The 142987-nt window shown below is 53.3% G+C and overlaps 6 protein-coding genes across 6 annotated transcripts; 3 read left to right on the top strand and 3 right to left on the bottom strand.

Annotated features, from left to right (window-relative positions):
• Positions 1–16492: 16492 nt before the first annotated feature.
• LOC308511197 (S-geranylgeranyl-glutathione receptor P2RY8-like) lies at positions 16493–17593 on the top strand (the record flags this gene model as incomplete). The annotated part of the gene is made up of 1 exon (XM_081081212.1): positions 16493–17593. The coding sequence occupies one exon, from the start codon at positions 16493–16495 to the stop codon at positions 17591–17593; it is 1101 nt and encodes a 366-aa protein (XP_080937338.1).
• An 8110-nt stretch (positions 17594–25703) lies between these two features.
• Positions 25704–49314, top strand: LOC308511445 (putative bifunctional dTTP/UTP pyrophosphatase/methyltransferase protein; the record flags this gene model as incomplete). Its single annotated transcript, XM_081081485.1, has 13 exons — positions 25704–25796; positions 29601–29732; positions 32864–32911; positions 34374–34438; positions 35616–35677; positions 36956–37064; positions 37858–38212; positions 40164–40326; positions 43497–43681; positions 44847–44979; positions 45763–45906; positions 47541–47663; positions 49017–49314. The coding sequence occupies 13 exons, from the start codon at positions 25704–25706 to the stop codon at positions 49235–49237; spliced, it is 1833 nt and encodes a 610-aa protein (XP_080937611.1). The 3' UTR covers positions 49238–49314.
• A 4296-nt stretch (positions 49315–53610) lies between these two features.
• On the top strand, positions 53611–60582 carry LOC308511171 (ADP/ATP translocase 3). Its single transcript, XM_081081170.1, has 4 exons — positions 53611–53895; positions 57069–57555; positions 59099–59239; positions 60062–60582. The coding sequence occupies exons 1-4, from the start codon at positions 53785–53787 to the stop codon at positions 60217–60219; spliced, it is 897 nt and encodes a 298-aa protein (XP_080937296.1). The 5' UTR covers positions 53611–53784; the 3' UTR covers positions 60220–60582.
• A 1752-nt stretch (positions 60583–62334) lies between these two features.
• On the bottom strand, positions 62335–79667 carry LOC308511013 (interleukin-3 receptor subunit alpha-like; the record flags this gene model as incomplete). The annotated part of the gene is made up of 11 exons (XM_081081023.1): positions 62335–62950; positions 63133–63214; positions 65654–65759; positions 67274–67388; positions 68931–68957; positions 69821–69936; positions 71325–71512; positions 72985–73117; positions 75044–75167; positions 76183–76301; positions 79598–79667. 11 exons carry the CDS (start codon positions 79665–79667, stop codon positions 62876–62878), a joined length of 1155 nt encoding a protein of 384 aa, XP_080937149.1. The 3' UTR covers positions 62335–62875.
• Positions 79668–89836: 10169 nt separating this feature from the next.
• Positions 89837–105884, bottom strand: LOC308511012 (granulocyte-macrophage colony-stimulating factor receptor subunit alpha-like; the record flags this gene model as incomplete). The annotated part of the gene is made up of 12 exons (XM_081081022.1): positions 89837–89989; positions 90702–90783; positions 91805–91907; positions 94408–94543; positions 96054–96187; positions 98161–98342; positions 100432–100561; positions 100877–100930; positions 100997–101123; positions 102227–102375; positions 102728–102819; positions 105730–105884. 12 exons carry the CDS (start codon positions 105882–105884, stop codon positions 89837–89839), a joined length of 1497 nt encoding a protein of 498 aa, XP_080937148.1.
• Positions 105885–108692: 2808 nt separating this feature from the next.
• LOC308536075 (granulocyte-macrophage colony-stimulating factor receptor subunit alpha-like) lies at positions 108693–128725 on the bottom strand. Its single transcript, XM_081115120.1, has 12 exons — positions 128709–128725; positions 126140–126250; positions 124335–124477; positions 122728–122851; positions 121297–121426; positions 120027–120202; positions 118659–118792; positions 116678–116707; positions 115392–115527; positions 112792–112885; positions 109848–109914; positions 108693–109177 (listed from the first exon to the last, which is right to left on the bottom strand). The coding sequence occupies exons 2-12, from the start codon at positions 126213–126215 to the stop codon at positions 109082–109084; spliced, it is 1206 nt and encodes a 401-aa protein (XP_080971246.1). The 5' UTR covers positions 126216–126250; positions 128709–128725; the 3' UTR covers positions 108693–109081.
• Positions 128726–142987: the final 14262 nt, after the last annotated feature.

Here is a 142987-nt window from a genome sequence, read left to right as displayed (position 1 = left end):
TGCCTGTCTGATCACCCCTAACCACCTCTGCCTGCCTGATCGCCCCTAACCACCTCTGCCTGCCTGATCACCCCTAACCACTCGCCTGCCTGCCTGATCGCCCCTAGCCACCTCTGCCTGCATGATCGCCCCTAACCCCTCTGCCTGTCTGATCACCCCTAACCACCTCTGCCTGTCTGATCACCCCTAACCACCTCTGCCTGCCTGATCGCCCCTAACCACCTCTGCCTGCCTGATCGCCCCTAACCACCTCTGCCTGCCTGATCGCCCCTAACCACTCTGCCTGTCTGATCACCCCTAACCACCTCTGCCTGCGTGATCGCCCCTAACCACCTCTGCCTGTCTGATCGCCCCTAACCACCTCTGCCTGCCTGATCGCCCCTAACCACTCTGCCTCCCTGATCGCCCCTAACCCCTCTGCCTGCCTGATCGCCCCTAACCACTCTGCCTCCCTGATCGCCCCTAACCACTCTGCCTCCCTGATCTCCCCTAACCACTCTGCCTCCCTGATCTCCCCTAACCACCTCTGCCTGCCTGATCGCCCCTAACCACCTCTGCCTGCCTGATCGCCCCTAACCACCTCTGCCTGCATGATCGCCCCTAACCACCTCTGCCTGTCTGATCGCCCCTAACCCCTCTGCCTGCCTGATCGCCCCTAACCACCTCTGCCTGCCTGATCACCCCTAACCCCTCTGCCTGCCTGATCACCCCTAACCACCTCTGCCTGCCTGATCGCCCCTAACCACCTCTGCCTGCCTGATCACCCCTAACCACCTCTGCCTGCCTGATCGCCCCTAACCACCTCTGCCTGCCTGATCGCCCCTAACCACTCTGCCTGTCTGATCGCCCCTAACCCCTCTGCCTGCCTGCTTGATCGCCCCTAACCCCTCTGCCTGCCTGCCTGATCGCCCCTAACCCCTCTGCCTGCCTGCTTGATCGCCCCTAACCCCTCTGCCTGTCTGATCGCCCCTAACCCCTCTGCCTGCCTGATCGCCCCTAACCACTCTGCCTGTCTGATCGCCCCTAACCACTCTGCCTCCCTGATCGCCCCTAACCCCTCTGCCTGTCTGATCGCCCCTAACCACCTCTGCCTGCCTGATCACCCCTAACCACTCTGCCTCCCTGATCGCCCCTAACCCCTCTGCCTGCCTGATCGCCCCTAACCACTCTGCCTCCCTGATCGCCCCTAACCACTCTGCCTCCCTGATCGCCCCTAACCACTCTGCCTCCCTGATCTCCCCTAACCACTCTGCCTCGGCCCCCGCTGCTGCAGCTTCATCCGGAAGGACGTCTGGAATGCTGTCCGGAAGTTCATTCAGCTTCCCGGTCTAATTATCACATTACCCTTTCATTATTATAGACTAGTGACCCCGGTGCACGAAATCCGCGCACTGAGGGCGGGAGTCCCCCAGCCTGGCCTGTGCCCTGTCCCAGTGCGGGAGCTCCACAATCCATCACCCCAAAGAGGTGGGCCTCGCGCACCCATCGGGGGGCTCCTCGCTGGATCGCCCCAAAGCCATAGGCCGGAGCCCGGGGTCCCGCCTTCACTCCGCACAAGTCCCCGCCCACCCACGCCTGCTGTGCACGCAGGCTTCTGCTGATTGGTCGTTACGCGTGAGGGTGTCCTGTCCATTTGCATATTACCCTTTTATAAGTAGAGATATAAAGGGCGTCCCAAAATTCACGCAAGAAGTCATTTTGATAGAAAACACAGGTTTATCATGAAAAATTGTAAATTTTTTATTGATTCATAAAGGAGACAGTCTAGGGTTTATGAACGGAATAGCCCATAGGGTCCATGGCCTCCCCGGCTCTGCTGGCACAGACGCAAATCCACGGTCTCCATTGGTCTTCCTTGTCCATGCTCCTGGGCCATCATTGGTACCTGGTGATGCTGATCGAATCGAAGGGATTGAGCCCTGACCGGTGTGGCTCAGTGGATAGAGCATCGGCCTGCAGACTCAAGGGTCCCGGGTTCAATTCCAGGCAAGGGCATGGACCTTGGTTGCGGACACATCCCCAGTGGGGGGCGTGCAGGAGGCAGCTGATCGATGTGTCTCTCTCATCGATGTTTCTAACTCTCAATCCGTCTCCCTTCCTCTCTGTAAAAAATCAATAAAATATATTTTTTTTAAGAAATTGAAGGGATTGACATCCAAGGGCAACAGATATTAGAATCTGATTCAATAAATGGAGTCAAATCAGGCTTTTATCTTTTGTTCTTGCTGTTCATGCTCATGCAGAATTCAAACCTTGCGTGAATTTAGGGACGCCCTTTATATATATTTATATATTTAAAGTCATTAATTAAAAAGCAAACAGGAAAAGGTCAGGGTTGAAAATCCCCACTGTCCTCTGGACACAGTTCCTGGGGCGACGCCTGGGACACTTCCCTCCTTGTCACCCAGGCGGGCGGGTGACTGGCTCGCCCCGGCAGCGAGGGAATCTCCGGTTTTAGCCCCGAAAGTCCCTTCTCCTCGGAAGTCCCCACGAATCCCGGGCAGCTGGTGGCCACCCCTGAGAGTCAGCTGCCCCTGCCTGGGCGGGCGAGTCCTCAAATGTCACGGGGGCCCCGGCTGGTGTGGCTCAGTGGATAGAGCGTCTGCCTGCGGACTGAAGGGTCCCGGGTTCGATTCCTGGTCAAGGGCATGGACCTGGGTTGTGGGCACATCCCCAGTGGGGGGCTTGCAGGAGGCAGCTGATCGATGTGTCTCTCTCATCGATGTTTCTAACTCTCCCTTCCTCTCTGTAAAAAGTCAATAAAATATATTTAAAAAAATTCATTTCACCATTTCATCCTAAACTAACACTCAGGAATTATAGATAAATAGATAGATAGATAGATAGATAGATAGATAGATAGATAGAGATAGATAGAGATAGATAGAGATAGATAGAGATAGATAGAGATATAGATAGGCATAGATAGATAGATAGATAGATAGAGATATAGATAGATAGATAGATAGATAGATAGATAGATAGAGATAGATAGAGATATAGATAGATAGATTGGTAGATAGATAGATAGATAGATAGAGATATAGATAGATAGATAGATAGATAGATAGATAGATAGAGATAGATAGAGATATAGATAGATAGGTAGATAGATAGATAGATAGATAGAGATATAGATAGATAGATAGATAGATAGATAGAGATAGAGATATAGATAGATAGAGATAGATAGATAGAGATATAGATAGATAGATAGATATAGATATAATATATATATATATATGAAATTCATGTTTTAATAACGTCTGTTATTTTTATTACTAGAGGCCCGGTGCACGAATTCGTGCACCAGTGGGGTCCCTCGGCCTGGCCTGTGGGATCGGGCCAAAACCAGCTCTCCGACGTCCCCCAAGGGGTCCCGGTCGACCGTATGCCCCCTGGTGTTCAGTGCACGTCATAGCAATTGGTCTACCAGTCGACTGTCTGCCCCCTGGTGGTCAGTGCACGTCATAGCGACTGTTTGAATGATGGAATGGTGGGAGGGACAATTAGCATATTAGGCTTTTATATATATAGACAAGACCAGCAATGGCGAACATTTTGAGCTCGGGCGTGCCAGCACTTTGAAAAACCCTCACTTAACTCTGGTGCTGTGTCACCTATAGAAATGTTGGGATCTTTGCAACCACAGTCAGACAAAGACGTATATGTTTGATATTTATTTTATATATTGAAATGCCATTGAACAGAGAAAAATCAACCCAAAACAATGAGTTCGCGTGTCGCCTCTGAAACGCGTGTCATAGGCTCGCCATCACTGGACTAGAGGCACAGTGCACGAAATTTCATGCGCTGGGCAGGGGCGGGGGGTGTCCCTCAGACAAGCCTGCACCCTCTCTTAGGCCGGGACCCCCTCGCTCTTGACCGCCTGCCTGCAGCAGAGGCAGGAGAGCCATGAGCCTGGCTTCTGGCTGAGCAGCATTCCCCCTGCATTGAACGTCTGCACCCTGGTGGTCAGTGCACGTCACAGCGACTGGTCGACCAGTTGACTGTCTGCCCCTGGTGGTCAGTGAATGTCATAGCGACTGGTCGACCCGTCGACTGTCTGCCCCCTGGTGGTCAGTGCACGTCACAGCGACTGGTCGACCCGTCGACTGTCTGCCCCCTGGTGGTCAGTGCACGTCATAGCGACTGGTCGACCAGTTGACTGTCTGCCCCTGGTGGTCAGTGCATGTCATAGCGACTGGTCGACCCGTCGACTGTCTGCCCCCTGGTGGTCAGTGCACATCATAGCGACTGGTCGACCCGTCGACTGTCTGCCCCCTGGTGGTCAGTGCACGTCATAGTGACTGGTCGACCCGTCGACTGTCTGCCCCCTGGTGGTCAGTGCACGTCATAGCGACTGGTCGACCAGTCGACTGTCTGCCCCCTGGTGGTCAGTGCACGTCATAGTGACTGGTCGACCAGTCGACTGTCTGCCCCTGGTGGTCAGTGCACGTCACAGCGTCGGGTTGACCAGTCGACTGTCTGCCCCTGGTGGTCAGTGCACGTCACAGCGACTGGTCGACCAGTCGACTGTCTGCCCCCTAGTGGTCAGTGCACGTCATAGCGACTGGTCGACCAGTTGACTGTCTGCCCCCTGGTGGCCAGTGTATGTCATAGCGACCGGTCATTTCACGGTTCCGTTGATTTGCATATTAGCCTTTTATTGTATAGGATTTTTTGTAAATAACATCTTTTAAAAGAATATATTTTAAGCCCTCGCCCGATTGGCTCAGGGCATAGAGCGTCGGCCTGCAGACTGAAGGGTCCCGGGTTCGATTCCCACTCAAGGCCACATGCCCGGGTTGCGGGCTCGATCCCCAGTCAGGGGCGCGCAGGAGGCGGCCGATGCATGATTCTCTCTCGTCATGGACGTTTCTCTCTCCCTCTCCCTCCTTCTCAAATCAATAAAAATCTATATTTTTTTTAAAAAAAAAAAAAGAAAAGAATTTCTCTTGAAAACATGTGCGCCCTCCGTGACCTTCTGTGGCCCCGGGGGACCCATCTTGAAAATGGGGAACTTGGTGGCAGTGGGGGATCCATTGGGGAAAAAAGGCAGCATATGTAAAACTTTAGACAATTAAAAAAAAATACAAAAAAAGAAAAAGAGGAACTCGTCCCTCATCCACTGCGGTTCTGGGTTTTGTAACCTTTGTGCCTGTAACTCAACCTACGGGTGACAGTTTGCCGTTATCAGCCACCCACCGGGTCCCTGGAGGGTTGGGGACCGTGGGGTTCGCATGTGCGATTGGGGGGCAGACGGAAGGGGGGCGTCCTCACGAGACCTGGGAGCTGGCTTTCGCGGCTCTGTTGTTGTCGGTAGCTTTGTCCAAAGGCTGCCACCCTTCTGGTCCCTGCTGCCCGGCTTCCACTAGCTCCACGGGGACAGCTCACCCAGGACCCCAACTGTAAGTCTGGGCAAATGGGAGGCCCCCTCAGCCCATGGTCTCTTGGGGGATAAGGCCAACCCAGGCGAGACACGTGTGTGCCTGGTAAAGACGCTGTTAAGCCATAGCTGGTGTGGCTCAGTGGTTGAGCATCAACCTAGGAACCAGGAGGTCAGGGTTCGATTCCTGGGGTTGTGGGCTCCATCCCCAGTAGGGGGCGTGCAGGAGGCAGCCGATCCATGATTCTCTCTCATCATGGATGTTTCCTTTTTTAAAAGAAATGTATATTTGTATGGATTTCAGAGAGGAAGAGAGAGAGAGAGAGAGATAAACATCCATGATGAGAGAGAATCATGGACCGGCCGCCTCCTGCACGCCCCCCACTGGGGATGGAGCCCCCAACCCAGGCCTGTGCCCTTGAGCGGGAATCGAACCCGGGACCTCCTGGTTCATAGGTTGAGGCCCAACCACTAGGCCAGACAGGTGAGGGCAGGTTAATTGTTCCATTCATCTGTCTAGGCCGTCTGTCATCTGTCCTTCCATCCTGTCTGTCATCTATCGTCTATCTATGCGTCCATGTATCTTATCTGTCCGTCTGTCTGTGCATCCATCCGTCCATCCATCATGCATCTAACTATACCTGCTATCTATCTATCTATCTATCTATCTATCTATCTATCTATCATCTATCATCTATTTCTATCATCTCTCTACTTATCTACCTATCTACCTATCTATCATCTATCTCTGTCATCTATCTAGCTGTCTTTCGATCTCTATCACTTATCTATCATCTATTTATCTATCATCTATCTATTATCTATCTATCTATCTCTATCATCTATCTATCAATTTATCTATCATCTATCTATCTCTATTTTCTATCTATCTATCTATCTATCTATCTATCTATCTATCTATCTATCACCTACCCCTCAGGCATTTATTTGTCTACTAGAGGCCTGGTGCACGAATTTGTGTACAGGTGGGGTCTGGCCAGCCCGCCCCAATTGGGCCAGGATGGCCAGGGGGCGGGGCTGCAGGTGGTTGGTTGGCCAGCCAGCCCGCCCGCCCCCTGGTCAAACTCCCGGTCAAGAGAACAATTTGCATATTATCCTTTTATTCTATAGGATCATTTCTATCATCTGTCTTCTATCATTTATTTCTGTATCTATCATGTGTTTATCTGTGTATCTATCTTTCCATCTAACCTCTCTCATTTCTATCTGTATCTTACCTATCGATTCATCCATTCTTTCCTTCCTCGTATCTATCTATCTATCTATCTATCTATCTATCTATCTATCTATCTATCATCTATCTATCTATCTTCTATATCTATCTATGTATCTATCTTCTCTATCTATCTATCTATCTATCTATCTATCTATCTATGTATCTATGTACCTATGTATCTATCTTCTATATCTATCTATCTTCTATATCTATCTATCTATCTATCTATCTATCTATCTATCTATCATCTATTTATGTATCTATCTTCTATATCTATCTATCTATCTATCTATCATCTATCTATCTATCTATCTATCTATCTATCTATCTATCTATCTATCATTGTACCTATGTATCTATCTTCTATATCTATCTATCTATCTATCTATCTATCTATCTATCTATCTATCTATCATTGTACCTATGTATCTATCTTCTATATCTATCTATCTATCTATCTATCTATCTATCTATCTATCTATCATCTATCTATGTATCTATCTTCTCTATCTATCTATCTATCTATCTATCTATCTATCAATCTATCTATCTATCTATCATCTATCTATGTATCTATCTTCTCTATCTATCTATCTATCTATCTATCTATCATCTATCTATGTATCTATCTTCTCTATCTATCTATCTATCTATCTATCTATCATCTATCTATGTATCTATCTTCTCTATCTATCTATCTATCTATCTATCTATCATCTATCTATCTATCTATCTATCTATCTATCATCTATCTATGTATCTATCTTCTATATCTATCTATCTATCTATCTATCTATCTATCTATCTATCTATCTATCATCTATCTATGTATCTATCTTCTCTATCTATCTATCTATCTATCTATCTATCATCTATCTATGTATCTATCTTCTCTATCTATCTATCTATCTATCTATCTATCTATCTATCATCTATCTATGTATCTATCTTCTCTATCTATCTATCTATCTATCTATCTATCTATCTATCATCTATCTATGTATCTATCTTCTCTATCTATCTATCTATCTATCTATCTATCTATCATCTATCTATGTATCTATCTTCTCTATCTATCTATCTATCTATCTATCATCTATCTATGTATCTATCTTCTCTATCTATCTATCTATCTATCTATCTATCTATCTATCATCTATCTATGTATCTATCTTCTCTATCTATCTATCTATCTATCTATCATCTATCTATGTATCTATCTTGTCTATCTATCTATCTATCTATCATCTATCTATGTATCTATCTTGTCTATCTATCTATCTATCTATCTATCTATCTATCTATCTATCATCTATCTATGTATCTATCTTCTCTATCTATCTATCTATCTATCTATCATCTATCTATGTATCTATCTTCTCTATCTATCTATCTATCTATCTATCTATCTATCTATCATCTATCTATGTATCTATCTTCTCTATCTATCTATCTATCTATCATCTATCTATGTATCTATCTTCTCTATCTATCTATCTATCTATCTATCTATCTATCTATCATCTATCTATCGTGTATTTATCTGTCTGTCTTTCTATTGACTTATGCGTGTATGTATGTCTTTTCTCTCTCTCTCTCTTTCTCTCTCTCTCTCTCTCTCTCTCTCTCTCTCTCTCTCCCCCCCCCTTCTGTCTCCCCTCCCTCCCCCCTCCACACCCCCATCTGTTAACCAAATCTCTCCAACTATGAGCCCGACAGGCGTCCTGTCTCGCCCCTGGTCCAAGTGCCTGAACCCCACAGAACACGCTCTCCTTGCAAAGTCCCACCTCCCCTGCCGGCCCCCCTCCATCTGGCCCCCACTCCCTGTTTGGTGGGGGTTGGCCCTGTCCCTGCAGCTTGGCTCCCGGTGATAAACGCATCCGCCCCGAGTGGCTTCCTGCCTCGCTCGCCTGGAGGAGGCCCGCTCTGCACCTGCGACTCAGGGGCCGGGGCTGAGAGGGGGGGTGCGAGCTGTGTGTGTGTGTGTCTGGGAGGGTAATTTGGGGGGCAGGGGGAGGCGTGCAGACCCAGAAAACAGCCCGGGCCTGGCAGACAGAAAGCAACACTCGCCCTGGCCGGTGTTGCTCAGTGGGTAGAGCGTCGGCCTGAGGGCTGAAGGGTCCCGGGTTCGATTCCTGGCCAAGGGCACAGGCCTGGGTTGTGGGCTCGATCCCCCCAGTCGGGGGCGTGCAGGAGGCGGCCGGTCCATGATTCTCTCTCATCAATGTTTCTCTCTCCCTCTCCCTTCCTCTCTGACATCAATAAAAATATATATATATATTTTTTAAAAAATAAAAATATGTATTTTTCCCAATCAGAACCCAGGCCGGGGAGGAGCCTGCAACCGAGGTCCGTGCCCTTGACCTGGATTCGAACCCGGGACCCTTCAGTCTGCAGGCCGACGCTCTATCCACTGGGCCACACCGTAGGGCAATAAAATAGTATATACATATATATATATTAATATATTTATATTGATTTTAGAGAGGAAAGGAGAGGAAGAGAGAGATAGAAACATCCGTGAGGAGAGAGAATCATGGACCGGCTGCCTCCTGCACGCCCCCGACTGGTTGGGGATAGAGCCTGCAACCTGGGCCTGTGCCCTTGACCGGGAATCGAACTCAGGACCCTTCAGTCTGCAGGCCGACGCTCTACCCACTGAGCCACACCAGCCAGGGCGGTTGGTTGTCTCTTGCACGCGCCCCTATCAGAACCCAGGCTGGGGAGGAGCCTGCAACCGAGGTACATGCCCTGGACCGAAATCGAACCCGGGACCCTTCAGTCTGCAGGCCGGCGCTCTACCCACTGAGCCACACTGGCCAGGGCCATAAAAATATTTTTTAAATATAATAATTTTCATTAAACGTGCTCCCATGACATAGAAGAGAGAGAGAGAGAGAGAGAGAGAGAGGAAGGGGACTGCTATATTTTGGGGGGAGGGGGCTGTCTTTTTGGGGGGCTGGGGGAGGGCCTGCTATCTTGCAGGAGCCACCGATCAAACAGTCCTGGCCCGGGGGGCCCCAGCCCAACATGCAAATCACGTGTCCGTCACCCTCGGCTTGGGTTGTGCAATCCACAGGCTCATGACCTGGGGAGACACGTCTTAGGTGCCTGTGGTTGGCAAGAGGGGGGCGGGGGGCGTCTCGCTCTGTGGTGTCCTGTGGGCTGAGGGCTCGGCCCAGAAGGCAGATGGGCCCATGCCCTGCACCCCCACCACCCCCACCCAACCCTGCCCCCCTCGTCTTAGCTCGCCATCCGCCCTTGGGCGTCGCTGCCTGTGACTTGACTTTGAAACCAGTGGAACGTCGCGTTCGCCTGGAGACGTAGGGCGCAGGGGCAGGTGCCTGGTGCCCGCCGAGGGAGGAAATGCCGAGGGCGGGCGAGAGCCGAGCAGGTGCGCCGGGCACCCAGGGGCCCTTCAGGGGCATGAGATGGTGCCCGGCAGGTGTTGCTCAGTGGTTAGCGTTGGCCTAGGAGCCAGGAGGTGAAGGTTGGATTGCCGGTCAGGGCACACGCCCGGGTTGTGGGCTCGATGTCTGTCGTGGTACATGAGGAAGGCGGCCGATTGATGTTTCTCTCTCTCTCTCTCTCTCTCTCTCTCTCTCTCTCTCTCTCTCTCTTCTATTCCTCTCCTTTCCTCTCTTTCTAAAGAGCAATAAAAATATACCCTGGAGTGAGGATTAAAATATTTACAGAAGTGTTGGTCAAGACAGTGTGATATTGGAGGACAGAATTATCCCTGGTTGTTAAGCATTAAGATAGATAGAGAGAGAGAGAGATGGAGGATGGATGGATGAGTGGATGGATGGATGGATGGATGGATGGATCAGTGGATGGTGGATGGACCAGTGCATGGCTGGATGAATGAATGGTAGGTGGATAGATGGATGGATACATAAATGATAGGTAGATAGATAGATAGATAGATAGATAGATAGATAGATAGATGATGGATGGAACAGTGGATGGACAGATAGATAGATAGATCAGTGGATGGATGATGGATGGATAGAAAGTGGATGGACGGATGGATGGATGGATGGATGGATGGATGGATGGATGGTGGATGTATGGGTGGATGGATGGATGGATGGATGGACGATAGATAGATAAATGATGGATGGTGGATGGGTCAATAGATGGGTCAGTGCATGGCTGGATGAATGAATGGTAGGTGGATAGATGGATGGATACATAAATGATACATAAATGATAGATAGAGAGATAGATGCCTGATGGGTGGATGGATGGATGGATGGATGATGGATGGATGGATGAGTGGATGGTGGATGTATGGGTGGATGGATGAATGGATGGATGGACGGATGGATAGATAAATGATGGATGGTGGATGGGTCAATAGATGGGTCAGTGCATGGCTGGATGAATGAATGGTAGGTGGATAGATGGATGGATACATAAATGATAGATAGAGAGATAGATGCCTGATGGGTGGATGGATGGATGGATGATGGATGGATGGATGGATGGATGGATGGATGGATGATGGATGGATGGATGAGTGGATGGATCATTGGATGGATGAATGGATGAATGGATGGATGATGGATGGATGGATGGATGGATGGATGATGGATGGATGGATGGATGGATGATGGATGGATGGATGATGGATGGATGATAGATACAGAGGTGAATGGATACATAGGTAGATAGATGTTAGATAGATAGATGATAGATAGATAGATAATGAATGGATGGATAGATAGAAATTGTGTTAGAGGTTGTCAGGGCCTGGAGGGTGGGGGAGCGAAATGGGGAGGGACTGTTCACGGCTCTGGGTCTCTTTTTAGAATGACGGTTAGGCCCTGGCCTGTTTGGTTCAGTGGCTAGAGCTTCGGACTGAGGACCGAAAGGCCCTGGGTTCGATTCCCGGCCAAGGGCACACGCCCGGGTTGCGGGCTCCATCCCCAGTCGGGGGCGTGCAGGAGGCAGCCGGTCCATGATTCTCTCTCCTCATGGATCTGTCTCTCTCCTTCTCCCTCTCCCTTCTCCTCTGAAATCAATTTTATTTTTTAAAGGCTCCTGTTCTGACTCATAAATCTCCATTTTTATTTATTCTTAATTTTTTTTAAAAAAAACAACCTTGATCATTGAAATTAAATTTCTAAACGTGTATACATATGGTCCGAGGAGGGGGTGGGGGGGGGAGCTTGGGGGCTTTGCAATCAGACCGTGGTCCCCGCCTCGGGGACGATACCCTATTCAAAACCACCCCAGCTGTACACCCTTTGAACCAGGGACCCGTCTGGTATGTAAACGAACCCGCAATAAAGCCGCTGAGAGAGGAGAAAAAATGAAAGTGTGCGGAGATGTGGGCAGATGCACCCGTGGGCCGACGCTCAGATCTGCAAGGAACATTCAGACCCAGCTTCCCACCTGTCACCTTTGAGGGCCTGTCTGTAGCAGATCAGCTGCTGGCCCAGCGGGTGGGGGCCACCGGAGCCACCTTTTGGGGGTTTTTTTGGTGATTTTTTTTTTTAAATTTCTCTTGGCTCATTTCATCATCTTTCCATCCGGCCACCTGAGCCCCCTCCAGGTCTAGGCAGCAAGCGCCGTGTCGGTGAACGTGAAATCAGCATTTCTGTGTATGTGAGTGTGTGTGTGTTTTGTCAGGGGCAATGTTGAGTTTTTTAAAAAAATATATATTTTATTGATTTTTTTACAGAGAAGAAGGGAGAGGGAGAGAGAGTTAGAAGCATCGATGATGAGAGAGAAACATCGATCGGCCGCCTCCTGCACGCCCCCCACTGGGAATGTGCCCGCAACCAAGGTCCATGCCCTTGACCGGGAATCGAACCCGGGACCCTTCGGTCCGCAGGCCGACGCTCTATCCACTGAGCCACACCGGTCAGGGCGAGGGGCAATGTGTTATCGGCTTGATTTTGAAAAAGTGTTCACCGGGAATCGATTTCTTTTTTTATTGTTGGAAGTATTACAGAACGCCCCCAGTTGGAGTGGCTCAGGGGTTGGGCGTCGACCGATGAACCCGGGGGTCAGGGCACGTGCCCGGGTTTTGGGCTCCATCCCCAGTGGGGCGGCGGGGGGTGTCCAGGAGGCGGCCGATCCATGATACTCTCTCCTCATGGATGTTTCTCTCTCTCTCTCTCCATCCCCTCTTCCTCTCTGAAATCAATAGAAAAGTATTTTCAAAAAAAAATCCTATATAATCAAAGCCTAATATGCTAAGTGTTTGGTCGTCCGGTCGGCAGTTCAACCAATCAAAGCGTCATATGCTAATGATATGCTAAGGCCGCTCAACCGCTCGCTGTGACGTGCACTGACCACCAGGGGGCAGACAGTCGACCGGTCGACCAGTCGCTGTGACGTGCACTAACCACCAGGGGGCAGACGCTCAACGCACAGGCATGGAAACATGGAACAGGCTGATGAATCTCAGAGGGAAAGGGGAAGGGGGTTACGTATACAAGGTCTTTGGTTGATCATCTCTCTGCCCCCCCAACCCACACCCCACCCCACCCGACCCCCCGGCTTCCCTCCGAGAACCCACACTCTGTTCCTGCGTCCACGTCTCTGGATCCACTCTGTTCGTCGGTTTATTTTGTCGATCAGATTCCACCTGTGAGTGACGGCGATCTCGGTATTAATCTATCATAATAATAAAAGCATAGGCCAGACAAAGCCGGTGTGGCTCAGTGGATAGAGTGTCGGCCTGCGGACCCAAGGGTCCCGGGTTCGATTCCCGGTCGAGGGCATGTACCTTGGTTGCGGGCACATCCCCAGCGGGGGTACGTGCAGGAGGCAGCTGATCGATGTTTCTCTCTCATCGATGTTTCCAACTCTCTATCCCTCTCCCTTCCTCTCTGTAAAAAATCAATAAAATATATTAAAATAAATAAATAAATAAAAGCATAGTATGCTAATTAGACCAGACAGCCGAACGACCTTCCAGACGTCATTCCAGATGTCCTTCCGGAAAGAGCCGCTGCGGCAGGGGCCGAGGCAGAGGCAGTTAGCGGTGATCAGGCAGGCAGGGGAGTGGTTAGGGGTGATCTGGCAGGCAGGTGAGCAGTTAGGGGCGATCAGGCAGGTGAGTGGTTAGGGGAGATCAGGCAGGCAGGTGAGTGGTTAGGGGTGAGCAGTTAGGGGCGATCAGGCAGGTGAGTGGTTAGGGGTGATCAGGCAGGCAGGTGAGTGGTTAGGGGCGATCAGGCAGGCAGGTGAGTGGTTAGGGGAGATCAGGCAGGCAGGTGAGTGGTTAGGGTTGAGCAGGCAGGCAGGTGAGCGGTTAGGGGTGAGCAGTTAGGGGCGATCAGGCAGGTGAGTGGTTAGGGGAGATCAGGCAGGCAGGTGAGTGGTTAGGGTTGAGCAGGCAGGCAGGTGAGCGGTTAGGGGTGAGCAGTTAGGGGCGATCAGGCAGGTGAGTGGTTAGGGGTGATCAGGCAGGCAGGTGAGTGGTTAGGGGCGATCAGGCAGGCAGGTGAGTGGTTAGGGGAGATCAGGCAGGCAGGTGAGTGGTTAGGGGTGATCAGGCAGGCAGGTGAGTGGTTAGGGGTGATCAGGCAGGCAGGTGAGTGGTTAGGGGAGATCAGGCAGGCAGGTGAGTGGTTAGGGGTGATCAGGCAGGCAGGTGAGTGGTTAGGGGAGACCAGGCAGGCAGGTGAGTGGTTAGGGGTGATTAGGCAGGCAGGTGAGCGGTTAGGGGTGATCAGGCAGGCAGGTGAGTGGTTAGGGGAGATCAGGCAGGCAGGTGAGTGGTTAGGGGAGATCAGGCAGGCAGGTGAGTGGCTAGGGGCGATCATGCAGACAGGTGAGTGGTTAGGGGAGATTAGGCAGGCAGGTGAGTGGTTAGGGGTGAGCAGTTAGGGGTGATCAGGCAGGTGAGTGGTTAGGGGCGATCAGGCAGGTGAGCATTTAGGGGCGATCAGACAGGCAGGCAGGTGAGCGGTTAAGAGCCAGCGGTCCCAGATGGCGAGAGGGTGCAGGCCAGGCTGAGGTACCCCCTCTCCCTGCCGTGCACGAATTTCATGCACCGGGCCACCTCTAGTCATAAATAAAAATATTTTATTTTATTTATTTCAGAGAGGAAGGGAGAGGGAGAGAGAAAGAGAAACATCCATGAGGAGAGAGAATCAGGGGTCGGCTGCCTCCTGCGCCCCCCCTACTGGCTGGGATCGAGCCTGCAACCCGGGCATGTGCCCTTGACCGGGACTCGAACCCAGGACGTCGTGGTTCACAGCTGGACGCTCAGCCGCTGAGCTACACCAGGGGCGCGCTTTCCTCACTCCCTGTTTCTGCAAACGACCACCTTCCGGTCTCTCCCTTCTGGGTGTCCCTCCGCCGCACCCAGGGGACCCTGAGAAGAACCTGGGGTGCGTGCTGCTTTGAGGGGTGCCCCCCTCTCGATGGCAGGGCCCGAGGGCCGCCCCCACAAATCTCTGCAGAATCTTTGCAGCGCGCACCTGGCCGGGCGGATGGGCTGTCGCGTGCGCACACTCAGAGCGAAACTGGGTAGAGTCCGCGCGGTGGCTGGGGGCACCTCGGTTTGAGGAACCGCTTGTGCGCGGGGGCTGGCTGGTGGGGACGCCTGACATGTGAGTGTCAATCCAGCCCCGTGTGTTTCCTGCGGGGGGAGGGTCCGGGAAGGGGTCCCCCCAGCCCCCCAATCCCCACACCCCAGCCCCCAGGCCAGCTGCCCTTGGAGAGGTTTGAGTGGCAGCAGGGGGAACCGCACCCATCCCATCAGAGGGAGGTTTGGGGGTCCCCTGTCTGTGCTGGAGGGTGTTTCGGGGAGGCCAGCTACTCCAGGGAACCCCAAACATTTTTATTTTTATTTTTTATAGATTTTTATGGATTTCAGAGAGGAGGAGGAGGAGGAGGAGAGAGAGAGAGAGAGAGAGAGAGAGAGAGAGAGAGAGAGAGAGGCATCCATGACGAGAGAGAATCATGGACCAGCTGCCTCCTACACGCCCCCCACTCTGGGGGTCGAGCCCGCAACCCGGGCATGTGCCCTTGACCAGGAATCGAACCCCAACCTCCCGGTTCATACGTTGATGCTCAACCCCTGAGTCTCGCCGGCCTGACATGCATTGATTTTTTTTTTTTTTTTAAGAGACAGCGAAAGTGGGAGAGGGAGAGAGAGAGAGGGAGAGAGAGAGAAACATCCCGGTGCCCTAGACCAGCTGGTTTGGCTCAGTGGATAGAGTCTCGGTTTGCAGACTGAAGGGTCCTGGGTTCGAGTCCGGTCAAGGGCACGTACCTGGGTTGCAGGATCCATTCCCGGCCCTTTTTGGGGCATGTACGGGGGGCACCCAATTTACGTGTCTCTCTCCCCTTCCTTCCCCTCTTTCTAAAAATCAATGAGGCCCTAACTGGTGTGGTTCAGTGGATAGAGCATCGGCCTGCGGACTCAAGGGTCCCGGGTTCGATTCCCGGTCAAGGGCATGTACCTTGCTTGCGGGCACATCCCCAGTAGGGAGTGTGCAGGAGGCAGCTGATCCCTGTTTCTCTCTCATCGATGTTTCTAACTCTCTATCCCTCTCTCTTCCTCTCTGTTAAAAATCAATAAAATATATTAAAACATAGATATTTTTTTCATTGATTTCAGAGAAGGGAGAGGGAGGGAGAGAGACAACCACGGACCGGCTGCCTCCTGCACGCCCCCCGCTACTTGGGGTCTAGCCCATAATCGGGGCCTGTGCCCTTGACCGGGAATCGAACCCGGACCTCCTTGGTTCCTAGGCCATCCCTCCACCCACTGAGCCACACCAGCCAGGCTGTGGCCGCCTCTCACTCCTGTGCCCTTTGCCTTTCAGAGCGTCTCCGCGCAGGGCGCCCTCTCCAGGGTGCCCGCCGGGCCCGTGCGCACGCCCGCGCGCGCCAGGATGGACATCAACATTTCGCGCCCGGACAACGCCACCATCCTGATGCTGAAGAACCCAGCCATCGCCGTGGTCCTCCCCGTGGTCTATTCCTTCGTGGCCTTCGTGAGCATCCCGGGAAATTTATTCTCGCTGTGGGTGCTCTGCCGGGACATCGGGCCCAAATCCCCGTCCGTCATCTTCATGATCAACCTGAGCCTCACGGACCTGGCGCTGGCGAGCGCGCTCCCGTTCCAGATCTATTACCACTGCAACGGCCACCACTGGGTGTTCGGGCCGCGCCTGTGCACCGTGGTCACGCTCGTGTTCTACGCCAACATGTACTCGTCCATCCTCACCATGACCTGCATCAGCGTGGACCGCTTCCTGGGCGTGGTGTACCCGCTGGCGTCCGCGCGCTGGCGGCGGCGCCGGTACGCGGTGGCCACGTGCGCGGGGATGTGGTGCCTCCTGCTCGCCGCGCTCTCGCCGCTGGCGCGCACCGACCTCACCTACGCGGTGGAGGAGCTGGGCATCGTCACCTGCTTCGACGTGCTCAAGTCCACGATGCTGCCCAGCGTGGCCATGTGGGCCATCTTCCTCTTCACCCTCTTCGTCGTGCTGTTTTTGGTCCCGTTCGTGGTCACCGTGGCCTGCTACACGGCCACCATCCTGCGCCTGTTGCGCACGCCCGATACGCACGGGCAGGGGGGCCAGCGCCGGCGCGCGGTGAGCCTGGCGGCGGTGGTGCTGCTCGCCTTCGTCACCTGCTTCGCGCCCAACAACTTCGTGCTCCTGGCGCACATGGTGAGCCGCCTCTTTTTGGGGACCAGCTACTACCACGTCTACAAGCTGACGCTCTGCCTCAGCTGCCTCAACAACTGCCTGGACCCCTTCGTGTACTATTTCGCCTCCCGCGAGTTCCAGCAGCGGCTCCGGCGCTACGTGGGGTCGTCCTGCTGCTCCTCGCGGCCGCCGGCGTCCCCCGGCGCCTTGGACACGCGCCGTGAAAGCGTGTTCTCCGGCCGGACGCTGTCGGCGCCGTCCGTGTCCAGCTGCCATGGGGACGGGCTGGAGGCGGCGGCCACGCGGCCCTTTCTGCAGAGGCAGGAGAGCGTGTTCTGAGCCGGGAGGGGGGACTCGGGGGTGTCGGGGGAGACGGGGTGCCTGCGGGGCAACAGGCTTTGGAGATGGCCCCGCGCGCTGGGGAGGCGGGCAGACTAGGCGGGGAGGTGGCCTGTGTGGGAGCCTCGCGCAGCTGGGGCGCGCGTTGGAGCAGCGCCTCTTGCTGCTTAGCGGGGCGCATCCAGGACCCCTGGCGTTGGAGCCACGCCCCCGCTCATGGAAGTCACCCCCCCCCCCCGTGCGTTGGAGCGACGCCCCCTGCGCGTTGGAGCCGTGCCCCCTCGGGTTGGAGCCACGCCCCCCACGCGTCGGAATTCACGCCTCCTGTTGCACATCCGGACCTTCACTGACCCCTGCGCGTGAGAACCTCACCTCCTGCTCCAAATCGGGTCCCTTTGTGGACCCCTGCCCACCGGAACCAGCCTCCTGCCAGTCGGAACCAGGCCTCCTGCTCCAAATCAGGGAGCTTCCTGGGCCCCTGTGCATCAGAACCATGATTCCAGCTCCACATCAGCTCCCTTCCTGGACCCCTGCCCATCGGAACCACGCCTCCTGCCAGTCAGAACGGGGCCTCCTGCTCCCAAATTAGGGCGTTTCCCAAACCCCTGCCCCAGGGTATGGGGGATGCATGGTGCTGGGCTGGGGGTCCTTGGACAGAAGGTCCACCCTGGAGCGTGCAAATGGAGAGCTAAGACGGGCCTTGGTGGCGGGTCCGGGCGCACAGGGAGGGGTGCGATGGCGGGCAGGGTGTCTCCGGGGCAGTCAGCCTCGACCCTGGAAATCCAAGCTGAGGATGGAGATCCGATCCTGCTCGCCTCTCCCATGGCTAAGGAAGGAAACAGACACAACGGCACTGGGGTGAAGAGTGTCCCCCCCAAATCCACGTCCACCCAGGTCCTCAGTGCCGGGGTCCAGCCCCAGCGGTCCAGGGGTTCCCAAAGATGTGGACGAAGTTGTCCAAGAATTGAAGGACCCAGGCACAGCGTTCAGACCATCAGCACATCCAGCTTCTCCATTTATTGTCCTGTTACATCTGTATTTATACCATTTGATCCTAGACTTACATCATCATCTGTTTTGGGTCCTCGCCTGACCGCCCACAGTTCCTTGTTTTATGTTTATCGTTTTTTTATCTGACCTTTTGCTAAAAATCTTATCTCTGTCTTGCTCTGTGGATCTTCATCTTGTCTAGGTTGATCTGTGTGTGTTTCATTATAAGAGCTAGTTTGCTGTCTCTGTTCCAAGGTCATTATCCAATTGTTCGACTGTGAAGCTGTCCTATATAATAAAAGCCCACTGACCCAAGGGCAGAGCAACCGGTCGACCGGTCGACCGGTCGCTATGACATTATTTGGCGTTTTCAGAAGAAAGTGCTTTCAAACATTAAAAATTCCTGTTTATCGAGCTCAGAATTTGTGTAGAAAGCCTGTACATGACGAGAATCCTGTTTATATTTACAACTGAGGCTTAATTGGTTGGCGTTTTTTGAATAAATTAGTTTAAATCCTGACAATTCATGTATATACTGCTAAGAAAACTGTCTAATTGGGGTGGTAAAACTCTTGAAATACACAATGATCGCCCCGGGAAAGGATTAGGAACGTGTAAGAAACTCTTGAAATACAAGTAAATAGTCTTACTACATTTACTGCCGTGTTCAAGCACCGAGATTACAGGCAGAAAGCTGTGAAATGACGGGAATACTGATAATATTTACAATTCCGGCGACATTGGGAATTGTAAATATTGTCAGTATTTGCTACACTCAGTGCAGGAGCTGCCCCCTCCGGGTTCCAGTGCACTCCCACAGCCGGCTGATCCCCGAAGGCCACGCCCCCCACCCCAGTGCACGAATCTGTGCAAGGGGCCTCTACTAAGGAAATAACTGAAGGAGATTTTCCTATTTTATGACCTGAGTAAGGATTATGTAGCTTAAGCATGATTGTTTGTGACTAACTACTCACCTAGGTTAAGTGGTTTCACTGAATTATCCCCTTCCCTAGCCCCATTCATCCCTAACTCCAGGGAGACATCCCCACCTGGGGAAACGACCTTTCTCAGGGAGGTGGCCCTGGTCAGAACCCATAGCGCTAAGAAGGGGAGCAAACATATTAAGAACAAGATGCCATAGACGCCAGGTCCCTTGACACATAGACTGTGCAGATATTTCTTCCCGGCAGCGACTGCGTCAAGCAGCAAGGATGGAGCGGCTTCCTGCATCTCCGCCTTTCTTATTTTTTTAAACGTAGCGCGTGTAAATCGGCGGCCACCTCTCGGATTGGGCTGTTTAGGACTGTGAAGAAGACTGGCAAGCAATGATAGCATTGGCATTTAAATGCACAAAATAAACGTCAAAAATATAAATCTTTGTTTTACTATGGTTGCAAATATCAAGAAATTTCTATATGTCACACGGCACCAGAGTTCAGTTAGGGTTTTTCAAAATGCTGGCACGCCGAGCTCAAAAGGTTGGCCATCACTGTTGTAGAACATGATGCGGAGAGGAATATTTAAACTCATTTTCGTGGCAAGAGATACGACTGCTTTGGAGTTATTAAGTGTTAAATAATTGTTATGATTAGATGAACCATCAATAAAAATTCTTGATATTTCAGGAACAGTTTCGTGTCCAGTGCATTTAAGTTTTCTTGGATATTCATTTATTTCAATTAGCCAATTTAATTTGAAATAAAGCGCATGATTTAACTTTGCGTTGTTAACAGGAACTAACATTAATTGGATTACTGCTATTGGTCCCTTTACGTACTTTGACATAAGCCATTTAACTATGGTTTAGGAGGGAAAATATAAATCATTGACCTTTCATTGTCCTTAGTTTAAGGAAAGCAGGGTTTTCTAGATGTAAGAGATTAGAAAAATTGTGGGTCTGTGCATACACTTAATAATAAATTTTAATGACATGGAAGGCATATTATTTCATTTTTTTAACATATACTTTATTGACTTTTTTACAGAGAGGAAGGGAGAGGGATGGAGAGTTAGAAACATCGATGAGAGAGAAACATCGATCAGCCGCCTCCTGCACGCCCCCCACTGGGGATGTGCCCGCAACCCAGGTACAGGCCCTTGACTGGGAATCGAACCCGGGACCCTTCAGTCCGCAGGCCGACGCTCTATCCACTGAGCCAAACTGGCCACGGCCGAAGGCATATTATTTTAAATAAAACATTGCTATTAATAAATCAATGAATAAATCATTGCGATTCTCTCTCATCACAATGTTTCTATGTCTGTCTTCCTTTCCCTTCCTCTCTGAAATCAATAAAAATCTCTCTATGGCCCTAACCGGTGTGGCTCAGTGGATAGAGCGTCAGCCTGCGGACTGAAAGGTCCCGGGTTCGATTCCCGGTCAAGGGCATGTACCTTGGTTGTGGGCACATCCCCAGTAGGAGGTGTGCAGGAGGCAGCTGATTGATGTTTCTCTCTCATCATCGATGTTTCTAACTCTCTATCTCTCTGCCTTCCTCTCCGAAAAAAATCAGTAAAATATATTTTTAAAAATTCTCTCTTTATATAAAAGATTAAGGCACCGTTCGACCGGTAGCTATGACACACACTGACCACCAGGGGGCAGACGCTCAACGCACAAGCATGGAAACATGGCACAGACTGACGGATCTCAGAGGGGTGCGTGAAAGGCAGCGGGGTCCCGTGCTGCCCCCCCCCCCCATTTTTTCTGGGTCCTCACCCCCAAGCAGGTCTGTGGGGGCCACACCTGTGTCACGTAAGGGTTCCTGGACGGATGAACTGAACGCCCCCCGTGTTACGTCTGCATGGCCCATGGGGGACCCTAAATACGGAGAAATAGCCCGGCCGGTGTGGCTCAGTGGTTAAGCGTCGACCTTGGAACCAGGTGGTCCAGGGTTCGATTACCGGTCGAGGGCACGTGCCTGGGTTGCGGGCTCGATCCCCAGTAGGGGGCGTGCAGGAGGCAGCCAATCCATGATTCTCTCTCCTCATGGATGTTTCTCCCTTCCTCTCTCAGATCAACAAACAAATATACTAAAGCCCTAGCTGGTGTGGCTCAGTGGTTAGAGCATCAGCCTGCAGACTGAAGGGTCCCGGGTTTGATTCCTGGTCAGGGGCACACGCCCGGGTTGCGGGCTCCATCCCCAGTGGGGGGGGCGTGCAGGAGGCAGCCGATCCATGATTCCCTCTCATCACGGATGTTTCTCTCTCTCTCTCTCCCCCTTCCTCTCCCTTCCTCTCCCTGAATTCAACAAAAATATATAAAACAAAAATAAATTTAAGAAATATTTAAAAAAATGTTCTTAGCCCGGCCGGTGTGGCTCAGTGGTTAGTGTCGGCCTTGGAACCAGGAGGTCAGGGTTCGATTCCCGGTCAGGGGCACAGGCCCGGGTTGCGGGCTCGATCCCCAGTAGGGGGCGTGCAGGAGGCGGCCGATCCTTGATTCTCTCTCCTCATGGATGTTTCTCTCTCCCTTCCTTTCTGAGATCAACAAACAAATATACTAAAGCCCTAGCTGGTGTGGCTCAGTGGTTAGAGCATCAGCCTGCAGACTGAAGGGTCCCGGGTTCGATTCCCGGTCACGGGAACCTGCCCGGGTTGTGGGCTCGATCCCCTGTAGGTGGTGTGCAGGAGGCGGCCGATCCTTGATTCTCTCTCATCATGGATGTTTCTCTCTCTCTCTCTCCCTCCCTCTCTGAAATCAATCCTCTCTATATAAAAGCCTCATATGCAAAGTGTCCCCACGGGAGTGCGACCAGCCGGGAGCTCGACCGCTCGCAATGATGTGCGCCGGCCACCAAGGCGGCGACGTGGAGCGAATGAAGGCATTGGCCGGCAGGCGGCAGCTGCGACAGCTCCTATCCGTGCACAAATTTCGTGCACTGGGCCTCCAGTAAAAAAATATATATATTTAAAAATATGCTTTTATTGATTTTTTTTTTTCAGCGAGAGAGAGAAAGGGAGAGGGATAGAGAGTGAAACAGTGAAGAGAGAGAATCGCGGATCGGCTGCCTCCTGCGCGCCCCCTACTGGGGGACGGAGCCCGCAGCCCCGGTCCAACCACTGAGCCACCCCAGCCTGGCATCCCCATGGCAACTTCTGAATGACACAGCCTGGGCCTCATCCCAGAACGGGCTTTGGCTTAATGAACGGAGGTTGAGGGGAGAGAGCCTGGGACCCAAACTCTCCACGGAGGTGCGACTTCCTTTGCTCCTCCGATCGCCCCAAAGCCGAACCCTAGAAGGTAACCTCAATTGAGCAAACCGACCCCCCCTTGGCCTCGGAAACCATGAGCCAGCAAGACCCAGACACCCACACCCCCATTCTGGGCATGGGAGTCGCACGTCGGGTGAGAAAAAAGAGACGAAAGAAAGAAAGAAAAAAAAAAAGGTGTGAATAACCTCAAACCAGCCGCCACATAGGAGTTGGGGCCACAGGGGCTGGGCCGGCAGCCAAGATGCAGAGGGGAGGGTTCGGTTCACCATGGTCCCCCCAACATGGGTCACGAGGGTCCCCCGTCCTTGGCTTACACAGACATGCCAGCAGGCACAGGCCGGCATTTCGAAACCGTTATTATGGTTATTATTTTTAATATATTTTTGTTGATTTCAATGATGGGAGAGAATCATGGACCGGCTGCCTCCTGCACGCCCCCTACTGGGGATGGAGCCCGCAACCCCGGGCCTGTGCCCCTGACGGGGAATCGAACCCTGACCTCCTGGCTCCTAGGTCGGCGCTAACCACTGAGCCACACCGGCCGGGCTAAGAACATTTTTAAAAATATTTCTTAAATTTATTTTTGTTTTATATATTTTTGTTGAATTCAGAGAGAGGAAGGGAGAGGAAGAGGGAGAGAAACATCCATGATGAGAGAGAATCATGGACCGGCTGCCTCCTGCACGCCCCCTACTGGGGATGGAGCCCGCAACCCGGGCCTGTGCCCTTGACCGGGAATCGAACCCGGGACCCTGCAGTCCGCAGGCCGATGCTCTATCCACTGGGCCACACCGGCCAGGGCATATTATTATTATTTTAAATTTTTTTTTTATTGATTTCAAAGAAGAAGGATAGAGAGAGAGAGCGAGAGAGAGAAACATCGATGATGAGAGAGAATCATGGACCGGCTGCCTCCTGCACGCCCCCCACTGGCCATCGAGCCCGCAACCCGGGCCTGTGCCCTTGACCGGGAATCGAACCCTGACCTCCTGGTTCCTAGGTCGACACTCTCTATATCTATCTATCGATCATCGATCATCGATCAATATCTCTAAACGAGGCTCTGGTTCTGTCCCAGCTACAGGCGGCAAGGTCTGCAGACAGGTTTCCCGGTCACCGCTGGGCGGGCCGGTGCTGCCATCTGGTGGGCAGACTCCGGGGCGGCAGCGAGACACCCTGCCAGTCACCCGGAGGCCCCGCCCCCCGCCCCCTCGGCTCCTCCCCCCCAGGAATGATCATCCCCGATGTCACCCATCATCTGTCCATCCATCCATCCATCCATCCATCCACCTATAGAAATGCTGCCTTCCGTGGCCCCGCCCACCACCGCGCCCCCATGGGGCCCCAACTCCGCGCTCTTGGGGACCCCATCTCGGCGCCCCCGGGATACCCATCGCCACGCCCCTATCGCACCCACGGGGACCCCATCTCCGCGCCCTAAGACCCCCAACTCCACGCCCCCTACCGCGCCCACGGGGACCCCATCTCCGCGGCCCCACCCGCCCTCAGGGACCCCATCTCCGCGCCCCCAACGCGCCCTCAGGGACCCCCATCTCTGCGCCCGATTGCGCCCTCAGGGACCCCATCTCCGCGCCCCCAACGCGCCCTCAGGGACCCCCATCTCCACGCCCTATTGCCCCCTCAGGGACCCCTATCTCTGCGCCCGATCCCGCCCTCAGGGACCCCCCACTCCGCGCCCCCACCGCGCCCTTAGGAATCTCCCCATTTCCGTACTCCCATCGGGCCCGCAGGGAACCTCTGCGCATCACAAGGACCCCCATCTCTGCGCCTCGATCGCCCGCGGGGACCCCCCTCTCCGCGCTCCCACCGCGCCCTTAGGGATCCTCCCCCCCATTTCTGTGCCCCTATCGGGTCCGCAGGGAACCTCCCCCGAGTCACAAGGACCCCCCTTCCCTGCGCCCCGACTCATGGCCCACAGGGTCCCCGCGATGTGGAAGTTCGGGGTCAAGGGACCTTCCCCCCGCCCGCGCCCAGCTCGTGTCCAAGTGGCCCCGCGGGGGCGGGGTCAGAGATGGGGAGGAGCTTCCTTAGGGGCGGGGCCAGGAAGGTATTTGGTTCAGAACAGGGGGCGTGGTCACGGCGGAGGTGGGCGGGGCTTGCTGGCCTGTCTGCGGTGGGCGGGGTCTGTAAGGGCGGGGCTTCGGGGCCCAGGGTTGCGGAGGGATGGGGTGTGGGCGGGGCCTTGCGTACGTGCCTCTGGTGGGCGGGACCTGCCCAGACGCTGTGCCCCCAAACCTGCAAGCAGAGATTCGTCAGGGGCGGGGCCTCGGTGGTGTGGGCGTTGCCACGTTCAGAGAGGGGTTTGCGTAGGGGCGGGGCTTGGTGTACGTGCCTCCGGTGGGCGGGGCCTGCCCAGACGCTGTGCTTTGCAGACCTGCAAGCGGAGATACGTTAGGGGCAGGGCCTGGCGTACGTGCCTCCGGTGGGTGTGGCCGCGTTCAGAGCGGGGGTTTGCGTAGGGGCGGGGCTTGGTGTACGTGCCTCTGGTGGGCGGGGCCTGCCCAGAAGCTGTGCCCCGCAGACCTGCAAGCGGAGATTCGTCAGGGGCGGGGCCTCGGCCGTGTGGGCGTTGCCACGTTCAGAGAGGGGTTTGCGTAGGGGCGGGGCTTGATGTACGTGCCTCCGGTGGGCGGGGCCTGCCCAGACGCTGTGCTTTGCAGACCTGCAAGGGGAGATCCGTTAGGGGCGGGGCCAGGCGCACGTGCCTCCGGTGGGCGGGGCCGCGTTCAGAGCGGGGTTTACGTAGGGGCGGGGTCTGGCGTACGTGCCTCCGGTGGGCGGGGCCGCCTTAAAAGCCCCGCGGCGCAGACTCAGAGCCGGCGTTCGGGGCGGCGTCCGGCGTGGGAAGGTGGTGTCCGGGCTGCGCGGCTCGGGGCGGGGCGCCATGGTCCTCTACCCGGTGATCCGGAGGCTGCGCAACAAGCGCGTGGTGCTGGCCAGCGCCTCCCCGCGCCGCCAGGAGATCCTCAGCACCGCGGTGAGCCGAGCGCGGAGGGGTGGGGCCCGGGGGCCGGGGGCTGCGGCCGGGGGACCGGGGACGGGGCCGGGGTCTGTAGGTGAGGCTTGGGGACCGGGAGCCGAGTGCGCGGGGAACCCGGTGACCAAGGAGCCAGGCGCCAGGGACCAGGGGACTCGGTGACCATGGAACCCAGTGCCCCTGGGGCCTGGTTATGGGAGGGGAGCCCAGGGAGCAGGGGGCCCAGGGAGCAGGGGGCCCAGGGACCAGGGGGCACAGTGAGCAGGGGGCCCAGTGACCAGGGGACCCAGGGACCAGGGGACCCAGTGACCAGAGGACCCAGGGAGCAGAGGACCCAGGGAGCAGGGGACCCAGGGAGCAGGAGAACCAGGGAGCAGGGGACCCAGTGACCAGGGGACCCAGTGACCACGGGACCCAGGGAGCAGGGGACCCAGTGACCAGGGGACCCAGTGACCACGGGACCCAGGGAGCAGGGGACCCAGTGACCAGAGGACCCAGGGAGCAGGGGACCCAGGGAGCAGAGGACCCAGGGAGCAGGGGACCCAGGGAGCAGGAGAACCAGGGAGCAGGGGACCCAGTGACCAGGGGACCCAGTGACCACGGGACCCAGGGAGCAGGGGACCCAGTGACCAGAGGACCCAGGGAGCAGGGACCCAGGGAGCAGGGGACCCAGGGAGCAGGGGACCCAGGGAGCAGGGGGCCCAGGGAGCAGGGGACCCAGGGAGCAGGCGACCCAGTGACCAGGGGACCCAGGGAGCAGGGGACCCAGGGAGCAGGGGGCCCAGGGAGCAGGGGACCCAGGGAGCAGGGGACCCAGTGACCAGGGGACCCAGGGAGCAGGCGACCCAGTGACCAGGGGACCCAGGGAGCAGGGGACCCAGGGAGCAGGGGGCCCAGGGAGCAGGGGACCCAGTGACCAGGGGACCCAGGGAGCAGGGGGCCCAGGGAGCAGGGGACCCAGTGACCAGGGGACCCAGGGAGCAGGGGGCCCAGGGAGCAGGGGACCCAGTGACCAGGGGGCCCAGGGAGCAGGGGACCCAGTGACCAGGGGACCCAGGGAGCAGGGGGCCCAGGGACCAGGGGACCCAGGGAGCAGGGGACCCAGTGACCAGGGGACCCAGGGAGCAGAGGACCCAGTGACCAGAGGACCCAGGGAGCAGGGGACCCAGTGACCAGGGGACCCAGGGAGCAGGGGACCCAGTGACCAGGGGAACCAGGGACCAGGGAATCCAGGGATCAGGGGACCCAGTGACCAGGGGGCCCAGTGACCAGGGCGCCCAGGGAGCAGGAGATCTAGTGACCAGGGGACCCAGTGAGCATGGGGCCAAGGGAGCAGGAGATCCAGGGACCAGGGGACCCAGTGACTAGGGGACCCAGGGAGCAGGGGACCCAGTGACCAGAGGACCCAGTGACCAGGGGACCCAGTGACCAGGGGGCCCAGGGACCAGGGGACCCAGGGATCAGGGACCCAGTGACCAGGGGACCCAGGGAGCAGGGGGCCCAGTGACCAGGGGGCCCAGGGACCAGGGGACCCAGGGATCAGGGGACCCAGGGATCAGGGGACCCAGGGATCAGGGACCCAGTGACCAGGGGACCCAGGGAGCAGGGGGCCCAGGGAGCAGGGGGCCCAGTGACCAGGGGGTCCAGGGAGCAGGGGACCCAGGGATCAGGGACCCAGGGAGCAGGGGGCCCAGGGAGCAGGGGGCCCAGGGAGCAGGGGGCCCAGTGACCAGGGGGTCCAGGGACCAGGGGACCCAGGGATCAGGGACCCAGTGACCAGGGGGCCCAGGGAGCAGGGGGCCCAGGGAGCAGGGGGCCCAGGGAGCAGGGGGCCCAGTGACCAGGGGGCCCAGGGACCAGGGGACCCAGGGAGCAGGGGGCCCAGGGAGCAGGGGGCCCAGTGACCAGGGGACCCAGGGAGCAGGGGGCCCAGTGACCAGGGGGCCCAGTGACCAGGGGACCCAGTGACCAGAGGCCTGGTGATGGGGGTGGGGGCCCAGTCACCAGCAGATCTGGTGGCCGGGGCGCCTGGTGACTGGCCACCTCCTGACCTGGGCCTGGTGCCAGGAGAGGGCCAGTGACCCTGTGGCCTAGTGACCGGGAGCCTGTGGGCCGAGCGGCCTGGTGACCGGGGCCCCGTGCCCAGGAGGGTCAGTGACCCCGGAGCCGGTGGCCGGGAGGGAGGGCCAAGGTCTCCGGCCGGGCGACGGGGGCGGGGGGCGGCTGGAGGCTCCGGGACAGGTGTGAGGTCAGTGTCCCCAGGTGAGTCCTCGGGCCCAGGGCTGCCGTGACCGGGGTCGTGCAGGCCATCCGGCCTCGGGGGTCCCCGTCTGCGGGCGGGGGACGCAGGGGTGGCCATGGCCAGCCTGGAGGTCCGGTGGCCGAGTGCCCACCGGCCGGGGGTGTGGGGGCCGGGTGCCCACCGGCCGGGGGTGTGGGGGCCGGGTGCCCACCGGCCGGGGGTGTGGGGGCCGGGTGCCCACCGGCCGGGGGTGTGGGGGCCGGGTGCCCACCGGCCGGGGGTGTGGGGGCCGGGTGCCCACCGGCCGGGGGTGTGGCGGGCGGCAGGCCAGGCCGGGTCCCTGTGCCAGGCGGGCGCTCTGCCCGGGGGCCGGCGAGTTTACTTACCCTCGGGGGTCAAGGCCCACGCTCCCTGCCCTTCTGTGTCCATCGCTGGGGCCCGCCTCCTGCTGCAGGGACCGCCCGCCTGGGGGCAACATTGACAAAGACACATGGGGAGCCCTGGCCGGTGTGGCTCAGTGGGTAGAGCAGTAGACAGGTCCTGGGTTCAATTCCTGCTCAAGGGCACAGGCCCGGGTTGCGGGCTGGATCCCCAGTGGGGGGCGTGCAGGGGGCGGCTGATCCCTGATTCCCTCCCATCATGGATGTTTCTCTGTCTCTCCATCTCCCTTCCTCTCTGACATCAATACAAATACATTTTTTTAAAAAAATAAAAGACATAGTTTCCCTTCACACAGCTATTTTTTAAATTTTATTTTATTTATTTAGGTTATTTTTTTTTAATATAATTCTTTATTGTTGAACGTGTTACCTATGTTCCCCCTTCTCCCCCCATTGACTTCTTATTTTATTATTTTACTATTTTTATTTTACGTTATTACTTTTAATTTTTTATTTTATTTTTTTATTCATTTTATAGATTTCATAGAGGAAGGGAGGGGGAGACAGATAGAAACATCCGTGATGAGAGAGAATCACAGACCGGCCGCCTCCTGCACGCCCCCCACTGGGGATCGAGCCCGCCACCCGGGCCTGTGCCCTTGACCCGGATTCGAACCCGGGACCCTTCAGTCCACAGGCCGGCGCTCTATCCACTGAGCCACACCGGCCAGGGCTCATACAACCTTTTCGTTTAATTTAATTTATTTGATTATGTTATTTTATTTAATGTTATTATTTTACTTTCTTATTTTATTTACTTTATTATTTTACTTTATTTTACTTTATCTTATTTTATCTGATTTTATTTTTTTCCTGTTGTATTTTATCTCATTCTGCTGCATTTCTGGCGGGAAGATGTTTCCAGGCGCTCGGCCCCGTGGGGGGGAGGCCGGCCTTGGGGGGCGCCCGGGGCGCCCTTTGACCCCGGTGGCCAGGCTGCCCGGCGGCTGCGTCAGCGCCACCCGTGACGTGACGTCCGTGGGACCGGCCGGACCGGGCCGGACCGGGCAGTGGGTGAAAGTTCAGCCATCGGGCAAAGGCCGCGCGTCTGGGGACCCCCCCCCCAGCTCTGTCCCAGGCCCTGGCTTCCGTGAACCCCGGCCCCCTCTTCTGCGGGTGCAGGGTCTGCGGTTCGAGGTGGTGCCCTCCCGGTTTAAGGAGAAGCTGAACAAAGCCGCCTTCCCCACGCCCTACGCCTACGCCATCGAGACGGCCAAGCAGAAGGCGCTGGACGTGGCCCGGCGGATGCACCAGGCGAGGGGGGAGGGGGGGAGGGGGATGGGGGAGGGGGAGAGGGAGGGGGATGGGGGGGGTGGGGGGGAGGGGGATTCAGGCTTTGTTGTATTGATTATTATTATTGAAATATTTTGGTTAGGAGCATTTTATTTTATTTCTATTAAAAAAATATATATATTTTATTTTATATATATATATATATATTTTTTTAACATTTTTTCTCTCTTCAATTGCTTGTTTCATGAGCACTTCCATACCCTTAGCAACATTAGTACTCTTTTTTTTAAAAATATATTTTATTGATTCTTCACAGAGAAGAGAGACGGACAGAGAGTCAGAAACATCGATGAGAGAGAAACATCGATCAGCCGCCTCCTGCACGCCCCCCACTGGGGATGTGCCCGCAACCAGGGTCCATGCCCTTGACCACAATCGAACCCGGGACCCTTGAGTCCGCAGGCCGGCGCTCTATCCACTGAGCGACACCGGTTCGGCTATTTTTTAATATATTTTATTGATTTTTTACAGAGAGGAAGGGAGAGGGACAGAGAGTTAGAAACATCGATGATGAGAGAGAAACATCGACCAGCTGCCTCCTGCACGCCCCCTACTGGGGATGTGCCCGCAACCAAGGTCCATGCCCTTGACCGGAATCGAACCCAGGACCCTTCAGTCTGCAGGCCGAAGCTCTATCCACCGAGCCACACCGGTCAGGAGTAAAAAATATATATATATATTTTATTTTATTTATTTATTTTTTTAAATATATTTTATTGATTTTTTACAGAGAGGAAGGGAGAGGGATCGAGAGTCAGAAACATCGATGAGAGAGAAACATCGATCAGCTGCCTCCTGCACAGCCTGCACTGGGGATGTGCCCGCAACCCAGGTACATGCCCTTGTCCGGAATCGAACCCGGGACCCTTCAGTCCGCAGGCCGACGCTCTATCCACTGAGCCACACCGGCCAGGGCTAAAAAATATATATATTTTAAATTTATTTTTATTTTTCATAAGATTTTACTTATTTTTTTGTCCATCCTCACCTGAGGATATTTTTCCATTGACTTTTAGGGAGAGTGGAAGAGAGAGGGAGAGACAGAGAAACGTCAATGTGAGAGAGAGAGAGAGACACATCGATCGGTTGCCTCCTGCACGCGCCCCGACCAGGGCCAGGGCCAGGGAGGAGCCTGCAACTGAGGTACGTGCCCGTTGACCGGGAATCGAACCCAGAACCCTTTGGTCTGCAGGCTGGCGCTCTATCCACTGAGCCACACTGGCCGGGGCTAGTATATTTTTATTGATTTCAGAGCGGAAGGTTGAGGGAGAGAGAGAGAGAGAGAAGCATCCATGGTGAGAGAGAATCATGGACCGGCCGCCTCCTGCACGCCCCCGACTGGGGATCGAGCCACAACCCTGGCATGTGCCCTTTGCCAGAATCGAACCCGGGACCCTTTGGTCTGCAGGCTGGCGCTCTATCCACTGAACCACACTGGCTAGGGCTCAATCATTGATCTCTCCCCCTCCCCCCTTTCCGCTCTCTCTACAATCAATAAAATCATACTTTTAAGAGGTAAAATTAAGGCGACGTTTACAGTAAAGGATGGCGACAGCTTGTCCGTCGCTTTGTTACTGTACAACATACTGTCGTGATTTACGGTATCACTTACGATAAAGAATTAACACACGTTGTCTGTTACCTTCTTGCTACATCACAGGCCATCGTAATTAACCACGTCACATGTGATAAGGCACAAAGATAGGTTATCTATGACTTTATTGCTATATAATGTGCTATCGTAACTCACGGATATCATTTACTGTAAAAATTAATGTAGCCCTGGCTGGTGTGGCTCAGCGGATAGAGCGCCGGCCTGCAGACTGAAGGGTCCTGGGTTCGATTCCCGGTCAAGGGCACAGGCCCGGGTTGTGGGCTCGATCCCCAGTAGGGGGCGTGCAGGAGGCAGACGATCCATGATTCTCTCTCACCATGGATATTTCTCTCTCTCTCTCCCTTCCTCTCTGAAATCAATAAAAATACATTTTAAAAAAAAAGAATGTAGCTCATCTATTACCCAATGTCACGTTATTAGCTACTATTGTAATTAATAGTATCGTTTATATAACCTAGATGATGAATCAGCTTGTTACTGTGCAAGAAGCCATGGCAATGAACACGACAGTATCGTTATAGAGAATTGATGGAACACCTGTTTCTCTGCGTCACTACGCACCATCCTGTTACAGTGAATATAATCATGTCTTTCACAATATGGAGTTCATGTAGCTTATCGCTGCGTATATAATACTATCCTATTGCAATTAATAGATAAATGCATTGTAGTTAGTGCTATAGGGACTCGTATAAACGAACGCCTATTTTTATTTATTTATTTTTTAAAAAATATATTTTATTGATTTTTTACAGAGAGGAAGGGAGAGGGACAGAGAGAAACATCGATGAGAGAGACACATCGATCAGCTGCCTCCTGCACGCCCCCCACTGGGGATGTGCCCGCAACCCAGGTACATGCCCTTGACCGGAATCGAACTGGAACCATTGCGTCCGCAGGCCGACGCTCTATCCACTGAGCCACACCGGTTAGGGCCAAATGCCTATTTTTAAAAAAGATATTTTTATTGATTTCAGAGAGGAAAGAAGAGAGAGAGAGAAACATCCATGATGAGAGGGAATCACAGATCAGCTGCCTCCTGCACGCCCCCGACTGGGGATGGAGCCCGCAACCCGGGCATGTGCCCTTGACCGGGAATCGAACCCGGGACCCTTCGGTCCGCAGGCCGATGCACTGTCCACTGAGCCACCCCGGCCGGGTGACATGCGTTGTTTTTAAAGCTGAGTTTGGGCCTAGATAGTGTGGCTCAGTGGATAGAGCCTCGGCCTGCGGACCAAAGGGTCCCGGGTTCGATTCCTGATCAAGGCTACAGACCTCGGTGGCAGGCTCCTCCCCTCCCCAGGCCCTGGTTGGGGTGCGTGCAGGAGGCACCCCATCATGTGTCTCTCTCACACGGATGTTTCTCTCTCTGTCTCTCCCTCTCGCTCCCGCTCTGTCTCCAAAAATCCATGGGCAGATGCCCTCGGGGGAGGGTTAAAAAGCCATGAAAATAAAGCCGGGTTTGTGTTTCTTGCAGAAAGACCTCCGGGCCCCCGACATCGTCATTGGAGCCGACACCATCGTGGTGAGTCCTGCTCCTGGCCGCCCTCCGGGGGGTTGCCCGTCCCGGTCACCCAGTCGGGCGCGGGCTGCCCGCCCTCAGCAGCATGTGTCCCAGCCCGTCCTCCCGGCTCCTGGCTCCCGGCTCCCGGCCCCCGGCTGCGTCACATCATCCGATCTCCGGCGTCGTCTGCACGTGGCTTCTCCCTCAGTGGGAGCCTGTGCCCCAATTTCCCTCGTTTTTTTCTTTTTAAATATATATTTTTATTGACTTCAGAGAGGAAGGGAGAGGGAGAGAGACAGAGAAACATCCCTGATGAGAGAGAATCATGGATCGGCCGCCTCCTGCTCGCCCCCGACTGGGGATTGAGCCCACAACCCGGGCCTGTGCCCCGACCGGGAATCGAACCCTGACCTCCTGGTTCCTAGGTTTGGGCTCAACCACTGAGCCACCTCGGCTGGGCTCACCTTGAATTTTATTTATTTATTTATTTATTTTATTTATTTTTTTTTATATTTTATTGATTTTTTACAGAGAGGAAGGGAGAGAGATAGAGAGCCAGAAACATCGATGAGAGAGAAACATCGATCAGCCGCCTTCTGCACATCTCCTACTGGGGATGTGCCCGCAACCCAGGTACATGCCCTTGACCGGAATCGAACCTGGGACCCCTCAGTCCGCAGGCCGACGCTCTATCCACTGAGCCAAACCGGTTTCGGCTATTTATTTTTTATTAATCCTCACCTGAGCATAGTTTCCCATTGATTTTATTTTATTTTATTTATTTAATTTAATTTATTTTATTTTACTTATTATTTTATTTATTTTTTTAATTTAATTTTATTCTATTTTATTTTATTTATTTTATTTTACTTATTATTTTATTTATTTATTTTTTTAATTTAATTTTATTCTATTTTATTTTATTTATTTTATTTTATCCTATTTTATTTATTTATCTTTTTATTTTATTTTATTTATTTATTTTATTTTATCCTATTTGATTTATTTATCTTATTATTTTATTTTATTTTATTTTATTTTATTTTATTTTTTTCCCCATTGATTTTTAGAGAGAGAGAGAGAGACAGAGAGAAACATCGACGTGAGAGAAACACACCGATGGGTCGCCTCCTGCGCAGGGTCTGACCAGGGCCCGGGCCGGGGAGGAGCCTGCCACCGAGGTCCGTGCCCCTCCACCGGAATCGAACCCGGGAACCTTCGGTCCGCAGGCCGACGCTCTAGCCACTGAGCCACACCGGCCGGGGCTCCGTTGGTTTTCAGAGAGAGCGGGAGAAAAGGCAAAAGAGGGGCACACCCATGGGCTGCCCCGACCGGGAATCGAACCGTGACCTGCTGGGTCCTAGATCGATGCTCAAGCAACTGAGCACCTGGAATTCTAACGGGAACGGGCGGCCGGGGGCCAGGGCCGGGGGACAGGCCCGCTCGGGGCTGGAACGCCCGACGCCCTCGGTTTCTCTTGCAGACGCTGCAGGGGCTGATCTTGGAGAAGCCGGTGGACAAGCAGGATGCCTACAGCATGCTCTCCAGGTGGGCCCACGGCGACCGCCTCCCGGGGACCAGCCCGCAGCCCACGGGGCCAGGGACCGGGGAGGGGCCGGGGCCCTTGCGGGGTCCCTCGGCGGCCGGACCCTGCACCCTGGAGCTTAGCCGTGTTCGTTCCCCCCAAATGGGGCTGGAGCCGGGGTCCACGTGTCCATGACCTTCATCTCCGGTCCCTCCTCCCTCCCTCCCCCCCCAGGGCCGCCTCCCCCTGACCCACTGGTCCACAGCCCAGCTCAGATCCCAGGGGAGCAGACAGACGGACACTCAGAGATAGCCAGCTCAGGCCCTGGCTGGTGTGGCTCAGTGCATAGAGCGTCGGCCTGCGGACTGAAGGGTCCCGGGTTCGATTCCGGTCAAGGGCATGTACCTTGGTTGCGGGCACATCCCCAGTGGGGGGCGTGCAGGAGGCAGCTGGTCGATGTTTCTCTCTCATCGATGTTTCTAACTCTCTATCCCTCTCCCTTCCTCTCTGTAAAAAAATCAATAAAACATATTTTTTTATAAAAAAGAAAGAAAAGAAATAGCCTGCTCAGGGCTGCCCCCCATCTGGGTCCCTCTTGCATGCCCCCCCACCCCCGTTCTGCTGATGTTGGGGTCCACAAGCTCCCTGCTGACGGGGACCAGTGACCCCACACCTGTGTCCCCCCTGAACCCATCTGTCTCTCCCTTTTTTTTTAGTATCTTTTACTATTTTTATTATTTTTTTATTTTATTTTTATTTTTTAAATATATGTTTGTTGATGTCAGAGAGGAAGGGAGAGGAAGGGAGAGAGAGAGAAACATCCATGATGAGAGAGAATCAGGGACCGGCTGCCTCCTGCACGCCCCCTACTGGGGATGTGCCCGCAACCAGGGTACATGCCCTTGACCGGAATCGAACCCGGGACCCTTCAGTCCACAGGCCGATGCTCTATCCACTGAGCCACACCAGCTTGATTTTTTTTTTTCTCGTAGAGAGAATGGAAAGGGAGAGGGAGAGACAGAGAGAGAGACATTGATGCGACAGAGACACATCGATTGGTTGCCTCCTGCACGCGCCCGGCCTGAGACCGGGGATCGAGCCCGCAACCCGGGTCCACGCTCTGGACCGGAATCGAACCCGGGACCCTGCAGTCCGAGGCCCGGCGCTCCACCCACTGAGCCACACGGTCGTGTCTTGCAGGTTGAACGGGAAGGAACACAGTGTGTTCACAGGCGTCACCATCATCCAGTGCTCCTGCCGAGGTAACGCCGGCCCCACCCCTCCCCAGGCTCACGGCAGCCGGGCCTGGGGACCCTCGGGGACCAGGGCCCGGGGGACGGGGGGGGCAGCTCGGGCACGACTCCCACCACGGCCCTGGGATCCCTGGATCTCAGACTTCCTGCCTCTCCCAGCGCCTGGGGCTCCAGGCCTCCCCGGCTGGTGGCCGCCTCCCTCCCTCCCGCCTCCCCTGTGTCTGCATCTCCTCTGTGTCTGACAAGGACCCTGTCCCTGGAGGGGGGCCCCCCCTGACCCAGCACGGCCTCGTCTCCGACCCTTCACCCCGTCCCCTCTGCAAAGACCCCGTTCCCAAAGGAGGTCCACTCACAGCTCCGGGTAGACGGAGAATTCTGGGGGGACATCATACGCGCCTGGATCGTGGCTACGGGGGGCTCTCCTACGGAGGGGGACCCCGACCGGCAGCCACTGCAGACGGGGCTCTTCTCACCCCACAGCCGAGGGCTGTTGGCCCCGGAAATGCCCCTCCACGAATTGTCACAGCAAAACACGGGCCCGTCTCGTCCGCTGTGCCTGCCGGCTGCAGCTCTGTCGCCTCTCGGCTCATTTTGTTTGTGTGTTTCCCCTAATTTCCTTCGTTTTTTTATTTTGTTTTTTTTTTTTATTTTTATTTTTAAATCTATTTCTTTTATTGATGTCAGAGAGGAAGCGAGAGGGAGAGAGAGGTGGAAACATCCACGATGAGAGAGAATCACTGATCGGCCGCCTCCTGCACGGCCCCCTTGGGGATGGAGCCCGCAACCCAGGCAGGTGCCCTCGGCCGGAATTGAACCTGGGACCCTTCAGTCCCCAGGCTGATGCTCTATCCACTGAGCCACACCAACTAGGGCTCTTTGATTTTTGAAAAAAAAAAAAATTTTTTTATTGATTTCAGAGAGGAAGGGAGAGGGGGACAGAAACATCCACAATGAGAGAGAATCGTGGACCGGCCGCCTCCTGCACACCCCCCTACACTGGGGGTGGAGCCCGCAACCCGGGCCTGTGCCCTTGACCGGGAATCGAACCCAGGACCTCCTGGTTCATCGGTCGAGGCTCAGCCCCAGAGCCCTGACGGCGGGGCTGTTTGCTCTAATTTTCTTTTAATCTTTCCCTCTACGTCGAACCTTTTCCTCCGCATTCATGACCTACATCTGAGCCGCACGCATCGCTGGGTCGACGCCCCCCCCGCCCCCCCAGAGGCGGCGACACAAACTGGGGGACGCGGAGGCGACGCGTGTCCGACCGCGGGCCTCTTGTCCCCGCAGACAGCCGGCTGGACATGGAGATCTCGGAATTCCACGAGGAGACGCTGGTGAAGTTCTCGCAGCTGTCGGAGGAGCTGCTGTGGGATTACATCCACAGCGGGGAGCCCATGTGAGTGTCCCCGTCAGGGCCGGGCCGGGGGCTGCAGTCACTCCCCAGGGCCCAGGCTCAGGGAGAGTCCACACCCACCTGCCTTTTATTCTTTCTGGATTTATGTTTTTAAATTTTTTTTTTTTTTAGTATTTTTTTATTGATTTCAGAGAGGAAGGGAGAGAGAGAAACATCCATGAGGAGAGAGCATCATGGATCGGCCGCCTCCTGCACGCCCCCCACTGGGGATCGAGTCTGGAACCCGGGCCTGTGCCCTGGACCTGTATCGAACCCGGGACCCTTCGGTCCGCAGGCCAATGCTCTATCCACTGACCTAAACCCACCTGGGCTTAAAAATATATTTTGATTGACTTCAGAGAGAGGAAGAGGGAGAGAGAGAGAAACATCCATGATGAGAGAGAATCACGGACCGGCCGCCTCCTGCACGCCCCCCACTGGGGATCGAGTCTGGAACCCGGGCCTGTGCCCTGGACCTGAATCGAACCCGGGACCCTTCGGTCCGCAGGCCGATGCTCTATCCACTGACCTAAACCCACCTGGGCTTAAAAATATATTTTGATTGACTTCAGAGAGAGGAAGAGGGAGAGAGAGAGAAACATCCATGATGAGAGAGAATCACGGACCGGCTGCCTCCTGGACGCCCCCTACTGGGCATCGAGCCCGCAACCCGGGCCTGTGCCCTTGACCGGGAATCGAACCCTGACCCCCTGGTTCCTAGGTCGAAGCTCAACCACTGAGCCACACCAGCCAGGCCCCTGCCCTGTGTCTTATCATCCCTCCCGCCCCCCCTCAGGGACAAGGCCGGCGGTTACGGGATCCAGGCGCTGGGCGGGATGCTGGTGGAGTACGTCCACGGAGACTTCCTCAACGTCGTGGGCTTCCCCCTGAACCACTTCTGCAAGAAGCTGGCGGAGCTGTACCTCACGCAGCCCAACGAGGACCTGCCGCCCGCCGAGCACGACTCCATCCCCGCCGTCGACACCTTCGAGAGCCTCAGCGACGCGGAGGGCCGCGGCCAGGGCGGGGCCCAGGGGCAGGCCGACCGGCCGCGGGCTCTGGGCCGGAAGAACTCGGTTCCCAGCAGGATGGTGGACAGCCTGCCCCCGACGCCCCTCCTGGAACTCCTGGACGGCTTCAAAGCATCCAAGGTACCTCCACGGCCACCCGGGGCGGCCGAGACGGAGGACCACACACGACGCTTCACAGCAGAGATTCCTCCTGTCGATCCTGGAGACCGGGTGTCCCCGGGCCCTGCTCCCTCCTGTCGATCCTGGAGACCGGGTGTCCCCGGGCCCTGCTCCCTCCTGTCAATCCTGGAGACCGGGTGTCCCCGGGCCCTGCTCCCTCCTGTCCATCCTGGAGACCGGGTGTCCCCGGGCCCTGCTCCCTCCTGTCCATCCTGGAGACCGGGTGTCCCAGGGCCCTGCTCCCTCCTGTCGATCCTGGAGACCGGGTGTCCCCGGGCCCTGCTCCCTCCTGTCGATCCTGGAGACCGGGTGTCCCCGGGCCCTGCTCCCTCCTGTCCATCCTGGAGACCGGGTGTCCCAGGGCCCTGCTCCCTCCTGTCGATCCTGGAGACGGGGTGTCCCCAGGGCCCTGCTCCCTCCTGTCGATCCTGGAGACCGGGTGACCCAGGGCCCTGCTCCCTCCTGTCCATCCTGGAGACCGGGTGTCCCCGGGCCCTGCTCCCTCCTGTCGATCCTGGAGACCGGGTGTCCCAGGGCCCTGCTCCCTCCTGTTGATCCTGGAGACCGGGTGACCCAGGGCCCTGCTCCCTCCTGTCCATCCTGGAGACCGGGTGTCCCCGGGCCCTGCTCCCTCCTGTCGATCCTGGAGACCGGGTGTCCCCAGGGCCCTGCTCCCTCCTGTCGATCCTGGAGACCGGGTGTCCCAGGGCCCTGCTCCCTCCTGTCGATCCTGGAGACCGGGTGACCCAGGGCCCTGCTCCCTCCTGTCCATCCTGGAGACCGGGTGTCCCCGGGCCCTGCTCCCTCCTGTCGATCCTGGAGACCACACCAGCCGGGCTCACTCATTTGCTCTAATCTTGAGCAAACCTTGTACCAGCTGTAGCCTAAATCCTCTCTTTTATGACTGGATGGATGGATGGATAGTTGAAGGTATAGACAGATAGGGAGATGGATGGGTAGGTAGGTAGAAATAGTGGGTGGATGGATGGATGGATGGATAATTAAAGGTATGGATGGATGGATGGAGGATCGATGCATGGAGGATAATTAAAGGTGTGCATGGATGGAAGGATGGATGGGTAGGTAGATGGATAAATGGATGGATGGATGGGTGGATGGATAGATAATTAAAGGTGTGCATGGATGGATGGATGATGAATGGATAATTAAAGGTGTAGATGGATGGATGGATGGATAAATAGGTGGATGATTGGCTAGATGGGTACATGGATGGACGGATAGATAGGTGGATGATTGGCTAGATGGGTACATGGATGGACGGATAGATAGGTGGATGGTTGGATGGTTGGATGGATAATTAAAGGTGAAGATGGTTGGATGGATGAATGGATGATGGATGGATAATTAAAGGTGTAGATGGATGAATGGATGATGGATGGATAATTAAAGGTGTAGATGGATTGATGGATGGATAAATAGTTGGATGATTAGACAGATGGGTACATGGATGGACGAATAGATAGATAGATGGATGGATGGATGGATGGATAATTAAAGATGAAGATGGATGGATGGGTGATGGATGGGTAGATGGGTGGATGGATGGATAATTAAAGGTGTAGATGGATGGATGGATGGATGGATGGATAAATAGGTAGATGATTGGACAGATGGGTACATGGATGACGAATAGATAGGTAGATGGATGGATGGATGGATAGGTAGATGGATAGATAGGTAGATGGATGGATGGATCGGTAGATGGAGGATGGATGGATAAGTGAAGGTGTAGATGGATGGATGGGTGGGAAGGTAGGTAGGTGGAAATGCTGGGTGGATCGATGACTTCCCTCACTTTGACAGCCTTGCCCTCCGCCTTCGGGCCTGTGGGAGGGAAACATACCCGATAAGTCACACATCGAGCCTGACGGTCCCGGTTTTCCACGAACAGGCCCTGTTCACCGCCTGCAAGATGAAGGTGTTTGATCTATTGCAAGACGAAGCGCCCCTGGGTGCCGCGGAGATCGCCCAGAGAATCGAGGCCTCCGAGGGCGGGACCGGGCGGCTGCTGGACGTGTGCGCGGCCCTGGGGTTGCTGGAGAAGACGGAGGGAGGTGAGGGACTGGGGGGTGTTTTGCCGAGACTCTCGGGAGGCGGGAGCCAGTCACTGAGTGAAGGGGAGACCCGACTGGCTGTCCCTGTGCCCTGGGAGCATGGCCGCTTCCTGGAGGGTGAGAGACAGGGATGGATGGAAGGAAGGACATGTGTGTGTGTGTGTGTCCATGCACACGTGTGTGAGAAGAATGACTCTTATGGGTTCTGGTCTCACAGGGGCTGTATCGGTCGGGGTTCTCCAGAGAAACAACCAATAGGATATATGTGTGTGCACAACATGGATGCTTATTTATTTAGACAGACAGACAGATGACATGGAGGGGTGGAGAGATGACAGATAGTTGATAGATAGATAGATAGATAGATAGATAGGGGAGAAATCGATATTGATAACAGAGAGATGATACATAGATGATAAAAGTGAACAGATAGATGATACATAGATAGATGACAGAAGATAGGGATAATGGATGGAAAAATGGATAAATAGGTGGGTGGGTGGATGCCTGGATGGATAGATGGATGGATGGATGGATGGATGGATGGATGGATAGTGGGAGGGGTAGATGGATGGATAGATGGATGGGTGGATAGATAGATAGTAGATGACAGGTGAGATAAAAGGGTGGATGAGTGGGTGGGCGGATGGTAGATGACAGATGAAAAAATGGATGGATAGAAGGTGGATGGATGGATGGATGGATGGATAATTAAAGGCATAGATGGATGGATGGAGAGATGGTTAGGTAGGTGAGTAGAAATAGTGAGTGGGTAGATGGATAGATACATAGTAGATGACAGATAAGATAAATGGATGGATGGATGGATAGATAGGTAGGTGGATAGGTGGGTTGATAGATAATTAAAGGTGTAGATGGATGGATGGATGAATGAAGAGATGGATACATAGGTACGTAGAAATAGTGGGTGGGTAGATGGATAGATACATAATAAATGACAGATGAGAAAAATGGATGGATGGGTGGATGGATAGTAGATGACAGATGAGAAAAATGGATGGGTGGATAGTTGAAAGCGTAGATAAATGGGTTGATGGATGGGTAGATAGGTAGGTAGAAATAGTCGGTAGATAGATGGATTAATAGTGACAAATGAGATGGATGGATGGATTGATGGATAGTAGATAACAGATGAGATAAATGGCTGGATGATAGATAAATGGATAGTAGATGACAGATGAGATAAATGGCTGGATGATAGATGAATGGATAGTAGATGACAGATGAGATAAATGGATGGATGGATAGATGGATAGTAGATGACAGATGAGATAAATGGATGGATGGATGGATGGATGGGCAGTAGATGACAGATGAGATAAATGGATGGATGGATGGATGGATGGATGGGCAGTAGATGACAGATGAGATAAACGGATGGATGGATAGTAGATGACAGATGAGATAAATGGATGGATGGATGAACGGACAGTAGATGACAGATGAGATAAATGGATGGATGGATAGATGGATAGTAGATGACAGATGAGATAAATGGATGGATGGATGGATGGATGGACAGTAGATGACAGATGAGATAAACGGATGGATGGATAGTAGATGACAGATGAGATAAATGGATGGATGGATGAACGGACAGTAGATGACAGATGAGATAAATGGATGAATGGATGGATAGGTAGGTGGATGGGTGGGTTGATAGATAATTAAAGGTGTAGATGGATGGATGGATGGATGGAGAGATGGATACATTGGTAGGTAGAAATGGTGGGTAGATGGATAGATACATAATAAATGACAGATGAGAAAAATGGATGAATGGATGGATAGAAGACAGATGAGATAAATGGATGGATGGATGGATGGTTGGTAGATGACAGACGAGAAAAATGGATGGGTGAATAGTTGAAAGCGTAGATAAGTGGGTTGATGGATGGGTAGATAGGTAGGTAGAAATAGTAGGTAGATAGATGGATTAATAGTGACAAATGAGATGGATGGATGGGTTGATGGCTAGTAGATAACAGATGAGATAAATGGATGGATGGATGGATACATAGTGGATGACAGATGAGATATAAATAAATGGATGGAGGGATGGATGGATGGATGGACGGATGGACAGATGACAGTTGAGATAAATGGATGGATGGATGGATGGATGGATGGATGGACAGACAGACAGTAGATGACAGATGAGATAAATGGATGGATGGATGGACGGACAGTAGATGACAGATGAGATGGATGGATGGATGGATGGACGGACAGTAGATGACAGATGAGATAAATGGATGGATGGATGGACGGACAGTAGATGACAGATGAGATAAATGGATGGATGGATGGATGGACGGACAGACGGTAGATGACAGATGAGATATAAATGGATGGATGGATGGACGGACAGACGGACAGTAGATGACAGATGAGATATAAATGGATGGATGGATGGACGGACAGTATATGACAGATATAAATAAGTGGATGGAGGGATGGATGGACGGATGGACAGTAGATGACAGATGAGATAAATGGATGGATGGATGGACGGACGGACAGATGACAGATGAGATATAAATGGATGGATGGATGGACGGACGGATGGTAGATGACAGATATAAATAAATGGATGGAGGGATGGATGGACGGACGGACAGTAGATGACAGATGAGATAAATGGACGGATGGACAGTAGATGACAGATGAGATATAAATAAATGGATGGACGGATGGACGGACAGTAGATGACAGATGAGATACAAATAAATGGATGGATGGATGGACGGAGGACGGATAGATGACAGATGAGGTAAATAAATGGATGGAGGGATGGATGGATGGACGGACGGACAGTAGATGACAGATGAGATAAATGGATGGATGGACTGACAGTAGATGACAGATGAGATAAATGGATGGATGGACGGACGGACAGTAGATGACAGATGAAATATAAATGGATGGATGGATGGACGGATGGACGGACAGTAGATGACAGATGAGATATAAATAAATGGGTGGAGGGATGGTGGGGGAGGGTGGGAGGATGGGAACGTGTTTGCTGGGTTGACCTGAACTCTCGGGCACGGTCTCTGAGCAGGGGGCTCAGGATGGTGCCTGGGAAGTAGGGGGGGGGGGCGACGTCCCCAGGCCGGGAGAGGCAGCCAGGACCCCTGTCCCTTCAGGGTACAGCAACTCCCAGCTGGCCAGCCTGTACCTGCCCTCGGGCGGCAAGTACTCCCTGCACCCCCTCATCGTCTACCAGGACGAGCACACCTGGGACTTCTTCACGGACCTGGAGTCCGCCGTCCGCGAGGGGACCAGCCGGCACCGCGGGGCCCAGGGGAGGACGGTGGACAGCCTGTTCCAGGTACCCCGATGGGGCCTTCCTCTCCCCGCACTGGCCGCCACGAGGGCTAGTGTTGGGGGGCCCTGGGGCTCGGGTGCTGGCTGGGCCCGGCTCCAGGCGTTGGTGGGTGTCCGGCCCCGGAAGGAGGATCCCTCGGGAAGGGGCGCGGCAGATCGGGCACCATGGTTCCTGCGAGCAGTTCCCTTGTCGGGACCCCACATTTCCAAGCCCCTCGTGCCCCCCCAGCCCCCCAGCCCCTCGGTCCAGGGAGCCTCGTTGGGGGTGCCGTGCAGGACAGGATGGCTGTGTGTGCCGTGGGGGCCGTCCCGGTGAGGGCCGCGGTGTGCGGCCGCACGGACAGGACGGGGCTCCGGGGGGCGCGGCTGTTCCCAGCCGGGTTTGCGAGGCCGGAGCGCACGGGGGTCCGTCGGGTTCTGAGGGAGGGTGATGGAGCGCGCGGCTAGGCCGCCTGTGGGGCAGAGGGACAGACAGACGGGCAGACAGACAGGGACAGAGACAGAGAGAGGGCCAGACAGACACACAGAGAGGGACAGACAGACACAGAAAGAAATTCACCGAGGGACACAGACAGATACAAGGGGACAGACAGAGGGACAGACAGAGGGACCCTGAGCAGAGGCTGAGGCTGGGGGAGCGCTCAGAACACGCCCTGTGAGGCCCAAGGGGGAGACAGACAGACGGACAGGGAGGGAGGGAGGCTGAGAATGGAAACGCAAAGCTGCCCTGAGCGCCCCCAGAGGTGCTGGTGAGGTGGTGGGGGGCTGTCCCTCCATCCTGGCTGTGAGGAGAGTCTGCCCCCCCCCCCACACACTGCCCCAGGCCTTGGTGACGCTCGGGGGTGTTACCAGGCAGATTTGAATGGACTTGCCCTCTCCCCGGGACCACGACCCCAAAGCCAGGCTGAGCCCCTCCTCCCAGCCCAGCGCCCCACCCCGCGAGCCCCCAGGCCCCCAGCTCCGGGGACATCGGGGCCAGGCCAGGTGGGGGTGCCTGCGTCCCCACAGCGGAAAGGAGGAGGGAGGTGACAGCCCCACAGCTCTGCCTAAGGGTTTTCCCTGCGCCCGCCCCCCCCCCCCCGCCCCACACCCCCTCCCCCGTCACCTGCACGCCCGCACCCACACCTCCCGTCGCCCGCACGCCCCGGCTGAGACCCTGCTCCGCTCAGGACTGCTTCTACCAGAGCCAGGACCGGAGGCTGCAGTTCCTGAGGGCCATGCACAGCCTCAGCAAGCTGACCGCCCGCCAGGTGGCCACGGCCTTCGACCTGTCCCGGTTCACCTCCGCCTGCGACCTGGGAGGTGGGTCCGCCCCCCCGGGAACCGGGCCCGCAGCCGGCCAGGCCCCGGCCTTCGCTTCCTTCCTTCCGTTGGTTCTGAACCTGTTCGTATGGGTCTCAGAGAGGAAGGGAGAGGGAGAGAGAGAGAGAAACACCCATGATGAGAGAGAACCATGGACCGGCCGCCTCCTGCACGCCCCCCACTGGGGATCGAGCCCGCAATCCGGGCCTGTGCCCTTGACCCGGACTCGAACCCGGGACCCCTGGTTCCTAGGAGCCACCCGGCTGGCTGGGCGGGGGGGAGGGGGGTGTGTCATGGGATTGGGGTCCCAAGACGACTCCTGAGCGGCCACCTTACATTCTTTTTTTGAGCATTTTTATGAGTTTATTTGACCCAAACTGACAACACAGGCTGGGGGGCAAGGCCTCCATGGCCCGCCCCCCCCCTTCCATTTTCCCCTCCTCTGCACACACCCCGTTCGGTGGCCCAGAGGGGCTGCTGTGGCACCGGCCATCGCGTCTGCGTCCCCCGGCAGGGAGGGGAAGGGCAGGTGACGGCCCCCATGGCTCTGCCCTGAGGATTCCCCCGGGCGCCGTGCCCGCCCCCACCCCGCACCCGGGTCACTCGCCAGCCTGCATTGCTTTTTCCGCCGCTCACGGCGCCGGCCCCGACTCACGGTTAGAGCCTTGGTTCTGCCGAGGCCGGACTGAGGAGCCTCACCGCGGGTGCTGGTGCCAGGACGGTCGGTCGGTGATGGAGCGTGTGTGTGCGTGTGTGTGCGTGTGTGTGCGTGTCCACCCACAGGCTGCACGGGAACCCTCGCCCAGGAGCTCGCCCGGGCGTACCCCGGCCTGAAGGTGACCGTGTTTGACCTTCCGGAGGTCATCGAGGACGTCTCGGGGTTCCAGCCCGACCGCGCACGGGCTCCGCGGGTCAGCTTCGTGCCAGGTAAGGTCCCGCGGCCTCACGTCGGCTCAGCCCTGGGCCGACCGCGGGCACCGAGTGTGTCTGTGTGTGTCTGTGTGTGTGTGTGTGTCTCTGAGTGTGTGCAGCTGTGTCTGTGTGTCTGCAGGGCGTGTGCGTGCTGCCTGTGTCTCTCTGAGCATGTGGCGTGCGCACCTCCGTCTGTACATGGTCCCTCCGTGTCCTAGAGCGATGGGTCCCATGACCCCCTCAGGTGCCACAATCCTCGGAGCTCGGGTCCCTCATGTAAAGTGCCTTCGCGTTTGCACAGAACGCCCACACCCTCCTCCCGTGGACTGGAAAACAATGCTATGCTGTGCAGGCAGCCTTCCTGGCCCGACCGCGTGGCTACAATGTAACACTTGCTAATTCCGTGGCCGACCACATGGTAACAATGTAACACTTGCTAATTCCGTGGCCGACCGCATGGCAACAATGTAACACTTGCTAATTCCGTGGCCGACCGCATGGCAACAATGTAACACTTGCTAATTCCGTGGACGACCGCATGGCAACAATGTAACACTTGCTAATTTGTGGACGACCGCATGGCAACAATGTAACAATTGCTAATTCCGTGGCCGACCGTGTGATAACAATGCAACACTTGCTAATTCCGTGGCCGACTGCATGGCTACAATGTAACACTTGCTAATTTGTGGCCGACCGCATGGCAACAATGTAACACTTGCTAATTCCGTGTCCGCCCGCATGGCTACAATGTAACACTTGCTAATTCCGTGGCCGACCACATGGCAACAATGTAACACTCGCTAATTCCGTGGCCGACCGCGTGGTAACAATGTAACACTTGCTAATTCCGTGGCCAACCACGTGGCAACAATGTAACACTCGCTAATTCCGTGGCCGACCACGTGGTAACAATGTAACACTTGCTAATTCCGTGGCCGACCACGTGGTAACAATGTAACACTTGCTAATCCCGTGGCCGACTGCATGGTAACAATGTAACACTTGCTGAAACCATGGCCGACCGCATGGCTACAATGTAACACTTGCTCACACTGTGGCCTGACCGCATGGTAACAATGTAACACTTGCTGACGCCGTGGCAGCTGTGTAACTTTTTCAAATAGGTTTTCTGGGTATTGGTTTTGTCCGGCCGGGAAAACCACACAAAACCACGCAACTGGGGCACCTTAAAATCCACATTCGTCCTCTCCGCCCTGGAGACCAGGCGTCTGAGGTCCAGGGGTCCCAGGGCTGATCCCTCTGGAGGCTCCAAGGAGGGTGCCCCCTGCATCCCCCAGCTCCTGGGGCTCCAGGCCTCCCCGGGCTGGTGGCCGCCTCCCTCCCGCCTCCGCCTCCCTCTGTCTCCACGTGGCTGCTCCTCTGTGTCTGCGTCTCCTCTTCTGTGTCTCACGAGGACCCTGTCCCTGGAGGGAGGACCCCCCGACCCAGGACGGCCTCGTCTCTGAGCTTCACCCCATCCCGTCTGCAATGGCGCTGGTTCTGTTCCCAGGTCCAGGGTTAGGACGTGGACACGGCTTTTGGGGGCGGCAAACCCCACTAGAAGCAGCCCCCCTTTTGCATCTAGGTTCCCAGGGTGGTGCCTGGGTCCCTGACGGACTGGTCCCTGCATTTTGTCTTGAAACCAGGCGACTTTTTCCAAGACAGCCTCCCGGAGGCCGACCTGTACATCCTTTCCAGAATCCTCCGCGATTGGCCGGATGACAAGGCCCACGCGTTGCTGAGCCGGATCTCGGGCAGCTGCAAACCAGGTGAGACTGGGTCCCACAGTTTCTTTTCTTAAAACCGTTGTCTTCTCTTTTTTTAAAATATATTTTTATTGATTTCGGAGAGGAAGGGAGAGGGAGAGAGAGAAACATCCGTGATGAGAGAGAATCATGGACCGGCCGCCTCCTGCACGCCCCCCACTGGGGATGGAGCCCGCAACCCGGGCCTGTGCCCTTGACCGGGAGTCGAACCCTGACCTCCCGGTTCCTAGGTCGACGCTCACCACTGAGCCACACACACTGCTCAGAGCTCTCACTGACTCCCCACATCCTCAGAGCACGGGGGGCAGACAGACACGCACACGTGCACACACTCGCACAGAGAAACACACACGTACATTCGCTGCTCAGAGTCGTCATACCGAGTCCCCACCCTCGTCAGTGCACAGGAGGCAGACACACACACACGTGCGCACACACTTATACACACACACACTACTTCTTGGAGCCTTCCACCAGGTCCCTCCATCATCGGTGCTCAGGAGGCACACACAGACACTCTCACACTCACTGGCACACACACTCACTGATACACACTCGCCCACACGCGCGCACACACACTCTCGCACACACACACGCACACATACACACTCGCACACACACAACACGCACACACACTCACACGCACACACTTGCACACATACGCACACACGCTCACACATACACATACGCACACACTTGCACACACACTCACACGCACACACACACATACACACTCGCGCGCACACACTCTCGCACACATACGCACACACACTCGCACATACACTCACACACACGCACACATACGCACATACGCACACTCGCACCCACTGCACTCCTCGGAGCTGGCGCTCGCCTCCCCCCCAGCTCACCCTCCTGTGCCCCGTGCGGGGCGGGTGCTCACCTGCTCCCAGCAGCTGGGGCCCAGGTTTCCCGCCCCCCCCCCCCCCATGAGGCTCACGGAGGCTCCTCCCTACAGTGGGAATCCCTGTTCCCCACACGGTGAGCCCCCTCGGGGAGCCCGTACAGGAACCCGTGGAGGGAGGACCAGGCACCCCCCACGCCCTGCTCCTGGGATTTCTGCCTCTTCACCCCCCATTTCTCTCTGTCTTCCTGCTCACTGTGTCTGTCCGTCCCTCGGTCTCTGCCTCTCTTGTCTGCCTCTCCCTCCCTCCCTCCCTCCCTCCCTCCGTCTCCTGGTCCCCAGCCCGGCCAGCACTGTCCGCAGCCTGTCCCCTATGCTTCTAACCTCGGTCCCCATCAGCATGGACACCCCCCCCCAGGACCTCCACACCCCCAGCCCCCCCACCCCCACCCCCGCGCTGGGCCAGGACCCCAGCGGCTGCTCTTGTGCCGCAGGCGGCTGCCTGCTGGTGGCAGAGACGGTGCTGGACGAGCAGAAGCGGGCGGCGCGGCCGGGGCTGCTGCAGTCGCTGGACCTGCTGGTGCAGTCGTGGGGCCAGGAGCGCAGCCTGGGCGAGTACGGGCGCCTGCTGCAGGCCCACGGCTTCGAGATCGTGGGGGCCGCGCGCACGGGGACCATCGTGGACGTCATCCTGGCCACGCGCACCGCGCCCTGAGCCCCCCCAGCCTGCCCTCAGCCCCACCCAGCCTGCCCTCAGGCCCCCCAGCCTGCCCTGAGCCCCCCAGCCTGCCCTGAGCCCCCCAGCCTGCCCTCAGCCCCACCCAGCCTGCCCTCAGGCCCACCCAGCCTGCCCTCAGCCCCACCCAGCCTGCCCTCAGGCCCCCCAGCCTGCCCTGAGCCCCCCAGCCTGCCCTCAGCCCCCCAGCCTGCCCTCAGCCCCCCCCAGCCTGCCCTCAGCCCCCCAGCCTGCCCTCAGCCCCCCAGCCTGCCCTTAGCTCCCCCAACCTGCCCTGAGTTCCCCCAGCCTGCCCTGAGCCCCCCAGGCTGCCCTTAGCCCCCCCCAGCCTGCCCTGAGCCCCCCAGGCTGCCCTTAGCCCCCCCAGCCTGCCCTGAGCCCCCCAGGCTGCCCTTAGTGCCCCCCCCAGCCTGCCCTGAGTTCCCCCCAGCCTGCCCTGAGCCCCCCAGGCTGCCCTTAGCCCCCCAGGCTGCCCTTAGCCCGCCCCCCTAGCCTGCCCTGAGTTCCCCAGCCTGCCCTGAGTTCCCCCAGCCTGCCCTCAGCCCCCCCAGCCTGCCCTGAGCCCCCCAGCCTGCCCTCAGCCCCCCAGCCTGCCCTGAGTTCCCCAACCTGCCCATCACAGGCACAGGCTCCCGGAGGGACAGGACGTAGACAGAAGGGGTGGTGAGCTCCGCGTGGGGCTGGACACCCAGTGGCTGCACCGGGAGAGGCCAGCCCAGCCCAGGTCCCTCCCTCCACCGTCCCAGCCCTGACCTCTGACCTCTGCCCTGACCTCGCCCGGCAGGTGGCCACCTGCCCCGGGTGCCCCTCAGCGGGTGCCGCCTCCTCGCTGCCCTGGCCACCAGCCCCCTTCTCTCCTCTCCGGCCGGGGTTCCGTGTCCCTGCGAGGCCACAGCCTCTCGTTTGGCAGGCGCCCAAGGGGGACGGGCTCTGATTGGCAGGCCTCCCCCGAGGAGATTTTCCATCGGTTTTTATGAAGAGCGTGGAGGGCGAGGGAGACACACACAGAGAAACGCCCACGGGAGAGAGACCCGTCCATGGGCCGCCTCGGGGATGCAGCCTCGGCCGGCATCGAGCCCGGGACCCTCCGTCCCCAGGCGGCGCTGTGACCACTGAGCCACACGGGCCAGGGCTGACCCGGCACCGTCAAAGCTCGGAGCGCGGGCGGGCGGGTGGAGGTCTCGTTTGGGTCACGTTCCCCCTTTCACCGACAAGGTTCCCCAGACGCCCCAGTGGGAGGCTCGGGCCCGTGCTGTGTTCCAGGCTGAGTGTCTGGTTTCTGAAAAGGGCCGGTGAGTGGAAACAGAGAAATGCCCGTCACAGATGGGACGGGGAGGGGAGGGGAGGGGAGGGGAGGGCGCGAGGCAGCCAGGATGCCGGGACTGGACGAGCCCAGCGGTAGCGTTGCATTCCTCTTTAAAAGTTAAACAGTTCCCTTAAAAAATACATTTATTAATTTATTGATTTCAGAGAGGAAGGGAGAGGGGGAGAGAGAGAGAGAAACAGCCACGAGGAGACATAATATCATGGATCGTCCCCTCCTGGGCATCGAGCCCACATCCTGGCCATAAACCGTTGTTTTGTGTTTTTTTGTGTTTTTTTTTTAAATGTCGTTACCCACAGATTTCTAGACGGAAGCCTCGGGAACTTCTATTAATAGTTACCTCTGGCCCTGGCTGGTGTGGCTCAGTGGATAGAGCGTCGGCCTGCGGACCTAAGGGTCCCGGGTTCGATTCCGGCCAAGGGCACGTGCCCGGGTTGCGGGCGCGATCTCTCCCCCAGTGGGGGCCGTGCAGGAGGCAGCCGGTCCATGATTCTCTCTCATCGTTGATGTTTCTATCTCCCTCTCCCTTCCTCTCTGAAAGCAATAAAAAATATATTAAAAAAGGAATATTGTTTTTAAAAAAGATGTAAGTTACCAAAAAAAAAGACCAACTGAATGCACACACATCCCTGTGTGTCTCAGGCCAATAAGTGTGACCGGTGGTTTTATGCAGATATATCCGTTATTATTGGGAAAATTCCGGACTTTCAGGGAGGGAGCCGTACCTTCGAACAGGCCCCCTGCGGCTTTTGATATCTTCCTCGGGCGTCCCAGCCGAAACCAGCAGATTGTTAAACATATAATTGTCCGTGCAAGAATGTATTTTATATAGAATTTGTAAATTGTTTCACAAATAAAGGTATATGTGTATATATACATACAGAGAGAGACGTATGTGATTTCTATACCATAGACGTAATTTTTTTTTGTTGTAAATCCTAGCCGAGGGTATGTTTCCATTGACTTTCAGAGGGAGTGGAAGGGAGAGACACAGAGAAACATCAGTGATGAGGGAGAATCATGGGCCGGCTGCCTCCTGCACGCCCCCCACTGAGGATGGAGCCTGCAACCCGGGCATGAGCCCTGAGCGGGAATCGAACCCGGGACCTCCTGGTTCCTAGGTCGATGCTCAACCCCTGAGCTGTGCCGGCCTGGCCAGTGTCTGCGGTTTTTACCTGCAAGTTGGGACACACACACACACACACACACACAGGGGAAGGAAATGAGAAAGTGAGAGGGAAGGGAAAAAAAGAGAGAAAATACCTTTGCGTTTGAGTCGCTACCAAGCAGCTGTTCTGGGCCTGGGCGCCGAGGTGGACCCGTCTGCAGATTCGCCGAGTGCCAGCAGGCGGGCCGTGTGCCGTTCAGCTGGAAGTTAACGAAACACCCAGCGTTTCACACAGGAGGGTCTCTGGGGCTCCCCCTGGGGTGGGGGCGGGAGATGAGCAGGTGAGTGTGTGAGTGAACACGTGAGTGTGTGAGTGAGCAGGTGAGTGTGTGAGTGAGCAGGTGAGTGTGTGAGTGAGCAGGTGAGTGTGAGTGAGCAGGTGAATGGATGGGTGAGTGAGCAGGTGTGTGTGAGCAGGTGAGTGTGTGAGTGAGCAGGTGAGTGTGTGAGTGAGCAGGTGAGTGTGTGAGTGAGCAGGTGAGTGTGAGTGAGCAGGTGAATGGATGGGTGAGTGAGCAGGTGAGTGTGTGTGAGCAGGTGAGTGTGTGAGTGTGCAGGTGAGTGTGAGTGAGCAGGTGAATGGATGGGTGAGTGAGCAGGTGAGTGTGTGTGAGCAGGTGAGTGTGTGAGTGCAGGTGAGTGTGAGTGAGCAGGTGAATGGATGGGTGAGTGAGCAGGTGAGTGTGAGTGAGCAGGTGTGTGTGAGCAGGTGAGTGTGTGTGAGCAGGTGAGTGTGTGAGTGTGCAGGTGAGTGTGAGTGAGCAGGTGAATGGATGGGTGAGTGAGCAGGTGAGTGTGTGTGAGCAGGTGAGTGTGTGAGTGTGCAGGTGAGTGTGAGTGAGCAGGTGAATGGATGGGTGAGTGAACAGGTGAGTGGATGTGAGAGGTGAATGGATGGGTGAGTGAGCAGGTGAATGAATGGGTGAGTGAGCAGGTGAATGAATGGGTGAGTGAGCAGGTGAATGAATGGGTGAGTGAACAGGTGAGTGGATGTGAGAGGTGAATGGATGGGTGAGTGGGCAGGTGAATGGATGTGAGAGTGAGGTGAGTGTGTGAGTGAGCAGGTGAGTGTGTGAGTGAGCAGCTGAATGAATGGATGAATGGGCAGGTGAGTGGATGTGAGAGGTGAAATAGGAATGAGCAGCTGAATGTGTGCCGACAGGAGTGAGATGAGCAGCCCCGGGGCCTCCGGACCCCCTGGAGGAGGGGACCCCAAGCCGGCTGGGCCCTGGGAGGAAGGGACCTTAGCAGCCCGCAGGCGCAAGGGGCCACCCCCGCCCCAGAACCTCCCCCCAAGTCCCTGCACCGTCACCAGGGGTCACGAGGTCAGGGACCCCTCCAGCTGCGCAGGGTCCTGCAGGCCACGCAGATGGACACGGGACCCCGCCCCGCCGGCGTCTCAGGGGCAGGAGGCGAGCGGGGCCTGCAGAGCCGGGCCACGGGGGGCGGGGGTGGGGGCCTGGGGGGGTTCGCACTGTACGGGCCGGGGCAGCGCTGGCTCTGAACCCCGCGATCGCACGACCTTCCCGGGCTCCCGGCTGCAAAGGGGTCCTCCTCGGACACGCTCGACCCTCCCCGCCCCGCCGCCTCCGGTCCGGGGTGGCCAGCGCAGCACGTGACCTTGACAAGGTCACGGCGGCCTCCGAACGCCCCCACCCGCGGGACGCACAGCGCATGGGCGTGCCCCCACTTCCCGGCATCCCCCGGGGCGCGGCGCGAGAGACGTCGCCGGCGCAGCCAATGAGCGCGGCGCCAGGGGACGTGGGGCGGGGCCTGGCGCGGCTGCCGGAAACCCTCGGGGGCGCGGGTCCCTGGAGGGGGCGTGGCCGCGGCGGGCGCGGCGGCCAATAGGACGGGCGCGCGGGGGCGCGGGGCGGGGCGTCCGGGCGCCTTAGCGGCTGCGCGCTGCGTGCCCCGTCCTTTCGGTCCCGGCGGCGGCTGCAGCGCTGAGCGAGCGGCGCCCACACTCCCGGCTCCCGTCCGCGCCTCCGCTCCGCTCTCTCCGCGCCCCCGGGTCCCCGCGCCGCCGCCGCCATGACGGAACAGGCCATCTCCTTCGCCAAGGACTTCCTGGCCGGAGGCGTCGCCGCCGCCATCTCCAAGACGGCCGTGGCCCCCATCGAGCGGGTCAAGCTGCTGTTGCAGGTATGGGGGGGGGGCGCGGTGTGCGCATGCGTGAGCTCGGCGGGGGGTTTTGGGGGGCTGCAGGCCAGCTCGGGGCCGCGTGCACCGGGGCCCGGCGGGCGGGAGGGCGCCGGAAGTGCGAGGCCGGCACCCCGCTTTGTCCAGGCCGCTGCAGACTTCCGGGAGGTGGGGGGGGTGGGGGAGCGGGGCGCATGCGCAGAGGCGGGGCTGCAGCGCGCTGGGCCGTTTTGCAGGCGGGTGAGCCCTGCACGGGGCCGCGGCGTGGACCGGGGAGGTCCCCCCGCCCGCGGGTCCCCTTGGCCGGACTTGGATGCCGTCCACGGTCCGTGCGGTTTTCAGCGGCGGCCACAGGGTTGCAGGCGGTGGTGCAATTGTTGCAAATGGGAACGCGCCCCGGGGTGATCGCTGGCAACCTTGTTGCAGCGAGTGCGTCAGGGTGGCGCGCGGGGCGGGACCTGGGAGACCGGGGTGAGGCTGCGGAATTGCACGGGGAAGGCGGGTTTGCCAGCTCATCGCTATGCACCTGTGCATAACCCGGGGCACAGGCTGTACGGCGGGGCCTGGGCCAGGGGGGGGGGGCGCTCCTGGAGGGGAGGGTAAAATGGGGACATCTGTAGAAGTTGCAACAATAAAGATGTCATTTAAAAAAAAAAAAATTATATATATTTTAAATATATTTTGCCCTGGCCGGTTGTTGCTCAGTGGGTAGAGCGTCGGCCGGCAGACTGAAGGGTCCCGGGTTCGATTCCTGGTCCTGGGCATGTGCCCTGGGTTGCGGGCACATCTCCTGTAGGGGGCGTGCAGGAGGCAGCTGATCGATGTTTCTGACTTTCTATCCTTCTCCCTTCCTCTCTAAAAAATCAATAAAGTATATATATATATTTTAAATATATTTTATTGATTTTTTACAGAGAGGAAGGGAGAGAGATAGAGAGTTAGAAACATCGATGAGAGAGAAACGTCGATCAGCCGCCTCCTGCACATCTCCTACTGGGGATGTGCCCGCAACCCAGGGCACATGCCCCTGACCGGAATCGAACCCGGGACCTTTCAGTCTGCAGGCTGACGCTCTATCCACTGAGCCAAACCGGTTTCGGCAATAAAATATATATTAAAAAAAAAATAAAGATGTCATTTTTTAATTTTTATTTTTTTTAAATACACGTTTATTGACTTCAGAGAGGAAGGGAGAGGGAGAATGAGATAGAAACACCAATGACGACAGAGGATCACCCATCGGGTGCCTCCTGCACGCCCCACACTGGGGATGGAGCCTGCAACCCGGCCATGTGCCCTTGACCGGGAATCGAACCCGGGACCCTTCAGTCCGCAGGCCGGCGCTCTACCCACTGAGCCACACCAGCTGGGGCAAGATTTCATTTAAAAAAACAAGACAAGACAAGGGCCTCTGGCCCATTGAGGCACCATGTGGGGACCTGGAGAGCGTGATACCGGGTGATATAAGCCGGTCAGAGAAAGACACGAACCCCATGATCTCACTCCTTCGGGGAAGCTAATGAACAACATAAACTGATGAGCAAAATAGATGGGGAGACGGAGAACCATCGCACACATTGCAGAATCTCAGAGGGAAGGCGGGGACGGGTGGGTGGGTGGGTGGGAAGAGGTTAGCCACAGGCCTTGTAGGTATGCATAGATGCGAGGCCCATGGACACAGACAATGGGGGGTGCAGGCCTGGGGTGCAGAGCAGGGAGAGCTGGAGGGGGCTAATGGGGGGGAAGGGAGACATATGTAATAGTTTCAGCAGCTTTGGGTTTTTAAAATATATTTTTATTGATTTCAGAGAGAGAGGGAGAGAGAAACATAGATCGGCCGCCTCCTGCACGCCCCCCACTGGGGATCAAGCCCACAACCCGGGCACATGCCCTTGACTGGAATCGAACCTGGGACCCTTCAGTCCGCAGGCCGACGCTCGATCCACTGAGCCAAACAGGCTATTTTTTTTTTTAAATATATATTTTATTGACTTCAATATTGGGAGAAACATCAACGATGAGAGAGAATCATGGACCGGCTGCCTCCTGCATGCCCCCCACTGGGGATCGAGCCCACAACCCGGGCCTGTGTCCTGACGGGGAATCGAACCCTGACCTCCTGGTTGAGTGTTGACCTACGAACCAGTTTGATTCCCGGTCAGGGCACAGGCCCGGGTTGTGGACTCGACCCCCAGTAGGGGGCGTGCAGGGGGCGGCTGATCCATGATTCCCTCTCATCATTGATTGTCTATCTCTCTCTCCCTCTCCCTTCCTCTCTGAAATCAATTAAAAAATATATAATAAAAAGAAGAAAACGCACATTGTTGGTGGATTTTATTTTAAATATATGTATATATTTTTATTAAGTATATTTTTATTGATTTCAGAGAGGAAGCGAGAGATAGAAACATCCATGATGAGCCCTGACTGGTTTTGCCCAGTGGCTAGAGCGTCGGCCTGCGGACTGAAGGGTCCCGGGTTCGATTCCAGTCAAGGGCATGCACCTTGGTTCCGGTCACATCCCCAGTGGGGGGTGTGCAGGAGGCAGCTGATCGATGTTTCTCTCTCATTGATGATTCCAACTCTCTATCCCTCTCCCTTCCTCTCCGTAAAAAATCAATAAAATATATTTAAATAAAAGAAACATCCGTGATGAGAGTGAATCATGCATCGGCTGCCTCCTGTACGCCCGTTACTGGGGATGGAGCCCGCAATCCTGGGCATGTGCCCTTGCCTAGAATCGAACCCGGGACCCTCCATTCTGCAGGCTTACAGTCTACCCACTGAGCCACACCAGCTCGGGCTAAACATATCTATATATATTTTTTTAATGTATTTTTTAATATATTTTATTGATTTTTTACAGAGAGGAAGGGAGAGGGATAGAGAGTTAGAAACATCGATCAGCTGCCTCCTGCACCCCCCCCCACTGGGGATGTGCCCGCAACCCAGGTACATGCCCTTGACCGGAATCGAACCTGAGACCCTTGAGTCTGCAGGCCGACGCGCTATCCACTGAGCCACACCTGTCAGGGCTAAATAATATATTTTTTTAAAAAGTCAGAAGGTGGTAGGCTGTGGGCACCGTTTGGCTTTCTGGGGACCCCTTTCGTTGGCTTGTATCGGGTCCTGCTGTGAGGACCCCTGCATGACCCCCCTCTCCGCCCGCCCCCCAGGTGCAGCATGCCAGCCAGCAGATCACGGCCGACAAGCAGTACAAGGGCATCATGGACTGCATCGTGCGCATCCCCAAGGAGCAGGGCGTGCTGTCCTTCTGGCGGGGCAACATGGCCAACGTGATCCGCTACTTCCCCACCCAGGCCCTCAACTTCGCCTTCAAGGATAAGTACAAGCAGGTGTTCCTGGGGGGCGTGGACAAGCACACCCAGTTCTGGAGGTACTTCGCCGGCAACCTGGCCTCGGGCGGGGCCGCCGGGGCCACCTCCCTCTGCTTCGTGTACCCCCTGGATTTCGCCCGGACCCGGCTGGCGGCCGACGTGGGCAAGTCGGGGGCCGAGCGCCAGTTCAAGGGGCTGGGCGACTGCCTGGTGCAGATCACCAAGTCGGACGGCATCCGGGGCATGTACCAGGGGTTCAACGTCTCCGTGCAGGGCATCATCATCTACCGGGCGGCCTACTTCGGGGTGTACGACACGGCCAAAGGTGGGTGTGGCCGGGGCTGGGGGACAGGGGGGCTTGGTTGGCAATGGACAGGCGGGTCCTGAAATCCGGGGGTGGGCAGGGCTGCTTTCCCCTTGGTGTGTCGGCGGCCGTGATGTCAGAGAGGAAGGGAGAGGGGGGAGAGAGAGACACATCCATGAAGAGAGAGAATCATGCATCGGCCGCCTCCTGCACGCCCCCTACTGGGGATGGAGCCCACACCCCGGCATGTGCCCTTGGCCGGATTCGAACCCAGGACCCTTCAGTCCGCAGGCCGGCGCTCTATCCACTGAGCCACACCGGCTAGGACCTCAGCACCTCTTCTGACAAGGACCTCGGTCCTATGAGATCACGGCTCACCCTATGACCCCCTTTTACCGTCACCACCTTTTTTTTTTTTTTAATATATTTTACTGATTTTTTACAGAGAGGAAGGGAGAGGGATAGAGAGTTAGAAACATCGATGAGAAACATCGATCAGCTGCCTCCTGCACGTCTCCCACTGGGGATGTGCCCGCAACCCAGGTCCATGCCCTTGACCAGAATCGAACCCGGGACCCTTCAATCCGCAGGCTGACGCTCTATCCACTGAGCCACACCGGTCAGGGCCGTCACCACCTTTAAGACCCTGTCTGCAGCTCAGCCAGCGAGGCTCAGTGGAACCAGGAGGTCGGGGTTCGATTCCCGGCCAAGGGCACAGGCCCGGGTTGGGGGCTCCACCCCCAGTGGGGTGCGTGCGGGAGGCGGCTGGTCAGTGATTCTCATCATTGATGTGTGTGTCTCTTGCTTCCTCGCTCCGAACAAAGTACATCCATACAGATCGTGGTTTGTTTGTTTGCGTGTTTTGAATTCTCACCTGAGGATATTTTTTCCATTGATTTTGAGAAGGAGAATGACCGAGAGAGACGTCGATGAGAGAGAAACCTATCGATGGGTCGCCTCCCGTACATGCCATTGACCGGAGTCGAACCCAGGACCCTCGGTCCGCAGGCTGACGCTCTTTGCTCTGAGCCAAGCCAGCTGGGACAACAAAAATATCTTCTTTTTTTTTTTTTTAATTGATCTCAGAGAGGAAGGGAGAGGGGGAGAGAGAGAGAAACATCCATGACGAGAGAGCATCATGGACCAGCCGCCTCCTGCACGCCCCCTACTGGGGATCGAGCCCGCAACCCAGGCATGTGCCCTTGACGGGGAATCGAACCCGGGACCCTTCGGTCCGCAGGCCGGCGCTCTATCCACTGAGCCACACCAGCCAGGGCTCACCACCGTATTAAGGTCCTGTTTGCAAACACAGTCTCGTTCTGGGGTCCTGGCCTGTGAGAGCTGCAGGGTGGATTTTGGGGAACACGGTTTAGGCCCTGAAAAGGAAGCCGTCCTGAGGGTCAGGGCCCGGCCTGCTGGCGCCTCTGCAAGGAAACAGCCCGAACATGTGGCCTGTCCGATCCCGGGGCTCGCCCGCCCCCTGGATGGCAGCGCTGGTGCTGGGGGCTGCGTGGGGCGGGGGGGCCGGGAGGGGGGCCGGGCCTGACCGCGCTGTGACCCCCAGGCATGCTCCCCGACCCCAAGAACACCCACATCTTCATCAGCTGGATGATCGCCCAGTCGGTGACGGCCGTGGCCGGCGTGGTCTCCTACCCCTTCGACACCGTGAGGCGACGGATGATGATGCAGTCGGGGCGCAAAGGAGGTGCCGAGCCCGGGTTCTGGGCAGGGGCGGGGGCTGGGGCGGGGGAGGGAGGAAGCCCACAGGTTCACCCCGAGAGTCGGAGCCACCCCTGGGCCCCGCCCGAGCGCCCGGGAGGGGGTTTGTCCTGGCTTCCTGGGGCGGCCTGGTCCCGGGCGCCTGCCCTTCTCCTCTCACCTCTGTGTGTGGGGGGCGGGTGGGGAGGGGGGTTATAGGGGGGAGCACGCACCGTGGTGGGGGAAGCCAGCTGGGCCTATTTCTCTGTTTTGTTTCGTTTTTTAATTTATTTATTATTTTTTAAAAAAATATTTTTATTGATTTCAGAGAGGAAGAGAGAGGGAGAGAAACATCGATGATGAGAGAGAATCATGGACCGGCCGCCTCCTGCACGCCCCCCACTGGGGATGTGCCCGCCACCTGGGCCTGTGCCCTGACCGGGAATCGAACCCGGGACCCTTCAGTCCGCAGGCCGGCGCTCTACCCACTGAGCCACACCGGCCAGGCCTGTGTGGTGCTTAATTATTATTTTATATATTCACTAGGGGCTCGGCCCTCGCAGCTCCGGCTTCATCCGGAAGGTCGTCCGGCTGTCCGGTCTAATTACCATATTAGGCTTTTATTATTACTGATATTTTTTTATTGATCTCAGAGAGGAAGGGGGAGAGAGAGATAATCAATGATGAGAGAGAACCGTTGACCGGCTGCCTCCCACACGCCCCCCCACCCCCCCCACACCGGGCTGGGGCTGCACCTGCGACCCGGGGCCCCCTCGGCGCCCTGTCCCAGGCCCGTCCTCACGCGCCCGTCCCCCCCGTCCCCCCGCAGCCGACATCATGTACACGGGCACCATCGACTGCTGGCGCAAGATCTTCCAGGACGAGGGCGGCAAGGCCTTCTTCAAGGGCGCCTGGTCCAACGTCCTGCGGGGCATGGGCGGGGCCTTCGTGCTGGTCCTGTACGACGAGCTGAAGAAGGTCATCTAGGCGCCCGCCCGCCGGACCCGGACCCGGACCCGGACCCGGACCCGGCCCCTCACGGTCACGGACCACTGACCTTCCGGAAATTCCACGCCCCGCGGCCAGATCACGGTAGCGCCCGCGGGACCTAGGACCAGACCCTTCCTCCGATCATGACCACTGACCCCCACTCCACGCCTCGACGGGGAGGGCGCCCCGGCCCCGGGGTCCCCGGCAGGCCCCCCCCCCCTCGCAGGCCGCGTGTGTAGCGTTTATTTAAAGGAAATCGTGCGCCATCTGTGCTTCCGCCGTCCTCTGCACAGCCGAGCATCCGCGAACCCCTTCTGTCGGGCGTTCCGCCGGCAATTAAACCCAGACACGGAGACCCGCTTCCTGTGCTTCTCATTATTATTATTCCTGTTATTATCATTATTATTATTATTATTCCTAGAGGCTCGGTGCCCGCTCGCAGCCCCTGCTTCGTCCGGAAGGTTGTCCAGACATTCGTTCGGCCGTTCGGTCTAATGAGCACATTAGCTCTTAGTTACATAGGATGATTATCTCATTTTAATTTATTAATCTTCACCGAAGGATATATTTCCATGGGTTTTTACAGAGAGTGGAACGGAGGGAGAGAGAAACATTGATTGGTCGCCTCCCACAGGGACAGGGATCGAGCCTGCAACCGAGGAACGTGCCCTTGGCTGGACTCGAACCCGGGACCCTTCCGTCTGCTCTACCCACTGAGCCGTACAGCCAGGGTTCAGGTGATTTTGTTTGGATCCATTGGCCTCGAGGGGTGGGGGCAGTGGCCGTTCAGGAACCATCACAAGGGGGCCCCTGACTGCACTTGGGGGGTGAGGATGGGGGAGCAGGTAAATGGGGGAGACCCTGTGGCCCCCACAAACGGGCGTTTCGCACCTGAAGTTCCCTCCGGGAGCCCTGGGTCCCCTCCACCTTCCCTGGAGTCACTGGACCCTTCATTGTTCCCACCAAGGAGCCGGGAATGGCCCCCCCGCTGCCCACCTCCCGCCCACACCTGTGGGGGCTGCCCCAGAACCCACTGCAGAGGGCAGGCAGGGCTGGTCTCCCCTCAGCTGGACGTGGGGTTCGGGCCGCCTCTGGGCTTGTTCCTTGGGGACTGGGGTACCGGATCCATCGTGGATCGGCCGCCTCCTGCACGCCCCCTCCTGGGCATCGAGCCCTCAACCCGGGCCTGTGCCCTTGACCGGGAATCGAACCCGGGACCCTTCCGTCCGCAGGCCGACCCTCTACCCACTGAGCCACACCTGCTGGGGCCAGAGCGCATCTTGAGGTCCCCAGCGCCTCCCCCCTCCCCCCACAGGGGTGCAAACTCACATTCTCCCCCACAGGGGGGGTGACATTCGAGGTCACCTTCCCCCCCTCCTCCCCTGGGTGCAAACCCACATTCTCCCAAACAGGGGGGGTGACATTCGAGGTCACCTTCCCAGCAGCTTCTCCCAAGGTCACCTGCCTCCTGCCGGCTGAAGGTTCAGGACGGGGCGTGGCGGCCGCTGCCACACCCCTGTGGGCCCTGCCCACTGGGCACAGCAGCCGGCTCCTGCCCACGGCCACGCCCTCGCGGAGGCGTCACTTGGCTCTGGGTCCCCCCTGCCCTACCTGGACGCCTGCCCGGGGCGGGGCTCTGAGCCGAGGCCGGTTCCAGCCCTGACCGCTCTCACCTGCCGGCCAGGTGGGCCCTCCCGGCCGCGGTCAGTTAGTCCAGCAACTTGAGATCAGCTCTGCCCTTGGCCCCAAGGACACTCTGCCAATGGGAGGCCGGTTGCACCTGCTCCCCCCCGCCCCCCCCCCCCACACACACGTTACCCGGGAAGCCGGGCACTGGACAAGGTTAGGAATTCCAGGCCACTTCCTGGCTAAATGCACCAGGTACCTGTTTTTTCCTTTTTAAAATATATTTTGATTTTTTGCAGAGAGGAAGGGAGAGGCATAGAAACATCGTTGAGAGAAACATCCATCAGCTGCCTCCTGCACACCCCCCACTGGGAATGTGCCCGCAACCCAGGTCCATGCCCTTGACCGGAATCGAACCCGGGACCCTTCAGTCCGCAGGCCGACGCTCTATCCACTGAGCACACTGGCCAGGGCCCCTTTTTTTTTAATACATTTTTATTGATTTCAGAGAGCGAGGAGGAGAGAGAGAAACATCAACGATGGGAGAGAATCAAAGGGCACAGGCCCGGGTTGTAGGCTCCATCCCCAGTCGGGGGCGTGCAGGAGGCAGCCGGTCCATGATTCTCTCTCCTCATGGATGTCTCTCTCTCTCTCTCTCTCTCTCTCTCTCTCTCTCTCTCTTTCTCTCTCTCCCTCTCTCTCTGAAATACATAAAAATATCTTTAACGAGGAGAAGAAAGTACATAATACGCTTGCAAGACAGAAGTCCGACGGGGAGGAGATAGGACTCTGATTTCAGAAGCTGGGGGCGGAGTGGGTGTGGGGGACAGGACGCCCCAGCAGCCTTGAGGTGAGGGGTGGGAGCTGTGCGTGTGCAGGGGCCGGAGAGCGAGTTGAAAAAGCGCTTTATTTAGCTTCCTTTCCAGTGAACATCGCAGGTGGGCGTCCCCGCCCCGGTACACACATCCCCGCCTCCGGGAGCCGCCAGGCTGTGGGGGCACCTGGCCAGCCATGACCTCATCCGGGCTCACGTCTCCCTTAAAACCTGCAGTTCAGCCACCGGACACTCCTCCTGGGTGGGTCGGCCGGCCTCCCAGGTAAACTGTGGGGTGAGGAGGTCCGGGTGGGGCACGGGGCCGGGCCAGGGGGCAGGGGGACGGGTTCTGGGCTCCCTGTCCGGTCTGCTTGCCGGCTACCCTTGTGGTCACCCCCCTTCCTGCTGCCAGGGCGGGACTGTGGCCACCTCCGCCCCAGGGGCACCCGGGGGCGGACACCTGGACGTACCATCTTCTCGTTGTGCAGGCCACCCCCGATGGGGTCCTTCAGGTGCGGGATGGGCGGGAAGAGGGTCTCCAGCACCGAGTACCTGAGAGAGAGTCACCTGAGCAGGGCCTGGTGCGGCCTGTATCCATCCATCATCCACCCGCCCATCATCCATCCGCCCATCATCCATCCGCCCATCTGTCCACTTATCCATCCATCCACGCACCCATCCATCCATCCATCCGCTCATCCATCCATCCATCCACCTATCCATCCATCCATCCATCCATCCATCCACCCATCTGTCCACTTATCCATCCACCCATCCATCCATCCATCCATCCACCCATCATCCATCCACCCATCCATCCATCCATCCACCCATCATCCATCCACCCATCTGTCCACTTATCCATCCATCCATCCACCCACCCATCCATCCATCCATCCATCCATCCATCCACCCATCCATACATCCACCCATCATCCATCCACCCATCCATCCACCCACCCATCCATCCATCCACCCATCGTCCATCCACCCATCCATCCATCCACCCATCATCCATCCACCCATCTGTCCACTTATCCATCCATCCATCCACCCACCCATCTGTCCACTTATCCATCCACCCATCTATCCATCCATCCACCCACCCATCCATCCATCTACCCATCCATCCATCCATCCATCCATCCATCCATCCATCCATCCATTCATCCACCCATCTATCCATCCATCCGTTCATCCATCCACCCATCCACCCATCCATCCATCCATCCATCCACCCACCCATCTGTCCACTTATCCATCCATCCATCCACCCACCCATCCATCCACCCATCCGTCCACCCATCTGTCCACTTATCCATCCATCCATCCATCCATCCATCTGTCCACTTATCCATCCATCCATCCACCCACCCATCCACCCATCCACCCATCCATCCATCCATCCATCTACCCATCCATCCATCCATCCATCCATCCATCCATCCATCCACCCACCCACCCATCCATCCATCCACCCATCCATCCATCCACCCACCCATCCATCCATCCATCCATCCATCCATCCATCCATCCATCCACCCACCCACCCACCCATTCACCCATCCATTCATCCATCCATTCATCCATCCATCCATCCATCCACCCATCCATCCATCCATCTACCCATCTGTCCACTTATCCATCCATCCATCCACCCATCCATCCATCCATCCACCTATCCATCCATCCATCCTCCATGCCAGCGATGCAGGTTACCGGGGAGTTATAGGGACCCCCCCCCCTTCATTCTCCCCACCCCAGTTGAGCCATCCTATTCTTAGGAGTGCTGGTATCCGCACCTCCAAAGGGGAGCCCGTGCCCTAGCCAGTGTTGCTCAGTGGATAGCGCCTCAGCCTGCGGACTGAAGGGTCCTGGGTTCAATTCCCAGTCAAGGGCACGTACCTGGCTTGCAGGCTCCTCCCTACCAAGTCCTGGTCGGGGCGTGTGCAGGAGGCAACCCATGGATGTGTCTCTCTCACATCAAAGTTTCTCTCTTTTGTGTTTTTGTTTTGTTTTATTTTGTTTTTTTTACTCTCGGCCTTTCCCTCTCCCACTCTCTGCAAAAATCAATAGAAAAAATGGCCTCAGCACAGACCAGGCTGCGTCCACCTTGGAGATGCAGCTAGAGATGCCTGTCACCATGGCAGCCTCCCCCTCCCTTGTCACCATGGCAACCTCCCCCCTCCCAACAGCGTCTACCGGAAGTCCGTGGTCCCCTACCCTGGGACTATGTCCCCTCCTCTGGGAGACTTGGGGGGTAGCCAGGAGAGAGACCTGGCGGGCGGGAGGGACCCCGAGGCTGGGGCGGGGTCAGGGCGGGGCTCGCGGAGTCTGGACAAGGTTTCAAGGAGCTAAATTGGGGGGTGGTGGCGAGGGGCATTGGGGACACGCAAAGGAGCCGGGCTGTAGCCTCCACGCACCGATCTGTTTGGGGGTCCGGATAGGGAAGGCAGGGGTCCCCCGGATACAGCCTTGGGGATCAGGCATCCAGGGGGGGTCCCCCAGGCGGCAGGGACCTCATAGATGGGCGCAGCCGGGGTCAAGTTTTCCAAAATCCCCCTCGGGCCTGGCCGGTGTGGCTCAGTGGATAGAGCGCCGGCCTGCGGACCGAAGGGTCCCGGGTTCGATTCCGGTCCCGGGCACGGACCTCGGTGGCAGGCTCCTCCCCGGTCCGGGCCCTGGTCGGGGCGCGCGCAGGAGGCAACCCATCGATGTGTCTCTCTCACATGGACGTTTCTGTCTTTCCCTCTCTCCCTCCCACTCTCTCTAAAAATCAAAGGGAAAAATATCCTCCGGTGAGGATTTTAAAAAAATAATAATAATAAAATAAAAAGAAAGAAAGAAAGAAACCCGGGTGGGGGGCTGCAGGCTGTGTGCGGGGACCCGCGAGCGCGCGCCCGGGCATCCAAGACGCGCGCGCGCGCCGGGCGGGGTGGGTGGGGCGCACCGGGAGTGGTGCGCTCCTGGCAACCAGGACTCCAGACTCACCTTCGGCAGAGGAAGACGGCGGTTCCCACGGTGAGCAGCGTCGCCAGCGCAATAAGGGAGGAGATCAGCCAGACGTGGGAAAGCGCGCCCGCCCCCGGGTCACACACTGCAGGGTGGAGCACAGGGGACGCCTCGCACCGGCCCAGGGGTGGGGGTGGAGGTGGGGAAGCGCCTGGGAAGGCGGTTTCAAGTACCCCCCGGGCATTTCCCTTAGGTCCCAGGTCCAGGTTGGGGCTCAGTCCAAGTGAGGACAGCGGCCACCTGCGCGCCCGGGCGCGCGGGAACCTCTCCAACGGGTGCGCGCGCCCATCGCCGGGACCCCCATGCGCCCCACCACGCAGGGACACTTGGAGCCGCACCCACATTCAACCACACACAGCGCGCTCTGGCCTGGGCAGTCCTCAGGGACCCCGGGCAGAGCCGCCTGGGTTTTCGCTTGGAGACGCGCGCCCGCCTCCTGGTCACACACTAGGGGAGGCACAAGGGACCCCTCGCGCCGGCCCTGGGGGAAGGGTGTCTGGGAAGGCGGTTTCAAGTATCCCCCGGGCATTTCCCTGAACTCCCAGGTCCAGTTTGGGGCTCAATCCAGTGGGGACAGCGGCCATCTGCGCGCCCGGGCGCCCGGGAACCTCTCCAACGGGCGCGCGCCCATCGCCGGGACCCCCATGCGCCCCACCACGCAGGGACACTTGGAGTCACACCCACATACAAGCACACACAGCGCGCTCTGGTCTGGCCGGTCCTCAGGGACCCGGGAAAGAGCCTGGGTTTTCGCTTGGAGACGCGCGCCTGCCTCCTGGTCACACACTCAGGATAGGAGGTGGAGGGGACCCTTGGACCGGCCCTTGGGGGTCTAGGATGGCGGCTTTACGCAGCCCCCGGGCATTTCCCAAAACCCAAAGTCAGAGTTGGGGCGCGTCCCATGGGGACCTTGGCCACCTGCGCGCCCGGACGCGCGGGAATCTCTCCAACGGGCGCGCGCCCATCGCCGGGACCCCGCTGCGCCCCACCACGCAGGGACACTCGGAGCTGCACCCACGTACAACCACACACAGCGCGCTCTGGTCTGGCCAGTCCTCAGGGACCGGGGGCAGCACCAGGATTTTCAAAGACTTGGCACGTGTGTCGCCTGCAGAGGAGTCAGCCACGGCCAGAGGGGAGGGGACGCGCCCTGGGGTGGCCTGGGCCGGGCGAGTATGGATTTTTCTCATTCATTTTTATTTTTATTTTTTTTTTAAAAAAAGACTGCATAAAAGCCCGGCCAGCTTGGCTCAGGGCTTGAGCTTCGACCTATGAACCAGGAGGTCACGGGTTCGATTCCCGTCAAGGCCACAGGCCCGGGTTGGTGCACTCCATCCATCCCCAGTTGGGGGCGAGCGGGAGGCAGCCGGTCCATGATTCTCTCTCATCATGGATGTTTCTCTCTCTGTCTCCCTTTCTGAAAAAAAGAGGGAAGGGGTGGTGGTAGGGTGACGCCCCTCTATCTGGAAGGCAGACACCCCAGGAGCTTTCAGACTGGGGGGTGGGGGTGGGCGAGTCTGTTTCCTGGAGGAAGGCCAGTGCCCAAAGCCTTCATTCAACACTCGCCCAGGAGGGAGACAGAAAGGGTGCCCTGCTCACCGAAACGCTGGGGGGCGCTCCACTGGCCGACCAGGTCGGGGGAGGAGGTCCGAGCTCGGATTTTCACCATGAAGGTTCCGGGGTTGGTCAGCCTGAAGGACTTATCTTCCTCGACCTATGATGCAAGGAAAACCAGCAAGAAAAGGCCTAGCCCGTGTTGAAAAGGCTCAGTGGTTGAGCGTCAACCTAGGAACCAGGCGGTCACGGGTTCGATTCCCGGTCAAGGGCACAGGCCCGGGTTGCGGGCTCCATCCCCAGTAGGGGGCGTGCAGGAGGCGGCCGGTCCAAGATTCTCCCTCATCATGGATGTTTCTCTCTCTCTCTCCCCCTCTCCCTTCCTCGCTGAAATCCACAAAAAAAATATTTAAAAAAATATAAATTTTTTAAGTGGTCTAATTCCTGGGAGGTAAATGATTCCTGAAAGCCACGGTGGCAGGGGCCGAGGCAGAGGTGGTTAGGGGTGATCAGGCTGGCAGGGGAGGTCAGTTAAGGGGCGATCAGGGCGGCAGGCAGGCGAGCAGTTAGGAGCCGGTACATCAATGGATCAATACATCTATGTATCAATTTACATAGGTTATTATGTATCCCCCATTGCTGATCATATATATATATATATATATATATATATATATATATATATATATATATATACATGCTAGAGGCCTGGTGCATGAAATTCGTGCACAGGGGAAGGGTGTCCCCCAGCCCAGCCTGCACCCTATGTATTGATACATAGGTGTTGACTTTGGGGGTGTTGTGCCCTGAGCCCCACAGTGTGGAATGCTGTCCTCCCCAAAAGAGATGTGGCCCCTGGAACCTGGGAACGGGACCTCGTTTGGGAACAGGGCCTGCCTTTGCGGACGGGGCGGGGTGAAGGCTCGGAGACGAGGCCGTCCTGGCTCGGGGGGGGGGGGGGGGCCTCCCTCCAGGGACGGGGTCCTCGTCAGACACCGAAGAGGAGACGCAGACCCAGAGGAGAAGCCACACAGTGATGTCGGAGAGAGAGAGAGAGAGAGAGAGAGAGAGAGAGAGAGAGAGAGAGAGGAGAGAGAGAGAATGAGAACGAGAAGGAGAGAGCAAAAGAGAAAGAATCCTATAGCATAAAAGCCTAATATGCAAATAGACCCAACGGCGGAAGGACCGGTTGCTATGACACGCACTGACCACCAGGGGGCAGACGCTCAATGCGGGAGCTGCCTCCAGCCCCCAGGCCCCAGGCCGGCCAAGGCGGGTACCGGTGGGGACCCCCCCACCCCTGATTGCCTGCCAGTCACCCCGCAGATCGGCCCTGATTGCCGGCCAGGCCTAAGGATCCTACCCGTGCATGGATTTCGTGCACCCGGGCCTCTAGAGAGAAAATAAGAGAATGAGAGAGAGAGAGAGAGAGAGAGAGAGAGAGAGAGAGAGAGAGAGGTCACAGCTAATGGATGTTTGGCAAATGCATGGTCAGCCGTGTGGAATGACATGGGTTAGAGCTCACGGTCTGTGACTTTCCCCCCAAGTTCCCTGCCCGGCCCAGCTTAAGGAATTGGGGGGGGGGCGTTGGGGTGCCCCTCTGTGGGTGGCCCCAGGCGGACAGCAGCCTCTCTGAGCTGCCCCTCAGGCACCCGGCTCCCCCCGTCTTCCCCATGGACATTTCCAAGAGGGGTGCGCTTACCGTCAGCGTCAACGGCGAGTCGGCGCCCTGCAAGACACAAGCCAACAGCCCTGGGTCGGGGGGTGCCCCTGAGAGGGTCCGAGGGGGTGGACGTTCACAGAAACGGAGTGTGAAACGACCAGCGATGACCGGCCGGTGTGGTTCAGTGGTTGAGGCTCGACCTACGAGAGCCAGGAGGTCCCGGGTTCGATTCCCGGTCAAGGGCACCTGCCCCTGTAATGCGATCGGCCCCCAGTAGGGGGCGTGCGGGAGACGGCCGACCCATGATTCTCGCTCATCATGGATGTTTCTCTCTCCCTCTCCCTTCCTCTCTGAAATTAATAAAAATATATTTAAAAAAATAATAAATATAAATATATTTTTAAAAAAATAAATAATATAAAAATAAAATAATAAAAATAAATAAATATAAAAAATAAATATAAAAAAATAAATAATAAATATAAACATTGCATATAAAATAGAACCGGATGGCCAGTTAAAAAAACACGACATGTCAATAGATGAGGAGGATAAATCATAAAGAGAACACATCAATCATGAATGTAAATGGATAAGGGAGTATACGATGATGAATCACGCAGGATAAATAATGTATGTAAAACAACATACAAATATAACAAGTAGGAAGTCGGTTATAAAAATGATCAGCCATGACCCCGGCCGGTGTGGCTCGGTGGATAGAGCGTCCACCTGCAGATGGAAGAAGGGTCCTGGGTTCGAGTCCCTGTCAAGGGCACCTGCCCCTGTAATGCGCTCAATCCCCAGTAGGGGGCGTGCGGGAGGCGGCCGACCCATGATTCTCGCTCATCATGGATGTTTCTCTCTCTCTCTCTCCCTTCCTCTCTGAAATCCATAAAAATACATTTTCAAAGGACGGAAGGATTTACCTGTTGTATTTCGAGCTCGTAGTCAAAATATTTGTGCAAGTGGCTGGACATGTCCCATTCCAGGAGCGCGAGGGATTTGTTGCACCAGGCGCTGATGTGGGGTGCGATCAACTTCTCTGTTGGAGAAAAAAAGGAAAAAAAGAAAAAAAAGAAAAAAAAAGCTCAGATCAGTGAAACAACTAAAAAAAAAAATATCTATATTTTTTCCCAGCCCAGTAGGGGGCGTGCAGGAGGCGGCCGATCCATGATTCTCTCTTGTCCTTAGTATATCTAAAGCGTGTCCCAAAATTCACGCAAGAAGTCATTTTGATAGAAAACACAGGTTTATCATTAAAAATCGTACATTTTTTATTGATTCGCAAAGGACACAGTCTAGGGTTGTGTATGCAATAGCACATCAGGTCCATGGCCTCCACGGCTCTCCTGGCACAGACGCAGGATAAACAATGTATGTGAAACAACAGACAGAGGTAACAAGTAGGTAGTTGGGTATACAAATGATCAGTCATGGCCCTGGCCAGTGTGGCTCAGTGGATAGAGCGTCGGCCTGCGGACGGAAGGGTCCCGGGTTCGATTCCCGGTCAAGGGCACAGGCCCAGGTTGCGGGCTCGATCCCCAGTAGGGGGCGTGCAGGAGGCGGCCGATCCGTGATTCTCTCTCATCCTTAGTATTTCTCATTTCTCCTGGAGGCCACTTACTTGATATCCTATTCCATACATAACCCTAGACTGTATCCTTTATGAACCAATAAAAAATTTACAATTTTTAATGATAAACCTGTGTTTTCTACCAAAATTACTTCTTGCGTGAATTTTGGGACACCCTTTATCTCCCTTTCCTATTCATTCCTCTCTAAAACCAATTAAAAATATATATATATATATATATATATTTTAAATATATTTTATTGATTTTTTACAGAGAGGAAGGGAGAGGGATAGAGAGTTAGAAACATCGATGAGAGAGAAACATCGATCAGCTGCCTCCTGCACGCCCCCCACCGGGGATGTGCCCGCAACCCTGGTCCATGCCCTCGACCGGGAATCAAACCCGGGACCCTTCTGTCCGCAGGCCGACGCTCTACCCACTGAGCCACACCGGCCAGGGCTTGCAGGGTAAATTTTTAGGTAGAAAGTTTTGTATGGTTTTTGAATGACGTCATAAATATCCAAATGGCTTTGGGCCGAAAAAAATAATTCACCTGCATTTCGACCTCAGGACAGAATGCTTACAAGCCTGCTTGGTGCCCGGCCAGTGTGGCTCAGTGGTTAGAGCGTCGCCCTAGGAGCCAGGAGGTCAGGGTTCGATTCCCGGTCAATTGCACAGGCCCGGGTTTTGGGCTCGATCCCCAGTAGGGGGCGTGCAGGAGGCGGCCGGTCCATGATTCTCTCTCATCATGGATGTCTCTCTCTCTCCATCCCTCTCCCTTCCTCTCTGAGATCATTTTTTAAAAAAAAAATGCATCTATGAAAAAAAGAAGTTTCCGGGACCCTCAACCACTCACCGATCTTGGACAAATCGGAGAATAATTCGGAGCAGGGAATCGCGTCCCGGTGGCTGGTGCCCGTCACCCAGAACTGGTAGAACAGGTGTTGTTTTGGGTCGAAAAAGGCAGAGATGTTGTCAAACCGGCACGCGGTGTGTTTGCCCTCCGTCGTCAGGTACCTGGGACACGCCCACCTCTGGGCGGTGCTGCATGAAGGGGGCGTGGTTAAGAATGGCCTAACCCCTCCCAGAAGTCGCTAAGCCCCGCCCAGAAGTCCCTAGACCCACCCAGAAGCCCTTAGTCCCCCCCAGAAGTCCTTAGTCCCGCCCAGAAGCTTTAGCCCCGCCCAGAAGCCCTTAGACCCGCCCAGAAGCCCTTAGTCCCCCCCAGAAGTCCTTAGTCCCGCCCAGAAGCTTTAGCCCCGCCCAGAAGTCCTTAGACCCGCCCAGAAGCCCTTAGACCCGCCCAGAAGTCCTTAGTCCCACCCAGAAGTCCTTAGTCCCGCCCAGAAGTCCTTAGTCCCACCCAGAAGTCCTTAGTCCCGCCCAGAAGCTTTAGCCCCGCCCAGAAGCCCTTAGACCCGCCCAGAAGCCCTTAGACCCGCCCAGAAGTCCTTAGTCCCACCCAGAAGTCCTTAGTCCCGCCCAGAAGTCCTTAGTCCCGCCAGAAGCCCTTAGTCCCGCCCAGAAGTCCTTAGTCCCGCCCAGAAGTCCTTAGTCCCGCCCAGAAGCCCTTAGCCCCGCCCAGAAGTCCTTAGCCCCGCCCAGAAGTCCTTAGCCCCGCCCAGAAGTCCTTAGTCCCGCCCAGAAGCCCTTAGTCCCGCCCAGAAGTCCTTAGTCCCGCCCAGAAGCCCTTAGTCCCGCCCAGAAGTCATTAGACCCGCCCAGAAGCCCTTAGCCCCACCCAGAAGCCCTTAGCCCCTCCCAGAAGCCCTTAGTCCCACCCAGAAGCCCTTAGCCCCGCCCAGAAGCCCTTAGACCCGCCTAGAAGCCCTTAGTCCCGCCCAGAAGTCCTTAGTCCCGCCCAGAAGTCCTTAGTCCCGCCCAGAAGCCCTTAGTCCCACCCAGAAGTCCTTAGTCCCGCCCAGAAGCCCTTAGTCCCGCACAGAAGTCCTTAGTCCCGCCCAGACGTCCTTAGTCCCGCCCAGAAGTCCTTAGTCCCGCCCAGAAGCCCTTAGTCCCGCCCAGAAGCCCTTAGTCCCACCCAGACGTCCTTAGTCCCGCCCAGACGTCCTTAGTCCCGCCCAGAAGTCCTTAGTCCCGCCCAGAAGCCCTTAGTCCCGCCCAGAAGTCCTTAGTCCCGCCCAGAAGCCCTTAGTCCCGCCCAGAAGTCCTTAGTCCCGCCCAGAAGTCCTTAGTCCCGCCCAGAAGCCCTTAGTCCCACCCAGAAGTCCTTAGCCCCTCCCAGAAGCCCTAAGCCACGCCCAGAAGACACACAGCCACGCCCTTGAGACAAAGCCATGCCCAGTAAACCTTAGCTCCGTCCAGGAGACCCTAGCCACGCCCAGGAGACTGAAGCCACGCCCATGAGACCCTAGCCAATTCCAGGAGGCCGTGGCCCCGCCCAGGAGGCTCTGGCCCCACCCAGGAGACCCAAGCCACGCCCAGGAGACCCCAGCCCCGCCCAGGAGATCCTAGCCCCGCCCAGAAGGCCCCAGCCCCGCCCAAGGCCCCCCTACCTGGTGTGCTCCAGGTGGAAATAATATTGGACGTCGCTGGGGGCCGCCCTGCCCACCGCCCACCTGCAGGTCAGGGCGTCCTTGTCATGGACCTCGCAGGCCAGGCCCTCAGCAGCTGCGGCGGGGTTCCCTTCTACACGTACGAAGACGAGAGCAAAACAAACAAACAAAAAAAAGCAAAGAAAATTACAAAAAAAAGGCAAAGAAAATTCTTTCCACCAACTCCAAAGAAGATCAATGAAAAAATGCAAAAATTCCAAAAAAAAAAAATGCAAGGGAGAAAGCCGAAAAATAGAAAAATCACAAAAATATGCAATGAAAATGGCCAAAAAAATGCAAAAATTACAGAAAAAAAATGCAAGGGAGAAAGCCGAAAAATACAAAAATTACAAAAACATGCAAGGAAAATAGTCAAAAATAAAAAATGCAAAAATTACAAAACAATGCAAGGAAGAAAACCGACAAATGCAAAGATTACCAAAAGTTGCAAAGAAGATGCAAAAAAAAAAAAAATTGCAACAGAGAAAGCTGAAAAATACAAAAATTACAAAAAAATGCCAGAAAAATAGCCCCCAAAAATGCAAAAATTACAAAAAAATACTGCAAGGAAGAGAGCTGAAAAATGCAAAGATTACCAAAAGATGCCAAGAAGATCAGAAGAAGAAGAAGAAAAAAAACGCAAGGGAGTTGGCCAAAAAATGCAAAAATTCCCAAAAATTTCAAAGATTACCAAAATAATAATAAAAAAAAAGGCAGGAAGATCACCATAAATGTAAGGAAGAAAAAAATAAAAACAACAAAAAAAACCCCACGCACACGCTCACACACACACTCACACTCACACCCACCCCCCCACACACACACCAAGTTCCTTTTGCCTTGGCTGGTGTGGCTCAGTGGTCAGAGCATCACCCTGCACCCCAAAGGGTCGCAGGTTCAATTCCCACTCAAGGGCTACTGCGGGTCGAGCCCACAACCCGGGCGTGTGCCCTTGACCGGAAATCGAACCCGTGACCTCCTGGTTCCTAGGTTGATGCTTAACCACTGAGCCACACCGGCCGGGCTCAAAGTAATGATTTTTGAGATTCAGACGACCAATTCATGATTAAAAGCAAAAAATATATATAGTGTCCCAAAATTCACGCAAGAAGTAATTTTGATAGAAAATACAGGTTTATCATTAAAAACTGTAAATTTTTCATTGACTCATAAAGGACACAGTCTAGGGTTTATGGATGGAATAGCCCATCGGGTCCATGGCCTCCCCAGCGCTGCTGGCACAGATGCAAAGCCGCGGTCTCCATTGGTCTTCCTGGTCCCTGCTCCTGGGCCATCATTGGTCCTTGGTGATGCTTATCGAATCGAAGGGATTGACATCCAAGGGCAACAGATATTAGAATCCGATTCAATCAACCGAGTCCAATCAGGCTTTTATTTGTTGTTATTGTTGTTGTTAATGCTCACGCAGAATTCAAATCTTGCGTGAATTTTGGGACACTATCTATCTATCTATCTATCTATCTATCTATCTATCTATCTATCTATCTCTACCTACCTATCTATCATATCTATATCTATCTATCTATCTATCTATCTATCTATCTATCTATCTATCATCTATCTATCTACATATCTATCTATCATATCTATCTATCTATTTATCTATCTATGTATCTATCTATCTATCATCTATATCTATCTATCTATCTATCATCTCTATCTATCTGTCTATCTACCTATCATCTATCTATCATCTATATCTATCTATCATCTATCAATCTATCATCTATCCATCTATCATCTATCCTACCTATGTATCTATGTATCTATGTATCTATTATCTATCTATCTATCTATCTATCTATCTATCTATCTATCTACATATTTATCTATCATCTATCTCTATCTATCTATCTATCATCTATCTATCTATCTGTCTATCTATCTATCATCTATCTATCTATCATCTATCTATCTATCTATCTATCATCTATCATCTATCATCATCATCATCTATCTATCTATCTATTTATCAATATATACAGCATTTAGCCCTCACCTTGCTTGGGATACTCAATCCATGTGGAGTACGGCTCACCGTCGATCACGGCGACCTTGACCGTGTAGTTCGTCCGCGTGCATTTAGGGAGCAGGTAGAACTGGCAGAAAAGGTTGTTTTCGGCCTGAGTGAGACGGAGGAATGCCCCGTTTAGAGATACTCATCATATTTAACCTTGATTTTTTGTGTGTGTTTCATACTTTTACTGAGTTCAGAGGGGAAAGGACAGATAGACAGGAATCATCCCTCCTATCTACATTATAAAAGGCCAGTGACTGTAACGCGTAACGACCAAACGTCGGGTCACCAGGCTGTGCGTGGGGCACCTCTCGGGCCCTTCCCCCTCCCCCACTGGGGCGCCGGCAGCGTCCACAGAGCGTGTGAGGTGTTACAGGGCAACGGACAGGGCCCTGAAGCCAGGCTCGGCCTAGGGGACCCTACACGGGCACAATTCAATCATGCATTGAGCCTCTAGTACTAGTATAATAAAAGCCTAATATCCTAGGTGTCCGACCGTCTGTTCGACCACCCGACCAGTCGCTATGATGCACACTGACCACCAGGGGGCAGAAGCTCCGACCGGTAGATCAGCTTGCTGTTGGGGTCTGGGCGAGACGGGTTGGACACGCCCTGGATTCCTCTTGCGGCCCCTCCCCTGCCGCAATCGTGCAACGGTGGGGTCCCTCGGCCTGGCCTACGCCCTCTCGCCATCCGGGACCCCTCGGGGGGATGTCAGAGAGCCGGTTTCTGCCCAATCCTGCAGGCCAGGGAAAGGGACCCCACTGGTGCACGAATTTGTGCACCGGGCATCTAGTCAAAGATAAGAAGGAATCATGGACCGGCTGCCTCCTGCCCGCCCCCTACTGGGCATCAAGCCCGCAACCCGGGCACATGCCCTGACCTCCTGGTTCATCGGCCGATGCTCAATTGCTGAGCCAAACAGGCTGGGCCGAGCGGTACCATCTTAGACATTTTACAGACGACCCACTCTGAGCCTGGTGCCCGTAAATGCCTCGCCCCGCAGCCCTCAGGCCTGGGTGCGCCCCAAGATGGGCTCAGGCTGCACGTTTGGCTGGTTCTCTGGTCAGGGGAAGACTTGGAAGCGTCTGGTGAGCTACGTCCAGGGGAACGGCTTTTACCTTTGGGTTGAAAGTGGGACCTTCGACGCATTCTATGCTGGAGACGTTGCCACGGAGATCCCAGGTCAGCCTCTTCGTCCTGGGCTCCATCCTGACGTTCGTAATCGGCGGGTTTGGATCTGAAGGGTGGAGGGTTAGGAGAGAGACGGGGATGCTAAAACCCGCCCCCTGACGGGAAACTCCATTCTCTCACGGACTTAGGCGATACTGTGGAAACGTGGAGTTATTTTTTTAAAAAAAATGTCCTATAGAATAAAAGCCTAATATGCTAAGTGTCCGGTCGGCCGGTCGGCCATTCAACCAATCAAAGCGTAATATGCTAATGATATGCTAAGGCGGCTCGACCGCTCGCTATGACGCGCACTGACCACCAGGGGGCAGACAACTGGTCGCCATTATGTGCACTGACCACCAGGGGGAATAGAGTTGACCAGTCGCTATGACGTGCACTGACCACCAGGGGGCAGACAGTTAACTGGACAACCAGTCGCTATGATGTGCACTGACCACCAGGGGGCAGACAGTCAACTGGACAACCAGTCGCTATGACGTGCACTGACCACCAGGGCGCAGACAGTCAACTGGACAACCAGTTGCTATGATGTGCACTGACCACCAGGGGGCAGACAGTCGACCAGTCGCTATGACATGCACTGACCACCAGGGGGCAGACAGTCGACCAGTCGCTATGATGTGCACTGACCACCAGGGGGCAGACAGTCGACCAGTCGCTATGACATGCACTGACCACCAGGGGGCAGACAGTCGACCAGTCGCTATGACGTGCACTGACCACCAGGGGGCAGGCGGTCCCACCAGTAGGTGAGCTTGCTGCTGGGGTCCAGCCGATCGGGACTGAACAAGACGGGCCGGACATGCCCTGGAGCCCTACCACGGTCCCTCCCCGGCCCCGATCGAGCACCCGTGGGGTCCCTCGGCCTGGCCTGCGCCCTCTTGCAATCCGGGCTGAGGGACTCCACCCCAGAGCACACAATTTGTGCACCGGGCCTCTAGTATATATATATATATATATACCTGGCTCATTTGGCTCAGTGGATAGAGCCTTGACCTGTGGACTAAAGGGTCCCAGGTTCGATTCCCGGTCAAGAGCATGGACCTGGGTTGCAGGCACATCCCCAGTGGGGGGCGTGCAGGAGGCAGCCGATCGATGTTTCTCTCTCATCAATGTGTCTGACTCTCTCTCCCTCTCCCTTCCTGTCTGTAAAAAATCAATAAAATATATTTTTAAAAAAATACCCCCAAAAACTTAAGGAAAAGAAAAAAAAAAACCCAAAAAGCAGCAAACACTTAAAGAACCCTTGACTCCATTTGTCTTCATCTTTGCTTGCTGACTGTATTATAAAATTCTAGCAGAAGCAAATTTTGAACAAAACGTATCATGTTAAAATAGAGAGGGGCTCCCTTCCCCCAAAATCTCCCACAAAATCATCATTTTTGCGGCAAGAACGGACGTCTTTCGCGAGACTATCGTCGCCCATAAAAGCAGACTTAGAACTAGGCTCCGCTTTGCAGATTTAGGGCGACAAAATCTGAGCAAACTTCATGAAATTGTCAAACCTGTAAAAAAAATCAGGCAGATCCATGCCAGCAGTGGCCGATTTTAGAACTGCTAGGGGTTCAACAGGGAAGGTAAAGGCGTCCCCCCCTCCCCGCCGTCCCCCCGCTTTGAGGGCAAAGAAACCACCGGCAAAAGGTTATGAAATGTTGTGGTTGACCAGCTCCGCTCACCCCACCCCGGCTGGTGCAGCCAGGCCCCAGCGGACGTGGGTGGCCTGTTCAGGATGAACATATTCTCCTTTCTTCTAAGATATTCAGACGACAAAATCCCCTCCGCCCCAGCCCCCCAAGTGTCCGGAAAAAAAAAATAAAAGCCTATACACAGAGCCCCTTTATTTGTTTTTATTATTATTATTTTTTTAAAAAAGCATATTTTATTGATTATTTACAGAGAGGAAGGGAGAGGGACAGAGAGTTAGAAACATCAGTGATGAGAGAGAAACATCGATCGGCCGCCTCCTGCACTCCCGCCCCCCCCTACTGGGGATGTGCCCGCAACCCAGGTACAGGCCCTTGATCGGGAATCGAACCCGGGACCCTTCGGTCCGCAGGCCGGCGCGCTATCCACTGAGCCACACCGGCTAGGGCTGTTGTTATTAATTTTTAAATCCTCACCCGAGGATATTTTCCCATTGATTTTTAAAAAATATATATATTTTTATGGATTTCAGAGAGGAAGGGAGAGGAAAAGAGAGAGCTAGAAACACGCATGAGGAGAGAGAATCATGGACCGGCCGCCTCCTGCACGCCCCCGACTGGGGATGGAGCCTGCAACCCGGGCCTGTGCCCTTGACCGGGAATCGAACCCGGGACCTCCTGGTTCCTAGGTCGACGCCCAACCACTGAGCAACACCAGCCAGACTCCATCATGTCTTATAGATGCACTAGAGGCTCCGGTGCACGAATTCGTGCACCAGTGGGGTCCCTCGGCCTGGCCTGCGGGATGGGGCTGAAACCAGCTCTCTGATATCCCCCAAGGGGTCCCGGATGGCGAGAGGGTTCCAGGGTGTGTCCGCCCGTCTCACTCAGTCCCGATTGGCCGGACCCCAGCAGCAAGCTCACCTACCGGTCATAGCGTCTGCCCCCTGGTGGTCAGTTCATGTCATAGCGACTGGTCGACCGGCCGACTGTCTGCCCCCTGGTGGTCAGTGCACGTCATAGCGACTGGTCGACCGGCCGACTGTCTGCCCCCTGGTGGTCGGTGCATGTCATAGCGACTGGTCGACCGGTCGACTGTCTGCCCCCTGGTGGTCAGTGCACGTCATAGCGACTGGTCGACCGGTCGACTGTCTGCCCCCTGGTGGTCAGTGCACGTCATAGCGACTGGTCGACCGGTCGACTGTCTGCCCCCTGGTGGTCAGTGCACGTCATAGCGACTGGTCAACCGGTCGACTGCCCCCTGGTGGTCAGTGCACGTCATAGCAAGTGGTTGAGTGGCCTTAGCATATCATTAGCATATTACGCTTTGATTGGTTGGCTGACCGGACACTTAGCATATTAGGCTTTTATTATATAAAACTAGTGGCCCGGTGCATGAAATTCGTGCACTGGGGGTGTGGGTTGTCCCCCAGCCCGGCCTGCACCCTCTCCCAATACGGGCTGCTGGCTCCTAACCCCTCACCTGCCTGCCTGCCAGCCGATCGCCCCTAACCACCCCGCCTGCCGGCCTGCTCGCCCCCAACTGCCACCCCCCTGCCACCCTCATGGACCCCAAGATCTCCCGGTCTAATTAGCATATTACCCTTTTATTCGTCTCGATGTGACTCTATGGCGTTCGCGAGGCCACCGGTTTCCTCCCAACGCAAAGCACCTGCCCAGCCCAGGTTGGGCGGCCTACCTTGGTCCTTGTGCAGCAGAAGGGAGACGGGGGGCGCCAGGAGCAGGGCGGCCAGCCAGAGCGAGGCCATGGTGAGGGCGACGGGCTGGGGTTGATTTTTCTTTGTTCGATGGCATTGAAATATATACAATAAATATCAAAAATATTAGCCTTTGATTTACTCTGGTTGCAAGGATCAAACAAGAGTTAAGTGAGGGTTTTCCAAAATGCTGGCACGCCCGAGCTCAAAAGGTTCGCCGTCGCTGGCCTAGGCGCTGGAGGGACCCGGGTGTGCGTGTTTGCCTGCACGCGTGTACCTGTGGGTTTGCAGGCGTGTGCGTGCATGTGCCTCCATGTGTATGCACGTGCATTCGGCATCTCTGTGCGTCTATGCACGTGTGTGCATGTGTCTGGCAGTGAGCACACGTGTGCATGGGTGCCTGTCTCTATTCTCGCGTGCACCTGCGTGTGTATAAAAAGGCCTGTGCAGCCCTAACCGGTGTGGCTCAGCGGATAGAGCATCGGCCTGCGGACTCAAGGGTCCCGGGTTCGATTCCGGTCAAGGGCATGGCCCTGGGTTGTGGGCACATCCCCAGTGGGGGTGTGTGTGCAGGAGGCAGCTGATCGATGTTTCTCTCTCATCGATGTTTCTAACTCTCTATTCCTCTCTGTAAAAAATCAATAAAATATATTAAAAAAAGGTGTGTGCACAGCTGACTGCATGCATGCAGGCACAGTGTATGTGCACACGTATACGTCTGCATGTATGTAATCCTCATGTGCCTGTGTGTGCCTGCCTGTGCACGCACACACATGTGCCATGCATGCACACACACAGTTGCACGCACACCCGTGTCTGCGTGTGGGCACACATGTGTGCGCATGCATGCATGTGCCGGCTGCTACATCCGTGCATATGTGCCTCACGTGCCACATGTGTACACACATGTATGCGCCTGCCTGTGTGCTCATGTGTCTGCATGGCATGCCCAGGCGGGGGGGCTGGTTTGCAGGCACGTTTGCACATGTCAACGTTTGCTTGTGTGTGCACAGCTTACGCACACGTGTGTGCCTGTGCACGCGTGTCCGTCCGTGTGTGTGTATAAGTCAGCCCTGGGGTTTCCGGCTCCCTCACGGCTCCCAACCCCCCTGCAGACACCCGGACACCACGCGCCGGGAAAATCGCCAGGAGACGCCGAGATGACAACGCCCTGGAAGGAAGTCTAATTAAGGGCGAGCCATCAGGGCGGACGGCACTTCCTGGAGGGACCCAGTTACTGTAACCGGACCCCGCGTTGTGCCAACGTCCCAGCCAAGACCGTAACCCTGGGTCCCCTGAGTCCCCCTCTGTCCTTGGATGGGGGGCCACCCTGCCCCAGGAGGACCTGGTCTCAGACCCCCCCATGGGCTCCCCACCCTGACTCCTCTTTTTGCAAACATCTATTATTTATATATATATTTTTTAAACATATTTTATTGATTTTTTACAGAGAGGAAGGGAGAGGGATAGAGAGTTAGAAACATCGATCAGCTGCCTCCTGCACATCTCCCACTGGGAATGTGCCCGCAACCAAGGTACATGCCCCTGACCAGAATCGAACCTGGGACCTTTCAATCTGCAGGCCGATGCTCTATCCACTGAGCCAAACCGGTTAGGGCTATTATTTATATTTTTTAAAAATTTATTTTTAATTGATTTCAGGGAGGAAGGGAGAGGGAGAGAGAGAGAGAGGAGAGAGAGAGAGAGAGAGAGAGAGAGAGAGAGAGAGAGAGAGAGAAACATCCATGATGAGAGAGAATCCTGGACCCGCCGCCTCCTGCACGCCCCCGACAGGGGATCGAGCCCAGAACTTGGGCATGTGCCCTTGACAGGATTCGAACCCAGGACCCTTCAGTCCGCAGGCTGACGCTCCATCCCCTGAGCCGAACCGGCTGGGGCTACATCTATTTTTTTAAAAAATTATTTTACTTATTTATCTACTGATTTATTTGGTTCACCGTCACCGGAAAATACTTTTCTATTGATTTTTAGAGAGAGCGTGGAAGGGAGGGGAGGGAAGAGAGAGAGAGAGAGAGAGAAACATCGATGTGAGAGAGACGCATCCATGGGCCTCCTCCTGCACGCGCCCCCGACCAGGGCCCTTGACCTGGAATCGAACCCGGGACCCTTCGGTCCGCAGGCCGGCGCTCTACCCACTGACCCACACCAGCCGAGGCTGCAAACCTCTGTATCGCTTTGGGCTCGGACCCTTTTCCAGGAGAGGAGAGTTGGGGGGTCTGTGAGAGGAATACAGACAAGCTGGTCCCCAAACGCATGGAAACCCCACCCTCTCTGAGTGCCATGCGTGCGCCCTGATAATCGCTCCAACAATTATTATTATTAATTAAGATCTTGAGCGGACCGGGCTGGTGTGGCTCAGGGATTGCGCATCGATCAATGAACCGGGAGCTCAGGGTTCGATTCCCGGTCAAGGGCACGTGCCCGGGTTGCGGGCTCCATCCCCAGCGTGGGGCGGGCAGGAGGCGGCTGGTCCATGATTCTCTCTCCTCATGGATGTTTCTCTCTCTCTCTCCCTCTTCCTCTCTCTAAAAGCAATGAAAATATATTTTAAAAAAAGAATAAAATCTTATGCCCAGGTTGTGGGTTCGATCCCCAGCGTGGGGTGTGCCGGAGGCGGCCGGTCCCTGATCCACTCTCCTCATGGATGTCTTTCTCTCTCTCTCTCTCTCTCTCTCTCTCTCTCTCTCTCTCTCTCCCTTCCTCTCTCTAAAAGCAATGAAAATATATTTTAAAAAAAGAATAAAATCTTATGCCCGGGTCGTGGGTTCGATCCCCAGCGTGGGGCGTGCAGGAAGCAGCCGGTCCATGATTCTCTCTCCTCATGTCTCTCTCTCTCTCTCTCTCTCTCTCTCTCTCTCTCTCTCTCTCTCCCTCTCCCTTCCTCTCTCTAAAAGCAATGAAAATATATTTTAAAAAAAGAATAAAATCTTATGCCCGGGTCGTGGGTTCGATCCCCAGCGTGGGGCGTGCAGGAAGCAGCCGGTCCATGATTCTCTCTCCTCATGTCTCTCTCTCTCTCTCTCTCTCTCTCTCTCTCTCTCTCTCTCTCTCTCCCTCTCCCTTCCTCTCTCTAAAAGCAATGAAAATATATTTTAAAAAAAGAATAAAATCTTATGCACGGGTAGTGGGTTCGATGTCCAGCGTGGGGCGTGCCGGAGGCGGCCGGTCCCTGATCCACTCTCCTCATGGATGTCTCTCTCTCCCCCCTCTCCCTTCCTCTCTCTCTGAAATGAATAAAAAGATATATTTAATGAAAAAATAACTAAATCTTGGGCATTTGCCACTGGGGACAAGTCCTTGAATCCCGTGGGCGTGGCCCCCGGACACCCCGTCCCCGCGAACCCCGCACCTGCGTCTTACCTGGTGCGCCCAGGGCGCAGCGCGCGCAGATCCAAGTCCCCGCGCCGGCTGCTCCCCAGGCGGCCTCGGGGTCCCCCTCCAGGCCCTCCCTCCGCCCCCCACTTCTGCCTCCGGCTGCCCAGAGCCGAAGAGAAACCCCAATGTTTGTTTTTGTGCCCAATTCAGCCTTTTTTATAGCCTCGGTCTGGGGCCCCGCCCCTCGCGTCCTAATCGCTCCCCAGGACCTGGTGCGCGCTCCCCTCCCCACCCCGGCACCCCCCGCGCGTCCTCAGAAAATCGGGGTGTTTCCTTGAAATGCACCCCCCTCTCACCTCCACCCTCTTTCCCAACAGATCGGTTGCTTGTTCTCCTTTGTCTTAAAAAAAGGTTCCTGTTTAAAAAGAAAAAAAAAATAAAGATAAATGTAATCTGGGTTCAAAGAGACATCCGCGGTGTGGCCAGGGCGCGCGCACGGGGGCAGCTGGGGTCAAGTTCAACCCGCGGGGCGGCCCGCAGCTTCCCTTCCAGCCGGACTCGGATGCTTTTCCCTCCGCCCCTCCCCGTCCTTCCGACCGACCGACCGACCGTCACAGGTCACCGGTGCCTGGGCTCAGCCTCGCCCCCCCAATTCCCCCCACAACCCCCGCCCCCCACAATCTCCCTTCCCCGCCAGGCTTCTGGCACCTGGGGCCCGGGCTGGCTTCCCTGCCCCACAACCCTGCTGTGTCCGGAAGGACGCCCAGAAGGACGCCCGGTCAAATTAGCATATTCATTTTTTTAAAAAAAATTTCCTTGCCACCGTTGAAGTTTTATTGTTACACATCAATATCCAGTAAAACAAACTTCTCATCGCTACGGAGAGCCCAGCACCGTCTGGCGAGCAGAGAACCTATCGAGAGCTTGCAGACCGGTTGCAATTAATGTTTTATTATTATTATAGATTTTTTGTTGTGTTTTTTCTTTTAAAATTTTTTTTTTTAAAACAAGACTGTTGTTGCCGGTGTAATTACGTGAAGGTGGAACAAGGCGATTTGTCCATGTATTATTTTTTTTTAAAAAAAATATTAAATTTTTTTTAATCCTCACTGCAGGATATATATATATATATATGTATATATAAATATTTAAATATATTTAAATATATATTTAAATAAATATTTAAAAAATATTTAAATATATAAATATTTAAATATATAAATATTTAAAAATATTTAAATGTATAAGTATTTAAAAATATTTAAGTATATAAATATTTAAAAATATTTAAGTATAAAGTATTTAAAAATATTTAAATATATAAATATTTAAAAATATTTAAATACATAAATATTTAAAAATATTTAAATACATAAATATTTAAAAATATTTAAATACATAAATATTTAAAAATATTTAAATAAATCTTATTGATTTTTCACAGAGAGGAAAGGAGAGGGATAGAGAGATAGAAACATCGATGAGAGAGAAACATCGATCAGCCGCCTCCTGCACGCCCCCCTACTGGGGATGTGCCCGCAACCCAGGCACATGCCCTTGCCCGGGAATCGAACCCGGGACCCTTCAGTCCACAGGCCGACGCTCTACCTACTGAGCAACACCGGTCAGGGCTCCTTTGATATTTAGAGACCCAGGAGCCCTGGCCGGTGTGGCTCAGTGGGTAGAGCGCCCGGCTGCGGACTGAAGGGTCCCGGGTTCGATTCCCGGTCAAGGGCAGGTGCAGGAGGCAGCCGGTCCATGATTCTCTCTCCTCGTGGATGCTTCTCTCTCTCTATCTCTCTCCCTTCCTCGCTGACATCAATAAAAACATATATTTAAAAAAGGGAAGATGGGACGACCCCCCCGGGGTTGGGGGGGAGGGTGGGGGAGGGAGGGAGGGGGTCCGAGAGCCCAGGTTGCAGGTGGCAAAGGGGGGCGCCCAGTTCAGGGGCCGCCCATGGGGGGGACAGAGGAACAGAAAATGGGGAACCGGGAGGGGAGCGGGCAAGGCCAGGGCCCCCCCAGCCAGGCGCACCTGCACCCACAGCCCCAGGGGTGGGGACCCACTCAGGGCTCAGCCGGGAGGGGTTCCGGGGGTAGAGCCTTGAATGCCTTCCTGCCCCAATTCTGGGGGCTCTGGCCACCAGGGATCCCAAAGGTCACCCCAAGGTCTCACACCCCAGAATCCTCCCAGCCCCTAACGGCCCCCCCCCCACACACAGAGGTCTTCACCCCCCTATTGCCTGTGCCCGTGACCGGGAATCGAACCCGGGACCCTTCCGTCCGCAGGCCGGCGCTCTACCCACTGAGCCACACCGGCCAGGGCTGTGTATAGATTCTTTCATTTATCTCTTCTCATCCCCCCAGACATCCAGGTATGTCAGTCTGTTCGATGCTTCTGTGTCTCTAGATCTATTTTTTTTAAATATTTAAAAATATATATGTTTTATTTTTAAATATATTTTATTGATTTTTCACAGAGAGGAAGGGAGAGGGATAGAGAGTCGGAAACATCGATGAGAGAGAAACATCGATCAGCTGCCTCCTGCACATCTCCTACTGGGGATGTGCTCGCAACCCAGGTCCGTGCCCTTGACCGGGAATCGAACCCAGGACCCTTCAGTCCACAGGCTGATGCTCTATCCACTGAGCCACCCCGGCCAGGGCTCTGGGTCTATTTTGCTCATCAGTTTATTTGGTTCATTAGCTTCCAGGGAGGAGGGAGATGACGGGACATGAGCCTCTCTCTGACCGGCTTGTGTCTCTCAGCATCATGGTCTCCAGGCCCCTCCGGGCCGTCTCAAAGGGTAAGAGACCCCACCTTTTTCAGGGCTGCGTACTATTCCACGGAGTCGGTGGACCACGGCTGTCTCATCCGCTCGTCTGCTGATGGGCACTTGGGCGGTTTCCAGATCTTACCGATTGTAAACCAGAGGCCGATGCACAAAATTCGTGCACTCGGGGGGGGAGGGTGTCCCTCAGCCCGGCCTGCGCCCTTTCGCAGCCCAGGAGCCCTCCGTGAGCCCGGCTTCTGGCTGAGCAGGGCTGCCCCTGTGGGAGTGCATTGAGCGTCTGCCCCCTGGTGGTCAGTGCACGTCATAGCGACTGGTCAACCCGTCGACTGTCTGCCCCTGGTGGTCAGTGCACGTCATAGCGACTGGTCAACCGGCCGATTGTCTGCCCCTGGTGGTTAGTGCACGTCATAGCGACTGGACGACCGGCCGACTGTCTGCCCCTGGTGGTCAGTGCACGTCATAGCGACTGGTCGACCAGCCGACTGTCTGCCCCCTGGTGGTCAGTGCACGTCATAGCGACTGGACGACCGGCCGACTGTCTGCCCCCTGGTGGTCAGTGCCCGTCATAGCGACTGGTCGACCCGTCGACTGTCTGCCCCCTGGTGGTCAGTGCACGTCACAGCGACTGGTCGACCGGTCGACTGTCTGCCCCCTGGTGGTCAGTGCACGTCACAGCGAGTGGTCGATCCGTCGACTGTCTGCCCCCTGGTGGTCAGTGCACGTCATAGCGACTGGTCGACCGGTCGACTGTCTGCCCCCTGGTGGTCAGTGCACGTCATAGCGACTGGTCGACCACTCGACTGTCTGCCCCCTGGTGGTCAGTGCACGTCACAGCGACTGGTCGACTGTCTGCCCCCTGGTGGTCAGTGCACGTCACAGCGAGTGGTCGATCCGTCGACTGTCTGCCCCCTGGTGGTCAGTGCACGTCATAGCGACTGGTCGACCACTCGACTGTCTGCCCCTTGGTGGTCAGTGCACGTCACAGCCAGTGTTTGAGCATCCCTAGCATCTCATTAGCATATTACGCTCTGATTGGTTGAACGGACGACGGGACACCTATCATTTTAGGCTTTTATTAGAGAGGTTGCCTGCCTACAAGTCCTTTGGTGGCTCTCAAACGCACCCCCTGCCCCCGCCACCTTCCCTGTTATTTGTCTCTGGATCGATTCTGGTTCATCAAATTATATTGATCCCATTGCATGTTTTCAAAATATATTTTTATTGATTACAGAGAGGAAGAGAGAAACATCCATGATGAGAGAGAATCATGGACCGGCCGCCTCCTGCACGCCCCCCGCTGGGGATGGAGCCTGCAACCCGGGCCTGTGCCCTCGACCGGGAATCGAACCCGGGACCCTTCAGTCCGCAGGCCGACGCTCTACCCACTGAGCCACACTGGCCGGCCCGGGTTGTGATACTTTAGGTCACATCCTGCAGGTCCCTCACACACACTCCCCTCCTGGGGGCCGGGTTCGAGCACCCAGCCCCCCTCCGCCTTTGCCTGCATTTTCAGGAGAAATTGATCTTTTTTTTGTTTTTTCCGTTCCGACGCGGCCACCACCCAAGCTGTGGTGTGCGGAGCTCACCCAGGGGCGTGACGGCACCGAACCCGCTGGGGTTGCCACACGGGGTGAGGGCTGCGGGTCTCGGGCCCCAGCTGGCCCCAGCGATACCGGGGAACGGGTCCTATGTTCAGGGCTCGGTTCGAGGAAATGAAAATCTTTCGAAAGAGGTTCCTGCTGCTTTTTTATCTGCCCTGTGCCGGCCCCGCCCGGGGGGAGGTGGGGAAGATAAAACTCTGTCTTATCAGCAGGTCTTCGCGTCTTTTCTCGCTTCCTTTTTTCAATTTTTTCTTTTATTTCTTTTCTTTTTTGTTAATCCTCACCTGAGGATATATTTCTCCACTGATATATAATATATATACATATATACATACATATATATATATATATATATATATATATATATATGGAAGAGAGAGAGAGAGAAATATATAGATATATAGACATACAGATATATAGACATATAGACATATAGACATATAGACATATAGATATATAGATATATAGATATATAGATATATAGATATATAGACATATAGACATATAGACATATAGGTATATAGATATATAGACATATAGACATATAGACATATAGACATATATGTATATAGATATATAGATATATGGATATATAGACATATAGACATATAGACATATAGACATATAGATATATAGGTATATAGATATATAGATATATAGATATATAGACATATAGACATATAGACATATAGGTATATAGATATATAGATATATAGACATATAGACATATAGGTATATAGACATATAGATATATAGACATATAGACATATAGACATATAGATATATAGGTATATAGATATATAGATATTTAGATATATAGACATATAGACATATAGACATATAGGTATATAGATATATAGATATATAGACATATAGACATATAGGTATATAGACCTATAGATATATAGACATATAGATATATAGACATATAGACAAATAGACATATAGACATATAGACATATAGACATATAGATATATAGACATATAGACATAGATATATAGGTATATAGATATATAGATATATAGACATATAGACATATAGACATATAGACATATAGGTATATAGATATATAGATATATAGACATATAGACATATAGGCATATAGACATATAGATATATAGACATATAGATATATAGACATATAGACAAATAGACATATAGACATATAGACATATAGATATATAGGTATATAGGTATATAGATATATAGATATATAGATATATAGACATACAGATATATAGACGTATAGATATATAGATATATAGGCATATAGACATATAGACATATAGACATATAGATATATAGACAGACATATAGGTATATAGATATATAGATATATAGATATATAGATATATAGATATATAGATATATAGGTATATAGACATATAGATATATATATAGATATACAGACATATAGACATATAGACATAGATATATAGATATATAAATATAGATATGTATTTATTGATTTCAGAGAGGAAGGGAGAGGGAGAGAGAAACATCAGGATGAGAGAGAATCATGGACCGGCTGCCTCCTGCACGCCCCCCACTGGGGATGTGCCCGCAACCCAGGTACATGCCCTTGACCGGGAATCGAACCCGGGACTCTTCAGTCTGCAGGCCGACGCTCTATCCACTGAGCCACACCGGTCAGGGCTGGGTGTGTTTATTTCCACGGCAACAAAGGGCTTTTGGAAAAACGTCACGAATACACACGTGAGGAGAACATGAAGTTTCCTGAAGTTTGGCAATGACCACCCCTGGCCTTCCTCCGTCGAATTCTCAGGGGTTCGTGCATATAAACACGTGTGCGCATGTGTTCGAACGCATGCTTGCACACACAATGCACACGCACACATGCACACGCATGCTCATACAGAACAGGTGTGCATAACACACAAAACCCACACCCACACAAATGTTTCTGCACGCACAGCACAAGCGAACCTGTGGACACAACACACACATACAGCACATGACCCTGCCCATGTGCACAGGTGCATACATGCGTGCACACACATGCACATGCTCTCACACAACACGTGATCATAGCACATAACACAATGCACGTACAGCACGCGTGCACCTGCACAATGTTTCTGCACACACCACACATGAACATGTGTACACAACACACATGACCACACATGATCCTGCACGTGTGCACATGGGCATATAGCATGCATACCTGCAATGCTCTGCACCCACATGCATGCATGCTTGCAATGCTTTGCACACACATGCATGCATGCTTGCAATGCTTTGCACACACATGCATGCATGTCTGCCCATGCCTTGCACACACGTGCATGCACATCTGCACATGCTTTGCAAACGTGTGCATGCATGCCTGCACACACACACGCCTGCACGCACACACACACACACACACACACACACAGAAGCTGGTTGAACAGGCCGCGGGCCCAGTGGGATGGGGTGACCTCTCTCTCCCCGCCGGGAACCTCACACGTCGAGGGGACGACGCTAAGGACCGATGCCCGCAGCGCTGAGGTGCTGGGGCCACGCCAGGCCCACGGGGTCCCCCTGTCCGCTCTCCAGGGGCCGCACCTCCTCCACCGACAGGATCTCCTCTGCTTCCTGCAGGCTCGGCCGCCGGCTGACCTGGTCCCAGGCGACCTGAGAGAGAGGACGGAGCCCGCCCAGTCCAGGCCGCCGGCCCGAGCCCACGGTTCTCCCAGCGAGAAATGAGCAGGAGCCCGGCCGGTGTGGCTCAGTGGTTAGAGCGCCGGCCGGCGGACAGAAGGGTCCCGGGTTCGATTCCCGGTCAAGGGCATGTACCTGGGTTGCAGACACATCCCCATTGGGGGGCATGCAGGAGGCAGCTGATCGATGTTTCTCTCTCATCGATGTTTCTAACTCTCTATCCCTCTCCCTTCCTCTCTGTAAAAAATCAATAAAATATATTAAAAAAAAATAAATACATAAAAATTAAAAAAATTAAAAATAATTCTTTAATTTTCCTTGTGATTTCTATTTTAATCCATTTTTTTAAAAAATTGATCTCAGAGAGGAAGGGAGAGGGAGAGAGAGAAACGTCCATGATGAGAGAGAATCACGGACCGGCCGCCTCCCGCACGCCCCCGACTGGGGATGGAGCCCGCAACCCCGGGCCTGTGCCCCTGACCGGGAATCGAACCCGGGACCTCCAGGTTCATAGGTCAACACTCTATCCATTGAGCCACACTGGCTGGGCTGATCCCATTTCTGTGGAACGTTCCAGAACGTGCAAATCTCTGGGTACCATGTCCCCAGCCACCCCCAACCTCCAGGGCCACCCGACCCCATGCCTGTTGTCCCCCCGGATCCGGCTGCCCGTGGACACACTTACCTCCGGGAAGGCCTCACCGGTGTCCGCCACCTCTCTTTTCACCTGGGGCACCCGAGGGAATAGCTTCTGTCTCAGGGAGAACCTGGGGGTGGGAAGGGGAGGGAGGAAGAGAAATCGTGAGGGACCTGCCAGCTCAGGGTCTGACCCCAGAGGCACCCGGCTCTTCCCCGATCAACCCAGCGGCCAGGTTCAGGGCATGTGGCCTGGACGCCATCCACCCGGGGCTCACACTTCCTGCCAAATGGGGAAGGGGATGGGGGACACGGATGGTGGGGAGCTGCCCCCGCGCCCCCCAAAAGCTACTATAGATAGACACTTGCTTTGCTGTTGTCTCTTTGCAAAAAAAAGATCTTTGGGGACAGAATGTGGCTTCAGGTCCCAGACAAGGGTGATTGGGCCTGTTTCAACAGCCGGAGGGTTGAGGTCTCAGCCGTGCCAGGGGGTTTGACTGGGGCGGCAGCTCCGGCTCCATTTTAAAAAAATATATTTAAAAAAATTGATTTCAGAGAAAAAGGTAGAGGGAGAGAGAGAGAGAGAGAGAGAGAGAGAGAGAGAGAGAGAGAGAGAAACATCCGTGAGGAGAGAGAATCACGGATCGGCCACCTCCTTCACGCCCCCTACTGGTTGGGGATGGAGCCCGCAACCCTGGGCATGTGCCCTTGACCGGGAATCGAACCCGTGACCGCCTGGTTCATAGGTCGACGCTCAACCACCGAGCCACGCCGGCTGGGCTGACCTTGAATTTTGTTTATTTATTTTTTTTGTCAATCCTCACCCGGGTACATTTTCCCATTGATTTTTAGAGAGAGTGGAAGAGAGAGGGAAAGAGAGAGAAAAATTTCGATGTGAGAGAAACACATCGATGGGTTCCCTCTTGCACATGCCCCGACCAGGGCCCAGCTTGGGCCAGGGAGGAGCCTGAACCCCTAGGCCTGTGTCCTTGACCGGGAATCGAACCCAGGACCCTTCAGTCTGCAGGCCGACGCTCTATCCACTGTGCCACACCAGCCAGGGCCCAGAGCGTCACATTTTTGAGTTTTTTGGGTGTTTGTTTTGTTGGTCAGTGGGGGTAGGGATGGGGGGCGTGGGGAGGGGGGAGTTACCTCGTGCAGAGAAACATGAGGATGGTGATGACCAAAGCGGCCATCCCCACCACCATCCCCAAAAGGGCACCAGGGAAGCCGCCGACATCCTGGTCTGGGAGGCCTGCGGGGGCGGGGGGGAGGCGGGGAGGAGAAGAGGGGGGTCAGAAGGGACCCCGGTCTGTCTCACACACATCCCTCCTTCCCCATCGAATTAGCTGACAAATATGAGGTGAGAGAGTGTGGTCAGAGGAAGAAGGGCAGAGGGGACCCCAGTGAGCCCAGGAACATGGACAGTGGACAATATCTCCTTCTTGGGGTCCTGTATCCACCCCTTCTCACTGTCACCCCACACCCCGCCCCCCTCGTTGTCTCCACGCCCAGCTCACAAGACTGAACGTGCCCAGCACCAGGTCTTTTTTTTTCTCATAGACAATAAAAAAATGAATGTCTAAGTGTGAAATGTGCAGGGACAAGGCCAAAGGAGTGAGTGTGTGAGTGTGAAATGTGCAGGGACAAGGCCAAAGGAGTGAGTGTGTGAGTGTGAAATGGGCAGGGACAAGGCCAAAGGAGTGAGTGTGTGAGTGTGAAATGGGCAGGGACAAGGCCAAAGGAGTGAGTGTGTGAGTGTGAAATGGGCAGGGACACGGCCAAAGGAGTGAGTGTGTGAGTGTGAAATGGGCAGGGACACGGCCAAAGGGATGAGTGTGTGAGTGTGAAATGGGCAGGGACAAGGCCAAAGGAGTGAGTGTGTGAGTGTGAAATGGGCAGGGACAAGGCCAAAGGAGTGAGTGTGTGAGTATGAAATGTGTAGGGACATGGCCAAAGGAGTGAGTGTGTGAGTGTGAAATGTGTAGGGACAAGGCCAAAGGAGTGAGTGTGTGAAATGGGCAGGGACAAGGCCAAAGGAGTGAGTGTGTGAAATGGGCAGGGACAAGGCCAAAGGGATGAGTGTGTGAGTGTGAAATGGGCAGGGACAAGGCCAAAGGAGTGAGTGTGTGAAATGGGCAGGGACAAGGCCAAAGGGATGAGTGTGTGAGTGTGAATTTAGAGGCCATACCCCATGTGCCCCCCAAATGGATCCCAAAGGATGGCTGGGCCCAGGCAAACAGGGATCCCCAATCTGTGAGGGTTTTTGTTTTTGTTTTTTGTTGTTGTTGTTTTTTGTTGTTGTTTTTGTTGTTGTTGTTTTTAGTTGGTTTTAGTTGTTTTTTTTTTTTTTTTTTTTTTTTGTTTGTTCGTTTTTGCCAGTTCTATGGGGCCAGCCTATTAGGAGGCTGTGCAAGGGATGCTGAAAACTGCATCGCCCTGTGCGTATGGGGCCCTTCCGTAGGACCACAGCGCCCCCTGCTGCCGCAGAGGAGGGGTGCATGATGGGCACCCACAGCTGTGAGGGCAGACAGGCTGACCTCTGGGGGTGACATCCTAAGATTGGGGGTGGCTGGTAGCTGGGGTCCGTACAGACCCAGCCCAATGGGGTTGAGAATAAGGTGACAAAGAAGGCCTCATGGCCCCTGTCATTGAGTCAAGGAGGGACTCTCTTATGGGGTGACCCCAGAAATATGGCTGGGGGTAGAGGGGGTCAGTGTAGGATACAGACAGGGGGTAGGTTAATGCAGAGAGCGGGAAAGACCGACCTGGGTCCCCTATGCTGGGAGGGGTCTGTTATGGGTTCATGGACCCCATCAAAAAACATGATGTGTGAGTATTCTTCTTCTTCTTCTTCTTTTTTTTTTTTGGTTATTCCTGACCCTAACATATTCTCCCATTGATTTTTAAAAATATATATATATATATATATTATTTTTATTGATTTCAGAGAGGAAGGGAGAGGGAGAGAGAGAAACATCCATGGTGAGCGAGAATCGTGGATTGGCTGCCTCCTGCATGCCCCCTACTGGGGATCGAGCCTGCAACCCAGGAGTGTGCCCTTGACTGGGAATCGAATCCCGGACCGTTCACTCCACAGGCCGGTGCTCTATCCACTGAGCCACACCGGCCAGGGCAAGATATTTCTATCTCTCTCTCCCTCTCCCTTCCTCTCTGAAATCAATAAAAAAAAAATATTTTTTTTTAAGAAAGAGAAAGACACGGGGTGTCTGAAGACGGGATGGAGTGAAGGTTTGGAGCCGAGGCCGTCCTGGGTCAGGGGGACCTCCCTCCAGGGACAGGGTCCTTGTTAGACACAGAAGAGGAGACGCAGACACAGGGGAGCAGCCACGTGGAGATGGAGGGAGGCAGAGGCAGGAGGGAGGGAGGCAGCCACCAGCCCTGGAGACACCCTGATCTCAGACGTCTGGTCTCCAGGATGGAGAGAGGGGAGGCAGGCGGCCACCAGCCTGGAGACACCCTGATCTCAGACGTCTGGTCTCCAGGATGGAGAGAGGGGAGGCAGGTGGCCACCAGCCCTGGAGACACCCTGATCTCAGATGTCTGGTCTCCAGGATGGAGAGAGGGGAGGCAGACGGCCACCAGCCCTGGAGACACCCTGATCTCAGACGTCTGGTCTCCAGGATGGAGAGAGGGAAGGCAGGAGGCCACCAGCCCTGGAGACACCCTGATCTCAGACGTCTGGTCTCCAGGATGGAGAGAGGGGAGGCCGCACTCCCGGGGACCACACTCACCGAAACGCAAGATGGGGGTCCAGTCACTCCACAGGTCACTGTGCACGAATCTCACTCTCGCCCGGATGGTGTGCTCGGCTCTCATGGACGCACTGGGCACCAGGTACACGTTCTCCTCGCTGCCTCTTAGGAAAACCTTTCGGAGAATCAAGGACCTGCCATGAGCTCCGTGGGGGACAAGGCCCCGCCGAATGGGGGTGAGGGAGGACGCGGGAATCCATTCCCAGGTCCCAGATGAGCAGGATTTTGGGGGATATTGTGCCTCTCGCTACAGCTTGAACTTAACACGTTTAGGATTCCGGCTGGTGAGGCTCAGTGGTTGAGCATCAACCTATGAACCAGGAAGTCAGGGTTCGATTCCCGGTCAGGGCACAGGCCCGGGTTGCAAGCTCGATCCCCAGTAGGGGGCATGCAGGAGGCAGCTGATGCATGATTCTCTCTCATCATTGATATTTCTCTCTCCCTCTCTCCCTTCCTCTCTGAAATCAATAAAAATCTTACATAATAAAAGCCTAATATGCTAAGTGTCTGGTTGATTGGTTGTCCGATCAACCAATCAAAGAGCAATATGCTAATGATATGCTAAGGCCGCTCAACCGCTCGCTATGACGTGCACTGACCACCAGGGGGCAGACAGTCAAATGGTCAACCAGTCGCTATGACGTGCACTGACCACCAGGGGACAGACGCTCTGACCAGTAGGTGAGCTTGCTGCTGGGGTCCGGCCGATTGGGACTGAGCGAGACGGGCCAGACATGCCCTGGAGCCCTCCCGCGGTCCCTCCCCGGCTGGCCAACCTCCCATGTCCCTCCCCGGCCCCGATAGTGCACCTGTGAAGGTCCCTCAGCCTGGCATGCACCCTCTTGCCATCCGGGACCCCTCGGGGGATGTCGGAGAGCTGGTTTCGGCCTCATCCCACAGTCCAGGCCCAGGGACCCCATTGGTGCAGGAATTCGTGCACCGGGGCCTCTAGCATATTTTTAATAAAAGGGAAAAGATACTTACAGAGTCTTGCTTGGAGGAACTGCCCTGGAAAACCATAGCAAATGGGAAAGATGGTTAGTGGCTGAGTTCTCAATAATGGAATTAAAGGCAGGAGTCCACCCAGAACCTCAGCATTAGTCTGAAGATTATTTTAAGGTGAAAATATTTGGGATTTAATAGATGAGGGAAAAAAGCCTTATGGGCCCTGGCTAGTGTGGCTCAGGGGTTGAGCATTAACCTATGAACCAGGAGGTCAGGGTTCGATTCCCGGTCAAGGGCACATGCCTGGGATGTGTGCTCGATTCCCCAGTAGGGGGCGTATAGGAGGCGGCCGATCCATGATTCTCTCTCTTCATTGATGTTTCTCTCTCTCTCTCTCTCTCTCTCTCTCTCTCTCTCTCTCTCTCTCTGACTTTCCCTTTCTCTCTGAAATCAATCAATATATATATATATATATATATATATATATATATATATATATATATATATATATATATTTTTTTTTTAAGTGCTTGTGTAAAAGAAAAAAGAAATTAATGGCTGGCCCTCTTATGGCCAAACAGCTCCGTGGATCACAGATTCTATTGGTGAGGATTCGACTCCAAATGGGAGAGATGGAGGGGACCCTGTGGGTGACCGTTGCCCTTGGCTTGCGCCCTCACCTCTCGCTGGACGTCCAGTTCGTAAACGAAGATGCGACTCGAGGCCTCAAACCGCAGCCTGGGGTTGTCCCACTCGATCACGTGATGGGATCCGTTGCCGCCGATCGTGAGGTTGGCCGGGGGGTCAACCTTTTCTAAGAAAGAAAAAAAAAAAACCCAAAAAACCCCAAAAAATCAAAACACAGAACACAACCAACTCAACGCGATCCGAGGCCGACGAGGTGACTCGATGGGACGTAGAGAAACGGATTGTAAGAGTCACTTGTCTGGTTTTATTATTATTATTATTTTTACTAGAGGCTCGGTGCACAGAATTCGTGCACCAGGTAGGGCCCCCAGGCCTCCTAGCGATCAGGGTTGATTGCGGGGAGACGATACCCCCCTCTTGGTTTCTCCTCCAAGGAGCTCGTCTGGATTGACCGCATTAGGGGATGTGTCCGGGTACCCCCAGGGCCGGTCTGGGCCCTCCGGCTGCCGGCCAGGACTTTCTCTCTGGCTGTCGACCGGTGCCACCCTTCGTTCCGCGCCGCCCCCTGCTGGTCAGCGCACATCGGAGCGAGTCATTGAACTCCTGGTCTCCTGGTCGAACTCCGAAGGGGACAATTTGCATGATTAGGCTTTTATATACATAGATTTTTTTTCTTTTTTCTCTTTCTTTCTTTATTTATTTTTCTTCATTTTTTCTATTCTTTTTCCTTTTTTCTTTTTTTAAATTTATTTTTCTTCATACTTTCTATTCTTCTTTTTCCTTTTTTTCTTTTTTAATATACATAAATTTAAAAATATATATTTTCATTGATTTCAGAGAGGAAGGGAGAGGGAGAGGGAGAGAAAGAGAAACATTCACGATGAGAGAATCATGGACCGGCCGCCTCCTGCATGCCCCCTACTGGGGATCTAGCCCGCAACCCAGGCACATGCCCCTGACCGGGAATTGAACCCGGGACACTTCAGTCCACAGGCCGACGCTCTATCCACTGAGCCACACCGGCTGGGGCTCATGAGTGACATCTTTTACGTGTGACGCCCACCTTGAGGCAGGGTTGTGACCTCCCTAACTCCCCTTCTGCACCTCTATCTCCCTGACTCTGGGTCTGGGTCCCGGATGGTGGTCAGACTGGCCCTGGGGGCACCACGACACGTCCCCTAACGCAGTCAATCCAGACGAACTCCTTGGGAGAGAAACCAGGAGGGGGGGATATCGTCTCACCCAGCGGTTCTCAACCTGTGGGTCGCGACCCCTTTGGTGGTCGAATGACCCTTTCACAGGGGTCGCCTAAGACCCTCCTGCACATCAGATATTTCCATGACGATTCATGACAGCAGCAACATGACAGCGATGACGTAGCAACGAAAATAATGTTATGGTTGGGGGTCCCCACAATGTGAGGAGCTGTATTCAAGGGTCGCGGCCTTAGGAAGGTTGAGAACCACTGATATAGATATATAGATATAGATATAGATATAGATATAGATATAGATATAGATATAGATATATGATATAGATATAGATATAAATATAGATATAGATATATGATATAGATATAGATAGATATAGATATAGATATAGATATAGATATATGATATAGATATAGATATATGATATAGATATAGATATAGATATAGATATAGATATATAGATATAGATATAGATGATATAGATATATGATATAGATATAGATATAGATATATGATATAGGTATAGATATAGATACAGATATAGATATATAGATAGATATAGATATATATAAGATATAGATAGATATAGATAGAGAGATAGAGATAGAGATAGACATATAGATAGATATAGATATAGCTATAGATGTAGATTAGATATAGATATAGATAGATATAGATTATAGATAGATAGATAGATAGATAGATATAGGTAATAGATGATAGATAGATAGATAGATTGATAGATAGATTGATAGATATAGGTGATAGATGATAGATAGATAGATTTATAGATAGATAGATAGATAGATCGATAGATTGATAGATATAGGTGATAGATGATAGATATAGATAGATAGATAGATAGATAGATAGATAGATAGATAGAACTGTATTGAAAGGGCCAGAGGTTGAGAACCACGGCTCTCACCGATCATGATGCCTTTAACCGGGGCGAAGTCCGTAAACTCGATGGCCGCCTCCTTGCTGGTTCCGTTGACCAAGAAGAAGTAGGTGTCCGTGAGCTGGGACCCCACGAGCTCGTCGAATCGACAGCCCACGCGTGTCCCCGAGTCAGGCACGTAACGGGGACACTCCACCGCGTCCTCATGCCTGGAATTTCCAAAGGAGGAGGTTCCAGGGTCAGGCAGAGAGGGGATCCTGTTAGGGGTCCATCATGGAGACCCCAACATCTCCTCCCCCCTCCCCCTCCCCCCCATTTCCACACTGAAAACTCTCCGAAAACAGGCAAGAAGTCTGGCCGGTGTGGCTCAGTGGTTGAGCGTCAACCTGTGAACCAGGAGGTCTGGGTTCGATTCCCGGTCCATCGCCAGCAGGGGGCGAGCAGGAGGCAGCAGATCCGTGATTCTCTCTCTCTCTCTCTCTCTCTCTCTCTCTCTCTCTCTCTCTGAAATCAATGGGAAAAATATATATATTTATAAAAAGGGACAAGAAAAGGGACCCATTTCTTCCATGGCATAAACCCGACACCCCCATGGAATGCGTGTCTCCGGGGAGTCGCAAAGCGATTGTGAAAGCAGGAAGAAATCTCACCGATTTCATTTTTTAAGACATATTCACTTTCATTTTTATTTATTTTTTTATTGGCATACTCTTCAATCATTTCATCTGTTTCTTTGCCTCCCGAGCACATGAACAAAAAGTTGCGACCGGCAACAATGCAAACATTCCAATCACCTGCAAATTGTCATTTTATTTTTATTGTTTTTAAATACGTTTTTATTGATTTCAGGGAGGGAGGGAGAGGGAGAAACATCCATGATGAGAGAGAATCATGGACCAGCTGCCTCCTGCACGCCCCCTACTGGGGATCAAGCCCACAACCTGGGCATGTGCCCTTGACCGGGAATCGAACCCAGGACCCTTCAGTCCGCAGGCTGATGCTCTATCCACTGACCCACACATGCCAGGGCGCAAATGCTCAGGACATTTTAACTTTTAGAGAGAGAGAGAGGAAGGGAGAGAGAGAAACATCGATGTGTTGTTCCATTATTTAGGCATTCTTTGGATGATTCTTTCTGTTTTAAAATATATATATATATATATATATATATATATATATATATATATACACACTAGAGGCTCAGTGCATGAAATTCATGCACAGGGTTAGGGTCCCTCAGCCCGGCCTGCACCCTCTCCAATCTGGGACCCCTCAGGGGATATCCAACTGCAAGGATAGGGCCTAAACCGGCAGTCGGACATCCCTCTCGCATCCAGGACCGCTGGCTCCTAACCACTCACCTGTCTGCCGCCCAGATCGCCCCTAACTGCCCTCCCCTGCCGGCCTGATCGCACCTAACTGCCCTCCCCTGCCGGCCTGATCGCTCCCAACTGCTCTCCCCTGCCGGCCTGATCGCCCCTAACTGCCCTCCCCTGCCGGCCTGATCGCCCCTAACTGCTCTCCCCTGCTGGCCTGATCGCCCCTAACTGCTCTCCCCTGCCGGCCTGATCGCCCCTAACTGCCCTCCCCTGCCGGCCTGATCGCCCCTAACTGCTCTCCCCTGCCAGCCTGATCGCCCCTAACTGCTCTCCCCTGCCAGCCTGATCGCCTCTAACTGCCCTCCCCTCCCGGCCTGATCGCCCCTAACTGCCCTCCCCTGCCGGCCTGGTCGCCCCTAACTGCCCTCCCCTGCCGGCCTGATCGCCCCTAACTGCCCTCCCCTGCCGGCCTGATCGCCCCTAACTGCCCTCCCCTGCCGGCCTGATCGCCCCTAACTGCTCTCCCCTGCCGGCCTGATCGCCCCTAACTGCTCTCCCCTGCCGGCCTGATCGCCCCTAACTGCTCTCCCCTGCCGGCCTGATCGCCCCTAATTACCTCTTTCTCAGCCCCCACCACCGTGGCTTTGTCCGGAAGGAAGTCCAAAAGACGTCCAGTCTAATTAGCATATTACCCTTTTATTATATAGATATAGGTATTTTTTATTGCAGGGAGAGGAAGGGAGAGGGAGAGAGAGAAACATTCATGATGAGAGAGAATCATGGACCGGCCGCCTCCTGCACGCCCCCAGCTGGGGGATCGAGTGTATAACCCAGACATGTGCCCTTGACCGGGAATCGAACCTGGGACCATCTGGTTCATCGCTCGATGCTCTATCCACTGAGCCACACCGGCCAGGACCACCTGTGACGTCAGGGACCCCCCGGTAGGTCTCCGATGCCTGGCCAGTCCCCGGCTCACCTGGAGGTCCAGCCGTACAGGTGATACTGGACGTCGGCGGGGGCGGCCGGGCCCGGGTTCCAGCTACAATTCATGTGGCTCAGGTTGTAAATGAGGCAGGAGAAGTTCATGGCCCCGGATCCTTCCCGGCCTGGGAGGGCGGAAAACAAGGAAAAAAATCCTTAAAAAGGAGTCATCTGTGAAACTTTCCACCCATAAAGAATTCTTTTTAAAATTATATTTTTATGGATTTCAGAGAGGAAGGGAGAGAGAGAAATATCCATGATGAGATAGAATCATGGACCGGCTGCCTCCTGCACGCCCCTGACTGGGGTTGGAGCCCCCAACCCGGGCCTGTGTCCTTGACCGGGAATCGAACCCGGGACCCTTCCGTCCGCAGGCCGACGCTCTACCCACTGAGCCACACCAGCCAGGACTAAAGAATTTATTTAAAATAAATCCTTACCGATCGACCACACCTCCAGCATCTCCAGCCCCTGGACACGGAGCCTCTCTCGACCTTGGGGTCAATGCCGGTCACTGTAGGGACATTGGGGTCCCCCGCCGGGGGAGAGGGGGGCCTCACCTGGATTACGAAACTCCAGGACGGACTGGAACGGGGTCCCGTCCGCCATCCCGTTGACAGTGAGCGTGGCCCCCCGGTGCAGGACGGCGTTGGGAAACCGGCAAAAGTAGGTGCCGTCTGCTTTGACCTACAAAAGGCACCGTCAAGGTCAAATATAGGACCTTTGCTTCGGACGACCTTGAACCTGTTTCCTGCTTATTCCTCTTAAATATATTATTTTTATGGATTTCAGAGATGAAAGGAGAGGAAGAGAGAGAGACATCCATGATGAGAGAGAATCATGGATCGGCCGCCTCCCGCACGCCCCACACTGGGGACCCAGCCCACAACCAGGGCATGTGCCCTTGACCGGATTCGAACTCAGGGCCCTTCAGTCCGCAGGCCGACGCTCTATCCACTGAGCCACACCAGCCAGGGCCATGTGGTGGTATATTGGTGCTTGTGTTACAACCACCAAATGATCAGTTTCTGAAACCCAAATCCCCATTTCTTCATCCAGTCCAGCAGTTCTCAACCTGTGGGTCGCGACCCCTCTGGGAGGCCGAAAGACCCTTTCACAGGGGTCGCCTAAGACCGTCGGAAAACACATCTATAATCACATATTGTTTTTGGGATGAATCAGGTTGCTTTCATGATGTTCAATGTGTCACCATGACATCGGGGGTCCCCACAACATGAGGAACCGTCTGAAAGGGCCGCGGCCTGAGGAAGGTTGAGAACCGCCCATAGTCCCTTCTCCACCATTTATTGTCTTTTTTTAAAATGTCACTTGTCTACGCTCCCTGGTCCGGCCCCTTCTTTCGTCTGTACACGTCTTCTCTGCGAAGCTTTGTGCAATGTCAAAATTTAACCTAATTTAACCCCGCGGTAGACTTTTCCTCCCCTTCACCTCTCTTTTGTCAGTTTAATTTGCATGCCCCCGTCACGGAACCTAAGAGGATGGAGGACATGTTTTTTTTTCCTTTTCTTTTCTTTTCTTTTCTTTTCTTTTCTTTTCTTTTCTTTTCTTTTCTTTTCTTTTCTTTTCTTCTTTTCTTTTCTTTTCTTTTCTTTTCTTTTCTTTCCTTTTCTTTCCTTTTCTTTTCTTTTCTTTTCTTTTCTTTTCTTTTCTTTTCTTTTCTTTTCTTTCCAGCGAGAGCAGTAAGCGTGGGGATCTAAAGAGGCGTTTCTCAAGGGAAATTCAAGATGTACACAGAGCAGAGCCATGGGGCTCGAACCCAGAACCCTCACCCGTGGGCGTTGCCTGGTGGAGGAGCTGGGCGGGGTGTCGACTTTGCATTCTTGCTCGGTCACGTTTCCCCGGTATTTCCAGGTCAGCGTCTTCCTCCCGGGGTCCAGCTCCATGTGTACCACGGGGGCCCCGTCCTGCTTCGTGGTCCCTGAGACAAAAAAAACACATAAAAACACAATGAGTTTGTGTGTCCCCTCTGACACGCGTGTCTTAGGTTCGCTGTCACTGGCGTAGACCCAGGTCGCCGGCACCTGCCCAGGTGTGGCCCACCCCACCCCACCCCGGGGACCTCGCCGGCACCTGCCCAGGTGTGGCCCACCCCACCCCACCCCGGGGCCCTCGCCGGCACCTGCCCAGGTGTGGCCCACCCCACCCCACCCCGGGGCCCTCGCCGGCACCTGCCCAGGTGTGGCCCACCCCACCCCACCCCGGAGCCCTCGCCGGCACCTGCCCAGGTGTGGCCCACCCCACCCCACCCCGGGGCCCTCGCCGGGACCTACCCAGGTGTGCGTCCTCACGGTGTGCAAAGCTGAGGAGCACCAGGAGGCCGGCCAAGTCCAGCAGAAGCGCCATCCCAGACCCACGGCGGCACCTGCTGGCCAAAGAGGAGGCAGCCCCAGGTCAGAGGTCACATTTCCCCCCCTCTCTCTCTTTTTAAAATTAGATTTTTATTGATTTCAGAGAAGAAGGCAGAGGGAGAGAGAGAGAGAGAAACATCCATGAGGAGAGAGAATCATGGACCGGCCGCCTCCTGCACGCCTCCCACTGGGGATGGAGCCCGCAACCTGGGCATGTGACCTTGGCCGGGAATCGAACCCAGGACCCTTCAGCCCGCAGGCCGATGCTCTATCCACTGAGCCACACCAGCCAGCAGTCTCTCTCTCTTTCTCTTTTTAATACATATTTTTATTGATTTTACAGAGGAAGACTCTATACATATATATCCTATAGAATAAAAGTCTAATATGTTAAGTGTCCTGTCGATCGGTCAGCCGTTCAACCAATCAGAGCGTCATATGCTAATGATATGCTCAAGCCGCTCAACTGCTCGCTATGACGTGCACTGACCACCAGGGGGCAGACAGTCGACCAGTCGCTGTGACGTGCACTGACCACCAGGGGGCAGACAGTCGACTGGTCGACCAGTCGCTGTGACGTGCACTGACCACCAGGGGGCAGACGCTTTGACTGGTCGGTGAGCTTGCTGCTGGGGTCCGGCCGATCGGGACTGAGCGAGACGGGCCGGACACACCCCGGAGCCCCACTATGGTCCCTTCCCGGCCCCGATCGTGCCCCAGGGGGTCCCTCGGCCTGGCCTGCGCCCTCTCGCCATCCGGGACCCCTCGGGGGATGTCCGACAGCCGGTGTCAGCCCGATCCCGCAGGCCAGGCTGAGGGACCCCAATGGTGCACGAATTCGTGCACCGGGCCTTATCTATATATAAATAAATTCTAAACAAAGAGAAGGTTTTGGAGCTTCAAGCTGCAGACGGACCGTTCTGGGACGGGGAAGGGGAGGAAATCTGTGGGTCACAGGCGCGTCTGGCTCCGGCGATAAGGCGTCGGGGGGGATAAGATCTCTCTCTCTGAGAGCAGCTCGATCCCTCGTACAGAGAATTCGTGACCGATGGAAATTTCCTGCCTTGGCCAGTGTGGCTCAGTGGCTAGAGCGACGGCCTGCCAACGGAAGGGTCCCGGGTTCGAGTCCCGTCAAGGGCATGTCCCCGGGATTGCGGGCTCCACCCCCCCACCCCCCTGGTCCCAGTTGTGTCTCGAGTAGGAGGCCACCCATCCATGGGTCTCTCTCTCATCGACGTTTCTCTCTCTCTCTCTCTCTCTCTCTCTCTCTCTCTCTCTCTCTCTTAAAACCAATGGAAAAATATTCTAAGATGAGGTTTAGCAACAACCACACCAAGACACACCCATGCAAATGCCCTTTATGCAAATGTCCTGTATGCAAATGTCATTTATGCAAATGCCCTTTATGCAAATGTACAAGTTTGCTTTGCAAAAGTGGGAATGTCTGCGTTTAAAAATATATTTGTAAATATATTTTATTGATTTTTTTTACAGAGAGGAAGGGAGAGGGACAGAGAGAAACATCGATCGGCTGCCTCCCGCACGCCCCCCACTGGGGATGTGCCAGCCACCCAGGCCCATGCCCTTGACCGGGAATCGAACCCCGGGCCCTTCGGTCTGCAGGCCGACGCTCTACCCACTGAGCCACACCGGCCGGGCTACCTTCACCTTATTGTTTCAAACACCCTGTCCCCCCCAAACCCCCCCAAAACCCCATCACCGCCCCAGAGATGAGAAACGTCAACTTACAGGCCTGTCCCCTCGAGGTGGGTCTCTATGTTTCCAAGACGCTGGCTTCCTGGGCTGAAACTGGGCAATTTTGGGCAATACTCGCCCCTCCAGTCCCCCCTAAACCAAGGCCCCCAGGGGTACCCCCCGGCTGTTGTCCTGGGGGCAGCTGGCAGAATTGGGGCGGCAGCAAGAAGTAGCAAGAACCCCGTCTCTCTCTCTCTCTCCCTCTGTTAAAGAATTCTCTGCGAGGTCCGGTTTTGCACAAAATCTCAAACTCCTATCGCCCGAGCCCCCCCGCCCTCTGGGAGGCCCGACCTGGGTTATCGTCTTATCGGGAGGAAAGGATGTGGCCCCACGGCTGTCCGTCTCCAGCCCACTTCTGCTTTTTATATTCATTTTTAAAAATATATATATTAATTATGATTAATTTATTTATATATGTTATTTTAAATTTTTTTTATATATATAAATATATATATTTATTAATTCTATTCTATTTTTTAAAAATATATATCAATTTTTATTAATTTATATATATTATTTTTTAAAATTTTTATACACATAAATATATTTATTAATTCTATTCTATTTTTTAAAAAATATATATCAATTTTTATATATTATTTTTTAAAATTTTTATATACATAAATATATATATTTATTAATTCTATTCTATTTTTAAAAAAAATATATATCAATTTTTATTAATTTATATATATTATTTTTTAAAATTTTTATATATATAAATACATATATTTATTAATTCTATTCTATTTTTTAAATATATATATCAATTTTTATTAATTTATATATATTATTTTTTAAAATTTTTATATATATACATATATATATTTATTAATTCTATTCTATTTTAAAAAAATATATATATATCAATTTTTATTAATTTATATGTATATTATTTTTTAAAATTTTTATATATATACATATATACTTATTAATTCTATTCTATTTTAAAAATATATATATATGTTTATTGATTTCAGAGAGGAAGGGAGAGAGAGAGAGAGAGAGAGAGAGAGAAATATCAACGAGGACAGAGAATCATCGATCAGCTGCCTCCTGCACGCCCCCCACTGGGGATGGAGCCCGCAACCCGGGCCTGTGCCCTTGACCGGGAATCGAACCCGGGACCCTTCAGTCTGCCGGGCGACGCTCTAACCACTTAGCCACACCGGCCGGGGCTGCAGCCCGACTTTTTCCTCTTCATCTCGGGGTTCCCGTATCGGTCGCCCCGTCCGGCTGGTCTGCTGGGCGAGCGGGGACTGTTGTGCGTGTCAGGTTCTCCGAGAGGTTGTACGCGGTTCTGGTTCTGGTCCCGTGTTCTCATGGCCCCAACCTCCCCCCCCCCCGCAGCAGGCGGGAAGCGCCCCAAAATGTCCCTTCATGGTGAGGGGCTCATGGCTCTCTCGGGTCCTGTGAAGGGTCTGTTCTTGGGTGGGACTATGTGCCTTTATTTTATTATTTTATTCTATTTATTTTATTATTTTATTTTTTATTAATTCTATTCTATTCTATTTTATTATTTTATTAATTCTATTCTATTTATTTTATTTTATTATTTCTATTCTATTCTATTTTATTATTTTGTTTTATTTATTCTATTCTATTCTATTCATTTTATTATTTTATTTATTCTATTCTATTTTTTATTTTATTTATTTCATTTATTCTATTTTATTTATTCTATTCTCTTCTATTTTATTATTTTATTTCATTTATTCTATTCTATTTTCTTTATTTTATTATTTTCTTTTCTTTATTTTCTTCCTTCCTCCTTCCTTCCTTCCTTCTTTCCTTTCTTTCTTTCTTTCTTTCATTTTGTTCTATTCTATTCTATTCTATTCTATTATTTTATTCTATTCTATTCTATTTTATCTATTTATTGTATTTTATTTATTTCATTTACTCTATTCTATGCTATTTTATTTTATTTATTTATTTTATTTATTTATTTCATTTATTCTATTCTATCTTCTATTCTATTCTATTCTATTCTATTATTTTATTTTATTCTATTCTCTTCTATTTTATCTATTTATTGTATTTTATTTATTTCATTTATTCTATTCTATTCTATTCTGTTCTATTCTATTCAATTCTATTCTATTCTATTCTATTCTATTCTATTCTATTCTATACTGGTGGCCCAGTGCACAAAATTCATGCACTCGGGAGGGAGGTCTCTCAGCCCGGATTGCTAGAGGGTGCAGGCCAGGCCGAGGGACCCCACTGGTGCACGACCGGGGCCAGGGAGGGTCCGCGGGAGGGCTCCAGGGCGTGTCCGGCCCGTCTCCCTCAGTCCCGATTGGCCGGACCCCAGCAGCAAGCTCACCTACTGGTTGGAGTGTCTGCCCCTGGTGGTCAGTGCACGTCATAGCGACTGGTCGACCGGTCGACTGTCTGCCCCCTGGTGGTCAGTGCACGTCATAGCGACTGGTCAACCAGTTGACTGTCTGCCCCCTGGTGGTCAGTGCACGTCACAGCGACTGGTCAATCGATCGACTGTCTGCCCCCTGGTGGTCAGTGCACGTCATAGCGACTGGTCAATCGATCAACTGTCTGCCCCCTGGTGGTCAGTGCACGTCACAGCGACTGGCCGACCCGTCGAATGTCTGCCCCCTGGTGGTCAGTGCACGTCATAGCGACTGTTCGACCTATCGACTGTCTGCCCCCTGGTGGTCAGTGCATGTCACAGCGACTGGTTGAGCAGCCTTCGCAGATCATTAGCATATTACGCTTTGATTGGCTGGACGGACGACAGGACCTCAGGACACTTCGCATATGAGGCTTTCTTTTACAGAGGACGAGGGACCCGGTGCATGAATTCGTGCCCAATGAAAGGGAATTAATTAGAAGAAATATTTTCATATCGCCATCCGCCCTCTCTCTACAATAGAAGTGATGGCCGAATTCTCGATCGACAATGACAGATCGGGACACACGCGTGTGGCTGGCGACAGCGAGAGCTTTGTATGTACCGTGCATGCGGGAGTCAACTACGCCTTTTATTTTATTTTATTTTATTTATTAAAAATGTACTTTATTGATTTTTCGCAGAGAGGAAGGGAGAGGGATAGAGAGTTAGAAACATCGATGGGAGAGAAACATCGATCAGCCGCCTCCTGCACACCCCCACTGGGGATGTGCCCGCAACCCAGGTCCATGCCCTTGACCGGAATCGAACCCGGGACCCTTCAGTCCGCAGGCTGATGTTCTATCCACTGAGCCACACCGGTCAGGGCGGGGATATTTCTTTAAAAATTAATTTCCTTTTTCGTTAATGGTCATCCGAGGGAATGCTTGTATTTTTAAAAAAGTTATTTAATTTTTTTTTGTTCAACCTCACGCGAGAATATTTTATTTGTTTAATTATTTAATTTGTCTTTTTAATCCTCCCCTGGGAAGTTTCCATTTTTTGTAATTCACTCAATTTTTTTTTGTTAATCCTCATCTGAGGATACTCTTGTTTTATTATTATTATTATGAAACTTATTTTATTTTTTGATAATCCTCACCCGAGGATATTTTTATTTTATTTTAATTTGCTTAATCCTCACCTGAGGATGTTTTATTTTTTAAAAATTAATTTTAATTTTTGTTAATGCTCATCCAAGGATATTCTTGCATTTTTTAAAAATTTATTTTATTTTTTTGTTAAACCTCTGCTTAAACCTGAGGATATTTTTGGTGTTTTTTTTTTTTTTTTAAATTTATTTTGTGTCATTCCCGACCCCAGGATAAAATTTAAAAAATATACACAATAAAATAAAAAAATAGGAAATACAAATTAAAAAAATAAATGATAAAATAAATAATGAATAAATAAAACAATAAGATTTTAACGAACTCTTAATGATTTTAAAAACATTTTATGATTTTCGGTCGATGCAAAATACGCCCGTTCGGAGAAAGATAAATATCGCAGGGTCTCGGTCATTTGCGGAATGTAGTCAACAACATACACCGATGAACAAAAATTGATCCGGGGACAGAAGAGGCATCGATCAGACCATCAAACTATTGGACACAGACGACGGGGGGCGAGGGCATGATTACGGGGTTTGGGGGGTGATGGGGGGATAAGGACCCAAATGTAATACCTTAATCAATCACGAAAAAAATTTAAAAAAATAATAAAAAATAAAAAAGTTTATCTTAGTTGTCGAAAGGTATTACAGAGCTTCTTACCCCAAAGCCTCTCCTCGCACCCCACCCCACCCCTCCCCGGCCTCCACCACACAATTGTCTATATGCCCAGGGAATACGCATCCACATGCATACAAGTTCCCTCCTTTCATCAACGTTTCTCTCCCACTCCCTTCCTCTCTGTCTAAAAAAATCAATAAAAAAATATTTTTAAATTAAAAATATAAACATCCGTTGAGAAAAACATATCTTCGGGCGACGACGCACAAAAAGAAACAATCCGACAACAATACCAATAAAAAAAACACCCCAAAACAAAACAAAACAAAAATTCCTCAAAGATCCCAAAAGGACACGGGAGCTGGAGGCCTCTGAGATTCACACCTTGGCCGTGGACTCTCCAACCTCTTCCACGGAAAAGATCTCTTCGGTGTCCCCTTTCCCGGCGGCTGGGGTAAATTTCTCCCAGATGATCTGGGAAGAGAAAAAAAAAATAAAAATTAAAAAGAAAATGAATGAGGGTGTGAGGTCTGCAGGATTCCCCGTTTGCTGGTGGGGTGGGGATTGTAGATAGAAACGCCAAACAGATCTACGTGGGACGTGCAAAGGTCCTGGGGCAGGTGGGAGTTTGGACAGGAATATGGGGGAAGTGGTTCAGCCTGGTTCCCCATGAGGCGAACAGGATGCTGGGGGTTCCCGGAAACCAGGGATCAGGAATGGGGGGTGGGCCCAGGGTGTGGGCTCAGGATAGTGACCCGAGAGATGTCCATGTCATTGATGGGGTGAGCGAGCCGGGAGCTGGTTGCTATGAGGACAGCAGAGAGACGTGGTCCCGGCTGCAGGGAGAGTGGCTCCTGAGGGGGTCTCTATATGGGGTGGGGTCTCGCCATTTTTTGTCACCCTTCACCCCCTTCTGGCACCTCCTTCAGGGCGTCAAGTCAGACTCCCTACTGTCTGTATGTCTCTCAGTCTCTCACGACCTGACCCCTGACCCCAAAGCAAGGAGTCGGAGCTGGACACAGCATTCTGGCCACATCCCTTTATCGCCCTTCAAGGGGTCACCCAAGCATGGCGGGTCATTCTCAGGGTCCCTGGAGCCCCCCGCCCACTTTCCACCCTGGATCACCCCTTTTCCCGGACGAACCTCATCATCGGTGAGATAGTCATTGTTCACTTTATCTTTGACGCGAGGAACGGGCACCCCAACAAACCTAGTGAGACCAAAAAAAAAAAAAGTGTGAAGCATGAACCCAGGTGGTGGAGTTCCCCCTAGATGTCCAAGGAGACTTTCCCTGTCAATCAGATGGTGACTGGCGGTTTCCCTGTCCAATGAGATGGCGACGGAGGCCTTCCCTGTCCAATCAGAGCTGAGCAACTATATCCCTTTCCCCTCCCACCAGCAGCATTTTGGCAGCCAGAACAATGTCATTGAAACAATCACACAAGGATCCATTCAACTTACACAAAACAGAATCTAGAAGGCACTGGAGGAATCCAGTGTGGGGACCACGGGGGGGGGGGGGCTTTTCTAGAACCTTCACTCTGACCCTCGGAGGCAGGGATGGGCGTGGGGAGTCCAGGGTCTTCGGTGATAAAGGCTGGGGGCTCATAAGACCCATGTCCCTCCTTCCCCCCAAACTTCTGCACATGTGACCCAGCTCTGTTTTGTGACTTATTTATTATTCTTTGTTCTGTTTCTTTCTTTCTTTTTTTATTTTTGTGTGAGATATTTATTATTATTAAATTAATAACATCTGGGCGCACTGTTAGCCAGACTTGAATTTACTAAATTTTAAATATATATATATATATATATATATATATATATATATATATATATATATATATACTAGAGCAGTGGGCGGCAAACTCATTAGTCAACAGAGCCAAATATCCACAGGACAATGACTGAAATTTCTTTGGAGAGCCGAATTTTTTAAACTTAAACTATATAGGCAGGTACATTGCTATTAACTTAATGAGGGGACTCCTAAGGCTTAGGAAGAGCCACACTCAAGGGGCCAAAGAGCCGCTTGTGGCTCGCGAGCCACACTTTGCCGACCATGGGACTAGAGGCCTGGTGCATGAAATTGGTACATGGGAGGGGGTGTGTGTCCCTCAGCCCAGCCTGCACCCTCTCCAATCTGGGACCCCTTGGGGGATGTCTGACTGCCGGTTTAGGCCTGATCCTGCAGTGGGATTGGGCCTAAACCGGCAGTCGGACATCCCCCTCGCAATCCGGAACTGCTGGCTCCTAACCACTCACCTGCCTGCCTGCCTGATTGCCCCAACTGCTCCCCCACCTGCCAGATCACCCCTAACCACTCACCTGCCTGCCTGCCTGATTGCCCCAACTGCTCCCCCACCTGCCAGATCACCCCTAACCACTCACCTGCCTGCCTGCCTGATTGCCCCAACTGCTCCCCCACCTGCGAGATTGCCCCAATCACCTCTGCCTGATTGCCCCTAACCACTCTGCCTGCCTGATCACCCCTAACCCCTCTGCCTGCCTGATCGCCCCTAACCACCTCTGCCTGCCTGATCGCCCCTAACCACCTCTGCCTGCCTGATCGCCCCTAACCACTCTGCCTGCCTGATCACCCCTAACCACTCTGCCTGCCTGATCGCCTCTAACCACTCTGCCTGCCTGATCACCCCTAACTACTCTGCCTGTCTGATCGCCCCTAACCACTCTGCCTGCCTGATCACCCCTAACCACTCTGCCTGCCTGATCGCCCCTAACCACCTCTGCCTGTCTGATCGCCCCTAACCACTCTGCCTGCCTGATCGCCCCTAACCACTCTGCCTGCCTGATCACCCCTAACCCCTCTGCCTGCCTGATCGCCCCTAACCACTCTGCCTGCTGATCGCCCGTAACCACTGTGCCTGCCTGATCACCCCTAACCACTCTGCCTGCCAATCGCCCCTAACTGCTCCCCTGCCTGCCTGATCGCCTCTAACCATCTCTGCCTGCCTGATCGCCCCTAACCCCTCTGCCTGCCTGATCACCCCTAACCACTCTGCCTGCCTGATCGCCCTTAACCACCTCTGTTGCCTGATCGCCCCTAACCACCTCTGCCTGCCTGATCGCCCCTAACCATCTCTGCCTGCCTGATCGCCCCTAACCACTCTGCCTCCCTGATCTCCCCTAACCACTCTGCCTCCCTGATCTCCCCTAACCACTCTGCCTGCCTGATCGCCCCTAACCATCTCTGCCTGATCACCCCTAACCACCTCTGCCTGCCTGATCGCCCCTAACTGCTCCCCTGCTGGCCTGATCACCTCAACTGCTCTCCCCTGCCAGCCTAATCACCCACAGGATCGGGCCTAAACGGGCAGTCAGACATCCCTCAAGGGGTCCTGGATTAGAGAGGGTGCAGGCTGGGCTGAGGGACACCCCCCCGCCCCCCAATGCACAAATTTGTTGCACCGGGCCTCTAGTAATATATAGATTGATTAATAAATAAACAACAAGATGATGTAAAACCAACAAAGACATGGCATAAAAACAACACGGATAAAACCAATGGTTGGTCAGTTGATTAATAAATAAACAACAACAACACGATACAACCAAGTGCCGATAGTTGGTCCTCAGATACATTCTGGCCTCGCGTGCGATTGGCGCCAGCGAGAGCTTCATGTGTTTCGCGCCTGAACGAGTCAATGTGTATTTTCAAATTGCCAGTGCGCGTCATATGTACCGGCTGGTCGGCCGGTCGGACGGCCGGTCGGCCGGTCGGACGGACGGTTGGTCACTTAGCATTTTCCATATAGATATAGATCCCATTGGATCTGCTCACATTTAGGCAACCAATCAGAGGGTGTGCTCAGTGGTTAGCGCGTCGGCCCGCCCACCAAAGGGTCACAGGTTTCATTCCTGGTCCAGGGCTCGTATCTGGGTTTGAGGTTTGATCCCCGGCCCCGGTGGGAGCCCATGCGGAAAGGCGGCCCATCAACATGTCTCTCACCCCCTCCCCACTCCCCCCGTCTCTCTTTCATCAGGTCCGTGTCCCCGGCTGGGAATCGAACCCGCGGCCACCGGCGCTCTAACCACTGGACAACACCGGCCAGGGCTTGGGGTTTACCTGTAGAAAAGGTAGAGAAAGACCAGGGCGCAGGCGAGGGTGCCCAGCAGGACCATGGAGACAAACGCCGCGGTGGACAGCCATTCTTCGGAGCCTGGGGACAGAGAGAGAGACGGGGGCGGGTCAGGTACCCCCGTGGGGTGAACGCCCAGGACACGGCCCCCTCCTCCCCTGGCGAGTTCACGGCCACGGAGAGATACCCAGACGTGCAGGGAGATTCTCGCTCAATCAGCGGTTCTCAACCTGTGGGTCGCGAGCCCTTTGGGGGTCGAACCCCCCTTTCCCAGGGGTCGCCTCAGACCGTCGGAAAACACACCTATAATCACATATTGTTTTTGTGATCGATCACTGAGCTTTCATGATGTTCCATGTGTCACCATGAAATCCATCCTGCAGATCAGATGTTTCCATGACGATTCGTCACAGCAGCCACATGACAGTGATGACGTAGCCACGAGAATAATGTTATGGTTGGGGGTCCCCATGGCATGGGGAGCTGCATTCAAGGGTCGCGGCCTTAGGAAGGTTGGGAACCACTGACATAGATAGATATATAGATATAGATATAGATATAGATAGATATATAGATATAGATACAGATAGATATATAGATATAGATATAGATATAGATATAGATATAGATAGATATATAGATATAGATATAGAGATATAGATATAGATAGATATATAGATATAGATATAGATGATATAGATATAGATATAGATAGATATATAGATATAGATATAGATATAGATATAGATATAGATATAGATATAGATAGATATATAGATATAGATATAGATATAGATATAGATATAGATATAGATATAGAAACAGAGATAGATATAGATATAGATATAGATATAGATATAGATATAGATGATATAGATATAGTGAGGACGTAGCAACGAGAATAATGTTATGGTTGGGGGTCCCCACAGCATGGGGAGCTGCACTCAAGGGTCGCAGCCTTAGGAAGGTTGAGAACGGCTACTCTAAAGGAAAGATCCCAGTGCGCCCTGGCCAGTGTGGCTCACTGGTTGGGCGTCGACCTATGAACTAGGAGGTCCCGGGTTCGATTCCCAGTCAAGGGCACATGCCCGGGTTATGGGCTCCGTCCCCAGTCGGGGGCGTGCAGGAGGCGGCCGATCCATGATTCTCTCTCATCATGGATGTTTCTATATTTCTCTCCCTCTCCCTTCCTCTCTGAAATCAATAAAATTTTTTAAAAAAATCCTATAGAATAAAAGCCTAAATATGCTAAGTGTCCGGTCGTCCATTCAACCAATCAAGGCATAATATGCTAATGATATGCTAAAGCCGCTCAACTGCTCGCTATGACGTGCACTGACCTCCAGAGGGCAGACAGTCGACTGGTCGACCAGTCGCTGTGACGTGCACTGACCACCAGGGGGCAGACAGTCGACTGGTCGACCAGTCGCTGTGACGTGCACTGACCACCAGGGGGCAGACACTCTGACCAGTAGGTGAGCTTGCTGCTGGGGTCCGGCCGATTGGGGCTGAGCGAGACGGGCCGGACACGCCCTGGAGCCCTCCCGCGGTCCCTCCCCGGCCCCCAATCCTGCACCAGTGGGTTAAGGATGTCCGACTGCCGGCTTAGGCCCACTCCCCGTGGCCCTGTGTGTGTGTGTGTGTGTGTGTGTGTGTGTGTGTGAGTATCCAAAACCTGCAAATCCCACTGAGAAAGCTGTGGCCCAAAAAACCGGTAACACAACTTAAAAACAGACTCAGAGCCTGGCTGGTGTGGCTCAGTGGTGGAGCATCAATTCATGAACCAGAGGGTCACGGGTTCGAGTCCCGGTCAAGGGCACATGCCCGGGTTGTGGGCTCGATTCCCAGGTGGGGGCGTGCGGGAGGCAGCCGACCCGTGATTCTCTCTCATCATGGATGTTTCTCTCTTTCCCTCCCTCTCCCTTCCTCTCTCTGAAATCAATAAAAAAATATATTTTAAAAAATTAAAGGTTCTATTTAAAAACAATTAAAAGGGTGGCAGTGACGTCCGAGCCCCTGAATTCTGGCCAAGTAACAAAAGTCTCAGGCAGGAAACCACAGGCAGGAAGTTGCTAATTTAATTCCTCCAACAGCTTGAAACAGACCTCATTTAACAGTTCACCAGGGACCCAGGCTGATTGTCTGACGGGATCGGGCGGGATTATTTCCTGGCCGGGTACGGACTTTAAGACGTCTGCTTGTCCGTCTCTTCCTTTGGGGCTGGGAGTGGTTGGGTTTGGGAGCCTTTTATGTTCTTAAAAATATATTTTTATGGATTTCAAAGAGGAAGGGAGAGGGAGAGAGAGAGAGAGAAATATTCATGATGAGAGAGAGAGAATCATGGACCGGCTGCCTCCTGCATGCCCCCACCTGAGGATCGAGCCCGCAACCTGGGCCTGTGCCCTTGACCGGGACTCGAACCCATGACCCCCTGGTTCATAGGTGGACGCTCAACCACTGAGCCACACTGGCCGGGCTCATGAGCCTCGATAAAGTTTCAGGGTGGCAAAATGCACGGGTCCTGGCTCCTGGAATGACTCAGATCAATTCGGGGTCGGGCACCCCCCTTCTCGGGGGGGATACGTACCAAACTCCACGGGCTGGCTCCAGGGACCCCACTCCAGGACCCGGGTGTCGGCCGCCCGCATTCGCACGGTGTGTGTGGCTCTGGGCAGTGGTTTTGGAAACGTGTATTGATTTCCCCGGCCACCAGATACCTCCACCTTTGGGGAGAAGAGAGAGATAGAGCTGTCACGTCGGTGAGCAAAAAAAAAGGTGGCTGATGTGTTTTATTTTCATTATTATTATTATTATTATTATTATTATTATCATCCTAAAGAATAAAAGCTTAACATGCTAAGTGTACGGTCGACCAGTTGGCCATTCAACCAATCAAAGCGTGACATGCTAATGATATGCTAAGGCCGCTCAACCGCTCGCTATGACGTGCACTGACCACCAGGGGCAGACAGTCGACGGGTCGACCAGTCGCTATGATGTGCACTGACCACCAGGGGCAGACAGTAGATTGGTCGACCAGTCGCTATGACGTGCACTGACCACCAAGGGGCAGACAGTCAACGGGCCGACCAGTCGCTATGACGTCCACTGACCACCAGGGGGCAGACAGTCGACAGGTCGACCAGTCGCTATGACGTGCACTGACCACCAGGGGGCAGACAGTCGATTGGTCGGCCAGTCGCTGTGACGTGCACTGACCACCAGGGGGCAGACAGTCTATGGGTCGACCAGTCGCTATGACGTCCACTGACCACCAGGGGGCAGACAGTCGATGGGTCGACCAGTCGCTATGACGTGCACTGACCACCAGGGGGCAGACAGTCGATTGGTCGGCCAGTCGCTGTGACGTGCACTGACCACCAGGGGGCAGACAGTCTATGGGTCGACCAGTCGCTATGACGTCCACTGACCACCAGGGGGCAGACACGCTGATCGGTAAGTTAGTTTGCTGCTGGGGTCTGGCCGACTGGGAATGAGCGATACGAGCTGGACAGCCTCCTGCGTCCCTCCCTGGCCCCAATCGTGTACCCGTGGGGTCCCTCGGCCTGGCCTGCACTCTCTCACCATCCAGGACCCCTCAGGGGATGTCGGACAGCCGGTTTCAGCCAGATCTCGCAGGCCAGGCCAAGGGACCCCCACTGGTGCACGAATTCATGCACTGGGCCCTCTAGTAAACATAGATTTTTAAAAAGATCTCAGGGTTGTAATAACTCATCTCAACGTGAGCCCAGAGGACACCCCGCTCAGGCCCCCAGGAGCAACTATGGGAAGGGCCCCTCCATTTCCGACAAGATGGGGACTAGATGAAGCTCCAAGAAGGGGTGGTATTTTGGGCTCGGAATCTTCACTCACCAGTTGATGGTCACTCAGCTGCATACTGTTCTGGAGAAACAAACAAACAAACAAAAAAAGCCACAAACAAACAAAACAGAATAGGTTTACTTTTCTCCATTGAAACATTTTTTTTTCCTCTAAAGTGTCGTCCGTTCTGCCCTTTGAGGGTATGGTGGGCCGGTGACCTTGTGAGCTCTGCTAACCTGGAGGTGACACAGGCAGAGCGGTGGATGTGGGGCCAACGAACCAACCTTTTATTTGTCTGGATCCCCAACAGGTGGACATGGATCCTCGTTAAATCCAGGTGGACATGGAACCCAGAACTTCCCATCGTCTACACTGGGTCCAGGTGGATGTATAACTATTGGTCTTTCCTCGTCTACACTGGGTCCAGGTAGATGTATAACTATTGGTCTTTCCTCGTCTACATTGTTCCAGGTGGACGTATAACTATTAGTCTTTCCTCATCTACACTGGGTCAAGGTGGACGTATAACTATTGGTCTTTCCTCGTCTACACTGGGTCCAGGTGGACGTGTAACTATTGGTCTTTCTTTGTCTACACTGAATCCAGGTGGACGTATAACTATTGGTCTTTCCTCGTCTACACTGGGTCCAGGTGGATGTGTAACTATTGGTCTTTCCTCGTCTACATGGTTCCAGGTGGACGTATAACTATTGGTCTTTCCTCGTCTACACTGGGTCCAGGTGGATGTATAACTATTGGTCTTTCCTCGTCTGCATGGGTCCAGGTGGACGTATAACTATTGGTCTTTCCTCGTCTGCATGGGTCCAGGTGGACGTATAACTATTGGTCTTTCCTCGTCTACACTGGGCCCAGGTGGACGTATAACTATTGGTCTTTCCTCGTCTACACTGGGCCCAGATGGACGTATAACTATTGGTCTTTCCTCATCTACACTGAGTCCAGGTGGACGTATAACTATTGGTCTTTCCTCGTCTACATGGGTCCAGGTGGACGTATAACTATTGGTCTTTCCTCGTCTACACTGGGGGCAGGTGGACATATAACTATTGGTCTTTCCTCATCTTCATGGGTCCAGGTGGACGTATAACTATTGGTCTTTCCTCGTCTACACAGAGTCCAGGTGGACGTATAACTATTGGTCTTTCCTCGTCTACACTCGGCCCAGGTGGATGTATAACTATTGGTCTTTCCTCGTCTACACTGAATCCAGGTGGACATATAACTATTGGTCTTTCCTCGTCTACACTGGGTCCAGGTGGACGTATAACTATTGGTCTTTCCTCGTCTACATTGGGGGCAGGTGGATGTATAACTATTGGTCTTTCCTTGTCTACACTGGGTCCAGGTGGACATATAACTATTGGTCTTTCCTCGTCTACACTGGGTCCAGGTGGACGTATAACTATTGGTCTTTCCTCGTCTACACTGGGTCCAGGTGGACGTATAACTATTGGTCTTTCCTCGTCTACATTGGGGGCAGGTGGATGTATAACTATTGGTCTTTCCTTGTCTACACTGGGTCCAGGTGGACATATAACTATTGGTCTTTCCTCGTCTACACTGGGTCCAGGTGGACGTATAACTATTGGTCTTTCCTCGTCTACATTGGGGGCAGGTGGATGTATAACTATTGGTCTTTCCTCGTCTTCACTGGGCCCACGTGGACATAAAACTATTGGTCTTTCCTCGTCTACACTGAGTCCATAAAGAAATGTAACTATTGGTCGTCAAGTTCCTCTTTCTGCGTCTGCCTCTCCGCCATCACCCTGAGGACTTTCATGGATGCTTGGAGCTGTGTCTTTCTCTTTGGAGCTGTTATTGGGGTGCCCCTCACCCTAGGGCCACCTCTCTCCACCTCTGCCCCACCACCCTGCATCCCAGCAGTGTCCCTTCCCCTTGCTGGGTCCCAGACCCTCCTACGGGGCCCTGGGGGTGCCCTCCAGCTCTCTGGGGTCCAGGGCCCTGCAGCTCTCAGCCAGGCGGGGCCCAGCATGCATTGGCCCTCACCCACCTGTCTGTGGATGTCCAGCTGGTACTCCATCTCCAAGTTGGACAGGAACACGCGGATCCTGGGGGTGTCCCACTGGACGAGGCACTGGGAGGCATTGCAGTGGACGGTGATGTTGCTGGGGGGGTCGTAGATTTCTGGAAGGAGAGACCAGGGTGTGCCCCGTGAGCCGGGGTGTCTCCTGTGAGACCCTCAGAGGGGACCACCTGAAGGGGAGACCTGGGAAGTGAGACCCAGGAGGTCAGACCCAGAAGGTGAGACCCTGGAGGACCATCCAGGGACATTTGGAGCCCCAGGCGCTGGGGGAGACAGGGGGGACCCTCCATGGCACCTCCAGAGGGAGCAGGGCCCTGGGACACCCAGTCTCCAGGATCGACAGGAAGGAGTAGGGCCCTGGGACACCCGGTCTCCAGGATCGACAGGAGGGAGCAGGGCCCTGGGGACACCCGGTCTCCAGGATCGACAGGAGGGAGCAGGGCCCTGGGGACACCCAGTCTCCAGGATGGACAGGAGGGAGCAGGGCCCTGGGGACACCCAGTCTCCAGGATCGACAGGAGGGATAATGGCCCTGGGACCCTTGAATCTCAGACGCCTGGTCTCCAGGACGATGAGAAGATACATTTTCATTGTTCTAAGCCACCCAGGAACCCTCTGCAGATTTCAAAGCAAATTGGGCTTTGATATTCCTATATAATAAAAGCATAGTATGCAAATTGGGAGGTCATCCAGGAGTTCGACCAGCCGGCAGGGCCAGCCAGGAGAAGGAAGGGCGTCCACAACCAGCAGCCAGCAGCTGCTAGGAACCGTACCAGTGCACAAATTTCATGCACCGGGCCTCTAGTATATATACAAGCCGTGGTTCAATCGCAGATCCTGGTTCTTAACTAGTTTCATTTATTTTACAAATTCATTGGCAGCAAAGGCATTTTGTGAATGGATATTTTATTTATTTTTTTAAATATATTTTCACTAGAGGCCTGGTGCACAAATTTCTGCACAGAATGGGGGTGAGGCTGGCCTGCCCCAGGTGGGGCCGATCGGGCTGGGCCGGCGAGGGGGAGGGGGTGCAGGAGGATGGCTGGCCGCCTCACCCCCTGGTCGAACTCCCGGTTGAACTCCCTGTGAAGGGGAGAATTTACGTATTAGCCTTTTATTATATAGGATTGATTTCAAAGAGAGGAAGGGGGAGGGAGGGAGAGATAGAAACATCCACGATGAGAGAGAATCACGGATCGGCCGCCTCCTGCACGCCTCCGACTGGGGACCGAGCCCCCAACCAGGGCATGTGCCCTTGACCAGGAATCGAACCTGGGACCCATCCGTCCGCAGGCCGATGCTCTATCCACTGAGCCCCACCAGCCAGGGCCTTACCTATTGTCTTTAATATCAACCTATCGTCGAAGAACTGGATGCCTGTGCTGGGACTGGTGCCGTTGACGAGGATGTAAATCTCCGAATGGAATTCCGTGGCCCCTTGGAGGTGACATCCCACGTGGGTGGCCTTTGCGTCTCTGAGGTAATAGGGACACTCCCTCGTGCTCCCTGACCTGCAAGAGGCCGAGGTGTGGGGGCAACATGAGGACGTTGGCATTTCTCACCGTTGTTTCTGTGAGCTCGACGCTTCCCGTACATCAAGCGTGTCAAACTCGCAGCCCTCGAGCCGTGTGCGGCCCTCAACCAATACGTTTGTGGCCCAGCCAATAGAGCTGTAGAGAAGACACGTTATCGTAAAGATTTCGTAATTTAATTTTTACAATATCCTGTTATACATCATCTCTATATATAAAAGCCTAATAGGCTAAGTGTCTGACAGTTCCACAAGTCGCTATGACGTGCACTGACCACCAGGGGGCAGAGAGTCGACAGATTAATCAGCTGCTATTATATGCACTGACCAACAGAGGGCAGACGGTCGACAGATTAATCAGTCGCTATGATGTGCACTGACCACCAGGTGGCAGACAGTCGACAGATTAATCAGCTGCTATGATGCGCACTGACCACCAGGGGGCAGACAGTCGACAGATTAATCAGCTGCTATTATATGCACTGACCAACAGAGGGCAGACGGTCGACAGATTAATCAGTTGCTATGATGCGCACTGACCACCAGGGGGCAGACAGTCGACAGATTAATCAGTCGCTATGATGCGCACTAACCACCAGGGGGCAGTCACTCGACAGATTAATCAGTTGTTATGACGTGCACTGACCATCAGGGGGCAGTCGACAGATTAATCAGTCGCTATGATGTGCACTAACCACCAGGGGGCAGTCACTCGACAGATTAATCAGTTGTTATGACGTCCACTGACCACCAGGGGGCGGATGCTTTGACCGGTAGGTTAGCTTGCTGTTGGAGCCGAGCAGACCGGCTGGACTCGCCCTGGAGCTTCGGCCTGCAGACTGAAGGGTCCCGGGTTCGAATCCGGCCAAAGGCATGCACCTTGGTGGCGCGCACATCCCAGTAGGGGGCGTGCAGGAGGCAGCTGATCGATGTTTCTCTCTCATCATCGATGTTTTTAAGTCTCCATCCCTCTCTCTTCCTCTCGGTAAAAAAAATCAATAAAATATATTTTAAAACAAAAAAAAACAACAAAAAAACCCTATATTTCTGTGAAAATGGAAGCATGTGACTCACTGCAGGTCTCGGATGTGCAGATAGTACTGGACGTTCTCCGGGGCGGCCGGCCCCCTGGCCCACGTGCAGTTCAGGAAATCCGCCTGGTAGATGAGGCAGGAGACGTTGTGGGCGGCGGTGCCCTGCCCACCTGGGCAGAGACAAGGAACGATAAATATATATATTTTTTAAAATATATTTTATTGATTTTTTTTTTTTTGCAGAGAGGAAGGGAGAGGGATAGAAAGTCAGAAACATCGATCAGCTGCCTCCAGCGCACGCCCCCCACTGGGGATGTGCCCGCCACCCAGGTCCATGCCCTTGACCGGATTCGAACCCGGGACCCTTCGGTCCGCAGGCTGACGCTTTATCCACTGGGCCAAACTGGCCAGGGCTATATATATATATATATATATATATATATATATATATATATATATATATTTTTTTTTTAATAAGGAAGAGGTGAGGTGTTTTAGTGAAATGACGGAGAAAAGGGAACCTGTGGGGACAGTTTGTGGAAATGCGAACGCCTGTTGTCGGGACAGGGAACCCGGCTGTTCCGCAAAATCCTCAGAACGGGACCGGCCTGCGGTTCCGCAGTTTCCCTTCCGGGAACAGAGATTCAAAGGAAATGAAATCTGGGACTTTTTTTTTGTTTTTAACATTTTGTTGTTAAAGATAAATTTATTTTTAGTTGGTTTGTTGTGGTTAATCCTCACCTGAGGATATTTTTTCCATTGATTGAAAATTTTATATATATTTTATATGCGTATAAATATATATTATATATAAATATATAAATATATAAATATATAAATATCTATCTATCTATATAGATATAGATAGATATATAGGTATAGATATATAGATATAGATGTAGATATATAGATATAGATATAGATAGATATAGATAGATATATAGGTATAGATATAGATATAGATGATATAGATATAGATATAGATATAGATTTAGATATAGATATAGATAGATATAGATAGATATATAGGTATAGATATAGATATAGATATAGATGATATAGGTATAGATATAGATAGATATATAGATATAGATACAGATGATATAGATATAGATATGGATATAGATATAGATATAGATATACATATAGATATAGATATAGATATAGATATAGCTATATTATTGATTTTAAAGAGGAAGGGAGGGAGAGAGAGAGAGAGAGAGACATCAATGATGAGAGAGAATCACGGGTCGGCTGCCTCCTGCACGCCCCCTACTGGGGATGGAGCCCACAACTCTGGCATGTCCCTTGACCGGGAATCGAACCTGGGACCTTTCAGTCCGCAGGCCGACGCTCTATCCACTGAGCAACACCGGCCGGGCCCTGGGGAGTCGGGTTTGGGGGGGGGCGCGGGGGCGTCTCGTTCGATGGACACGCGATGGACACCGGCCCCCGGCCGCGCGCCTCCTACCGGGGTTGGCGAAGTCCAGCTCCTCGGTGACGGGCCCGGGGCCGACGATCGCGGTGACGGAGAAGGTCGCCCCCTGGCGGAGGACGGCGGCCGGGAACGCGCAGTGGCAGCGGCGCTGCTGGAGCTGCAAGACCCGGGTCCCCGGAGTGAGGACCGGAGCGCCCCCGGCGGGGGGTCCTCTATTCCCCACCCCTGTTCCTCCTGCGGGCGGGTGTCACCTTCTGGGGTGGGGGCGGGTGGTGGTGGGGTACCGCAGATGGATGGGTGGGTGAGGGGAGAAGGTCAGATCAAGGTCATGTCACCAGAAATCCCCTTAAAAATATTGGATATATAAAAGGATATAAAAATGTATGAAAATATATAAAATATATGAAAATACATAAAAATATATAACATATATAAAAATATATAAAAATATATAAAATATATAAAAATATATAAAATACATAAAAATATATAAAATATATAAAATATATAAAAATATATAAAATATATAAAAATATATAAAATATTTGAAAATATATAAAAATATATAAAATATATAAAAATATATACATATAAATATATAAATATATAAAAATATATACATATAAATATAAAAGTATAAAAAATATATAAAATATATGAAAATATATAAAAATATATTAAAATATATAAAATATATAAAATATATACATATATTTAGAAAAGTATATAAAATATATGAAAATATATAAAAATATATGAAAATATACAAAAATATATTAAATATATAAAATATATACATATAAATAGAAAAGTATATAAAATATATTAAAATATATTAAAATATATTAAAATATCTAAAATATATAAAAATATATACATATAAATATATAAATATATAAAAATATATACATATAAATATAAAAGTATAAAAAATATATAAAATATATGAAAATATATAAAAATATATAAAAATATATAAAATATATAAAATATATACATATATTTAGAAAAGTATATAAAATATATGAAAATATATAAAAATATATGAAAATATACAAAAATATATAAAATATATAAAATATATACATATAAATAGAAAAAGTTTATAAAATATATGAAAATATATAAAAATATATGAAAATATATAAAAATATATAAAATATATAAAAGTATATAAAATATATAAATGTATATAACTATAAGTAAATATATATATGTATATTAGAGGCCCAGTGCACGAAATTCATGCCAGAGCAGGCCTCCCCTCCCCCGGCTGCCGGCACCAGCTTCCCTCTGGCACCCGGGACCCTGGCTTCTCTCACAGCCCGGGCTTCGTCCGGAAGGGCGTCCGGAAGGATGTCTGGTGTAATTAGCATATTCGGCTATTTATATAAATATATTAACTTCAGAGAGAGAGACACACCCATGAGGAGAGAGAATCAGGGACCTGCCGCCTCCCGCACGCCCCCCACCGGGAATCGAACCCGGGACCCTTCCGTCCCGCAGGCCGGCGCTCTAACCACTGAGCCACACCGGCCAGGGCCCCGTTTCCCCAAATCCATCTCCGTGGCCTCCCCGCGTCTAAGCTAACGGGGTCCCAGTGAGGGACCCCAAAGGCATGTATTTGGGGGTCCACCTACCCGCATGGTCACGGGCCCCCGTTTCCGGGTCCGCATCCCGCACTGGACGGCGGTCGTGTTGTCGCCGCAGGCCCAGGTCAAGTTCATCCTCCAGGGGTCGAACTGGACGTGGAGGCTGGGGGCGGGCGCGACGGACGGACGACCTGAAGGACGGACGTAATGATCCTATTGACAAGTATGGACAAGTATCGGGGGTCCCAAAATCCACGCAAGATTTGAATTCTGCGTGAGCATGAACAGCAACAACGAAAAAATAAATAAAAGCCTTATTGGACTCCATTGATCGAATCGGATTCTGATAGCTGCTGCCCTTGGATGTCAATCCCTTCGATTCGATAATCATCAATCACCAAGGACCAATGATGGCCCAGGAGCAGGGACAGAGAAGACCAATGGAGACCGCGGCTTTGCGTCTGTGCCAGCAGAGCCGGGGAGGCCATGGACCCGATGTGCTATTCCATCCATAAACCCTAGACTGTCTGCTTTAGGAATCAATAAAAAATTTACAATTTTTAATGATAAACCTGGATTTTCTACCAAAATGACTTCTTGCGTGAATTCTGGGACATTCTTTATATCTATACACTATATACATATCCCATGTTCAAAGGCTGTTAAATTTCAACGAAAGAGTGTGTATGTGCCAGCAAAGTTGTGGAGGCCATAGACCCTATTTCTATTACTCACATAACCCTGTACTGTTTATTTTATGAATCAATAAAAAATTACAATTTTTAATTACAAACCTGGGTTTTCTACCAAAATTACTTCTTGCGTGAATTCTGGGACATTCTTTATATCTATACACTATATACATATCCCATGTTCACAGGCTGTTAAATTTCAATGAAAGAGTGCGTCTGTGCCAGCAAAGCCGTGGAGGCCATTGACCCGACGTGCTGTTCCATACATAACCCTAGCCTGTCTGCTTTATGAATCAATAAAAAATTACAATTTTTAATGATAAACCTGTGTTTTCTGTCAAAATTACTTCTTGCGTGAATTTTGGGACGCCGTTTACATACATACACTACATACACATCCCATGTTCAAAGGCTGTTAAATTTCAACAAAAGAGTGTGTATCGGCCAGCGAACTCGGGGAGGCCATGGACCCGATGTGCTGTTCCATCCATAACCCTAGACTGTTTCCTTTATGAATCAGTAAAAAATTTCCAATTTTTCATTGAAAACCTGTGTTTTCTACCAAAATTACTTCTTGCGTGAATTTTGGGACACCCTTTATATATCTATATCTATATCTATATCTATATCTATATCTATATCTATATCTATATCTATATCTATATCTATATCTATATCTATATCTATATCTATCTATATCTATATCTATCTATATCTATATCTATATATCTATATCTATCTATATCTATATCTATATATCTATATCTATATCTATATCTATATCTATATCTATATCTATATATCTGTATATCTATATATATCTATATCTATCTATCTATCTATCTATCTATCTATCTATCTATCTATCATCTATACACTATATACATATCCCATAATCAAAGGCTGTTAAAGTTCAACAAAAGAGTGCGTCTGTGCCAGCAAAGGCCATTGACCCGATGTGCTGTTCCATACATAACCCTAGACTGTCTCCTTTATGAATCAGTAAAAAATGTACAATTTTTCATTGAAAACCTGTGTTTTTCATCAAAATTACTTCTTGCGTGAATTTTGGGACACCCTATATATGTGTAAAAAAAATTAAAAATGAGAAATAAATGAATTTGAGTGGCAGAAAGGAGTCGAGCACGTAGCTGTACTTACCCTGGGGCTCCTGGGTCAGTAGACACGCTGGTTCGAGCAGCGTCAGGACCAGGGCGGCTCTCACCAGGGCACCCATGGGGCGTGGGGGCCGCCCGAGGGTCAGGGAGCTGCCTGGACGGAGAGAGAGTCACACTGTCAGCAAACCCACTCTCTCTGATCATCAACGGAGCCCTGGCCGGTGTGGCTCAGTGGCTAGAGCGCCGGCCTGCGGACCGAAGGGTCCCGGGTTCGATTCCCGATCAAGGGCATGGACCTGGGTTGCGGGGCTCTATCCCCAGTGGGGGGCGTTCAGGAGGCGGCCAGTCCATGATTCTCTCTCCTCATGGATGTTTCTCTCCTTCTCCCTTCCTCTTTGAAATCAATAGAAAAAAAATTTTTAAAAGAAAGATCAGGTCGCGGCCTCCGGTCCCCCGTCCCTGGCGCGAGGGCGCGATGGCGTGACGACCATTTGCATATCGGCTCTTTATTCTGTAGGATGTAAAGCCTTTGTCCATCCTGGCGGCTTTTTACCGCCGCCTTCTGCCTCCTGCCCTCGACCGGGGACCACCCACCATCGCCCCCTCACCTGTGTGGGCACCAGGACCTGTGCACCCCTGGAGGCCCAACCCCCCAGCCTCCCAACCTCCCCTCCCCTCCCCCTCCCCTGCACAGGGAACCCCACTTTCTCCCAAAAGGGGGAACTTAAAAAGCCGCAGACCACAGGCCTTGCGAGGTCTCCGCCGCCCAGGTAACTCATATCCGTGGGCCACGGGGAAACCGGAATCGCCCCAATCCTGCTCCACCCAGCCATGCAACCCTGATCTTGGGGGGCCTGGGGGTTCCCATGGAGACCTAGGGCTTTTGGGGTGTTGCCACGGGGCCTGGCAGATGCACCCCAAGCCCCCCACAAACATCGTTGCATGCTCTCTCTGTTGCATCCTCATCTCCTCTTTTCAGAGGCCGCCCTGCATGCCCTCCGCCCCCCAGGAAGCGAAGGGACCCCCCAACATTGCTTAACCCCAAGTTGCTTACCTCCCGGAGTTCCTCTTTCCATGCTTTTCAACCCAAGTTCCCTCTGGCCGGGATTAGGCAAGCTCTCAACTTCTCTAAACTTGACTTCAAAAAACCCCCCAAAAAACTCCTACATACACCTCCTCCCCGCCCCCCCAAATCCATACAATCATCTCCCCTTAAACATAAACGGTGGGTTATAATGTCAGGATTGTTTTCTTGGAAAAAAAATGAATAAATAAACGCTTTTTTAATTTTTTTCTCTCTATTTCTTTTTTTAAAAAATATATCTTTTTATTGATTTCAGAGAGGAAGGGCGAGGGAGCGAAAAATGAAAGCTTTTCATTTTCCCCTTTTAAAAATTTTAAATATATTTTATTGATTTTTTTACAGAGAGGAAGGGAGAGGGATAGAGAGTCAGAAACATCGATGAGAGAGAAACATCGATCAGCTGCCTCCTGCACGCCCCCCACTGGGGATGTGCCCGCAACCCAGGTCCATGTCCTTGACCGGGAATCGAACCCGGGACCCTGCAGTCCGCAGGCCGACGCTCTACCCACTGAGCCACACCAGCTGGAGCTAAAATATTCCCTTTGAAGTACCCGACTCAGACCCTGGCCGGGTAACTCAGTTGGTTGGAGTGTGTAAGATTCGATCCCCGATCAGGGCACATATAGGACGTAACCCATGATTTTATCAATAAATGGAACAATAGCTCCGCCAGTCAGATTGGCTCAGGGGTTGAGCGTCGACCGATGAACCAGAAGGTCCCGGGTTCGATTCCTGGTCCAGGGCATGGAACTCGGTTGCAGGTTCCTCCTGGACCCAGGCCCTGGTCTGGTCGGGGTGCGTGCAGGAGGCAGCCCATCGAGGTCTCTCTCTCTCTCTCTCTCTCTCCCAATCTCTCTAAAAATCAAAGAAAAAATATCCTCAGGTGAGAATTAACAACAACAACAAAAGAGTAAAAGTCAATAAAGGGCCATATCATATATATTTTTATTTTTTAAAAAAATATATTTCTATTGATGTCAGAGAGGAAGGGAGAGGGAGAGAGAGAGAAACATCGATGATGAGAGAGAATCATGGACCGGCCGCCTCCTGCATGCCCCCCCACACTGGGGATGGAGCCCGCAACCCGGGCCTGTGCCCTTGACTGGGATTCGAACCCAGGACCCTTCAGTCCGCAGGCTGATGCTCTATCCAACCGAGCCACACCGGCCAGGGCTAGGCCATATAGTATTTAAAAAAAATAATAAAATAAAAATGCAAAGTGGCCACCTGCCCAGTGTCTGCGTGAGATTTGATTTCTCCTGTTGACCCGGGTACAACCCCACAGACACTCTGCCTCCGATTCCTGGGGGCCAGGCCTGGTCTCCAGGGGAATTTGCCCAGCTCCCCCATGAGCCCGGCTAATTCCTGGGGCTCCCTGAGACCAGAAAAGGCACCCCCAAACCCATGGGCTACTAGAGCCACTGGCTCTGAGCTGGGGCCTGGGCCTCCCTCAGCAGCTACGGATGCAGAAAAATTAGGCAACAGTGGGGGACACCTTGGGGGACCCCAAAGCCAGGGACCGGCTTACCTGACAGCACGAAGCTCTCCTCCAGCCACCTGCCTTGGTTCACCCCGATTCCTGGCGCCTCCCCATCCGACCGTCCCCCCGAGACAGTGACCCCCGGGGGCCGGCGGAGAATGGATGCTGAGAGTTTGCCGTGCCTCCTTAAATACCTCCCCTTCCTGTCTGGCGGCCACGCTTCCTCATTGTCCTGGCGAGAGGACTGGGCTGAGCCAGCCCACGCGACGTGCGTGTGTGTGATTGTGTGTGTGCGCGCGTGTGAGTGTGTGTGTGTCTGTGCATGTGTCTGTGTGCGTGTGAGTGTGTGTGTCTGTGTGTGTGTGTGATTGTGTGTCTGTATGTGTGCGTGTGTGTGTGCGTGCTTGTTTGTGTGTGAGAGTGTGTGTATGTGTGTGTGTCTGTGTGCGTGTGTGTGATTGTGTGTGTCTGTGCGTGTGTCTCTGTGCGTGTGTGCGTGTGTGTGTGTCTGTATGTGTGTGTGATTGTGTGTCTGTATGTGTGCGTGTGTGTGTGCGTGCTTGTTTGTGTGTGAGAGTGTGTGTATGTGTGTGTGTCTGTGTGCGTGTGTGTGATTGTGTCTGTCTGTGCGTGTGTCTCTGTGTGTGTGTGCGTGTGTGTGTCTATTTGTGTGTGTATGTGAGTGTGTGTGTGTGATTGTGTCTGAGTGTGTGTGTGCGTGTGTGTGCGTGAGTGCGTGTGTGCGTGCATGTGTGTATGTGTGCTTGTGCGTATGCACGTATGTGTGCACGCACATGTATATGTGTGCATGCATGTGTGTATGTGCATGTGTGTATATATGTGTGTGCATGTGTCTGTGTATATATGTGTGCATGCATGTGTGTATATATGTACATGTGTCTGTGTATATGTGTGTGCATGCATGTGTATGTGCATGTATGTGTGTGCGTCTGTGCGTAGGTGCATGGTGTGTGTGCATGTGCATGTGTGTGTGTATGTGCGCATGCGTACATGTGCCTGCGTATATGTGTGTGTTTATGTGCATGCATGTGTGTATGTGCGTGTGTGCATGTGTGTGCATCTGTGTGTATGTGCGTGGTGTGTGTGCATGTCAAGATGCCCTCATGGCATGGACATGGGTGCTGACATGGGTGTGCATGCGTGCAAAGGGGAAAGGAGGAGGAACGAGGGACGTCGAGGGGCCCTGGCTGGTGTGGCTCAGTGGATTGAGCATCGGCCTGTGGACTGAAGGGTCCCGGGTTCGATTCCCGGTCAAGGGCACAGGGCCGGGTTGCGGGCTCGAACCCCAGGGGGAGGCGTGCAGGAGGCAGCCGACCCATGATTCTCTCTCGTCATGGATGTTTCTCTCTCTCCCTCTCCCTTCCTGTCTGAAATCAATAAATACTAAAAAAATAATAATAAATGAAAAGCTCGGACTGTGAAACTAACTTAGAAAGTGTCCAAAAAGGGAGATTCCCAAAATAAATAATAATAATTAAAAAAGGGAAGATTCCTAAAGGTCCCTTGGTGTGAATTCTTTGTTCCTTGCAAAGTTCAACCTCCCACTTCCCGCTGTTTCTGTCCGGAGAACACCCCCCACCCCCAGACACCCCGTGGGCAAAGGCTCAGCTCTTGGGGACCCATCTTGGGAGTTTCCAGGATCCATAGGCTCATGACAAGGGCCCATCGATGCCTCGTCCCTCAGGCCGTGGCTGCAAATCCCCAGAGTTCACACACCCCCGGCGTTAAATATCAGAAGTCGCCTTGAAGGCTCGCACCCAGGGCAAGACTTCCTCAAAATGGAAAGGGCACCTCTTTGCATAAAAAAAGCTAGAAATCCCTGCCCCGCTGACCGCTGACCACTGGCCGCAGGCCGCAGGCCGCCGGCAGCTTGCTCACGACCTGGTTTTTGTAACCGGACAACAAGGGGGTCCCAGTTGCTTGTTGCGACTTGAGCCAATTAAGCAGGGACAGGGTGAGATCCTATAGGACAGCAGTCGGCAAACCGCGGCTCGAGAGCCACGTGCGGCTCTCTGGACCCTGCAGGGTGGCTCTTCCAGAAAATACCATGTGCGGGTGTGCACGTCCATTGCGATTGGAACGTCGTGGCCCATGCACATGTTTTGTGGAGGAGCCACACTCAAGGGGCCAGATAGCCGCCTGTGGCTCTCGAGCCACAGTTGGCCTACCACGGCTCTAGGAGCGTTGATTCCAGTCCTGCCATTGGGATGGGAAAGCTGCAGGTCACCCACAAACATCTGCTCTGCACCCCCAGAAGCCGGCTGCTAAGATCGGTAAAAGGACACGGATTTCATGGGGGAAGTAGGAGTTACCAGCCTGGGGAAGTGGGCACGGGGTACTCATTACAGGTTACAGGTCATGCGGGCTCGGGGTAGGGTGGCAGGTTTGCAGAGTTGTCATCTGGTCTCGGGGGGTTTCCGGAAGGGAGACCCGCATGAAACGGAGGCAAGTAAACAATCAGATACAGAGTTCGAAGCAAGCGTGACAAGGTTGCTCAGATGACAACCCTGCAAACCCCCCACCCCACCCCCAGGCACCTCCAGGACCAGATGATAGGTAACAGGGCCTGGGGGTTGCCAAGAGCAGGGTGCCTCCGGGACTCGATTCTCTCAGCCACGAAACTGTCAATATTTGTGTGATGATTGGCAGTTCTCGGGACAGGAGGAGGGACCATGTGCCTACCTGAGCGTACAACTCCCAGCCAGGTGAGAAGGTGCTTTCTATTTTTTTTTAAAAAAAATGTATTTACTTAATTATTTATTAAATACTAGAGGCCCGGAGGGTGGGTTTCCCTCAGCCTGGCCTGCACCCTCTCCTATCCGGGACCTCTCAGGGGATGTCTGGCTGCCGGCAGTCGGACATACCTCTTGAAATCCAGGACCGCTGGCTCCTAACGGCTCATCTGCCTGCCTGCCTGATCGCCCCTAACCACTCTGCCTGCCAGCCTGGTTGCCCCTGACTGCTCTCCCCTGCCAGCCTGATCACCCCTAACCACTCTTCCTGCCAGCCTGATCGCCCCCAACTGCTCCTCCTTGCCTGCCTGATCACCCCTAACTGCCCTCCCCTGCAGGCCTGATTGCCCCTAACAGCTCTTCCCTGCCTTTGCCACCATGGCTTTGTCTGGAAGGGTGTCCAGAAGATGTCCGGTCTAATTAGCATATTACTCTTTTATTAGTATAGATACTTTTATTGATTTCAGAGAGGAAGGGAGAGGGAGAGAGAGAATGAAACATTCATGATGAGAGAGAATCATGAGTCGGCTGCCTCCTGCACGAGCCCGACTGGGGATGGAGCCTGCAACCTGGGCGTGTGCCCTTGACCGGGAATTGAACTGTGACCTCTTGGTTTCCAGGTCAACGCTCAACCACTGAGCCACACCGGCCAGGTGCGACTCATCCTTTATGATGTGGCTGATGTTCTGACCAAGTTCCTTGAAGTTCTCAACAAATCCCTCGAGCAACCTTGTCACCCTTGCTTCGAACTCTGTCTCTGATCGTTTGCCTGCCTCCGTTTCATGCGGGACTCCCTTCCGGAGATTTCTCTATTCTTCCATTGGCAACTCGTTTCTTTGTCTCCGCACTTTGGCTGCTTCCCCGTGTTTGTGGCTGTGCCTTCGGTAGAGCTGCTGTGTCTCCTGGAATTGGTAGGGTGTCCATGGGGCCCAGTGGCTCGCTCCCCTGTGTGGGCTGTGTGCAGAGTCATGTGGGATGGACTGTTTCATAAGAGTGCATCTTGAGTGACGGTTACTCTGTTCTTCTTTCTCGGGGTCCTGTTTCGGAATCCCTGCAGCTCAGGATGAGCCACCCACGCTTTGGCGTAATCAGTGATTGCTCACAGAGGTTTCTTTAGAAGTCTCCCCCACCCTGGTTGGAGGAGGATCTATCTATCTATCATCTATCTATCGATCTATCAATCTATCTATCTACCTATCTATAATCTATCTATCTATCTATCTATCTATCTATCTATCTATCTACCTATCTATCCATCTATAAAAAAGCCTAAGTGACAATCCGACCATTTGACCGTCCGACCGGTAGCTATGACGTACACTGACCACCAGGAGGCAGACCCTGAATGCAGGAGTTGCTGATCTGTGGTGACTTGGCAGCTGCAATTCTCGGGTGATGCACCCAGACCCAGAGAGGAGGGAGCCCGATTCCGGGGTGCATCACCCGAGAACCACCCTCTCGCAATCCGGGACCCCTCGGGGGATGTCGGAGAGCTGATTTCGGCCTGATCCCCACAGGCCAGGCCGAGGGACTCCACTGGTGCACGAATTCGTGCACCCGGCCTCTAGTGTTGAAAATAAGAGGTGCCTGGCCAGCGAGGTCGAGTGTTAACCCAAGAACCAGGAGGTCAGGGTTCGATTCCCGGTCAGGGGCACATGCCTGAGTTACAGGCTCGATCCCCAGTGTGGGGCATGGAGGAGGCAGCCGATGCATGATTCTTTCTCATCATGTTTGCTTCTCTCTCTCTCTCCCTCTCCCTTCCTCTCTGAAATTAATAAAAATATATTTTTAGAAAAGAAAGAAAATAAGAGGGAAGTAGATTTTTATTTCTTTCTGGTCCTGTGGCTGGGCCTTGTCTCAGATACACTGAGTCCGCACATAGAGAAAGGTCTGGTAGGAAGAAATGGTTGGGGAAGATTTTTTTTTTTAGTTTATTTTTCATATATTTTTATTGAGTTCAGAGAGGAAGGGAGAGGAAAAGAGAGAGAAACATCAACAGGGAGAGAGAATCATAGATCAGCTGCCTCCTGCACGCCCCCTCCTGGGGATGGAGCCCGCAACCTGGGCCTGTGCCCTCGACCAGAATCAAACCCAGGACCCTTCATCCATAGGCCGATGCTCTATCCACCGAGCCAAACCAGTGAGGGCAAAAAAAAATAGTATATATTTTTATTATTTTTAAAAATTAACATGAGGTACAGTATACTTTAAGGTGCACAACCCCGCGATTTGGATGTTTATATAACTTACAAAATGACAATGAGGGGGAACAGGGGACATATGTAATACTTTCAACAGTAAGATTTTTTTTTTAAAAAAATATATTTTATTGATTTTTTACAGAGAGGAAGGGAGAGGGATAGAGAGTTAGAAACATCGATGAGAGAGAAACATCCATCAGCCGCCTCCTGCACACCCCCGACTGGGGATGTGCCCACAACCCAGGTACATGCCCTTGGCCGGGAATCGAACCCGGGACCCTTCGGTCCGCAGGCCGACGCTCTACCCACTGAGCCAAACTGGTTAGGGCAGTTAGAATTTTGTTTAAAAACAGACAAAGAAGTACCAATGAGCAGAGACAGAATAAGTCATGGGCCTGCAAATGCAAATTTTCATTGTGTCTTTGGAGCCGAGTGTCTCTGGGGCCGGATCTTTTCAAAAGGAGCTGCTGCCCCCTCGTGGCCAAAACTTCTATTTTTACGCAAACACAGGAAGTGGGAGAAACAGGCACAGAGGGTCCCTCCGAAGTCCCGCCCACCGGCACCTCCCGGCCCCTGAGGACTCTGTAAGGTCACGTGGGTCCAATTGTGTCTCCTCCCCCCCTCCTACGCCCCCCAAATTGAAATTTGAACCCCTTAGTACCATGATTAAGACCTTATTGGCAAACAGGGTTTTTGCAGGTGGGATTAGAGCGTTTTAAAGGGGTGCATTCATCCAGTTTGAATGGGGCCCCTAAAAAGAGAGAGAGAGAGAGAGAGAGAGAGAGAGAGAGAGAGAGAGAGAGAGATTGGAACTTCAAAACTAATTCTTTAGCCCTGGCTGGTGTGGCTCAGTGGATAGAGCGTCGGCCTGCGGACCGAAGGGTCCCGGGTTCGATTCCCCGTCAAGGGCACATGCCTGGGTTGCAGGCTCGGTCCCCAGTAGGGGGCGTGCAGGAGGTAGCCGGTCCATGATTCTCTCTCATCATGGATGTTTCTCTCTCTCCCTCTCTGAAATCAATACAAATATATTAGAAAATAATTCTTTATGGTGGAAATTATTACATATGTCCCCTCTTTTCCCCCCCATGGACCCCCTCCAGCCCGCCCGTACCCCTCACCCCCCACCCCAGGCCTTCACCACCCTATTGTCTGTGTCCATGGGTGATGCATAAATGCATGCAAAGTCTTTGGTTGATCACACCTACCTCCTTCTCTTCAAGATTCCACATGCACTTTTTATTATTTTTTTAAAAAAAAAATTAAAAAAAAATATTGTTATTGATTTCAGAGAGAGGAAGGGAGAGGGAGGGAGAGAGAGAGAAACATCCATGATGAGAGAGAATCATGGACCGGCCGCCTCCTGCACGCCCCCGACTGGGGATGGAACCCGCATTAAGCCAAAATTTGAATGGGCCCCAAGAGGTTTCTTCCTAAGACTCGACTGCCCCCTGCTGGTCTAGTCTGAAGGGTCCCGGGTTCGATTCCTGGTCAAGGGCATGGACCTTGGTTGTGGGCACATCCCCAGTGGGGGGCGCACAGGAGGCAGCTGATCGATGTTTCTCTCTCATAGATGTTTCTAACTCTCTACCCCTCTCCCTTTTTCTCTGTAAAAAAAAAAATCAATAAAATATATTTTTAAAAAAAGAAAAAAAAATGACCCCATTCCAGGGCCTTAAGAAAATACCTTTATCCACTCCCTTCCCTGGACTGACCCCTAGTGGCCAAAGCTGGTATTTAAATTCCTGCCTCTCCCGGCCCCGGGGGCACCAGGCTTTCCAGGGCTGGTGGCTGCCCCCTCCCTTCCCCTGCCTCCCCCTCTCTCCGTAGCTTCTCCTCTGTGTCTGCGTCTGCTCTCGTGTGTCTCCTACAAGGACCCTGTTTGCAAATGAGGCCTCATGGCCAGGGCTCGGGGTTCAAATGTCAACCTTTTATTGGGGGAACATTGGGGGTGACCATTGAGCTCCTAGACCAGCGATGGCGAACCTTTTGAGCTCGGCGTGTCCGCATTTTGAAAATCCCTCGCTTAACTCTGGGGCCCTGTCACCCATAGAAAATGTTTGGGTCTTTGCAACCGCAGTCAGACAAAGACGTATAGATCTGATATTTATTTTATATATTTCAATGCCATTGAACCAAGAAAAATCAACCCAAAAAAAATGAGTTCGCGTGTCGCCTCTGACATGCGTGTCATAGGCTCGCCACCCCTGTCCTAGGGGGACATGGGCCAGACGTTGGGGTGACCGAACGGGGAGGAACCTATGAGGTCATCTGCATAGCAGACGCGCTGAGCCCCAAGTGGGACCAGCCCCAAAGACAGGAGTCAGAGTTTTGTGGGGAATTTTTTCTTTAAAATATATATTTTTAATGATTTCAGAGAGGAAGGAAGAGGGAGAGAGAGATAGAAACATCCATGATGAGAGAGAATTATTGATCGGCTGCCCCCCTGTATGCCCCCGACTGGGGATGGAGCCTGCAACCCGGGCCTGGGAATCGAACCCAGGACCCTTCAGTCCCCAGGTTGATGCTCTAGCCACTGAGCCACACCAGCCAGGGTCTGTCTTTATCGTAGAGCAGTGGTTCTCAACCTTCCTGACGCCGCCACCCTTGAATGCAGCTCCCCATGCTGTGGGGACCCCCAACCATAACATTATTCTCGTGGCTACGTCATCGCTGTCATGTGGCTGCTGTTACGAATCGTCATGGAAACATCTGATCTGCAGGATGGATTTTCATGGTGACACATCGAACATCATGAAAGCACAGCGATCGATCACAAAAACAATATGTGATTATCGATGTGTTTTCCGACCGTCTCAGGCGACCCCTGTGAAAGGGGCGTTCGACCCCCAAAGGGGCCGCGACCCACAGGTTGAGAACCGCTGGTCTACCCAGACTCATCCAGCGAGCGGCTCCTCCGATTGGCTGCTCCCAAGTCCTGGGGGGCGGGACTTAGGGGGGACCCCTTTAGGCCTGTTTCTCCCGCTTCCTGTGTTTGCAAAAATAGAAGTTTCGGCCACGAGGGGGCAGTAGCGCTCTCTCTGCTAATCCGGCTGAGGTTGGGGAGGGGGGAGGGGTCATTGTTTAGGAAAAAGGTCGCGTTGCTTAGCAACCACATGACCTCACCGTCCGAGGGGACAGGAGAGAGGCGGGGATCCCCCGGTTGCTTCTGGGATTTTTTTTTGTTGTTGCTCTTTTAAAAAATCCAAACCCGGGGACATTTTTCCCATTGATTTTTATTGATTTTTATTTTTTTTAAAATAGATTTTTAGCCCTAACCGGTGTGGCTCAGTGGATAGAGCGCCGGCCTGCGGACTGAAAGGGTCCCGGGTTCGATTCCCGGTCAAGGGCACATGCCCGGGTTGCGGGCTCGATCCCCAGTGACGGAGCGTGCAGGAGGCGGCTGATCAATGATTCTCTCTCATCATAGAGGTTTCTATCTCTCTTTCCCTCTCCCTTCCTCTCTGAAATCAATAAAGATATATTTAAAAAATTTATATATATATATATATATATATATATATATATATATATTTTATTGATTTCAGAGAGACGGCCCCAGCTGGTGTGGCTCAGTGGATAGAGCCTCAGCCTGTGGACTGAAGGGTCCCAGGTTCGATTCCCGGTCAAGGGCACAGGCCCGGGTTGTGGACTCGATCCCCAGTGACGGAGCGTGCAGGAGGCGGCTGATCAATGATTCTCTCTCATCATAGAGGTTTCTATCTCTCTTTCCCTCTCCCTTCCTCTCTGAAATCAATAAAGATATATTTAAAAAATTATATATATATATATTTTATTGATTTCAGAGAGACGGCCCCAGCTGGTGTGGCTCAGTGGATAGAGCCTCGGCCTGTGGACCGAAGGGTCCTGGGTTCGATTCCCGGTCAAGGGCACAGGCCTGGGTTGCGGGCTCCATCCCCAGTAGGGGGCGTGCAGGAGGCGGCCGGTCCATGATTCTCTCTCATCACGGATGTTTCTCTCCATCTCCTTTTCTCTCTGAAATCAATAAAAATCCTATAAAATAGGGAGCTAATATGCGAATGGTCATGAAATGCTCATCATGCCAGGGCCGGCGACAGAAGGCCAGGCCGGGTACCTGAGGCTGCACCCCCCCCCCCCCGCCCCCCGTCTGGCGATTCTTGATGGGGGTGGGGCCGGCCAGATCTGGGACTCTTACAATTTCGAGGTGCGTGCAGTTGGGTGGGGACTTGACTCTGGGTCCCGGGGTGCACCCCAGACTCTGACAGGAGGGAGATTTTCATATGCATTTGACTAATTTCCTTTCATCTCTGACACTTCTATTATAGAGAAGGGGCAAATGGCCATATTAACGTATTTCCGCTAACGAATTCCTTTGTAATGTGCACGGATTTCATGCACCGGGGCCTCTAGCAGAAATAATAAGAAATTGCAGCTGGGGTTGCAGCAGAAGGAGAAGCACAACAAGAACGTATTTGGGCCCTGGCTGGTGTGGCTCAGTGGATAGAGCGTCGGCCTGCGGACTCAAGGGTCCCGGGTTCGATTCCCAGTCAAGGGCATGTACCTGGGTTGTGGGCACATCCCCAGTAGGGGGCGCGCAGGAGGCAGCTGATGGATGTTTCTCTCTCATCGATGTTTCTGACTCTATCCCTCTCCCTTCTGCTCCGTAAAAAATCAATATATATATATATATATATATTTATATATATATATTTTTTTTTTAAAAGGAACATATTTTGGCCCAGTTCAGAATCCACCACGGAAACTGGTGGAAGCAACGCTGCTTTCTGGGTTTGTTGATTTCAGTCGATTTTTTGGGGGCGATTCTCTCCTGTTCGGTTATTTTTCTGCCACAGGCCAAATAGGTCCCCCTGGCCCGGTAGGCTAGCTTGGCTTGTGTTTCCGGCTGCCGTCCATCTGTCCGTCCGTCCGTCCGTCCTTCCGTCCGTCCGTCGCATGGGGTCTGCAGGGCTGTGGGCCATCGGGGCGAATGGGAGGACTTAGGAAGATATAGGAGCCAAAGAGCCCCCCCCCCCAAAAAAAAGTGGATAGAGTAACGGCCTGCAGACTGAACGGTCCCGGGTTCGATTCCGGGCAAGGGCAGATGACCCTGGGTCATATCGAACCCCGGGAGCCTTCGGTCCATCGGCCGGTGCTCTATCCACTGAGCCACACCAGCCAGGGCCTGTGTGAATCTCCAATTTCTAAATTTCTGTGTCCTGCCTGCCTGGTGTGGCTCAGTGGTTGAGCGTCAACCTATGAACCAGGAGGTCCCGGGTTCGATTCCCGGTCAAGGGCACAGGCCCGGGTGGCAGGCTTGGCCCCCAGTAGGAGGGTGTGCAGGAGGCAGCCGATCCATGATTCTCTCTTCTCATGGATGTTTCTCTCTCCCTCTCTCTCTCTCTCTCTCTCTCTCTCGATGTCCCTTCCTCTCTGAGATCAATAAAACGTTTTAAATCAATAAATCTCTGTGTCCCTCTTCTTGTCCGAATCTATGAGCTCTCCTGTCAATCACCTCTCTTTCTCCCCCAGCCCTTCCCCCTATCCGACCACGTCAAATACAAAAATACTTGTAATTTTTCTCTCTCTCTCTCTCTCTCTCTCTTTGTGGTCGTTGTACAACTTATTCGGTAATCATTTCTTTTTTTTTTCTTTTTCTGAAATCAGAGATAAGCATCCTTATCTCCTGAGCTATCGCCATTGTCACCAAACTGTGGAAAGTCCCTCCCGGCCCCTAACGGGCTTTGCAGCTTTGGCTGTGACAGCATCTGTGAAGTCCCGGCCAGTGTTGCTCAGTGGTTGGGGGTCGACCTGTGAACCAGGAGGTCCAGGTTCGATTCCTGGTCAAGGGCACAGGCCCGGGTTGTGGGCTCCATCCCCAGTAGGGGGCGTGCAGGAGGCGGCCGATCCATGATTCTCTCTCATCATGGATGCTTCTCTCTCTCTCTCTCTCTCCCCCTTCCTCTCTGAAATCAATAAAAATATGTAAAAATATATAGACTAGAGGCCCAGTGCACTAAATGGACACATGGGTAGAGTCCCTAGGCCTGGCTGGCTATCGGGGCCGATCAGGGCCTTCCCTCCTTCTGTGCTGCCCCCATGGTGGTCAGCGCATGTCATAGTGAGCGATCGAACTCCCGGTCTCCTGGTCGAACGCCCTCGGGGACACTTTGTATATTAGCTTTTTATATATATATATAGACTAGAGGCCTGGTGCACGAAATTCGTGCATGGGGTCCCTCAGCCCAGCCTGCACCCTCTCTAATCCAGGACCCCTCGGGGGATGTCTGACTGCCGGTTTAGGCCCGATCCCTGGTGGTCGGACATCCGTCTCACATCCGGGATCACTGGCTCCTAACCATTCGCCTGCCTGCCTACCTGATCTCCCCTAACCTCCTCTGCCTGCTGGCCTGATTGCCCCCTAACTGCCCTCCCCTGCTGGCCTGATTACCCCCTAACTGCCCTCCTCTGCTGGCCTGATCGCCCCTAACTGCCCTCCCCTGCCGGCCTGATCGCCCCTAACTGCCCTCCCCTGCCGGCCTGATCGCCCCTAACTGCCCTCCCCTGCCGGCCTGATCGCCCCTAACTGCCCTCCCCTGCTGGCCTGATCGCCCCCAACTGCCCTCCCCTGCCATCCTGATCTCCTCCAACTACCTCCCCTGCCTGCCTGATCGCCCCCAACTACCTCCCCTGCCGGCCTGATTGCCCCTAACTGCCTCAGCCTCGGCTCCTGCCACCATGGCTTTGTCCAGAAGGACATCCAGAAGACGTCCGGTCTAATTAGCTTATTACCCTTTTATTAGTATAGCTATATATCAAGGAGTAGAAAAAGAATCAGAGGCAGGAGAGATGCCAGGGACTTCTCTCGTCTTTGAGTGAGCACCCCAATTCTGAGATGAACGGGGATGAATTCGGCAGACAAAACCCTGAGGCCTGGGGTCCCCGGGAGAGAGCCAGGGTCAGAGTTGGGGCCTGGTTTTTCCTGACTCGGGGTTTTGCCTGTGCCTCGTTCGCACGCCCCGAAACTGCTCCCCGCCCAGCCCGGGTTTCATCTCTCAGCTTTGAAGTAGCGTGGCTCCCCCGCCCATTCTCTTTTTTAATTCCTGATCCGAAAATATTTTTTCATTGAATTTTAGAGAGAGTGGGGGAGAGAGGGAGAGACAGAGAGAAACATCAATGTGAGAGAGACACATCGATGGGTTTCCGCCTAAATGCACCCCGACCAGGGCCCGGGCTGGGAAGGAGCCTACAACCAAGGTCCGTGTCTTGACTGGAATCGAACCTGGGACCCTTCGGTCAACAGGCCGATGCTCTCTCTACTGAGCCAAAGGGGCCAGGCCCAAAGATATTTTTTCACATTGATTTTTATTAAATATTTTTATTGATTTCAGAGAGAAAGGGAGAGGGAGAGAGAGAAACATCCATGATGAGAGAGAATCATGGATCGGCCGCCTCCTGCACACACCGCACTGGGGATGGAGCCCACGACCCGGGTCTGTGCCCTTGACCGGGAATCGAACCCTGACCTCCTGGTTCATAGGTCGACGCTTAACCACTGAACCATGCTGGCCGGACAATCCTTTTTTGAAAATTCATTTTAGAGAGGGAGAAAGCGAGAAAGAGAGAGAGAGAGAGAGAAAGAGAGAGAGAGAGAAACATTCATCTGCTGCCTCCCACACATGCCCTGACCAGGAATCGAACCCACAACCTGCATACAAATGTCACCAATATGCCAATGTCACCCCCTAGTTGGTGGGGCTCAGTGGATAGAGTGCCGGCCTGGGGACTGAAGGGTCCTGGGTTCCATTCCTCTGCCTCTCCCTCCCTTCGTCTCTGAAATCAATCCTAGAACATACCAGCCTAATATGCTAAGTGTCTGGTTGACCAGTCGGCCGTTCAACCAATCAAAGCGTCATATGCTAATGATCTGCTAAGGACGCTCATCTGTTCGCTATGACGTGCACTGACCACCAGGGGGCAGACAGTCGGACGGTCCACCAGTCGCTATGACATACACTGACCACCAGGGGGCAGACGTTCTGACCGGTAGGTGAGCTTGCTGCTGGGGTCTGGCCGATCGGGACTGAGTGAGATGGGCTGGACACGCCCTGGAGCCCTCCCACGGCCCCTCCCTGGCCTTGATTGTGCACCGGTGGGGTCCCTCAGCCTGACCTGCGCCCTCTCGCCATCCGGGACCCCTCGGGGGATGTCTGAGATCCGATTTCAGCCCCACCCCGCAGGCCAGCCCGTAGGACCCCACTGGTGCACGAATTCGTGCACTGGGCCTCTAGGAAAAAAATATTTTTTAAAAAGATGCCAATGTGGAGGAGAGATCGCGGCCAGGCTTCCTTTCTCCGTAGCTCCCGGCTTCTGTCTAAATCCTTCTGGTTTTCAGACTCCCTCTCAGGCCGTGGACCCCAAGCTCTACCCTTCATTTCATCTCAGAGTCACCCCCTGACACACACACACACACACACACACACACACCCCTCCTGCCCCCCTTCCCCCCGGGCGTGTGCCTGTGAGTCAGGATCAAAGAGCTGGCACTTCTAGGAAGACACCCACGCCATTGGGTTGGCCGGTGACACACGGAGGGGACCCGTGGACTTTACGATGGACCATGTGACACGCCCACGGACACCCCGCCCGCCCAATGCCTTTCAGCCCCGAAGGAAGTGGGGGGTGGAAAAAAGACTGGGCCTGGGTTCAGTTAATTATCTTTTGTTTTGTTTGTTTTTTTCCTGCCCAAGAGTAGGATCCTATAGATTTTTATTTTTTTAAAAAAATATATATTTTATTGATTTTTTTACAGAGAGGAAGGGAGAGGGTCAGAGAGTTAGAAACATCGATCAGCTGCCTCCTGCACGCCCCCCACTGGGGATGTGCCCGCAACCCAGGTACATGCCCTTGACTAGGAATCGAACCCGGGACCCTTCAGTCCGCAGGCCGACGCTCTATCCACTGAGCCACACCGGCCAGGGCTAGATTTTTATTTTAATTGTTTATTTTTAAAACTATATTTCTATTGATTTCAGAGAGGAAGGGTAGAGGGAGAGAGAGAAACATCCATGATGAGAGGGAATCATGGACCGGCCGCCTCCTGCACGCCCCCGACTGGGGATGGAGCCTTTGACCGGGAATCGAACCCGGGACCTCCTGGCTCACCACTGAGCCACACCAGCCTAGTTGATGTTTCTCTTTATCTCTTTCTCCCCCCACCCCTTGTCCCCGTCCCTCTATAAATTAACAAACTTGCCCTGGCCGGTGTGGCTCAGTGGGTAGAGCACCGGCCTGCGGACTGAAGGGTCCCGGGTTCGATTCCCGCTCAAGGGCACATACCCGGGTTGCTGGCTCCATCCCCAGTAGGGGGCGTGCAGGAGGCAGCCGGTCCATGATT

Source organism: Myotis nattereri, assembly GCF_964212035.1.
Source record: "Myotis nattereri genome assembly, chromosome: X".
In the NCBI taxonomy this organism is placed as follows: domain Eukaryota; kingdom Metazoa; phylum Chordata; class Mammalia; order Chiroptera; family Vespertilionidae; genus Myotis; species Myotis nattereri.
This window is presented reverse-complemented; position numbering and strand designations above follow the sequence as displayed.

Coding starts and splice junctions, on each gene's coding strand:
- LOC308511171 (XM_081081170.1), top strand. CDS start 53,785: ATGACGGAACAGGCCATCTCCTTCGCCAAGGACTTCCTGGCCGGAGGC. Junction 53,896..57,068: donor GGGTCAAGCTGCTGTTGCAG/GTATGGGGGGGG, acceptor CCCGCCCCCCAG/GTGCAGCATGCCAGCCAGCA. Junction 59,240..60,061: donor GCAGTCGGGGCGCAAAGGAG/GTGCCGAGCCCG, acceptor GTCCCCCCGCAG/CCGACATCATGTACACGGGC.
- LOC308536075 (XM_081115120.1), bottom strand. CDS start 126,215: ATGGGTGCCCTGGTGAGAGCCGCCCTGGTCCTGACGCTGCTCGAACCA. Junction 120,203..121,296: donor CTGCACATCCGAGACCTGCA/GTGAGTCACATG, acceptor GGCCTCTTGCAG/GTCAGGGAGCACGAGGGAGT. Junction 115,528..116,677: donor AGCTGAGTGACCATCAACTG/GTGAGTGAAGAT, acceptor TTCTCCCCAAAG/GTGGAGGTATCTGGTGGCCG.